The 144,179-nt window shown below is 34.7% G+C and overlaps 6 protein-coding genes and 1 non-coding gene across 9 annotated transcripts; 2 read left to right on the top strand and 5 right to left on the bottom strand.

The window, feature by feature from the left end:
- The first annotated feature begins 1,949 nt into the window (after positions 1 to 1,949).
- LOC130969633 (protein ULTRAPETALA 1-like) lies at positions 1,950 to 5,582 on the top strand. Its single transcript, XM_057895459.1, has 3 exons — positions 1,950 to 2,475; positions 3,225 to 3,540; positions 4,790 to 5,582. Exons 1-3 carry the CDS (start codon positions 2,268 to 2,270, stop codon positions 4,962 to 4,964), a joined length of 699 nt encoding a protein of 232 aa, XP_057751442.1. The 5' UTR covers positions 1,950 to 2,267; the 3' UTR covers positions 4,965 to 5,582.
- A 395-nt stretch (positions 5,583 to 5,977) lies between these two features.
- Positions 5,978 to 9,037, bottom strand: LOC130966703 (H/ACA ribonucleoprotein complex non-core subunit NAF1). Its single transcript, XM_057891520.1, has 3 exons — positions 8,308 to 9,037; positions 7,548 to 7,625; positions 5,978 to 7,345 (listed from the first exon to the last, which is right to left on the bottom strand). Exons 1-3 carry the CDS (start codon positions 8,827 to 8,829, stop codon positions 6,281 to 6,283), a joined length of 1,665 nt encoding a protein of 554 aa, XP_057747503.1. The 5' UTR covers positions 8,830 to 9,037; the 3' UTR covers positions 5,978 to 6,280.
- A 35,927-nt stretch (positions 9,038 to 44,964) lies between these two features.
- On the bottom strand, positions 44,965 to 45,367 carry LOC130966252 (uncharacterized). The gene has a single exon (XM_057891039.1). It carries the CDS (start codon positions 45,314 to 45,316, stop codon positions 45,110 to 45,112), a length of 207 nt encoding a protein of 68 aa, XP_057747022.1. The 5' UTR covers positions 45,317 to 45,367; the 3' UTR covers positions 44,965 to 45,109.
- Positions 45,368 to 51,597: 6,230 nt separating this feature from the next.
- LOC130969698 (secretory carrier-associated membrane protein 1-like) lies at positions 51,598 to 59,306 on the bottom strand. 2 transcript variants are annotated; one of them, XM_057895547.1, is made up of 14 exons: positions 58,870 to 59,306; positions 57,648 to 57,704; positions 56,264 to 56,371; positions 56,103 to 56,165; positions 55,654 to 55,687; positions 55,447 to 55,569; positions 53,615 to 53,677; positions 53,431 to 53,524; positions 53,162 to 53,207; positions 53,001 to 53,068; positions 52,493 to 52,541; positions 52,295 to 52,360; positions 52,126 to 52,213; positions 51,598 to 52,045 (listed from the first exon to the last, which is right to left on the bottom strand). In XM_057895547.1, the coding sequence occupies exons 1-13, from the start codon at positions 58,921 to 58,923 to the stop codon at positions 52,127 to 52,129; spliced, it is 912 nt and encodes a 303-aa protein (XP_057751530.1). In that variant the 5' UTR covers positions 58,924 to 59,306; the 3' UTR covers positions 51,598 to 52,045; position 52,126. The 2 variants fall into 2 exon arrangements, with proteins under 2 accessions (XP_057751530.1, XP_057751529.1); XM_057895546.1 differs by having other exon boundaries at positions 51,598 to 52,213.
- A 19,151-nt stretch (positions 59,307 to 78,457) lies between these two features.
- On the bottom strand, positions 78,458 to 86,489 carry LOC130970257 (protein STRUBBELIG-RECEPTOR FAMILY 3-like). 2 transcript variants are annotated; one of them, XM_057896274.1, is made up of 18 exons: positions 86,334 to 86,461; positions 86,019 to 86,089; positions 85,598 to 85,857; positions 84,800 to 84,929; positions 84,618 to 84,689; positions 84,373 to 84,438; positions 84,218 to 84,289; positions 84,045 to 84,116; positions 83,872 to 83,943; positions 83,716 to 83,781; positions 83,543 to 83,608; positions 82,342 to 82,766; positions 81,752 to 82,203; positions 80,780 to 81,051; positions 80,072 to 80,210; positions 79,741 to 79,877; positions 79,497 to 79,653; positions 78,458 to 79,147 (listed from the first exon to the last, which is right to left on the bottom strand). In XM_057896274.1, exons 3-18 carry the CDS (start codon positions 85,719 to 85,721, stop codon positions 79,049 to 79,051), a joined length of 2,421 nt encoding a protein of 806 aa, XP_057752257.1. In that variant the 5' UTR covers positions 85,722 to 85,857; positions 86,019 to 86,089; positions 86,334 to 86,461; the 3' UTR covers positions 78,458 to 79,048. The 2 variants fall into 2 exon arrangements, with proteins under 2 accessions (XP_057752257.1, XP_057752258.1); XM_057896275.1 differs by lacking the exon at positions 86,019 to 86,089 and having other exon boundaries at positions 86,334 to 86,489.
- Positions 86,490 to 97,490: 11,001 nt separating this feature from the next.
- LOC130968166 (uncharacterized) lies at positions 97,491 to 100,659 on the bottom strand. Its single transcript, XM_057893277.1, has 4 exons — positions 100,011 to 100,659; positions 98,888 to 99,908; positions 98,555 to 98,569; positions 97,491 to 97,611 (listed from the first exon to the last, which is right to left on the bottom strand). The coding sequence occupies exons 1-4, from the start codon at positions 100,657 to 100,659 to the stop codon at positions 97,491 to 97,493; spliced, it is 1,806 nt and encodes a 601-aa protein (XP_057749260.1).
- A 15,796-nt stretch (positions 100,660 to 116,455) lies between these two features.
- Positions 116,456 to 116,563, top strand: LOC130971971 (small nucleolar RNA R71). Its single transcript, XR_009083178.1, has one exon. It is a non-coding gene; the product is annotated as a small nucleolar RNA R71 (small nucleolar RNA).
- The last annotated feature ends 27,616 nt before the right edge of the window (positions 116,564 to 144,179 follow it).

Here is a 144,179-nt window from a genome sequence, read left to right on the forward strand (position 1 = left end):
CTATTACAAAAAAATGTTGTATCAGAAAACTAAATATTTTAAGTTTCTTAATTTTTTGTAAAAAAAATTCTAAACTCAAAATCCAATTTTAAGAAAAATAAGTTCGTGATTAAAATTGAAATATCATTTAATTGTGTTATATTTATCTGTATTACATTATATTTATTTAACTATTATATATACAGCCCGTTTTTTGTGTGTCTTTATATATATATAGAATTATAAACAATTTGCTCTTTTTATGAACACATAGATTAATTAACTGAAAGGGTAAAGACAAACAAAAGAGTAGAAAAATAATTCAAGTAGTAAGGATAATTTAAAAATTTTAACGCTTAATTTAAGATTTTTTAATGAGTTATTCAAATTTTTATTTTAACAAAAGGAAAAAAGATAAAAATAAATCATATATAATATAATAATGAAGATTGTATGTTGTGACATTTAATTTTAACAAGAGAAAAAATTAGAAAGGGGGTTTAGAAAAAGGAGAAATAAATTATATTGTCAATTTCTCGTGCTAGACAGTCTACATCAACTTTTTAATTCGACAAGTTATTCCAAAGTCATCCCATGTATAATAAATTAATCATGAGGTTTATTTTAGACCCTTGCATATTTTTGTTATGAAATAATATGTTCTAAATATATTAACATTTATCAAAATTTATACTAAATATAATACTTAAAATTTATTGAATTATGTTCTTGCTTGGATGTTCTGAGGTATAAGTCATCTCCAAGTGAAAGTCGCCAAGCTTTTCAGCTGGTACGTGACACACGTCGGTGATAGACAGAACGGTTAGGCGAGGACATGTAAAAGACACTCCGACACCCAAATCAATAAATATTTTAGTGAATTTAAACTTTTTCAAAAAATTGTACGTACCTCATAGATCTTTTTAGACTGTTCGTGTAACTGACATGTACTGATTATATCAAATTATATTAATGAAATTTTAAGAGAACAATAAAAAAATTTAATGTGAGAAACTATACATTTTATGTAAAATTAGTTATATATATACTATTAGTATTTTTTTTATGTTGTTAAAAAGTTGGTTTGATTCTTACCTAATAAATTTATAAAAATGGGGGTAGAAATGGGATTCATCAATTATTTCCTCTTGACCTTGTTAGGATTTTCAACCTAAATATATAATTATGTCATACATATATCACAATCACCCCAGTGGTTTTGCTTGGATCAATATATAGGCATAGTAACAGTAAGTACTCAAAACAAAACAAAAGGGAACAATCATAATTGCTATTCATTTTTCTTATTTACCAGTTTATATGCTTACAGTGTTTGGAATATATAAGTCATCACTTTATATATCATGATAACGGGCATGAAAAGTGAAAATAATAAATTCTATTTCCAAATAATAATAAGGTTGAAGTTTTAATATGAGCATGAGTTCTAACATTAATTTAGGCCAGAAAGCAGATAGTTGATGAACCGAATTGCAGGTTATGCAGATGAGAACAGAATCACACTCTCATTCTAAAAACCATAACCCCACCTCCTTTTTCTTTTTCAAAATAGTCCACCTTATGAAAACCACATTCAATTCATTATTACCATTTCTTTAATGCACAAGATCATGAGTAATAATATCAAGATAGAAGAAGCCTAAAAGGCTAGAAACTAGAATCCCCCACTCCTCCGAAAACCTCATACACTATAATGCACTATGCGCATCTCTCCAATTATCTAAAAAAATACGTACCGTTCAAATTTAAAAAAATATGGTCTTCATCTCTCTCTCTCTCTCTCTCTCTCTCTCTCAATGTCATATGATGCAAGTAGCATCATAAAGCCACTGTTTTTCACAAACAAAACAAGGAAGGACACATCACACATCACAATTCACAAACGCAAACTAACATTTTTTGGTTCACTATACGCCATCCAGCTCACACTATATTCATTCAAAAATCAAAACACCCCATCACCATTCGCCAACTAACCTCTCTCTCTCTCTCTCAAAACTATATATTCAACGTTTTCTCGGCCAGATCTCTCTCGGAACAACGTGGTGTTTGGCCCTCTCTCTCTCTCTCTCTCTCTCTCTCTCTCTTTGGGTATCTTAAAAGCCCGTTATATATATATCCCTTTTCTTTCGCACACGCCACATTTGTTTTTTCATTTAACTTTCTATATCGAAAACCCCATCATATCGTTCGATTGTTTTTTTTCCGATCGACCCACATCTGTTTGTGACGAAAAACAGAGTCTTTTGGGGGAGATAATAATAATAATGGCGAATGGAGAGAGTGGGGTAGTGGCAGCAATCTTCGGTGAGGATGAGCTGAGTGAGGTGAGTGGCGTGAAGCGAGTTGGTGACTATGTTGAAATCACGTGCGGTTGTACTAGCCACAGGTATGGTGATGCTGTTGGAAGGCTTAGGGTTTTCGTTAATGGCTACCTTGAAATCACTTGTGAATGCACCCCTGGTTGCCAAGAAGGTTCTATCTCTCTCTCTAAATATTTGTTATGTTTATGAATGTGCATGTGTGTTGTGTGAGGGTTAGTCTTTTTTTATATACACACTTAAAGTGTATGTTGAATTGTCCCAGTGAAACTTGTTTGGGTTTTGATATAACCTATTATATTGTATTGAGCTAGTGGAATGAGAAATGTGGAAAATTCTTCATTAACACGTTTGAAGATAGGTTATTTCTAACTAAGGTTTGTACATATTTAATAACATAGCATAATAATATAGAAGCATAACCAAGACGGTAGTTTGAGGTGTGATCTTTGTTACTCCAAGGTCATTAATTTAAGTGTGTTTGGCAGAGTAGAATAGTGTAAGCTTTTAGCTGCTAATATATACAATGTAGTTCTTGGTTTGGAATGTATGATATGCTACTATGTACAATCTAATTTCATTCACTGTGTAGTTAGAACATGATTGACTATGTGCTCCGGTACAGAAGGAATTGAATAGTACCTCTCTTGTTGCCGACAATGCACGATGGTATCATATAGCTTCAACCTAATACATGAAATAGTGACTTGATAATTGAATTTTAGTAGAGATTTTACATGTGATCATGATTGATCTTGAAAGCCATGAAATATTGAATTAGAAAATTTTCTTTATAACAGTGTTTTCCTTCATGTCCCTTTTGTATAGTCTCAGTACATGAAGTTAGAATGAATACAAATAGCACATTTCATCATTTTAACTGTGTTTTTTTGTTGATGTTAGACAAGTTGAGTCCTTCTGCATTTGAGAAACACTCTGGAAGAGAAACAGCTCGAAAGTGGAAGAACAACATATGGGTAATAGTGAAGGGTGAGAAGGTTCCATTGTTCAAAACAGTGCTACTCAAATACTACAACCAAGTTTCAAAAGCTGCTGCTCTTAAATCCCAAAGTGGAAGGTCACACCGTGATGAGTTTGTTAGGTGCACAGTGTGCAACAAAGAGCGCAGGTTCCGTCTGAGGAGTAAAGAGGAATGCCGAGTTCACCATGATGCTTTGGCAGATGCTAATTGGAAATGTTCTGATCTCCAATATGACAAGTATGCATGTCTTGTTTCTTATCTTTCTCTTGCATTTCAATAGTGCATGCTTTTATTGCTGATATCAATAATAAATGTATGTACATAGCTTGTGTTGATTTAGTGTTGATATATATTTAGTAATTAGAGTAAGTAATTAATGTCCTTGTTTTTATTTTGTTTAAGCCTAATTGTGTCTTCCATTTTATACATGATAAATTCATCATTGGATGGGGGTGTTAGTCCAAATTTATTGGTGTATCCATTAGCTTTGACCTCTTTATATTTGTTTTTTGTTTTAATCATGGTTAGTTGACTTGAGAGTGAATCTGATCAATTTCCTTTAACTAATAAGAAACATTTTCGTGCAAATAGAGAAATGGTTTTTTCACCCTCAATCTTCTTTTCATGAATTAAGATTTAGTTGATTAAAGTCATATAATAATAAAATAAATCAGCTTAGTATAGAAGAAAATATAAGTTCATGTTTTTGAACTTATCTGAATATGAACAAATTAATCCTTTCTAATTATCCAAGGGTTATACACTAATAACATACTGTTCCTTCATATTGGATTTGATGCAGATACTTTTTTAAATACTAGTAGTCAAATCACAATACTGTTTTCTGAGTAACTAATTTACATTGATATGGACATTTTGTATAGTGTCAGAATATATATTATGTATATGGTGTAACGTTACTTTAAGTAATGCAAAATATAATAAATAAGTGTTAAGTCCATTATTTGATCTCATTATAGTGAAAATTTGACATAGTATGTAGTAATATTTTATTGATCTCTATGTATGCTAGTACTTAACAGCTATTAGTGATAGCCATTAACATCATTTACTGTGTCTGGGAGATGCTATCATGCATTTATGAAATTATTCTGAAGAACATTTACTAACATCTTCTAATGAAAACAAAGATCAAACTGATGGGGATTTTCCAATTAAGTGTACATTGCATTGCATATATAAATGATTGATTTAAAATCTGAAAATAAGAGAATCTTTTCTATGGTATTAAGATATAGAAAACAGTATCAGTAGTTCAGTACCAATGAAAATTACAAGTACTGGCATGTTTTCACACTGTGTTTGGCTGTTAAGTTATATGGAATATCTTAAAGTTCTAATTTAGTGTCCTTATCAAAAGATTCAAGTTTTTTGGGCACATTCCTTACTACACTAGTCCCTACACTAATGGTGCTGTTATATATTTATACTTGATGGAGAATTGATTAATAGTAGCTTCTTTCAGAATTACATGTGATGATGAAGAAGAACGAGGGAGCCGCAGAGTATACAGGGGATGCACTCGCTCTCCGACATGCAAAGGTTGCACCTCCTGTGTCTGTTTCGGCTGCAGCATTTGCCGCTTTTCAGATTGCAGCTGCCAGACTTGTACTGACTTCACAAGCAATGTCAAAGTTTGATATTCATCCATCTTCTTCATATAGGCTTGTTTATGCCTATATCAATATTTTTAATTTTCTAATTGGACTCAACTTCCAGTCTGAGTTCATCAATCATTGTTCTCATTGACTGGTTCATAAAATTACAATGTTAGTGATTCTGATTCTGTTCTCTCTCATAATGTTTTACCTAATATAGTCATACATTGATTCTTAGTAGTGAATAAATTTGTTCTAGACCTCCATATTTATCAATAGAAAAAATCAGCAGATCAAGAAAGTAGTGGTGTTAATTGTGATATACAAGTGATGGTGACATAGTGCGACCAGCTTCGTTGTTTTGGGAATTATTGGGTAGTAGTGTGAAGATTTTGTACCCCAATAATGCCCAAGTTGTTGTGTGTGTATTAATGATTGGACCAGTTACCATAGACAATAACAATGAGTGGAGTGGAGTGGAGTGGAGGAGTTACCATAACCAAGTCATTGTTAAGGGGAGCGCTTCACCACATGCTTATATAGGCACCACCTTTAGATGCTCAGAGAGGACTCACTTTCTCCTTTCTTTACCTTACTAATATCAAATGAAGTGTAAGTAAGTGTGTAACAGTGTAAACATTTTTTATATCTAAAAATACAAGTCACTTCAATGTTGATATGTCTAAAATTGTCGTCTTGGTTTTGTGTTTTAGTTCCTCATCTTTTTATTAGTTTTTTTTTTAATCCTTATTGTCTGTAAACTGATCGTGAGTAATTATATTTATAAAATAAGATTAAATTATTTACAAGGACAAAAAATTAGAAGTTTGGATACTATTGTCTATTAAATCTATTTACATCTTTCAAAGTAGTTATAATAACCAAAATTTCGTACTGGTAATAAAAACAAAAATTGACAGAATTAATATTTAAATTTGTCAAAAATTACCTAATTTCTAAATTAATCTCTAAAAGATTTGATCAATCAAAGTAATTCATGAAAGATACAACTATAAGTTAAATTAGTCATTTCATCATTTAGATAGCATGTCACATTAAATACCATTTAACATGATGACAAAAATGAATTTTGAGTATTAACCCAAAAGTGATAGGTTTGACAAAACTGTTTCGCAAACAAAAATCCATTCCGAAGCAAACACTTCCAAAACTACTAATTATACATATAACTAAAGTTTTAGACCTCTTCTATTTCAAGAGCTCATTGAATTCATTCTTTTCTTTTAAAAAAAATAAAAGGATAGGTTTTCATCAAATTTACAAGGAAAGCGAAGCACAATCCTTCAAAATTGCCCCAACTTATTGGAATGTGCTACGAGCACACAACACAATAACCTTCACTTGGCTGGTCTCCATCCTTTCCTACCACCCCTACCAGCACCATGAAATGTTTTCCCTCCATTATTACTAGCAGATGCACCCGGATGAAATTGGGGAGGTCCACCTCGATTAGGACTAGATTGTGCCGACAATTCATTGTTTGGAAAACCCTGTTGCGCCATAGGTGGTTGCTGAATCTGCGGGAAGGGTGGGGAGTTCAACCCAAATGCCATTTGGTTTTGAGCCATAAGCCCCTGCGCATATATGGCGGCTTGTGCAAGTATATTTTGCTGGACCACCCCAGGCAACAATGCTCCCTGAGGTAACTGCTGTTGAAATGGAACTCCGGGCATTGGCATTGGCAACTGATGAGGAAATTGAGTGTTTTGCGGGCACCAAGGCATGCCATTCGTTGGAAATACGTTAGGAATAACAGTAGGCAATGGCTGCTGCGGAAGTGTTGCCCCATTTGTCCAAACTCCATTGGGTGGGATGTTAGGACCTGCGTTTGAGTTTGGAATCGGAAATGGTGGAAATGCAGAAGTTCCGGCAAAAGGGCCTTGTCCTTGTCCTGGAAAAGGAAAACAATTTCTGCGATCATGAGGTGGTGCGGCAGGTGGAGCAGAAGCTTTGGGGATGGAAGTTACTGCATGCTTTTGTGGTGAAACCTTCTTTTTATTATGTTTACTCTTACTGGGATTTTGATCATTTGGACCTCTCTTGGCCATTCTTTGCATTCTCCTGTATTCCGCTTCCTTCTCATCATCTGAAAACTCTAATTCATCGGACAACTCTTCGTCGTTTGCACCAGATGCATCATAACCTTTCTTGTAAAGATCCTTGTTATTAAGCACATAATTGGCGAACTCAGGGACGAATGAGATTGAGGTTCCCCCTTGGACCTCAGTTGGTACTTCATTTTCGGAATTGTACCTCACAACATAATATGGGTTTTTGACTGGTCCAAAGATTTCATCAATTAATCCTAGTGGTTTTCTACTTTCAGTTATCCAGAGGATAGAACCTTCGCTAAGAGGATCATGCTTCTCAACTCCTTCCACAATGACCTTAGCACCGAGTTTCTGTAAAATGAGAAACTTGAGAGATTATTCCGACAATAAACTATACCCTACTAATCTATTTCCACTGGTCATACGCTAAAACAAACACCTAATTCAAACAGAGGGTCACCGAGCAACTAAAGAAATTAACATAATCAACAAAGTGCGTAATAGATTGCTCGTTTCATTTCTTTTAGTAGTACCAAGGTTCCTGTGAGCTTACCGACATAACAACTCCCACTGGCCGCATCTGATGACTTGGTTCTAAGGTCACATTAATCGGGGGAACTGGAGGGAGATCCTGCAAAAGTTTACACCAATCAAATTTAATCCCTAAAGCAAAACAAACTTGCAGAATTGCACAAAGCTAGACCTCCAAGTTACTCAAACTAGATGCATGTATCATGCTCAATAAAAAGCATTCTTCCTCATTAACTCAACATTGCATCAACTGTCAAGGGATTTTCAAATTTTCTTTTGTATTACATTCTAATTTCCATTGCTTCCAACTTAATAGAAACTTTCAAAACAATATCCGGAACAAAATATTCCGGTATTCCCCCTGAACAAACCAAAAAAAAAAAAAACAAAGATCTTTGAACTGAAATCAAAACAATCCAATCCTCAGTTCCCACTACAACATTTATGCCATGTGAAAATCCCACACAAGAAAAGACATAATACATGCTACAGAGCCTATATCAGAAGAGCTCAAAGTCGAAAGAGTAACCAGTTCTAATATCAAACTGATTAAACATGACAAGAACATAACAAAAAATTTCTCAGCAAATTTAAACTCATCAGTGTATATGCGACCAGCATCACATTTACAAACATCTTTAGTTACTAAATAGCTAATAGTTTAATTTACCTTCTCTGTTAAAAGCAGCAATAAAAGATTATATTTTTTTTTCCAATGAAGCAGCATTAAAACAAATAAAATCCAAAATCTAAATAGCAAATATAATCAATAACAGTCATACCTCAAGTTCATTCTTTGATTTAATGGGTTCTCCTCCTCCAACATCAGCTTCATCATCATCACCGTCACCACCATCATCTTCCATGCTCCAACTAACCATCTTTTCTCCATCATCATCATCATCGGAACCATCAATCTCACCTTCTTCAACTTCTACGTCAGCATTAGCATCTTCCCCATTCTCTTCCTCCTCCTCATCATCATCATCACTGTCACTATCCCCGCTACCGCTTTCCTCAGAACTTGAAGAAGAAGACTCCGACGATGATGACGTGGAACTCTCAGACTCTTCACTTTCGCTCTCGGCTTCAATTTCAGCTTTAACTTCTGCTTCAGAGGCACCCAATAAGCTGATTTTCTCTACGCCTTCCTCAATGGCGCACCCCAAAGTCTCAACCTTTTCACAGTTTGACTTTATGGGTCCATTGGAATTCGGATCGAGACCCGACCCGTTTGTATCGGCGAGTGGAACACCATCGGTGTTGTTGGTCGTGGTGGTGGCGGCGCTGTGTTGGGAATCCATAACAGAGATAGTTATGTGCTACTGTTGGGTTAGAAGGCAACAAAACTATATTGAATGGAGGAATGAAGAACGAAGGGCGGGAAAGGCTTCAACGTTGAAAGTGAAGAGTATAGTCCCTGGTGCGGTTTGTATTTGCGTTCTGATTTCGATGCTTAAACCCTAGGAGCTCGAGGTTTTTGATAAAAGCAGTTAAAACGAAGGAACATCAATTATGTTTACCCTACGTCGTCGTTTTGTTTATGCTCCCTTTTATTTTTGCCCCTTGTAAAAGAGGTAATTGCTACGGGGATTTTTTATTTTTATAAATTAAATAAAAATAATAATTATCAAAATAAATATTTTTTTATTTCGTTTACATTGTAAATGAGATAATTTTGCATGTATTTCATTTACCGTGTAAATGAGATAAGACATGTGTAAATTATGATCCAATTGGATTGATTTAAATTTAAAAAATAAAAAATTAGTACGTGTTCAAGAAAAGTTCTATGATGATAATAAATATAATAATTGTGTCCACTTTTAAAAATTGAAAGATGGGGAGCGTGAAGTTGATGCACCATAAATAAAACAGAAAAAGATGAGATAATCATGCGGGTCTGCTACACATACAAGCAAAAAAGCCCTACAAGTCATACAAGCTCCCAGCCCACACTCCTTGCACCCGTGCACTCAATTTCTTTGAATGGAGCGTAACATTCACACGTTCCACTCACACACTCGCGCTTTGCGAAAATCGCTCCTTAATGGCGCACTCTTCCACTTCTCCAAGCCATTCGAAGAAAACACAACCGTTCCATTTTCGAGCAACATTGCAAACAGCAGAGATAGCAATCGTCGCGAAGATTCGAACTCTCCATCAACACAACATAGAACTCTCGATCAAGAATCTCCAGAAAAAACAAAGTTATAATACTCAAGGTACGTTATGTTACTATTTTACTCATATTCTATATTTTCCAGATTTCGAAAACGAAGAACTAGGTTTTACTGTTCTTCTGCATTCTTCTAGATTTTACAGTTTTTAATGTTCTACTTGTTCTAGGTTTTAGTGTTATTTTTGGTTCTAGATTATACTGTTCTTCTTAGTTGTTCTAGGTTTTAGTGTTATTCTTGGTTCTAGGTGTTACTGTTCTTGTTGTTCTAGTTCTTCTGGTAATTGATTTTTGGAAGTATATTGCTTGATTTGGTGGGTGTATATGGAGTATTTTGTTCGGTGTATATTTCTGAAATGATATACTGTAATATAGTGATCACTTGCCACTGTTCTAATATTTGCTTGTCCATGGGTCTATATTGCTTGACCTTGTATATTAATGCATGTTTGAGTAATATCTGACTGATATCTATGGTGTATCTGACTCATATCTATGGGTGTATCTTACTGATATATATAGGTATATTTTTCATTTCAGAAACAATGACAGGCAGAAACCAAACTGGAAAAAATGTAGGAACAAATATATGTCTTAGGCGAAATCAGTTTTATATAATAGAAATATAATAGACTATAATTTTGCTTTGCTTTGTTTACAGCAAACCAATTACCTTAAGTGTGCAACACATTTGTTAAGTGAGAAATTCAGAAACATGGGTGAGGAGAAGAAAATAATAGTTAGGGATTTGGGATTTGGCAGCCTGATGCACATCCCGCCGCTGAGGGTGCATCACCAAATATTAAGGGAGTTGGCTAACTGTTTCAAATTAGGGGAAAACAAACTGAAAACCGGCTACGGTTCATTTAAAATAAGACCAAAAACAATAGGGGCTGCGCTTGGCATCAACGCGTCAGGTAACTCGCTAAAAATTATAGGTGTATATGAGCCATATTCAGTTGTATTTCAATTGATGCTTGGGTGTATTTGAACTGATTTTCATACTATGTTGTTTTCCTTTTTGTAGGAGATCTATTTCCTCAGAAAGTCAATTATAAAGATCTTTCTGAAGATGACAAACAAATTTTTAGAAGATTTTAGGGTAAGACGCTCAAAAATCTGACAGAAGAGATGATGGCTATTGCTGTTGATAATGAATCGGGGCGCCTCATGTTCAAGAGGATTTTCATCCTCTATATACAGATGGCGTTCCTGTTACCAACGACAATAAACAAAATCTCACCTGTGCACCTGGCCCCAATTTTCAAGATGGACACAATAACAGAGTGGAACTGGGGAGGACATATTTTGAATTTTATCGTCAAGGGCATAACAGATTACAAGGTGAAAAAGAAAAAGGCAATTGATGGCTGCCTCTTTGCCCTGATGATAATTTACTTTCATCTTTCAAAAAATAAAGACAAGAAGAGGGAAGAAAGACCTCCAGAACCCTGGATTGCCAACTGGACTAAGGAACAGTTGGTCGAAAAAATAAGGAGAGAAATGGAGAACCATATGGTAAATGAACAAAATATCTTGGGTGTATTTTATTTACCTGAATGCTGCTAACTACAATTTCTAATGTTTCAGGGGTTTGTAAAGATGGGTGAAGCAAAGGAAAAATGAAAGAAATAAAGAAAAAAGAAAAAAAAAAGAAGAAAGCAAAAAAAAACAAAAAAAAAGAAAGGCAAGTTCAATATCATCATCTGAGACTGAAAAAAACTGAAAGTGACCATTCTACCTCTGAGTCTGAGACTGAAGAAGACTCAGAGGATTCAACAAGAAAACAACCGGCCCAAAAATCCAAAAAGTAAGTAACATGCTTGGGTGTATTTTGTTTCTACATTTGGGTGTATTTTGTTTATCCATTTGGGTGTATTTTAATTATCCATTTGCGTGTATTTTATTTATCAAGTTCGGTGTATTTTGTGCATTCCATTGGGTGTATCTTGTGCATTCATTTGGGTGTATTTTATTACTTTTAGAATATTTTTAAATGATGATTGTTTGCCTTTGGTGCAGAAATTGTGATCATCAATGGCGCCATCAACATGGTACGCTCAATTGCAATCTCAACTTTTTATCACAACTTCGCACAACTAACCAGCAAGTGCACTGGGTCGTCCAAGTAATAAACCTTACGCGAGTAAGGGTCGATCCCACGGAGATTGTTGGTATGAAGCAAGCTATGGTCATCTTGTAAATCTCAATCAGGCAGATTCAAATGGTTATGGATGATTTATGAATAAAGCATAAAATAAAGATAGAGATACTTATGTAATTCATTGGTGAGAATTTCAGATAAGCGAATGGAGATGCTTTGTCCCTTCCGTCTCTCTGCTTTTCTACTGTCTTCTTCCAATCCTTCTTACTCCTTTCCATGGCAAGCTGTATGTTGGGCATCACTGTTGTCAGTGGCTACAGTCCCGTCCTCTCAGTGAAAATGTTCAATGCACCCTGTCACGGCACGGCTAATCATCTGTCGGTTCTCAATCAGGTTGGAATAGAATCCAGTGATTCTTTTGCGTCTGTCACTAACGCCCAGCCTTTAGGAGTTTGAAGCTCGTCACAGTCATTCAATCCTTGAATCCTACTCAGAATACCACAGACAAGGTTTAGACCTTCCGGATTCTCTTGAATGCCGCCATCAATTCTAGCTTATACCACGAAGATTCCGATTGAGAAATCCAAGAGATAAACATTCAAGCCTTGTTTGCTTGTAGAACGGGAATGGTTGTCAGGCACGCGTTCATAAGTGAGAATGGTGATGAGCGTCACATAATCATCACATGCATCATGTTCTTGGGTGCGAATGAATATCTTAGAACAAGAATAAGCTGAATTGAATAGAAGAACAATAGTAATTGCATTAATACTCGAGGTACAGCAGAGCTCCACACCTTAATCTATGGTGTGTAGAAACTCCACCGTTGAAAATACATAAGAACAAGGTCTAGGCATGGCCGTGAGGCCAGCCCCCAAAACGTGATCAAAATACTCAAAGATCTAAAGATGATCAAGGATCCAAAGATTTAAAGATCTAAAGATGATCAAAGATCCAAAGATCCAAAGATGAAAATACAATAGCAAAACGTCCTATTTGTAGAGAATTAGTAGCTTAGGGTTTACAAAGATGAGTAAATGACATAAAAATCCACTTCCGGGCCCACTTGGTGTGTGCTTGGGCTGAGCATTGAAGCTTTCATGTGTAGAGACTTCTCTTGGAGTTAAACGCCAGCTTTTGTGCCAGTTTGGGCGTTTAACTCCCATTTTTGTGCCAGTTCTGGCGTTTTAACGCCGGGCAGTTTTGAGCTGATTTGGAACGCCGGTTTGGGCCATCAAATCTCGGGAAAAGTATGGACTATTATATATTGCTGGAAAGCCCAGGATGTCTACTTTCTAACGCAGTTGAGAGCGCGCCAATTGGGCTTTTGTAGCTCAAGAAAATCCACTTCGAGTGCAGGAAGATCAGAATCCAACAGCATCTGCAGTCCTTTTCAGCCTCTAAATCAGATTTTTGCTCAAGTCCCTCAATTTCAGCCAGAAAATACCTAAAATCACAGAAAAATACACAAACTCATAGTAAAGTCCAGAAAAGTGAATTTTAACTAAAAACTAATAAAAATATAATAAAAACTAACTAAAACATACTAAAAACATACTAAAAACAATGCCAAAAAGCGTATAAATTATCCGTTCATCACAACACCAAACTTAAATTGTTGCTTGTCCCCAAGTAACTGAAAATCAAATAAGATAAAAAGAAGAGAATATGCAATGAATTCCAAAAACATCTATGAAGATCAGTATTAATTAGATGAGCGGGGCTTTTAGCTTTTTGCCTCTAAACAGTTTTGGCATCTCACTCTATCCTTTGAAATTCAGAATGATTGGCTTCTATAGGAACTCAGAATCCAGATAGTGTTATTGATTCTCCTAGTTAAGTATGATGATTCTTGAACACAACTACTTTATGAGTCTTGGCCGTGGCCCAAAGCACTCTGTCTTCCAATATTACCACCGGATACATACATGCCACAGACACATAATTGGGTGAACCTTTTCAGATTGTGACTCAGCTTTGCTAGAGTCCCCAATTAGAGGTGTCCAGGGTTCTTAAGCACACTCTTTTTGCCTTGGATCACAACTTTATTAATTTTTTTTCTTTTTCTTTTTTTTCGTTTTTTTTTCGTTTTTCTCTCTCTTTTTTTTTTGTATTCACTGTTTTTTCTTGCTTCAAGAATCATTTTTATGATGTTTCAGATCCTCAGTAACATGTCTCCTTTTTCATCATTCTTTCAAGAGCCAACCATTCATGAACAACAAATTCAAAAGACATATCCACTGTTTAAGCATACATTCAGAAAACAAAAGTATTGCCACCACATCAAAATAATTAATCTGTTATAAAATTCAAAATTCATGCAATTCTTCTCTTTTTCAATTAAGAATATTTTTCATTCAAGAAAGGTGATGGATTCATAGGACATTCATAACTTTAAGGCATAGACACTAAGACACTAATGATCATAAGACACAAACATAGATAAACATAAGCATTAAAATTCGAAAAACATGAAAATAAAGAACAAGAAAATTAAAGAACGGGTCCACCTTAGTGATGGCGGCTTGTTCTTCCTCTTGAAGATCTTATGGAGTGCTTGAGCTCCTCGATGTCTCTTCCTTGCCTTTGTTGTTCCTCTCTCATGATTCTTTGATCTTCTCTAATTTCATAGAGGAGGATGGAATGTTCTTGGTGCTCCACCCTTAGTTGTCCCATGTTGAAACTCAATTCTCCTAGGGAGGTGTTGATTTGCTCCTAATAGTTTTGTGGAGGAAAGTGCATCCCTTGAGGTATCTCAGGGATTTCATGATGAGTGGGATCTCTTGTTTGCTCCATCCTTTTCTTAGTGATGGGCTTGTCCTCATCAATGAGGGTGTCTCCCTCAATGTCAATTCCAACTGAATAACAGAGGTGACAAATGAGATGAGGAAAGGCTAACCTTGCCAAGGTAGAGGACTTGTCCGCCACCTTATAAAGTTCTTGGGCTATAACCTCATGAACTTCTACTTCCTCTCCAATCATGATGCTATGAATCATGATGGCCCGGTCTATAGTAACTTCGGACCGGTTGCTAGTGGGAATGATTGAGCGTTGGATAAACTCCAACCATCCCCTAGCCACGGACTTGAGGTCATGCCTTCTCAGTTGAACCGGCTTTCCTCTTGAATCTCTCTTCCATTGAGCGCCCTCTTCACAAATGTCTATGAGGACTTGGTCCAACCTTTGATCAAATTTGACCCTTCTAGTGTAAGGGTTTTCATCTCCTTGCATCATGGGCAAGTTGAATGCCAACCTTACATTTTCCGGACTAAAATCTAAGCATTTTTCCCGAACCATTGTAAGCCAATTCTTTGGGTTCGGGTTCACACTTTGATCATGGCTCTTGGTGATCCATGCATTGGCATAGAACTCTTGAACCATTAAGATTCCGACTTGTTGAATGGGGTTGGTAAGAACTTCCTAACCTCTTCTTGGAATCTCATGTCGGATCTCCGGGTATTCACTCTTTTTGAGTTTGAAAGGGACCTCGGGGATCACCTTCTTCATGGCCATAACTTCATAGAAGTGGTCTTGATGCACCCTTGAGATGAATCTCTCCATCTCCCATGACTCAGAGGTGGAAGCTTTTGCCTTCCCTTTCCTCTTTCTAGAGGTTTCTCCGGCCTTGGATGCCATAAATGGTTATGGAAAAATAAAAAGCAATGCTTTTACCACACCAAACTTAGAAGGTTTGCTCGTCCTCAAGCAAAAGAAGGAAGAAGAGATTAGAAGAAGAAGAAATAGAGGAGATGGAGATGGTTTTGTGGTTCGGCCAAAGGGAGAGAAGTAGTGTTTAGGTTGTGTGAAAATGAAGGAGTGAAGATGAGTTTATATAGGGGTGGAGAGAGGGGTAGGGTTCGGTTATGAATGGGTGGGTTTGGGAGGGAAAGTGGTTTGAATTTGAATGGTGAGGTAGGTGGGGTTTTATGAAGGATGGATGTGAGTGGTGAAGAGAAAGATGGGATTTGATAGGTGAGGGGGTTTTGGGGAAGAGTGGTTGAGGTGATTGGTGAATGGGTGAAGAAGAAGAGAGAGGGTGGTGGGGTAGGTGGGGATCCTGTGGGGTCCACAGATCCTGAGGTGTCAAGGAAAATTCATCCATGCACCAAGTGGTGAGCAAAAATGCTCTTTATGCCAATTCTGGCGTTAAACGCCAGGCTGGTGCCCATTTCTGGCATTTAACGCCAGCTTCTTGCCCTTCCCTGGCGTTTAACGCCAGTCTGGTGCCCCTTTCTGGCATTAAACGCCCAGAATGGTGCCAGACTGGGCGTTAAACGCCCATTTGCTGCCCTTACTGGCGTTTAAACGCCAGCAAGGTGTTCCTCCAGGGTGTGCTATTTTTCTTTCTGTTTTTCATTCTGTTTTTGCTTTTTCAATTGATTTTGTGACTTTCCATGATCATCAACCTACAGAAAATATAAAATAACAAAGGAAAATAGATTAAATATAACATTGGGTTGCCTCCCAACAAGCGCTTCTTTAATGTCAGTAGCTTGACAGTGGGCTCTCATGGAGCCTCACAGATGCTCAGAGCAATGTTGGAACCTCCCAACACCAAACTTAGAGTTTGAATGTGGGGGTTCAACACCAAACTTAGAAGTTGGTTGTGGCCTCCCAACACCAAACTTAGAGTTTGACTGTGGGGGCTCTGTTTGACTCTGTTTTGAGAGAAGCTCTTCATGCTTCCTCTCCATGGTTACAGAGGGATGTCCTTGAGCCTTAAACACAAAGGATTCTTCATTCACTTGAATGATCAATTCTCCTCTGTCCACATCAATCACAGCCTTTGCTGTGGCTAGGAAAGGTCTGCCAAGGATGATGGATTCATCCATGCACTTCCTAGTCTCTAGGACTATAAAATCAGTAGGGATGTAATGGTCTTCAACCTTTACCAGAACATCCTCTACAAGTCCATAAGCTTGTTTTCTTGAATTGTCTGCCATCTCTAGTGAGATTCTTGCAGCTTGTACCTCAAAGATCCCTAGATTCTCCATTACAGAGAGAGGCATGAGGTTTACACTTGACCCTAGGTCACACAAGACCTTCTTGAAGGTCATGGTGCCTGTGGCACAAGGTATTGAGAACTTCCCAGGATCTTGTCTCTTTTGAGGTAATCTCTGCCTAGTCAAGTCATCTAGTTCTTTGGTGAGCAAAGGGGGTTCATCCTCCCAAGTCTCATTACCAAATAACTTGTCATTTAGCTTCATGATTGCTCCAAGGTATTTAGAAACTTGCTCTTCAGTGACATACTCATCCTCTTCAGAGGAAGAATACTCATCAGAGCTCATGAATGGCAGAAGTAAATCCAATGGAATCTCTATGGTCTCATTCTGAGCCTCAAATTCCCATGGTTCCTCATTAGGGAACTCATTGGAGGCCAGTAGACGTCCATTGAGGTCTTTCTCAGTGGCGATCACTGCCTCTTCCTCCTCTCCAAGTTCGGCCATGTGGGTCATGTTAATGGCCTTGCATTTTCCTTTTGGATTCTCTTCTGTATTGCTTGGAAGAGTACTAGGAGGGAGTTCAGTAATTTTCTTGCTCAGCTGTCCTACTTGTGCCTCCAAGTTTCTAATGGAGGACCTTGTTTCAGTCATGAAACTTTGAGTGGTTTTGATTAGATCAGAGACCATGGTTGCTAAGTCAGAGTGGTTCTGCTTAGAATTCTCTGTCTATTGCTGAGAAGATGATGGAAAAGGCTTGCCATTGCTAAACTTGTTTCTTCCACCATTATTGTTGTTGAAACCTTGTTGAGGTCTCTGTTGATCCTTCCATGAGAGATTTGGATAATTTCTCCATGAAGAATTATAGCTGTTTCCATAGGGTTCTCCCATGTAATTCACCTCTTCCATTGAAGGGTTCTCAAGATCATAAGCTTCTTCTTCAGATAAAGCGTCCTTAGTACTGCTTGATGCAGCTTGCATTTCAGACAGACTTTGAGAAATCATATTGACTTGTTGAGTCAATATTTTGTTCTGAGCCAGTATGGCATTCAGAGTATCAATCTCAAGAACTCCTTTCTTCTGATTCGTCCCATTGTTCACAGGATTCCTTTCAGAAGTGTACATGAATTGGTTATTTGCAACCATTTCAATTAGTTCTTGAGCTTCTGCAGGCGTCTTCTTCAGATGAAGAGATCCTCCAGCAGAGCTATCCAATGACATCTTGGACAGTTCAGACAGATCATCATAGAAGATACCTATGATGCTCCATTCAGAAAGCATGTCAGAGGGACACTTTCTGATCAATTGTTTGTATCTTTCCCAAGCTTCATAGAGGGATTCACCTTCCTTCTGTCTGAAGGTTTGGACTTCCACTCTAAGCTTACTCAATTTTTGAGGTGGAAAGAACTTTGCCAAGAAGGCATTGACTAGCTTTTCCCAAGAGTTCAGGCTTTCTTTAGGTTGTGAGTCCAACCATATCCTAGCTCTATCTCTTACAGCAAAAGGGAATAGCATAAGTCTATAGACCTCAGGGTCAACCCCATTGGTCTTGACAGTGTCACAGATTCGCAAGAATTCAGCTAAAAACTAATGAGGATCTTCCAATGGGAGTCCATGGAACTTGCAATTCTGTTGCATTAGAGAAACTAATTGAGGCTTAAGCTCAAAATTGTTTGCTCCAATGGCAGGGATAGAGATGCTTCTCCCATAGAAGTCGGGAGTAGGTGCAGTAAAGTCACCCAGCACCTTCCTTGCATTGTTGGCATTGTTGTTATTTTCGGCTGCCATGGGTTCTTCTTTTTTGAAGATTTCTATTAGGTCCTCTACAGAGAGTTGTGCCTTAGCTTCTCTTAGCTTTCACTTCAAGGTCCTTTCAGGTTCAGGGTCAGCCTCAACAAGAATGCTTTTGTCTTTGCTCCTGCTCATATGAAAGAGAAGAGAACAAGAAAATATGGAATCCTCTATGTCACAGTATAGAGATTCCTTGAAGTGTCAGAGAAAAAGAAAAATAGAAGGAAGAGGTAGAAGAATTCGAACTTATCAAGAAAGATGGAATTCGAATTATGCATTAAGGAGGAGTGTTAGTCCATAAATAGAAAGATGTGAGAAAAGGGGAAGAAATTTTCGAAAATTAAGTAAAAGATTTTAAAAACATTTTGAAAAACACTAATTGATTTTCGAAAACTAAGAGTGGAAAAGAAATCAAGTGATTTTTGAAAAAGATTTTGAAATTAGAAATCAAAAAGATATGATTGAAAACTATTTTGAAAAAGATGTGAGAAAAATATATGATTGAAAAGTTATAGTTTTAAAAAGATATGATTGAAAAACAATTTAAAAAGATCTGATTTTAAAAATTAATGACCTGCCTAACAAGAAAGATATGATTCAGACATTAAACCTTTCTCAACAGAAAAGGCAACATACTTGAAATGTTGAATCAAATCATTAATTGATAGCAAGTATTTTTGAAAAGGGAAAGAAATTGATTTTGAAAATATATGATTGAAAAGATATGGTTTGAAAAAGATTTGATTTTGAAAAAATTTGAAAACTTGAAAAAAATTGGCATTAAAAACAAAATCTTCCCTCTTGTGCCATCCTGGCGTTAAACGCCCAGAATGGTGCACATTCTGGCGTTTAACGCCCAAAACACTACCCTTTTGGGCGTTAAACGCCCAGCCAGGCACCCTGGCTGGCGTTTAAACGCCAGTTTTCCTTCCCCACTGGGCGTTTTGAACGCCCAGTTTTTTCTGTGTAATTCCTCTGCTGTATGTTCTGAATCCTCAATTCTTTGTATTATTGACTTGAAAAGACACAAATTAAAATTTTTTTTTGGATTTTTAATAATGAGACTAAGATCAAATAAACAATGCATGCAAGACACCAAACTTAGCAGTTTGTATACTATTGACACTAACAAATTGAGAATGCACATGAGAAACAACAAAACACTCAAGACAAGAGAATTTAAAGATCAGAGCAAGGAAATCATCAAGAACATCTTGAAGATCACTTAAGACACATGAATGAATGCAAGAAGAATAGAAACATGCAATTGACACCAAACTTAAAATTAGACACTAGACTTAAACAAGAGACATACAATATTTTTGGTTTTTATGATTTTGTAATTTTTTTGGATTTTTCGAAAATTAAGTGGAAAAGAAAATAAAGATATCAAAATTCTTAATGAGAATTCCAGGAATCATGCAATGTTAGTCTAAAGCTTCAGTCTAAAGAAATTAGACATGGCTAGCCAAGCTTCAGCAGGACATTGCATTCAAGAGCTAAATTGATGAGAATCAATCAGCTTTGGTGATGATAAGAACATCACCTTGAAACACTAGAATTCATTCTCAAGAACTCTGAAGAAAAATACCTAATCTAAGCAACAAGATGAACCGTCAGTTGTCCAAACTCAAACAATCCCCGGCAACGGCACCAAAAACTTGGTGCATGAAATTGTGATCATCAATGGCGCCATCAACATGGTACACTCAATTGCAATCTCAACTTTTTATCACAACTTCGCACAACTAACTAGCAAGTGCACTGGGTCGTCCAAGTAATAAACCTTACGCGAGTAAGGGTCGATCCCACGGAGATTGTTGGTATGAAGCAAGCTATGGTCATCTTGTAAATCTCAGTCAGGCAGATTCAAATGGTTATGGATGATTTATGAATAAAGCATAAAATAAAGATAAAGATACTTATGTAATTCATTGGTGAGAATTTCAGATAAGCGAATGGAGATGCTTTGTCCCTTCCGTCTCTCTGCTTTTCTACTGTCTTCTTCCAATCTTTCTTACTCCTTTCCATGGCAAGCTGTATGTTGGGCATCACCGTTGTCAGTGGCTACAGTCCCGTCCTCTCAGTGAAAATGTTCAACGCACCCTGTCACGGCACGGCTAATCATCTGTCGGTTCTCAATCAGGTTGGAATCGAATCCAGTGATTCTTTTGCGTCTGTCACTAACGCCCAGCCTTCAGGAGTTTGAAGCTCGTCACAGTCATTCAATCCTTGAATCCTACTCAGAATACCACAGACAAGGTTTAGACCTTCCGGATTCTCTTGAATGCCGCCATCAATTCTAGCTTATACCACGAAGATTCTGATTAAGGAATCCAAGAGATAAACATTCAAGCTTTGTGATGAGCGGATAATTTGTACCCTTTTTGGCATTATTTTTAGTATGTTTTTAGTATGATCTAGTTAGTTTTTAGTATATTTTTATTAGTTTTTAGTTAAAATTCACTTTTCTGGACTTTACTATGAGTTTGTGTATTTTTCTGTGATTTCAGGTATTTTCTGGCTGAAATTGAGGGTCCTGAGCAAAAATCTGATTCAGAGTCTGAAAAGGACTGCAGATGCTGTTGGATTCTGACCTCCCTGCACTCGAAGTAGATTTTCTGGAGCTACAGAAGCCCAATTGGCGCGCTCTCAATGGCATTGGAAAGTAGACATCCTGGGCTTTCCAGCAATGTATAATAGTTCATACTTTGCCCGAGATTTGATGGCCCAAACCGGCGTTGCAAATCAGCCTCAGAAATTCCAGCGTTTAACGCTGGAACTGGCATAAAACTTGGAGTTAAACGCCCAAACTGGCATGAAAGCTGGCGTTTAACTCCAGAAAAGGTCTCTACACATGAAAGCTTCAATGCTCAGCCCAAGCACACACCAAGTGGGCCCGGAAGTGGATTTTTACGTCATTTACTCATTTCTGTACACCCTAGGTTACTAGTTTACTATTAATAGGATCTTTTGACATTGTATCTGTACCTCATGACACTTTACACGTTTCTTTGTGTACTTTCCATGGTATGAGTCTCTAAACCCCATGGTTGGGGGTGAGGAGCTCTGCTGTGTCTTGATGGATTAATGCAATTACTACTGTTTCTTATTCAATCATGCTTGCTTCCATTCTAAGATATCACTTGTTCTTAACCCGGATGAATGTGATGATCCGTGACACTCATCATATTCTCAACTATGAACGTGTGCCTGACAACCACCTCCATTCTACCTTAGATTGAGTAGATATCTCTTGGATTCCTTAACCAGAATCTTCGTGGATAAGCTAGAACTGATGGCGGCATTCAAGAGAATCCGGAAGGTCTAAACCTTGTCTGTGGTATTCTGAGTAGGATTCAATGATTGAATGACTGTGACGTGCTTCAAACTCCTAGCAGGCGGGGCGTTAGTGACAGACGCAAAAGAATCAATGGATTCTATTCCGGCCTGACCGAGAACCGACAGCTGATTAGCCTATGCTGTGACAGAGCATAGGAACGTTTTCACTGAGAGGATGGGAGGTAGCCACTGACAACGGTGAAACCCTACATACAGCTTGCCATGGAAGGAGCCTTGCGTGTTTGATGAAGAAGACAGTAGGAAAGCAGAGACTCAGAAGATGGAGCATCTCCAAAACCCCAACCTATTCTCCATTACTGCAAAACAAGTAACCATTTCATGTTCTTTTGCTTTTTACAATCAATCCTGATAATTTCTGATATCCTGACTAAGATTTACAAGATAACCATAGCTTGCTTCAAGCCAACAATCTCCGTGGGATCGACCCTTGCTCACGCAAGGTATTACTTGGACGACCCAGTGCACTTGCTGGTTAGTTGTGCGGAGTTGCAAAAGTGTGATTGCAATTTCGTGCACCAAGTTTTTGGCGCCGTTGCCGGGGATTGTTCGAGTTTGGACAACTGACGGCTTATCTTGTTGCTTAGATTATGACTGTTTTGTTTTTATTTGGTTTAGAGTCTTTTAGTTGAGTCTAGTTTCATATTCTAAGTTTGGTGTCAATTGCATGCTTTTGCTTTTCTTTTAATTTTCGATTTTGCATGTCCTTAGTCCCTTTTTGATCCGTAAAAGTTCTAAGTTTGGTGTCCTCTTTGTGTTTTTCCCTTAAAATTTTCGAAAAATTAGTGTTTGATTTTCTAAAAATTTTAAGTTTGGTGTCTTTTTGTGTTTTTCTCTTTCCTCTTTTCAAAAATCAAATCTTTTTCAAAAAAAAAATTTTTCAATCATATCTTTTTAATTGCTATTTTCAAAATCTTTTTAATTACTTAATTGATTCAGTTCTCAATTTGCTTTGATCTTATTTTCTTTTTTATTTTCGAATTTTTATTTTAATTTTCTTTTGTTTTATTTTATTTTTTTCGTTTAAACTAAAAAAAAAAACAAAATTTATCTGTTTGCAATCATTATCATTTCCCTTTTGTCCATTATGGACATAAGTGGGATTGATCAATCCAAAAGGACTCTGGGGTCATATGCTAACCCCATTACAGCTGCATATGGGAGTAGCATCTGTACACCTCCCATCAAAGCAAGCAGCTTTGAGCTAAATCCTCAACTCATTATCATAGTGCAGCAAAATTGCCAGTATTCCGGTCTTCCACAGGAAGAACCTACTGAGTTTCTGGCACAGTTCTTACAAATTGCTGACACAGTACATGATAAAGAGGTGGATCAGGATGTCTACAGACTATTACTGTTTCCATTTGCTGTAAAAGATCAAGCTAAAAGATGGTTGAATAACCAACCTACAGCAAGCATAAAGACATGGAAACAGTTATCAGAAAAATTCCTGAATCATTTTTACCCTCCAAAGAGGATGACACAGCTAAGGCTGGACATCCAAGGCTTTAAACAAGAGGATAATGAATCCCTTTATAACGCCTGGGAGAGGTATAGAGGTATGCTAAGAAAATGCCCCTCGGAAATGTTTTCAGAGTGGGTACAGTTAGACATCTTCTATTATGGGCTTACAGAAAAAGCTCAGATGTATTTAGACCACTCAGCTGGTGGATCTATACACATGAGGAAGACAATTGAAGAAGCTCAAGAGCTTATAGACACTGTTGCTAGAAACCAATATTTGTATTCTAGCAATGAGTTCTCTCCAGAAGAGGAAGTCTTGACAGTAGTCACTGACCCTAATCCTCAAGAACAGATAATTGAGCTTAATCAACAATTGCTCCTGATGACAGAACAGTTAGCAGAATTTAAAGAGATGCTCTATGAAACTAAAGTTGCTAACAAGAACATAGAACTGCAGTTGAATCAAGCAAAACAGCAAATATCTAAACAGATAACAGAGGAGTGTCAAGCAGTTCAACTGAGGAGTGGGAAGACACTGAATACCACTGCTCAAAAGAGCAAAAAGCCAAACAGGAAACAATTGATAGAGGATAACCAAACCACTGTTCAAAATCCCTCTGAGGACAGTAAGAGCCCAGAGAGGAATGTTGTTGGCGTTCAAACGCCAGAAAGGGAAGGAAAGCTGGCGTTAAACGCCCATTCCTTGCCCAGTTCTGGCGTTCAAACGCCAGAAAAGGGAGAGAAGTTGGCGTTTAACGCCCAATCTTCACCCATTCCTGGCGTTCAAACGCCAAAGGAAGATCAGACACCTGAGAGTGCTGACAGTAATCCTTCTAAAAAGGCTTCTTCAACCACTTCTGTAAGGAATAAACCTGCAGCATCTAAGGTTGAAGAATATCAAGCCAAGATGCCTTATCCTCAGAAACTCCGCAAAGCGGAACAGGATAAGCAATTTGCCCGCTTTGCAGACTACCTAAGGACTCTTGAAATAAAGATTCCGTTTGCAGAGGCACTTGAGCAAATACCTTCTTATGCTAAGTTCATGAAGGAAATCTTAAGTCATAAGAAGGATTGGAGAGAAACTGAAAAAGTGTTTCTCACTGAAGAATGCAATGCAGTCATTTTGAAAAGCTTACCAGAAAAGCTTCAAGATCCTAGAAGCTTTCTGATACCATGCACATTAGAAGGCGCTTGCACCAAGACAGCCTTATGTGATCTTGGAGCAAGCATCAACCTAATACCTGCATCCACTATCAGAAAGCTTGGGTTGACTGGAGAAGTCAAACCAACCAGGATATGCCTCCAACTTGCTGATGGCTCCATTAAACATCCATCAGGCATAATAGAGGATATGATTGTCAAGGTTGGGCCATTCACCTTTCCAACTGACTTTGTGGTGCTGGAAATGGAGGAGCACAAGAGTGCAACTCTCATTCTAGGAAGACCTTTCCTAGCAACTGGACGAACCCTCATTGATGTACAAAAAGGGGAAGTGACCCTGAGAGTCAATGAGGATGAGTTCAAGTTAAATGCTGTAAAAGCTATGCAGCATCCAGACACACCACATGACTGCATGGGCGCTGACATTATTGACTCTCTGGTAGAAGAGATCAATATGGCTAAAAGCCTAGAATCAGAGCTTGAAGACATCTTCAAAGATGCTCAACCTGATCAAGAAGAACTAGAGGAAGCAAAGGAATTTTCGAAAATTCCTCAGGAGGAGGATAAACCTCCCAAACCTGAACTCAAACCACTACCACCATCCCTGAAATATGCATTTCTGGGAGGGGGTGAAACTTTTTCAGTGATTATAAGCTCTGCTCTAAATCCACAGGAGGAGGAAGCACTGATTCAAGTGCTGAGGACACACAAGACAGCTCTTGGGTGGTCCATAAGTGATCTTAAGGGCATTAGCCCAGCTAGATGCATGCACAAGATCCTGTTGGAGGATAATGCCAAACCAGTGGTCCAACCACAGAGGAGGCTAAATCCAGCCATGAAGGAGGTGGTGCAGAAAGAGGTCACTAAATTACTAGAGGCTGGGATTATTTATCCTATTTCTGATAGCCCCTGGGTGAGCCCTGTCCAAGTTGTCCCCAAAAAGGGAGGCATGACAGTGGTTCATAATGAAAAAAATGAACTGGTTCCTACAAGAACAGTCACAGGGTGGCGTATGTGTATTGACTACAGAAGACTCAATACAGCCACCAGAAAGGATCATTTTCCTTTACCATTCATAGACCAAATGCTAGAAAGACTAGCTGGTCATGATTATTACTGCTTTTTGGATGGCTATTCAGGCTACAACCAAATTACAGTAGATCCTCAGGACCAAGAGAAAACAGCATTCACTTGCCCTTCTGCCGTGTTTGCCTATAGGAGGATGCCTTTTGGTCTGTGCAATGCACCTGCAACCTTTCAGAGGTACATGCTCTCTATCTTCTCAGATATGGTAGAGAAATTTCTGGAAGTCTTCATGGATGACTTCTCAGTATATGGAGACTCATTCAGCTCCTGTCTTAATCACCTAGCACTTGTCCTGAAAAGGTGCCAAGAGACTAACCTGGTTTTAAACTGGGTGAAATGTCACTTTATGGTGACTGAAGGAATTGTCCTTGGGCACAAAATTTCAAGCAAGGGAATAGAGGTGGATAAGGCAAAGGTAGAGGTAATTGAAAAATTACCACCACCTGCCAATGTTAAGGCAATCAGAAGCTTTCTGGGGCATGCAGGATTCTACAGAAGGTTCATAAAGGATTTTTCGAAAATTGCAAAACCTCTGAGTAATCTGCTAGCTGCTGACACACCATTTGTGTTTGACACACAGTGTCTGCAGGCGTTTGAGACCCTGAAAGCTAAGCTGGTCACAGCACCAGTCATCTCTGCACCAGATTGGACATTGCCATTTGAATTAATGTGTGATGCCAGTGACCATGCCATTGGTGCAGTGTTGGGACAGAGGCATAACAAACTTCTGCATGTCATTTATTATGCTAGCCGTGTTCTAAATGATGCACAGAAGAATTACACAACCACAGAAAAAGAATTACTTGCAGTGGTTTATGCCATTGACAAGTTTAGATCTTACCTAGTAGGATCCAAGGTGATTGTGTACACTGACCATGCTGCTCTTAAATACTTACTCACAAAGCAGGATTCAAAACCCAGGCTAATAAGATGGGTGTTGCTTCTGCAAGAGTTTGATATAGAAATAAGAGACAGAAAATGGACAGAGAACCAAGTAGCTGATCATCTGTCCCGAATAGAACCAGTAGCTGGGGCGTCCCTCCCTTCTACTGAGATCTCTGAGACTTTCCCAGATGAGCAACTCTTTGCCATTCAGGAAGCTCCTTGGTTTGCAGATATTGCAAATTATAAAGCTGTGAGGTTCATACCCCAGGAGTACAGCAAAGTGCAAAGAAAGAAATTAATTTCGGATGACAAGTACTACCTCTGGGATGAACCATATCTCTTTAAGAGATGTGCAGACGGAGTAATCCGCAGATGTGTACCCAGAGAAGAAGCACAAAAGATCCTATGGCATTGCCATGGATCACAGTATGGAGGGCATTTTGGAAGTGAGCGAACAGCCGCTAAAGTCCTCCAATGTGGCTTCTACTGGCCTACTCTCTATAAAGATTCCCAAGAGTTTGTGCGTAACTGTGACAGTTGCTAAAGAGCTGGTAACCTGCCTCACGGATATGCCATGCCTCAACAAGGAATATTAGAGATAGAATTGTTTGATGTATGGGGAATTGACTTCATGGGTCCATTCCCACCATCATACTCAAACACTTACATTCTGGTGGCAGTGGACTACGTATCTAAGTGGGTAGAAGCAATTGCTACACCCACTAATGATACCAAGACCGTGCTAAAATTCCTCCAGAAACACATCTTCAGCAGGTTTGGTGTTCCCAGAGTACTAATCAGTGATGGGGGCACTCATTTCTGCAATAGACAGCTATACTCTGCTATGGTTAGATATGGAATCAGCCATAAAGTGGCAACTCCGTATCATCCACAGACAAATGGGCAAGCTGAAGTCTCTAACAGAGAGCTAAAAAGAATCCTAGAACGGACTGTGATAGCCCGGAGAAAGGATTGGGCAAAGAGCTTGGATGATGCTCTGTGGGCATACAGAACAGCATTCAAGACTCCTATAGGAACCTCTCCATACCAATTGGTGTATGGGAAGGCCTGTCATCTGCCCGTGGAACTGGAACATAAAGCCTATTGGGCAACCAGGTTCCTAAACATGGATGCACAGTTAGCTGGTGAAAAGAGATTACTCCAGCTAAATGAGCTAGAGGAGTTCAGACTCAATGCCTTTGAAAATGCAAAAATTTATAAGAAAAAGGCAAAGAAATGGCATGACAAGAAGTTGTCAACCAGAGTCTTTGAGCCAGGACAAAAAGTTCTGCTCTTCAACTCTAGGCTCAAATTGTTTCCAGGAAAACTCAAATCCCGGTGGAGGGGTCCGTATGTGATTACAGGAGTCTCACCATATGGATATGTTGAGCTTCAGGATATTGATTCTGACAAAAAGTTCATTATTAATGGACAGAGAATCAAGCATTATCTTGAAGGCAATTTTGAGCAGGAATGCTCAAAACTGAGACTTGAGTGATTCTCAGTGAAGGTCCAGCTAAAGACAGTAAAGAAGCGCTTGCTGGGAGGCAACCCAGTCATTAGGAGGTTATATGATTTGTTCTTACAGAAGCAAATATCAAAAATGAAGGAATTCACAGAGTTACAGAAGGATTCAGCTCAAAAAGCAGAGAAAATGAGCTTACTGGCGAAAAAACGCCAGTAAGGGGCATTTTGGGCGTTAAACGCCAGAATGGGTACCATTCTGGGCGTTTAACGCTAGGAATGGTGCCATTTTGGGCGTTAAACGCCAGAATGGGCACCATTCTGGGCGTTTAACGCCAGGTGTGCAGCATCCTGGGCGTTTTGGAAAAACACCCAGTGACAAAGGAATTCTGGCGTTTAACGCCAGCCAGGGCACCTGGCTGGGCGTTAAACGCCCAAAAGGGGCATCAAATGGGCGTTAAACGCCAGAATGGGTGCCATTCTGGGCGTTTAACGCCAGAAAGGTGGGGGGGGACCACAATTTTGTTTTCAAACCAAATTCTTTCAAACTTTCCTTTTCTTACCCATACTTTTCTACAAAATCACACTTCAACCATTCATCATTCACTTTCAAATCTTCAAAAATCAAAACCATTCTTCAAATCTATTTCAAATCAATTCCAAATATTGTTCAAAAACTCACCTTTCTCTCAAATTCTTTCCATATCTTCTCAAATCTCCTTTCAAATTTTTCTTTTCTTTTCGAAATCTCCCCTCCCCACCTTATAAATACACGTTTGTCCCCCCTCATTCCACCACACCATTCGAATTTCCTCTTCCTCTCTCTCTCTTCTCTTCTTTCTTTTGCTTGAGGACAAGCAAACCTCTAAGTTTGGTGTGCTTTTCCGTGATCACTAAGCCAAGATTCATCAAGATCATGGCTTCTAAGGGAAAACAAACCAATTTAAGAGGAAGGAAAGAGAATAATCCAAAGAATCTTTGGAATCAAGAGAAGTTCTTAACCAAAGAACATGAAGACCATTATCACAAGATAATGGGTCTGAGGTCAGTGATCCCGGAAGTTAAATTTGATCTGAAAGAAGATGAATACCCAGGGATCCAAGAGCAAATTCGAAACAGAGGATGGGAAGTTCTAACCAATCCTGAGATAAAGGTTGGAAGGAACATGGTTCAGGAATTCTACTCAAATCTGTGGTTAACAGATAAGCAGAGAATGACTGGAACTGCTTACCATACCTACAGAACCATGCTCAGAGGGAAAGTTATGTACTTCTATCTGGACAAAATAAGAGAAATCTTCAAATTGCCTCAACTGCAAGATGATCCTGACTCCTTTAATAGGAGGATGGTGAGAGCAGATAAAGGGTTGGATCAAGTTCTAGAGGACATATGCCTCCCTGGAACTAAATGGATAACCAATTCTAAGGGTGTCCCAAACCAACTCAAGAGGGGAGACCTCAAACCAATTGCAAGAGGTTGGCTAGACTTTATTGGGCGCTCCATACTACCCACTAGCAACCGTTCTGAGGTCACCATCAAGAGAGCAGTGATGATTCATTGCATCATGCTTGGAAAAGAAGTGGAGGTTCATCATGTGATTGCTTGTGAGATCTACACAATTGCAAATAAGAATTCCACTGAAGCCAAATTGGCTTACCCAAGCTTGATCTCCTTGCTCTGTAAAGAGGCTGGGGTGAAGATGGGAGTAGATGAATTCATACCCATTGAACATCCAATCACCAAGAAGTCAATGGAAGGACAAATGCAAGACAACTCTATCAAAAGGAGGGCGCAGGAGTTCCTCCCTGAATTCCCTGAAATTGGCTACTGGGCCAGCCTAGAAGCATCTATCACCAAGTTGCAAGAAACTATGGAGCAACTGAAGGAAGAACAGCAGAATCAGAACTGCATGCTCTGCAAATTGCTGAAGGAACAAGAGAAGCAGGGGCATGAACTCCAAGAGATGAAACGCCAAAAGCTCTCCTCTCAAGCTGAGGGAGCATCCACTTCTCAAAATCAAGGTTGTTGAGTCCTAACTCTGTGAAAACCTCTATCATTAGGAGCCTATTTTTGCGTTTTTTTTCCTTTTGTTTTCTGTTCCTATTTTATTTTTTTAGTCTCATCTTATATCTATATTTGAGTCTTGTTCTTAATTCATAATTAATAAAATTTATGCCTTAAAGTTATGAATGTCCTATGAATCCATCACCTCTCTTAAATGAAAAATGCTTTAATCACAAAAGAACAAGAAGTACAGGATTTCGAAATTTATCCTTGAAACTAGTTGAATTAGTTTGATGTGGTGACAATAATTTTTGTTTTTCCGAATGAATGCTTGAACAGTGCATATGTCTTTTGAATTTGTTGTTTTAAGAATGTTAAAATTGTTGGCTCTTGAAAGAATGATGGAAAAGGAGAACTGTTATTGAGGATCTGAAAAATCATCAAAGTGATTCTTGAAGCAAGAAAAAACAGTGTATTCAAAAAAAAAAATTTCGAAAAAAAAAAGAAAAGAGAGAAAAAGAAAGAAATAAAGTTGTGAACCAAGGCAAAAAGAGTGTGCTTAAGAACCCTGGACACCTCTAATTGGGGGCTCTAGCAAAGCTGAGTCACAATCTAAAAAGGTTCACCCAATTATGTGTTTGTGGCATGTATGTATCCGGTGGTAATACTGGAAGACAGAGTGCTTTGGGCCACAGCCAAGACTCATACACTAGCTATGTTCAAGAATCACTATACTTAACTAGGAGAATCAATAACACTATCTGAGTTCTGAGTTCTTATAGATGCCAATCATTCTGAACTTCAAAGGAAAGAGTGAGATGCCAAAACTGTTCGGAGGCAAAAAGCTACTAGTCCCGCTCATCTAATTGGAACTATGTTTCTTTGATATTTTGGAGTCTATAGTATATTCTCTTCTTTTTATCCTATTTTGATTTTCAGTTGCTTGGGGACAAGCAACAATTTAAGTTTGGTGTTGTGATGAGCGGATAATTTGTACCCTTTTTGGTATTATTTTTAGTATGTTTTTAGTATGATCTAGTTAGTTTTTAGTATATTTTTATTAGTTTTTAGTTAAAATTCACTTTTCTGGACTTTACTATGAGTTTGTGTGTTTTTCTGTGATTTCAGGTATTTTCTGGCTGAAATTGAGGGTCCTGAGCAAAAATCTGATTCAGAGTCTGAAAAGGACTGCAGATGCTGTTGGATTCTGACCTCCCTGCACTCGAAGTGAATTTTCTGGAGCTACAAAAGCCCAATTGGCGCGCTCTCAACGGCATTGGAAAGTAGACATTCTGGGCTTTCCAGCAATATATAATAGTCCATACTTTGCCCGATATTTGATGGCCCAAACCGGCATTGCAAATCAGCCTCAGAAATTCCAGCGTTTAACGCTGGAACTGGCATAAAACTTGGAGTTAAACGCCCAAACTGGCATGAAAGCTGGCGTTTAACTCCAGAAAAGGTTTCTACACATGAAAGCTTCAATGCTCAGCCCAAGCACACACCAAGTGGGCCCGAAAGTGGATTTTTACGTCATTTACTCATTTCTGTACACCCTAGGTTACTAGTTTACTATTAATAGGATCTTTTGACGTTGTATCTGTACCTCATGACACTTTACACGTTTCTTTGTGTACTTTCCACGGTATGAGTCTCTAAACCCCATGGTTGGGGGTGAGGAGCTCTGCTGTGTCTTGATGGATTAATGCAATTACTACTGTTTCTTATTCAATCATGCTTGCTTCCATTCTAAGATATCACTTGTTCTTAACCCGGATGAATGTGATGATCCGTGACACTCATCATATTCTCAACTATGAACGTGTGCCTGACAACCACCTCCGTTCTACCTTAGATTGAGTAGATATCTCTTGGATTCCTTAACCAGAATCTTCGTGGTATAAGCTAGAACTGATGGCGGCATTCAAGAGAATCCGGAAGGTCTAAACCTTGTCTGTGGTATTCTGAGTAGGATTCAATGATTGAATGACTGTGACGTGCTTCAAACTCCTAGCAGGCGGGGCGTTAGTGACAGACGCAAAAGAATCAATGGATTCTATTCCGGCCTGACCGAGAACCGACAGCTGATTAGCCTATGCTGTGACAGAGCATAGGAACGTTTTCACTGAGAGGATGGGAGGTAGCCACTGACAACGGTGAAACCCTACATACAGCTTGCCATGGAAGGAGCCTTGCGTGTTTGATGAAGAAGACAGTAGGAAAGCAGAGACTCAGAAGATGGAGCATCTCCAAAACCCCAACCTATTCTCCATTACTGCAAAACAAGTAACCATTTCATGTTCTTTTGCTTTTTACAATCAATCCTGATAATTTCTGATATCCTGACTAAGATTTACAAGATAACCATAGCTTGCTTCAAGCCAACAATCTCCGTGGGATCGACCCTTGCTCACGCAAGGTATTACTTGGACGACCCAGTGCACTTGCTGGTTAGTTGTGCGGAGTTGCAAAAGTGTGATTGCAATTTCGTGCACCACCTTGTTTGCTTATAAAACGGGAATGGTTGTCAGGCACGCGTTCATAAGTGAGAATTGTGATGAGCATCACATAATCATCACATTCATCATGTTCTTTGGTGCGAATGAATATCTTAGAACAAGAATAAGCTGAATTGAATAGAAGAACAATAGTAATTGCATTAATACTCGAGGTACAGCAAAGCTCCACACCTTAATCTATAGTGTGTAGAAACTCCACCGTTGAAAATACATAAGAACAAGGTCTAGGCATGGCCGTGAGGCCAGCCCCCAAAACGTGATCAAAAGACTCAAAGATCTAAAGATGATCAAGGATCCAAAGATTCAAAGATCTAAAGATGATCAAAGATCCAAATATCCAAAGATGAAAATACAATAGCAAAAGGTCCTATTTGTAGAGAACTAGTAGCTTAGGGTTTACAAAGATGAGTAAATGACATAAAAATCCACTTTCGGGCCCACTTGGTGTGTGCTTGGGTTGAGCATTGAAGCTTTCATGTGTAGAGACTTCTCTTGGAGTTAAACGCCAGCTTTTGTGCCAGTTTGGGCGTTTAACTCCCATTCTTGTGCCAGTTCCGGCGTTTAACGCTGGGCAGTTTTGAGCTGATTTAGAACGCCGATTTGGGCCATCAAATCTCAGACAAAGTATGGACTATTATATATTTCTGGAAAGCCCAGGATGTCTACTTTCCAACGCAGTTGAGAGCGCACCAATTGGGCTTCTGTAGCTCCAGAAAATCCACTTCAAGTGCAGGGAGGTCAGAATCCAACAGCATATGCAGTCCTTTTCAGCCTCTGAATCAGATTTTTGCTCAAGTCCCTCAATTTCAGCCAGAAAATACTTGAAATCATTGAAAAACACACAAACTCATAGTAAAGTCCAAAAAAGTGAATTTTAACTAAAAACTAATAAAAATATAATAAAACTAACTAAAACATACTAAAAACAATACCAAAAAGCGTATAAATTATCCGCTCATCAGCCTTCCAGAGTGGAGTCCAAAAAAAGAAAGAAGATTGAGGAGGATTCTGATTCAGAATCTGAATCAACTGATGAGTAATGTTCTGAAATTATTACTCCTTTCCTTTGGGTTTATTATCGAGATTTCATGTATTAACAGAGTGTCTCTTATTAACTTAAAGAAGCGAAGAATCATCACCAGTGGAGAAGCAAAAAACAAAGAAAAAGACTCAGAGAACACCAAAAAAGTAAGCACTTCTTTGGATAGCGTTCTGTGATCATATTATTTTTGTATTTCTGATTCATACTTGTTTTTTCCCCCATGACACAATCCAAAAAGAAAAAGGTCATTGTGCAGGATTCATCTTCTGAGACAGAAAATGAACCAACCCCTCTGCTACAAATTGAAGGAACTAGAAAAAGGTAAGATATAGTGTTAGGTTTATATTTAGTTACAATTTGGGTGTATATTGCTCGTGTTGGGGTGTATATTTTGACGATTAATCCAGGACTAGTTTTTTGATATCATGATTAAATTTATGTACCGTGCAGCACTCCTGAATCCCCCCAACAACTTGAAGAAACCACACTCACGGTTCCCCCAGCTCCATCTAAAATATAAGTTCATCAAAGTAAAATCAATGTTTGGTTATCATCCGTATATTCTTATTCTTATAATACGTTATACATTATCATGCAAAATCTAGCCCCAGAAGACGCTGCTGCGTTGATGATGATGGCACGGACAGCATCGTATGTTCCTAAAGCAGATCCGTTGCCATCATTCATCCTTGACTTGACTGATTCAAGCCAAGAAGAAGCAGCAACGCAGGAGGGGGCGTCAATGCAAAAAGGAAGGAGGGAAAAAACTCCAGAAACCCCAAAACTACTAGAACAATTTAGGGATTTTGTGGAAAAAATAGCAAACAGTGGGGTGAAAGCAGAAAGTAAAAGTCCACAAATTCAAAAGGAGAGTGGCGGAGAAAGTTCTGGGAAGTTTGAAACTCCTGTGAGAATAAATCAGAATACGGCTGAGATGAAAGAGAAGTGCTACATCTGGGGGATGCAATTGAAGAAATACGCAGATGGCAGAACTAATGAGTTTGACAACGTGTACACTCTGATTACCCAAGATAAATATATTTTGACAAGAATGCACCTTGCATCACTCAAATCAAAAAGTCATATAAAAGATGAGGTAATATTAGAATAACATTAATATTTTTACACCAAAGTTAACTGCAATGTTTATTAATGTAAATTGATTTTGGCATATTTTTCTAGATTGTATCTGCCATGTGCCTCATCCTCAACCAGAAAAATGATAAAAGATTTCAAGAAGAAGTATACTATCTCCCCCCTGATATTGTGGTAAGTTTTACTTCTACGAATTTTGGGTGTATTTTTTGTATTTCTTAGGGTGTATTTTCTTTGATCAACTGGGTCTATTTTGTACTCATTTGGGTGTATTTTTAATGTTCAATTGGGTGTAAGTTGTGTATGTATTCATCTGGGTGTAAGTTGTGTATTCATTTGGGTTTATTTAAAGTATTCAGTTGTGTGTATTTTCAGTATTTCATTTGTTGTTTCACAATTGTTGCAGAACATGGCCATTGCGAAGCATCCAAAGGGGGAATTCATATCACCTAAAACCAATAAAGAATTCAGGGTGGAAGACTACCCAATATTTATTCCCTTCATAGATGCAAAAAAATTAACATCACATCGATATGTAAGTTTTTATTTGTAAAATTTGTTAGTACCATTCTTTACTTATATGCCAAATAAAATAAAACACTATTGAAATGTCGCCATGCTTCATATTTTTGCACCTGTTTGCCACTCAAACCATTGGTGGTTATGGCTGATTGATACAAGAAAGCATAGATTTTATATACTCGACCCGGTACACACGAAATGTCCAACCGATGACAGAAAGGAGCTTAATAAATTCATTGTAAGTTGGCTCTGTATTCTTTATTTTAATAGTTAGGTGTATTTTAATTCAATATAAGGTGTATGTATGTTTTGCTTTGGGTGTAAGTATGTTCTCCTTTGGGTGTATTTCCATCGGGTGTATTACTAATTTGTTTTGTTTTTTAAGGGATATGTTATTTCAAGAATGAGAGTATATGCTGGCGGGGCACCTCTGAAGAGAAAAGAGAAGGAGAAGGAAATTAGAGCACCATACGTTAACATCTCAGGCCAAAAGACAAGGTATAAATTTGTGACTCTGAACATTAAACTTTCCTAAATGAGATTTGTAATTTATTTTTTTTCATTTTCAGCTATGACGGTGCTATTTACGTTATGAAGTGGCTTGAGTTAATTGAGCCCGAAAACATTAAAAGGGCGAAGTATGAGTGGGATAATTGGACATAGGTAACTGTCTTTAAAACTATATAACTCTGTATTACTTTACTGAATTAAAATTGTTATTTAAACAGAATATACTTTTTAATTGTAGGACGAGGTGGACCACTATAGAGTAGAATATGCTTCCCGGATACTATTCAGTGAAATGAATAAAGACAGAGCTGAAGTAATTAGAGGGAGTAATGCAATAAGACTGTCCAGGCCATCCTCAGTATTATTGAGTCCATTTTGTCAGATAGATTCTAATGATATAGAAACTGAGTAATGTAACTGCTAGCTAGTTTGTAAATTGAACACATTGTGTAAAAATTTGCCAATTATAAACAACTTCTTTTCAATGAAATTTTTTTTCATAGTTAAACTGTCTGTGCTATATTCAAAAGCTCTGTATTACATGTGGTGAAATATGAAGAAAAATATCAAACCAGGTATAAACACAAATTATAAAATTTTACACCCAAGGAAAGTTTAATATACACCCAAGATTTTAATATACACCCAAACTTCTATCCCCATAAAACCTGAACCCAAAACCCTAAAAACCATAAAAACCATAAAACCCTAAACCCTAAAATCATAAACCCTAAACCCTAAAACCCTAAAACCCTAAAACCCTAAACCCTAAAACCCTAAACAATAAACCACAAGCCCTAAAATCCTAAACCATAAATCCTAAAACCCTAAACCCTAAACTCTAAACCCTAAAACCCTAAACCATAAACCCTAAAACCCTAAACCATAAACTTTAAACCCTAAACCCTAAACCATAAACCCTAAAACCGTAAACCGTAAACTGTAAACCGTAAACCCTAAACTCTAAACCATAAAGCTTAAACACTAAACTAACGAAACTACTGTACACCCAAATCAGTAATTTTTTAACATAAACAGCAGATTGTGAAGTGCATATATATATATATATATATATATGTGTGTGTGTGTGTGTGTGTGTGTGTGTGTGTGTGTAAAATGTCAAACACAAGAAAATTCACAAATACACCCAAAAGAACAGTTTTTTTACACCCATATTCTATAACTATACACCCAAAGAGTTATCCGCTGCTGCTGGTACCCTGAACTGATAATTCATAACACGTCTTTGATATTGGCTAGAATCTGAATGCACCACTTATCCAGCATCAAAGAGGTTTAACTGAATATAACAAACTCACATATTAGCTAAACTATTAACGATAAAATTAATCTCAATTACCACATATTTACAAAACATCACTTTTACCTCGTTTAAAGCTTTCGTTTTCTTCTTCTTTGAGGCATTTTTAATCTGTTTGTCCAACTTTGAACCCAGCCTATTTTTTGGACGTCCTCTTGTTCGAATCCTTGGAGGGCTCTGAAGCTCGTTAACGGATTCCAAGTTGGCGTCTTCGCGAGATAAAGAAGATGTCCCCTTCCTTTTGGCTTTCAATTCTTCCATCTCAACCATAACGGTATCGTACGCACGGTACAGAATTGTAGTCAGCTCCTCCGATTCTAATGCAAATTTGCAAATATTTTGTGAACGAAAAACCAATTTGTCAAACCTCTTGCTTCTTGGCTCCAACAGTGGCTCGTCGTGGCTGCTCTTGATGTGTGTATGTGTCGCCTCTTTACCTTCTTGCTCCATCGTTCTAGTATATATCTAGGTGACACTTGGCTTAATTGTTCAAAGCTTAACACGCTTAGTGCGTGACGGCACAATATCCCTCTTGACTCGAATAATAAGCATTAGCATTTTACCTCGACTGCTATTGAGTCGTAAGTAACCACAAACTTGTTGAATATTGAGTTGAAAACTTGTTCTCCAACTTCGTATACTGAATAGCCTAGAGTGGAATTCGTTAATCTAGTTATGAAATTCGCCTTTCCTCTGAATTGTGCTTGGACTTTCCTAAACTTTTGATGAGTGTACACATCTTGAAACTGAGCTTCAATGGAGGATTTGGTTGCACAAGGTATGACTGTATGAAAATCTGCAGCATCTGATTCTCTCTCTGCTTGCTCCCTACTTCCGAGGCAATTATCGTATTATTTGACAAATTGAATAAGCGAGCTATTCCAGGTAATAAACTTGTTAAAAAATGAATACATGCTCTCGCTCTTTTGTGTGCTTCTCATCCCTGCCCAGAAATGGTGATCCAAATAGATTAGAACCCATATATGACGATCTTCATAGAGATCTGCAGAATACACCCAAAAACAGACTATAAATACACCCGACATAAATTTAAATTACACCTATGCTACAGATTTTAAACAAATATTACCTGAAAGCCACTTGTTGTCCACAAGACCAAAATTCAGCAGAAAATCATTCCAATTCCTATCAAATGAGTCTTTACTATGAGAGTTCCAAACAACTTGGCTCATTTCTTGTTCAATTTCTGCATGTCCCTTGTACCCGTTTAATTTGCTTGGAATCTTCTTCATGATGTTCCAAATACACCAACGGTGAATTGTTGTTGGCATACAGGCCTCTAAATCCCTTTTCATTGATGCGCATTGATCGGTGAGGAATCCTTTCGGAGCATTTCCTCCCATGCGACGAAGCCAACATTGAAATAACCATTTGAATGATTCAATTTCTTCGTTTTTCATCAAAGAACATCCAAGAAGTGTTGACTAACCGTGGTGATTCACCCCGATAAAAGAACCACAAACCAAATTATACCTGAAACAAATTACCATAGTGCAGAATGGAAATTCATTACTTACACCTCAACAAATGCTTTCTATACACCTAAAAACACCCAATATACACCTTTGAGGCAAATTCATAAAAAAATTTAATTTAGCATCATAAACAGTGATAGTTTATTACCTGTTTGTATTGTAGGTGGTGTTAAATGAAATAACATCTCCAAAATACTCAAAGGCAGCTCTACTTCTAGCATTGGCCCAAAAAGCCAGCTTAATCGATTGATCCTCCTCGAGTTCAAGTTCAAAAAAGAAATTATGTTTTTTCTCTTTCATTCTTAACAAATATTTCCCGAATTCTTTTGCATCTTCTTGTTCAGAAACATTACGCACTTCTCTCGTAATGTAATTCCTCACATCCTTTTCAATAAAATTTAACTTGCGATGACCACCTGCAGCCGCAACAAATGATTGGTAAGTTTTGCTTGGTCTAATACCAGCCTCCTCGTTATTCTCTATAGTATGACGAATGGACATGCTTAGTTCCCTGTGCTGTTTGAGCATCTCTGCTTTACTTGGACAGCAAGGGTGTGAATGATCCAACACAACCTTTGAAATGATCCAAGCACCAATATTCTTCAATGTGTGTATATAAATTCTTGCAGGACAGTTTAAACCGGCTGTCGGATTCGTCTTCTTGGTCGGAGATATTTTAGATTTCCATTTTCCCTCTCTGCTACATGTAATCAATTGATTCTTAATCTCGTTTCCCTTCCTATTTGTGCTCCGAACTCTTGTAGAAAATCCTACAGCCTTGGCGTAGTTCCTGTAAGATTTTTCAGCATCTTCAAGAGTGGTAAAGGTCATTCCAACCTTGGGAACAAACTGGTCATCAACAACAGAGAGAGGCTACAGAATACACCATGTCAGAAACAAAAAATACACCCAATCATGTCTGATATAATACACCCGAACGACAACAACTCAACTAAAATAGGAAGAAACTGTTCATCAAGAATAGAGAGATGCTACAGAATACACCATGTCGAAAACAAAAAATACACCCAATCATGTCTGATATAATACACCCGAACGACAACACCTCAACTAAAATAAGAAAAAGCCATAAACTGAAATACACCCAAACTTTCTAAAAAATACACCCAAAAAGTTCTGATCTACACCTGAGAGTCTGCTACAAATTGCAGATAATTAATCCACAGATTTATGTTCGCGCGATAGTTTTACAGTCAATGTTCACGAATTATTCAGCTACATAATGCTATACAAATAACTGCAACAAAATTCAGAGTAATCGTATGTAAATCAAACCTCAGGAACTTCGTTAGATTCAAATTCATAATCTACTTTGCCCTGATTCAGCTGACAATATGAGGTTGAATCATCCATTATCTTCAAACGAGTTCAAACTTTGATTTTAGAAAACAAAAAATCGAATAAAAAATGAAGCTAGAGTTACAGAGAGAGGAACTAACGTCAATGACAAAGAACAAACCAATGAGAAATGAGGGGAAAAGAACGATAAAAAAACCAGGGAAAGACGTGCGAGAAGAAGAACGAGCAAATTTGGAAAGAAGAAAAACAAAGAAGGAAACAAATCTTTTAAATTTGGTAGTTATACAAACGCGGGATCTTTATATAGCCCGTGTAAGTGACATAGGAGTTGCAGCGCGTTTTGGTGGATTAGGCGTTAATTAACTTGTAATACTTACAAGCCCTAATCGCTTGTATACTGAACTTTTTCGATAATCATAACCTCTCCAAATAATTGACGAACGGTTATCTATCGTGCATTAACTTCACGCTTTCATATTTTTATTTTAATCTCTCCTAAAATATTTGCATGTACTAATTGTATGCTAAAAGTTTGGATAATTGATATTATTAATATTTTTTATTATTTTAATTTTTTTAAAAAAATACATGTATATATCTCATTTATCGTACAAACAAGATATGTGTGGTAAACAAAATATACATGTATCGCGTCCACCTCTTATCTCATTTACACGGTAAACGAGATACATGCAAAATTATATCATTTACAGTGTAAACGAGATAAGAAAATGGTATTTATTTTAGTAAATATTTTTTAAATTATTTATTTCGATAATTATTATAATTATTTTATTTATTAAAATAAAAAACCATTGCTATTGGTACCTAAAAGAGTAAAAGGTAATACCTAAAACTGACAACATATATTTTACTCGCAGCAGGTATCCAATCCGCTCAAAATAAAATTGGGTGCAGTGCGAATTTGTTTATGGGTAGGTTGGGTGCGAATTCGGCCAATATCTACTCGCACCCATAGCATATTATATATTATATATATTTAAAAATTATATGTATAATAAAAAAAGTGGGTATTAAATTCACAAATTTCTTTTTTTTGTGAAAAGTCAAACTAATCTACTAAATCAATTATTTAAATTACTAGTTTAATATATTTGTTATTTAAAAATAATATTGTAAGAATTTAGAGTTAGAAGAAGAGTGACAAAATATTTATTTTTGTTTGTGTTATTTTAATATTATTAAGAACTTAATGATCATGTTATTTGTAATTTTATATTAATTTTTTTAATTTTATTATTTTTAATTTTAAATTAAAATTACTTTTTTTTATTTTATTAATATGTACAAAATATGAAATGACTGAATTTTATATTTTTTAGAAAAAAAATTTTTCTTGCAAGTAAAGTCGGATAGGATAGAGTTGAGAACTTTAAGGTGCAGGTAGAGTTAGGATTGAGAGATTCTCAACTCGAGAGTATGGCAGAGTTGAATTTTAAAAAAGTTTTCAACCCGCAGATAGAGTTAGGATACCATTCAAGTCATATCCTACCCTACTAATTGCTAGCTCTAGTGATGCTTAACTTATAAAAAAATTAAAAATTAATATTTAATTTAAAAAGTATAAAAGTAAATAATTTTTAAAAATTTAAAATTTACTACAAAAAATAAGTTAAGCAAAATTGAAGTACCAACTCATAGATACCATAGAATTAGTCTTCAAACAAACACCTAAATAAACTAATGGATAAGCTCTTTTTAAAAGGAGGTGATTGATAAAGTGATAAAGTGTTTGTTTGGATGTCATTAAATTATTAGGTTTTTGGTATATTGGGCAAAATTTTAATAATAAAAATAAAAATATTGAAAAATAAAAAAATAAAAACTATAATTTATATTTTTTAAATATTTTTTATTTAAAAAAAAGATATTTTTAATATAATAAATAAATAAAAAATACTCTTATACTGTTATATTATATCTAAATATAATTACTAAATAAAAATATATTTTTACATAAGATATCTAAATATAAAATTAATTTTACTTTTTTAAAAGATCTTTTAAAAAAAGATCACTTGAAAAAGATTTTTTCATAAAAACTCACCCAAATAAACTCAAAATTAGATTTTACAATATCTTTAATAGGGGTAGCAAAAGGGTTGAACCCACCAAAAAGGATGGATTAGCTAGGATTTGAAACCCGCTAAATAAAAATATATCCGCAAGTTTTTACGGGAGCAGCGGGCCACTCCACCGGGTTAAAGATTGTTTTATTTTATATTTGTATTAAATAAAAGAGATATCAATGCTACAAAACTTAACAATTATATAATCTTCATACATATTATTTATTTTTTTTATTTTTTTAGTTATTAACTTTGTTTATTTTATTTATATTCATATATACGTTCAAATTATGTAACTTATTTTTTAAAATAAAGATGATTTTATTGACAGATATTATTTTAAATAATTTTATTAAAATTAAAAATTAAAAAAAACATAAAAAATATATTGTAATTTGACTATTTTTTATTTATATTTAATTTTTTAATTATATTTTTTATTAATTTTAATTTATTTTTAAAGAAGGAGTTAAGCAAGTTAGCCCATCAACCTACCATAAAGTATGATGAGTTAGCATCTTAAACCCACTTTAATGGCCCACCCCATTTTTAGAATAGACCTTGGCGGGGTGAGCAGGGTAGGGTGGGCGGGCTTTCCGCTTTGTCACCTCTAATCTTTAATGTTAACTTTTATTTTAGTTTTGTTTTAGATCTCGCAAAGTATTATATTAGCATTTGTAGGATCATGTATAATAAGAGTCTTGCTACATATCCAAGCATTTTTAACAACTAAGTTGAATCAAATCTAACAAAAATCAGTTTCATTAGTGAAAGCATATTACATACGCTCTAACTCTCTACTAACGCAGGCAACAAAACATTTCGCTTACTGCGCTATTTAATATGAATACATTCTAAAAAACGGTTTTTAAAATCACCATAATTCCAACACATAAATTTTAAACCACTCTCAAAATCTTTGTAAAAACTCAGAAAAATTCTTTGCGCTAGATTTGAAATCTTCAACAAAGAAACACACAAAAAAAGACGATGTATTATGGAAGGTAATGAGAATCTAAGTCGTCAAATTCTGTTTACTTTTTGCTTACTCTCTCGCATTCTCTTTTGTGAAGCACTAGATACTCATATTTCTGTAGCTGATTGAAGCTTATTTGTATGCTTGTTTTGAATTGAGTTTGTGTGTCGTAATCACTAACTACTTTCGGTGGCAAAAAACATGCATTATGATACAGGCTCTCGAATATGCTCTGTGAGTACTTCTAAAACTAACGTAAAAAGGTATAGACTTAAGAATGATCTCTGATGTAATCTTATACCAATAGAAAATTTTTCTATTACACCACCTTCATCAATTTTTATACTAGTTGTAACCCCCTCATATATGTCTTTAATTACACGAATATATGTCATCCTTACTCTTTTCTTTTCCAAAACTTTCCATAAGACCTCTCTTGACACCATATTGTACGCTTTTTCTAAATCAATAAACACTATATGTAGATCTTTTTTATTACTATGATACCTCTTCATCATCCTTTTTAACAGATATGTAGTTTCAGTGGTAGATCTGCTTGGCATAAAACCAAATTAGTTCTCTGCTACTTGTGTCTTTTGTCTCAATTTTCGTTCTATCATACTTTTCCATAACTTGATGGTATAGTTCATGAGTTTGATCCTTCTATAATTTTCGCAACACTTTATATTTTCTTATTTTTGTACATAGATACCAAAGTACTATTTTTCTACTCATCTAGTATCTTCTTTAATATTAAAATCTATTAAAAAACTTGATTAATTAACTGATGCCTTTCATAAAATCAAAAATTTATTTAAACCTTATTTTTTATCTTAATAAAAATAATAAAATAACAAAAGAAGAATTTTTATTCCAATTTCAATTAAAGTATAAAAGTTAGCTACAAGGATAATGTATAATTATATATAGACACATAAAACTATTATGCTTTTTTAAATAAGTTCAGTGAAAAATTAGCTAAGTTAGATAATTTTGTTAAAATTATTGAAAATTTAACTAAGTTGGCTAATCTTATTAATATTATAGTATTACAAAAAAAATATAATTATAACTACAACTGTAAAATATTTACAGAAATACTTATATTTAAATAATATTATGAAAAGTTAAAAATAAATTAATATATTAAAAAGATATTAATAATTTTTAATTTATAAACAAATTAATGTGAAGATTAATTTTATTCATAATATTCAATTTTAGACACTAAAATAAATACATCCTTATAAATTTATAGGCCAATTGAATGTACTTAAATAAATAATATTATAATATGTGATACGATTATCCACGAGTGACTATATTTTATTGTTACATGTGGTGATGAAACTATGGTATGACATATGTTATCAACGGTCTATATCATAAAACCGTATCAGCAACTCGATAACGAAAAATGAAAAATTAAAATGATGCACTTTTTGTCAATCACATTTGTGCAATTGGGGTTTAACTCCACGATGCATAAATCTCTTCCAATGATACTCACTACAACTATAGTCACCATGCAACTCCCCAATTTATAATGCTGAAAGCTGTCATCTGACAGTATCACCAAATATTTACTGTCTAGTAATAACTTTTCGCTATGCATTATTGGACTGGACATCTATACTGGTGGAAAGCTGAACTGCTCATGCTTAATTTCTCCACATAATTAATATAGCTGGTTGTGCGCCATGTGAATCAATACTTCAATAGCATTGAAACTGTACTGCTCCTGAATTAAGATTGGTTCTCGCACCCAAAACTGATGAGAGAATTAAAAATGGTCATGGAGGGAGGAACATATTTGATCCATGTATGTGGTCTGCCTTATGCATATTGCTTACTTTCATTTTCAATTTCCAAATAAATAATTGATACACATTTTCAGCATTTTAAGCTACCTCAATTCTTGTTCAATCAGCCTCCTTATAGTTGCAAGTTGCAACTCTCAAACAAATAATATGTAATAGTAAAGAACCAAAAAATGCACAAAGGCACTGATAGAAGCGATCACGATTCTCAAATTAACATGGAAGTGATTGACTACAACATATAATGAAGAAAAAGAATAATTAGCAAACAAAAAAAAAAAGCAGAAGATAAATTAAATTAGACAACTAACTACTCATAGTTGGTGAAGTTCATGGTGAACTTCTATTCAAATTCATCTCAATGTATGTTGTAAAGAACAGAAAGAAGTGGAATTGCATTTCACGATTGGATGACGATGATGGTGGGTGGTGGGACTAATGGTAGGAGCGAAGAACAGCACCGCAAAAAGTGCAGATAATGGCTCTCCAAGACTTGCAGTAAAATGGAACACAGCAGAATCTGGTGGCGGTTTTCATGTCGGCCACGCTAGCTCCACCGCCGCACCGGCTGCATATTCCCGCCGCCGGTTTGCTCCTCCGTACTTTCCGCGTTTGGTCCACCAAGAAACAGAAGCATACCATGATGCTTTGCTTTGCTTACTAGCTTCCCTATTCAACTTTCTTTTTCTCTGAGCCAAGTGAAGTGAGACAAAGAACGACGATCGAAAAGCAAGGGCCTCGTTATGGGCTATTATATAGTAGTATGGATAAATACCAAATAACAAAAAAGAAAAAAGTTAATAAAAAGACAATCATGCTCCAACATGGGGCTTTTTTTTTTTTAACAAATAAAAATATTTACCATTTTACGTATTATTTTTTAATTTCACAGGCACACAATTTCTAAGTCAATGCCTATAAAATAAAAAAACTAATGTTTACAATTTCATAAACAGAGCTAATAAAATTGGACAAGCAAAAAACGGATCAATAAAAATGTCAAAAAATTAAGAGCGAATATCTCATCCGGCCCTAACAATTATTATAAAAGAACAATGAGGTTAAAAAAAATATCCAATTTGACTCTTGATATTTTTTTGGGACTAATTAGTCCATATACTAAAAAAAATAACCTGAATTTTTTTTGGCACAGAGACCTCGTTATCCTTTCGAAGTAATTGTCAGGGGCTATTTTAGGTTTTATTCATGAATGAATCTTTTTTTGTTTGTCTAATTTTGCTGACACCGACTCCAAAATTACAAACATTAATTTTCTTTCACTATTAATTAATGCCTGCAAAATTAAAACATACTATATAAAATAATAAATATTTCTATTTTGTTGTAAAATAATAAATATAAAATTTTTTATTTATTAAAAAAAACTTTCAACATGAATGCCACTAGTAAATAATATAGAAAACTTATAAGGATCAACAATTTTAATTTATATTCAGTAGTACTATTAGTTAGTAGCTCAAGATCTTTAATCTAATAATTTTATATATTTTTTTAGTCAAACACTTTTAAATATTATTAACTAATTATTAGTTCAATAAAATCAATTATATTGATCATATAGGATTTTTTTTATTAGTAATTATGAATATAATTTAATTATATTATTATAAAAAATAATTATTCAAATAACGGATTATTATTAATTAATTTAATGATTAATTTTATATAAATTTAATTATTTTATCAGTCTCTATAATTTTATTAAATTTTTAATTGGTCTTTATATTTTTCTATTTAATTAAATCTCTATATCATATTAAATTTTGTAATTAAATTTTTATCGGGACAAAAATGTTAAAATTAATAAAATATTCTATTAAACAAAATAAATATACCTAATTTAGTTAATTTTAATATTTTTGTGATGAGAAAAACTTAATTATAAAATTTAATATTATATAAAAATTTAATTAAAAATTCGATTACAATTATAAAAATCGATAGAATAATTAAATTTTTTTAGTCTTATAAAATCATTTTATAAAAACTAGTTGGTGAACACCAGTTAACATAAAATTTTGATATATTATTTAGATTCTAAATGCACAATTTTTAAATAAATGTAAGTTTTTTATTTAGTAGATTATTAATTAATTTTTATTGTGCTCCTAAACGCATTAATTGCAAAAATAATGATGCGGTATGGTCCATTCATTGCAATTTGCAAATACGTTTTACGTTTAAAGTTCGAGCAATGTTTTAGAAGTGAGACAGTGGGTTAGAATCTCAACCGTTGGATTTGTTGAAGTGAAGTGGGCTATGGGATAGTTGTTCGAAGTTTAGTGAAGGTGGGACTGCGGTGGTCCCTAGGGTCAACAACTGGTCAATAGCTGTGAGTGGCCTGTGATATTGTTCCACGTGTGTGGTCCAGCTGGAAGAATAACTATGGTAGTGGGGCGATGCACCTTGATATCTGGTGCGTCCACGTGGCAACTTTTGGGGATTACTTGTTAAAGCCTCAAAGGGGTGTTCAGTCTGGTCCCAAATCCAATCGGAATCTAAGGTTATGTCATTTTATTTTAATATGGTATAAATTTCGGATGGAGTTCATCCAGTAAATTTGGCCTAGCTTAAGTTTTAAGTTTTGCAGTCGTATTTTATAATTCAAATATATATTTTATGTTAAAATTATTAAAATAATTATAGTTTTATAATTTAATTAACATAATATTTTATTTTGATATAAATATTATAATATTTATTAAATTTAATATTTAAAAGTAAGAATTTATTAATTTTATAATTTATAAACTTGTACATTGATTATATATCAAATCGATTAAATTTAATCCAGATTTTTCAAACTAAAATCAATTTTAAATCTTTAAAATAGTAGATCTAATAAAATGTTTGTATCAAATCCAAGTCTAATTAATTCCGAGTCTGTGGATATGCACCCCTAGTTGCAATGAATAGGGGGCCATGATGGTGTAGTGAAATATAAATATGGACACAGGTGGTTGTTGATAGGTCCTTGTTGATTTTATTGTACAAATAATAAGTTAGGCATTTGCTTCTTTTTCACTATTATGCAAATGCAATTGAACAAATCAAGCAAGTGTAAGGGTATATAATATATATATTAATTTGTAATTATTTTCCGGATATAGCTAAACACAAAAACAATAATACTTATACTATGTTTTGTGCATATCAAGAATATATATTTCTTTTATATTAAAAATTATATTCTTTTTTTTTCTTTAATTTTATTTAAAATACCAAAAATATATACACAAAAATAAATAAAAAAATTTTGTGCATAAAAAATAAAAAATATAATATTTATTATTTATTTTAAATTTTATATAAAATATTTTTAACAATATTTTTAACAAATATGGTTAGCAAGACTCTTATTTTTATTTAAAAAAAAAAGAGATAGAACAACTAATGTGTAAATTATCAATTTAGTTTTTACCATTGACACCTCAATTCGAACTTTTTTTAATATTCGGTTTGTAGTAGTGTATCTTACTAAAATAATACAAAAGATGTATTTAATACGGTTATGAGAGGCGATCACTTACAAAATTATAATAGAAAAATGACGTCGACGTTTACTATAAAACGACGACAACGTTATGTACAAAATTAAAATATCAAAATGGTTTTGATGTTTGTGTTACAAAATTTTAAAAAACTTCTTAATCAAAACGTTGTCGCCGTTTTTCTTTTTAAGTATTAAAAAATATTACACACACGCAGGTAACATTTTGTACGTTTCATAGCAGTATATAACTTATTTGTACAAAAATAACCAAATATATTAAAAAAATGTCTAAAATGATCTCTAAATTTTAAATTGTTATCCAATTTAATCCTTCACTTTAATAAATAATCAGTTAAATTTTTGAAATTCTAAAACGTGCATTTTTCTTAGTCCCTTAAAGAAATATCGTCTAAACGTCAAAGACAAAATATAAAGTGCGAGATGGACATTCCAACTGTATGTTAATGTGTACGAAAGTTGAATGTGATTTAAATTGGTATCCAAAATTGTTTAATAATGTCCATATTAGTCCATTTTCCATTATAAAATCCTAATTCCCAAATTTTTGTCTTCTCTTCTTCGAATAAACTATTCGTACCGGTCCCTCATTCTCAATGTTTCTCCACCTTCCTCCGCCACAACGCTAAGGTGGAGGATTTGCCAATGGCGTTGTGCCGAGATCAATGCACCTTCCTCGACAAAGCTATCCACCAGAGGTATGCTCTTGTGGCGGCGCACATGGCATACATCAAGAAAGACAGGGAATCAACGGCAGGAGACAGTGCCGCCTCTCCTTTGCCTTCCCCTTTGATAAAAGCTCACCTAGCGAAGCATGCTTTTTCTCCGTCTTCTTTTCCTCACTCTGATGCCAGCTCCCACCACCTTCCCCTCCAAGAGCTTCTTTGAGTGATTTTCTCAACTTCTTCGACAACAACGACGATGAAAAGTACTATCCTTAGACACAATATACTTTCAATCGTGACTCTAGGGAAGTTCAAAAGGAGGAGAAAATTCTTGATTTGGAATATGAAAATTACTAGCACGAGATCGTCAAGAAAGTCTACGACAATCGTAAACTCGTTGACACTCCTGCTTCTACATTTGCATCTGTACCTTGAGCAAGAGCTTATCAATTGGACTTTCCAATTCTCTAGCTGGGTAAGTGCCCAAAAAAATTATGTGAGAACATGGAATAATTGGCTTATGAGTACGAACCAAAAGAAACACCTGATGGCTTAGTTTCCTTTTTTTTCAGTAGAATTGGTGCCCCCAATTTTTGTTATATGTAACCGGTGGTCGAAGAAGAGAAGAAGAATAGAAGACAAGAATTTGGGGGATTAAGATTTTGTAATGGAAGATGAATTAATTTGGACATTATTAAACAATTTTAAATATTAATTTAAACTACATTTAACCTTTGTACACATTAGCATACAGCTAAAATATTCATCTAGCACTTCATGTTTCACGTCATCGACGTTTAGGCGACACTTCTTTAAAGGACTAACGGAGATGCATGTTTTAAAATTTCAGAGATTTAATTGATCATTTATTAAAGTAAAAAACTAAATTAGATAACGATTTGAAATTCGATGACAATTTTAGATCTTTACTCCAAATATATCCACATTTTAGTACAATATCAAAAAATTAAACCCCTCAATTCCTCTTCCTATAATCCACTCCTCGCCAACAGCATACGAGGCGGGGTTCCACATGGTTTTACTTCGAAAAGTCTGTTTGACAACATTCTAACTTGGTTGGTTGACTATAGGCAATTATGCATTACGTACAATTGTATATATTGTTTATAAGGGTATTTATTCCGGACCTGGCACTCGGGTCCTAAAATCGGCTAAATAACAGTCCGACTCTCAAGCCCAAGTCTTCAGTACAGTCCAAATTAGGTCAGAAAATCAGACATCAATAACTAACATTTAAATTTAAATACTTTTTTTTTTATCTTAGTCAATAAAATAAGATAAGATAACTATACAAATTATAAAAAGGGAGCCAAGAATTTTCTCAGATATGTTACATACTTATAACCCTTACCTATATCTTTTAGATTCATTTTGATTTGAGCGTCATAATGTCTTTGTAAGTATCACTCCACCGTTCTAAAGGTCCAATCGCGTCATTACCAAGACTGGCGAGTTCCTAATTCTTCCTTTAACTCGTACCAGCAAAGTCTTGTACAATATTCAATACCCAACTCGATCTAGACTTGAAATATATTTTTCATATTTGTGTTTATTATTTTTATTTGGTATTATTTGTTGACTGAGTTTGACTCATGTTTCAAATAGACTCGTGTAACCCAAAGTTATATTTTATAATTAAAATATATATTTTACTTTTAAATAATAATAAAATATTATATTTTATAGTTTAATTAATATTTTACTATTATATAATATTACTTTTATTTTAAAATAATTTATTTTAATATAAATATTATATAATATTTATTAAGTTTAATATTTAAATATAAGATTTATAAAATTATATACATCTTACATTACAAAAAATTATATACAAATTAATCCAATTTAATCTATAACATTGTGCGTTAATTTAGAGTCAGATTTAGATCTAAATCTTTAAAACAAACTTAATAAAATATTCAAGTTGAATTGAAATATATCAAATTTGACCTCACTCAACCCGTATGCACCCTGTGTTCATAATTGTAATCTTCTGCAATTATTCCATACTCGAGTTCAATACTTTACTACCACAATTATTTTTATAAGAGTAAAGTATATTTTTTCTCTTTGAAGTTTGACAAAAGTTTTAAAATACTCCTAAGTTTTATTTTGTTTTAATTTTGTCCCAAAAGTTTTCGATTTGCATCAAATATACCCTCAACGGCTGCATTTTCAAAAAATTTTAAGACCAATCTAACAATAATGCATAAAAAGTATGTTTGATTTGCTTGTGTTCAGAGTTGTTCTTATGTTATTATTGTTGAATTAATCTTAAATTTTTTAAAAAATTAGCCGTCAGGGATATATTTGATGCAAATCGAAAACTTTTGGGACAAAATTGAAACCAAATAAAACTTAGATGTATTTTTGAAAATTTTATCAAAATTTAGAAACAAAAAATATATTTTACCCCTTTTTTTAATTTATCTTGTGTTGATAATGTACAAAAATTTTATACACACATTTAATTGCATATTATTATAACATAAAATTATTTTCAAACTCACTACTTAAAAAATTATCTAAACGAATTTGATTTAGTGATCATTATAAAACTCTTCACGTGTGCATTAAAGACACCAATATTGTCATAACTTGCCAACCACTTAAACCAAATTATTTGATAGTGCTATGAAGTATGAACCAAAACTTACATAATTCAAAATCATGCTAAAGCTATGGAAAAGGAAAGAGCGAACTAATTGAATAATATGATTCTTTTCTTGTTTGTTAGATCATTCCAAAAGGTACTTATATACTATTGTAAAAAAAGCTCTATCTAACCTTCCAACCCTATCATACATTAACACATCATCTAGAATGTAAACTACCATAGCGACCTACTATTTATGAACTTACCCATAACAAAGGCCTATCCACATATAGAATTTATTGATTAATTATGCGCTATATTATTAACCGGCTTTTCTGGTTCGTTCTTTTTGCCGAGTGCCTTGATCCGATTGTCAAGAGAGCAAAACATGAACTCAGTTGAATCAATGAACCATTTGTTGATACAATTATAAACAAATATTCTTTGAAACAAAGTCAGTTGTCAAGAGGGAGCCATCAAATGTTTGTATCATTGTATGTATGAACAACTAAAACTTCTATCTTAATGTGTTTGATTCAATCCAAGGCCAAAACCTACGGAAAAAACACATGAAAATATTAATACTGAGTAACCGAGGAAATCAAATTCTGGGTATAACATTTGCAAGTGCCACCTCATAGTGCTGCCATCATGGTCCCTCTAGCAGCATCACGCTTCATCTCTGCAGCCTTGCCGCTTCCACGGAAGTACATGTATACTTGCTGCAAAGTAAATAAACATAGTAAGAAAAAGCTTAAGAATCAAGATAGAATACCAAAGTACTGCTTTAAGATTATAAAAACCTGAATAACCCAGACGCTGAGCAGCGACTCCAGACAGAAAAATCCAAACCCAATAAAGTAGAATATCTGCAATTTAGAACAAATATTAACCTTATTTCAATATGAAATCACGACTTTGAACTGATAATATCCATTTAATGTAGCATCCAAGAAATTAATGACATTGTCGAACCCAATAAATACACAATTAGTACATACCCCAACCAGTGCATTGTCGCCCAAAACATCTATTGCAGGCAAAATCCCTCTGTCATGCACAACATAATAACATAAAATACAACCGTTAGTTTCAGTAGAAGTGGAATAGCGCACTATCAAAATTTGTTATTTTGGGGGGTACAGAAGAAAACCGAGATAATCTATTGACTTGTCATATAAATGATCTACAAGAAATCATGAAGACATACCATCAACAGTAATGTTATTAAAAAAAAAAGAAAAAGTAAAGGAAAAAAAAAAGAGGAACATAGGATTGTTATTATTATATCAAGTAGACACAATCATGCAGAGAACAAATTCTAGCAACTTAAGCCCCTTCAGTTAAATAGTTTAAGGACAACCCCATAAAAGAAATCAATAAGCTGAATAATGAAGCCATTCCAACCATTTTCCTTGCAACCAAAACTCAAATCAGTAAAAAGAACAGGCAGAGAAGAATATCATGTGCAAAACTATGTACAAATCAATGCAAGATTAGAATACCCACGTGAGAGATTTTCCTTTGAAGATAATTGGTGGAGCTACTGCTGCAAAAATGCAAAAGCCGATGTGAATCTGCATAGAGAAAATGGATAATTCAGATGAACTTAAAATTTTTGTAAAACGAGTGACTACACAGACTGCAGTGAGAAAGTGTTAAAAACTTGCCAGGTAACACAAGAAAAACCAGCCAAATTTCAGAGCACTGTCAGTCCTGTAACAAGAGATACACATAATTATAAAACGGAAATGATACCACAATGGGGAATAAAATTATAAAATAAATGGAGAATTTTATACAAGTCGATAATCCTGATACTAAAGCATTTACATGTCAATGCTTTTCTGATACAATTCGATACAAGGTGAAGCAACACAATAGTCCAACTGCCTCTTTACAAAACTACAAAATTGCATGAAATCAAAGGGAACACCACCTCATTGCACGATAAAGAGGGCGATACCACAGTACATAGGATCCTGGAACCCCAGATATGAAGTAGATGATAGCGAGAAACCAGATCGTTGGACCTACAAGAAAAGACAAATCCTTGTGTGTAAATTAAGCCTGAACTCACACGAGTGAGGGATCAATATCAAGTTGTAATAAGTAGAACATACCTTCTCCTTTGATCCAAGCAGTAGTTACTGCCACAATATTCCATGTAAGACACAAAACCAAACCTGCAATGTGGTACAAAGTTGAAAAATTCAGGAATTCACAGAATCACAGGCATATACACTCTACAGTGATTACATGAAGATAAATTAAATATATATTAAAAAGATAACCATGCAAAAAACATCTAGAAACATGGGCAAGGGACACATTTCAGATCTCACAAAACTACTATAACTAATTAGCAATGCCTATTTTACATGCAAGTAGATTGTTATAGTCCATAGAACATGATGTGATAGAAATGAAAACAATTTCACCGGAACAAAAACAGTTTGAGTTGCTTTCACTTAATTAAACAACAACCAAATCTTATCGTAGAAGTTTGGGTTAGCTACATAGATCAAACAAAGCCATAATAGCCACTTACAAACTATGTCTACAAATCTATGCAGTCTTAATGGTACATATAATTTTTCTTCAACTCCTTTGGTCCTTCCGTTTCTAACTACTGGGTAACTCTTCAATGGGAATTCTATAGGTCTTCCTTACTCATGACCAAACCACTTAAGGAGAGATCTTACTGAATTGTTATGGGAATGGCCATGATAAGCACCCAGGGAAAGTGGATATGAAGGGGGAGAACCATTGTCCTAAATATTTAATACAACGCCAAGCATCCAATGTGGGACTTTGGGCATCCCATGCTAACCAAGTTCTCTATCGACACACTGCCCCAAGAAAGCCAACAACCTGGCAGCTGCATTGTGCAGTACTTTGGTCAGCGGTATTTCACTCGAACTCTTCCCGGCCAAAACCCTCCTCAAGTAGCTCTCTTTGTGCTGTCGCCAGCAGATCTGATAACATTAATAAGCATCTGAGGAAATGAGGAACCACACCCTTAAAAGCTAACTATAAAGGATCCTCTGCTCCTGAATATACAGCAAGCATCTCATACTATCAATGTGGGATTTTGGGCATCCCATACTATTCAAGATCTCTCTTTTAGGGCATTACTGCTACTTTGTTCCTAATGCATTCGTTCTTGATCTTATTTGGTTTGGCTTGTTTGCTTATCTAACATAACATTGTCATCATTGCGAAACTGAGTGTATTCTCTTGTTAGCTTTTACACAATTGCTATAATTGTGTAATAAACTTCTCCATTCAGTTTGAGTGGTACATTTCCATTACAAACAACCCAAAGCACTCCTCCATTTCATCTACCCAGCTAGAATCCTATGGTTTACACCTCACTCTTTCTTTGTTGTTTTGTATGATGGCCATAACACGCTTAACCTGTGTGACTTGTGATATGGTATGGTCTCCAATTTACCCCTCTAAGATAGAACCTGCACCTCCTATAGAACCAACATTTTTTTCCCTTGTCTTACTTAAACTTAATATATGGAGCTTAATTTAGAGACTAAGTTCAGCATTTGCTTCAGTATCAAGGAAACAAAGTAATATTTCAACATAGCTTAAAAAAGAAGAAGAAAGTATTATATTCCAAAGCATAGGCATTTCATTCAACTGGCATAAAACAAATATAAATATGCAATAGTCGCTTTAGGGACATCCAATAAGAAGGAAATACAGATAAAAAAATGTGTGGAAAAACTAAATTAGAGACCCACATTGGACATATAAGGCAAAAAAACCACGAGTATTTTTCTATTTCAATTATGATATCAGTGTAAGTTATAGTTGTGTTGAGCATATATGAAGATGCCTTGCAAATTATACCAAAAGCTTTTATATCAGTCACCAAGCAAAAAAGAAGGTAGTTGTGACTTTAAAAAATTCTAGAAAACACCTTAAGAGTTCAACATACCTAACCACGTTGAAAATGCAAGATACTGGGTCCTTTGAAGATGTATTGGTATTTCATTTGCAATGTCATGATGAATGATGGGGAAAAATGGTGGCCAATTTTTTTCCTCTATAACTATCCCAGCTGCAAACAGAAAGATGTGAGAAATGCTAAACTACAAATATTGATTTTAATGGTTTTCAAACAGAGGAATCCAAAATGAAATACCGCGTGATATAGCGTCTTCCCTTCGTTTTATTTCCTATAAAATATAATGAGACTGTCAATTTCCAACAAAACATATGGTATCATAACATAGCAGCTAAATGAAAAGCAAGGACAAAGTGAACGTGTGACGTTAAAAATCAGAAAATACTGATATTTAGCATAACCTGAACTGAATTCTAAACAGAATGTTTACCGACTATACAATAAGTATCAATATCAATACATTGAAAAGGAGGAAAACAACTAGCCATGTTTATAGAATTAACAACAGCCAATCCTGTAAACAATTAGGTTCCTAAATAACTGAGAATCGTTAGATTCTTAAAATTTAGCAAAATCAATAGTCCTATATGACATTGAATGTGTCAAATATAAGGCTCTAACTCATAAAAGGTAAGCCATTCATATTTGTTCCTAAAGCTACCAAACATGATATGAAGATTAATCACCTGCTCCCTTCTTTTCAAATCAGCCTCTCGAGCTTTAAGTTCCTTCTCTTTCGCTTTAATGTCCTATAGTTGAAGAGGGCATAATCAAATATTTGGTGAACAACAGAATTGGGATATATAGTTCAGACATTAATTTCAGCATTTTTCATAATCTAGTCAACCTTTGAGTTTGAGCTATCAAGAGGAATTTCAACAGTTGCCCCACGATCATATGGCTCAGGAGGAAGTGGTGAGAGCACTGAGGTTGCTGCAGGAACACTTCCAGGGTTCTGAAGATAACGCGTGTTAATAACCTCTTACGCAGTACAGATGTTATAAATAAACTAGTTATTAGTATGCACATTCATGCCAATTAATCTACTTTTTTTTTTTATTAAATGTGTGTAATAACAGCAAATGTGAAATTAGTTAAGATAGTATCTTACATTCTAATTAAGAGGTGTGGGGTTCAAGTTTCAGAAATAGCAAAAGGCTTTTCTTTTTTTTTTAATGGATTTATGTACCAAACTTCTCTCAATTCTCATGATATATAGTAGATACAGTAGAAGTAGATAAATAAATAAATAATAGTCTTAGAAAATGACTCCCTATGACAAAGAAGAAGACATTGAAATCAAATATCTTCCAGCTAACTGCTCCTTCATATTTGGTCTAAGATCATATTTTCAATTCCAAAGTCATTCCTTGAGTAGAACCTCTTCTCCTCTTGATAAACTATGTTAGTTCAGAGCTCACTTGGTTAAATCCTTTGTTGGTCAACATTAATATTGATACCATTAATAACAATGTGGTGTTGTGGTTCCAAACACCACATAGGGCTATCTCTACCAAACTCCATGATAGCAAACTTCTAGGATTCTCAGATATAAGACATCATAACAAAAAATAGGAGACAGCACAATACTTGGCTCTTACTGACCCTTAGCATATTTCTTAGGCCTGCCATCATGTCATTAAGTTCTGTTTGCGAACTTATGCTATTCAACTAAGAAGTCTGGAAGCAAATAGTACAGCAATTCAAAAGAAGCAACCTCCACTCCTTATATTATTCATTGATCAAATGTACATTTTACAGCCTCCAAACTCCCAACCAAGAATATCTTAAGAAAGCTTTCCAAGGAAACATGGTAAACTTTGCTGCTAAGGCACCTAGACAAATAATACTCTATGAACATATTCTGCCCAATCTTCACCTTGGCAACCCCATGCTCAAATATACTAAAACAACATTTAGCTTGACCTGAGACAACTGTCTTCCAACATTCCCACCACTCATAACATCTTGGATGAGGCTAACATCTTGCTACATCAGCCTATGGCTACAAAAAATTGAGGAACCATCCAAAGGAAGTACACACGTACATTATGTGTCCATCAAAGAGTAAAACCTGTTCTCATTCACTATTTCACATGAATAGGTGAATAACCCATGACCATTCACCATGAACTTGCATTTGAGCAGTTGTGGATTATGACACATGAATCAACCTATGCTATATTGGTATGTTAATTCAATGACCTCAGTAGAGGAAAGGAAAAACTTACAGTAGTATAAAATGCACCTCCACCATAACTTGACTGCCCTGTACCTTTTTTTCCATCCTAATATAATTAATGAAAATGCATAAGTTTTTTTGTCATTAAAACAATAATCAAATCAGCAAACAAGAGTACAAGAACTTAGTATGTGTGAGGTGGCATATCTACAGTTTCAAATCATCATTATATAATTAAATTATCAATTGCTATTTAACAATCTCCAATACACAACTACAAAACGATTAATTACAAATAACAAATATCAATTTGGTTTTAAACAAAATGGCTGGTTGGGAAAAGATTGAAGGCATTAGGGATGGGGAGAGAAAGGCTCCCAATGCTTCTTCTGAAACAAGGCATTGACTCTTCCATTAGGTAGGTGCATTTGCAGATTTTCAAGTGCTTCGTTTTGAGGTATAGGCACAGCAGGTGAGCACAATTAGAAATAAGTTAACCTCATCCGAAATAGTGGCCTCAGTGATATTGTGGATACCATAAGAATTATCCAGTTCTTACTAACATATCCATTGACATTTGAAATTTATTAGACATGCTTTTTTTTTAATCCAGTATAACAGATAGTATCATGACATATGGAAGTTCAAAGGTAAAACGATTGACCCCAATTTTTTATGCAGGAAGCTTGCAATAAGAAGACAAATGATAGTTTCTTTCAAGTATGTACGACATTGCATATTAATGATGTGTTTTGAGAAACCTACGAAAGATTATCACAATATATCATAGTTCTGTATCTCAACTCCTTAAATCAATTCAATAGCATTACTAGTGTTAGAGAAAAAGTGAAGTAACAAATACAACAAAACAAGTTTCTCAACAGTTATTTGGATATTAAGCTTTATTTTTGGAGGACAATTTTTTATACACAAAATTGAAGAACCTCGAATCTGCATTATATACCGAAATTCATTCAAGAGCTACATTTAATGGCATCTACAGATTCATACATATATCACTACAGGTAACCACATCCAAACAAGATTTAACACAGATTTTTCAGTTCATGAATGATCTCAAACACCACAAACGGATCTAGTCAAATCAAATCCACGAACCAAAAGACAGCATCATTTACGCATTCGCAAACCAGAAACATCCAACTATCAATTGAAACAGACACGGAATCAAGTTAAACAATGAAACTTCAGTTCCTAAATAAAAAAAATTAAAAAATAAAATAAAGTAAAGCAGTTAGGGGAAAACTCACCGCAAACGGATTAACTTCGTCTTCCTCGAAGGGATTGGGATCGTAACGGCTCATGATTCAAGGAGTGAATTGAACTGAACTGAGCGGCAGTGAAGAGATCTGAATCGGAATGTGCGAGAGAGAGAGAGAGAGAGAAGAAAATAAAGAAAAGGAAAAAGTGAAAGTGAATTTGATAAGTGAGAGGGTAAGAACTAAGAAGACAAAGAATGAAGAGAGTGAAGGGAATGTGGAATGCGGTTACTGGTGTTGTTTTTTAGTGTGCCGTAAAGAGAGAGAAAGAGAAAGTGAAAGAAGGGGGGTGCGCGTTGGAATCTACGGGTTCTTCTCGTTTGCGGATTTGTTTTGTTATTTGGAGAGTAGGAAAAGTGAAGAGATACGGCGAGAAAATAGGTCGGGGGAGAGAATATGGGAACTCATGCAGCCTGTTTACGACTTACGAGTGCCTTTACAAAAGCATTTTAAGGTAAGAGATGAGGATGAGCATGTACACACGGTTTCTTTTTTCCAAAAATATTTAATTAACAAATACAAAAATAAAGAAAATCTATATTTAGGGAAGGTAAGGGATAAGAGTCGAGCTAACAATTCTATATTTAACCAGTAAAATATTGACTCAATAATAAGAGGTTAAATAAATGTTTTAATTTAGAAAAATAAATTTTATTCTATTTGTTATGATAAGATAGTCTGAAGTGGATGTCCATTTTTCATTAGAATATCAAGAGAAATTATAATTAATTAAGTTAAAAAAAAAGTGACTCCTTATATGTATATAAATAAGGGAGAGTAGTTGAGACAGAATACACACAACAGCAATAATAAAATCATTTTTTCTCCTTTTTTATACTGTTTTTCTCTTTCTCTCTTACAAATAAATTGCTACATATATTAATAGATATATATAAATCATCTCTATTATATTGAGATAATTATATTAGTGAATATTAATACTAAAATTATCTATTTACGCTTCTTTATTTTATATATATTTTATCTTCCTTATTTATTTTACAACACGTTATCAGCATGAGACTTTGATCAAATTTTAGGAAGATTCAGGTAACAAATTTTCATTATGTCGAAACTCTCTCATCTTAAATTTAATGTTCTTGATATATCTGGAAACAACTATTTATCATGGATACTAGATGCTGAAATCTATCTTGATTCAATGGATCTTGGAGATACCATTACGGCTGAAACTAATGCATCCCAAAAGGATAAAGCCAAGGTCATGATCTTCCTTCGTTGTCATGTTGATGAAAGATTGAAAAATGAATATATCACACTAAAAGATCCGACAAATCTGTGAAAAAACGTTGAAGAAAGGTATAATCATCAAAAGACAGTGATACTTTCTCAGCCCGATATGAATGGACGCACTTGCGTCTACAAGATTTTAAATCCATAAATGAATATAATTCAGTAATATTTTGAATCACCCCACGAATGAAATTATGTGGGAAAAAGATAACTGATAATGATATGTTAGAAAAAACTTTATCGACCTTCCATACTTCGAATGTGCTCCTGCAGCAGCAGTATCGAGAAAAATTATTTAAAAAACATTATGAGTTAATTTCTTGCCTTCTTGTTGCTGAACGCAACAATGAGTTACTCTTAAAAAATCATGAAGCATGCCCAGCTGGCGTCGCCCCATTTCCTAAAGCAAATGCGATAAATCATAACTCCAGAAGAGGTAAATGACAAGGTTTTGACAACAAGAAAATGATGGCAGGAAGAAAAATTATGTTCACAAAAAATGATCTCTCCAAAAGTGGGATAAAGAAAGAAATACTGGGCAGTAAATCAACAGAGGATAAATGTTTCCGTTGTAGTGGAAAGGGCCATTGGTCGCATACCTGTCGTACCCCAAGACACCTAGTCGATCTTTATCAAGCATCCTTGAAAAAGGACGATAAAGGAAAGGAGACGAATTTTGTTTCAAATGATGCTGAAAATTCCACCACTCATTATGATGTATCTGATTTTTTTGAGGATCTTGAAGGAAATATTGGTCATTTGATCAATGATGGAATAGTTTAATATATGAGATTGTTAAGTATTCATGTAAATAAATAATGTAAGAAACTTATTGTTAAGTTTTATTTTCTATACATCTGAACTTCAAGTGTGATGTATAATAAAATATTTATGAATTTCAAAATTACTAAATGTGTCAAATTCTAAAATAATAATCATAAAATTTTTAGTATATGATACTATGTATAATATTTTTTAGAAAAATAATCAAGAAAATAATTTTATGTGTATATACTTATACTCATTTTATTATTTGTCTTTGAAAAAAAATAGCAAGGACATATAGTGAAGATTTGCCTTGCAGATTGTGCAAGTTTGCATATTATTCTCAAAAGTAATATATATTTTACTCATCTTGTGCCAAAAGAAGAATATATTAATACTATTATTAACTCAGGCAATGTGAAAGAAGGCTCCAAAAGAGTTATAATTTTGTTTCCTGGAGGAATAAAATTCATAATAAATAATTCACTATTGTCTATTAAGTATCGAAGAAACTTATTGAGTTTCAAAAATATTCGCCGAAATAGATATCATATTGAAACAATGAATGAGAAAAATCATGAGTACTTATGTATCACAACTCATGATTTAAATAAAAAGGTTATATTAGAAAAGTTATCCTCATTTTCATCTGGGTTGTATTATATTAGAATTAGTGCAATTGAATCACATGTCATTGTAAACCAAAAGTTTACTAACCCAAATGAATTCATAACTTGGCATGATCGATTGGGTCATCCGGGAACAACTATGATGGGGAGAATTATTGAAAATCCCTATGGACATTCTCTAAAGAACTAGAAGATTCTTAAATCTAATGAATTTTGTTTGTGCTGTATGTTCTCAAGGAAAGCTAATAATTTTAAGGCCATCACCAGTAGATTGGATTTGAGTCCCCTGAATTTCTAGAAAGAATTCAAAGCGATATATGTGGAGCTATTCATCCATCATGTTGATCTTAGATATTTTATGGTCCTAATAGACGCATCTTCGAGATGGTCACATGTGTGCTTATTGTCTTCTTGCAACCTGGTGTTTGCGAGATTACTTACTCAAATTATTCGATTAAAAACATAGTTTCCAGAAAATCCAATCAAAGAAATTCGTCTTAATAATGCTGGTGAATTCATTTCCCATGCTTTTGATACTTATTCTATGGCTAATGGAATAAGTGTTGAATATCTAGTAGCTCATTTCACACACAAAATGAGTTAATAGAATCACTTATTAAACGCCTCCAATTAATTACTAGACCCTTACTTATGAGAACAAATCTCCCAACCTCGACTTGGGGTATGCTATTTTACATGTCGCAGCACTTATTCGTTTGAGGCCAACAAGTTACCATCAGTTCCCTCCTATGCAATTAGCTTTTGACCAGCGGTCAAATGTTTCCCATTTAAGAATATTCAGGTGTGCGATATATGTTTCCATTGCACCACCTTCTCACATCAAAATAGGACCCCAAAGAAAATTAGGGATATATGTTGGATATGATTCTCCCTCTATAATGAGGTATTTTGAGATACAAACTGGAGATGTATTTAAAACCCAATTTGTATATTGTCATTTTGATGAATCAAAATTCTAACATTAGAGGGAGAGAATAAGCTTTCTGAAAAGAAACTTAATTGGAATGCATCATCTTTGATGTATTTAGATCCTCGATCATGGCAATGTGAATTAGAAGTTCAAAAGATCATACATTTGCAAAGAATAGCAAATAAATTGCCTGATGCATTTTCTGATACAAAGAGGATAACTAAATCTTATATACCAGTAGAAAATACCCCAATTCGAATTGATGTCCCAGTTAGACAAGTAATCACTAAAACAAATTCACGCCAAAAGCGTAGTAGACTTGTCGGTTCCAAAGAAAAAAATTCTTGAAAAAAAAGAGGTAAATACTATTCCTGTTGAAAAAGGTATAGTAGAGACACCTGCAATTGTCTAAAATTCTAATATAGTTTTAACCCTAGAAGACGTTCATGTACCTGAAAATTCTAAAAATGATGAGATCTCGATAAATTATGTCTTTACAGGAGAAAAATGGGACCGAAATAAGACAATTGTTGATAAAATATTTTCATATAATATGGCATTAAATATCATGCATGAAAGTAAGGATCTTGAGCCAAGAACAGTTGAAGAATGTCGACAAAGAAATGATTGGCCAAAATGGAAAGAAGTTATGAAAGCTGAGTTAGACTCACTTGCAACACGTGAAATCTTTGGACCTGTAGTCTGTACACCAGAAGATGTAAAACCTGTTGGATACAGATGGGTATTTGTGAAAAAATGAAATGAGAAAAATAAAGTTGTATGCTACAAAGCTCAACTTGTGGCACAAGGATTTTCACAAAGGTCCAGTATAGATTATGAAAAAATATATTCTCCTGTAATAGATGTAATAATATTGCGTTATTTGGTCAGTTTATCCGCATATCATAAAATACATATTCATTTAATGGATGTGGTAACAGCCTACTTATATGGATCATTAGATCGTGATATCTATATGAAAGTCCCTGAAGAACTAAAGATATCTAAATCACCCAATGAATATTCGCAGGGGTTATACTCAGTCAAATTGCAAAGATCTTTATACAATTTAAAGCAATCTGGACGAATGTGATATAATCGTCTTACTGAGTATCTGGCAAAAAAACGGATTCAAGAATGATGATATCTGCTCATGTATTTTCATAAAGAAATCTGTATCTGGATTCATTATAATTGATGTGTACGTTAATGATTTAAATATCATTGGAACTCCTGAAAAGATTTCAACAATTATAACAGCTCTAAAAGAAGAGTTTGAAATAAAAGATCTTGGAAAGACTAAATTTTGTCTCGGCCTGTAGATCACGCATACAAAAAATGGGGTCTTTATTCATCAAACAACATACACAGAAAAGATCTTGAAGAGATTTTATATGGATAAATCACATTCATTAAGTACCCCAATGATCGTAAGGTCTTTGGATGTGGAAACAGATCAATTCCATCTTAAAGAAGAAAATGAAGATATTCTTGGTCCTGAAGTACCATATCTTAGTTCCATTGGAGTGATAATATATCTTGCTAATAACAAACGACCTGACGTATCATTTGCGGTGAATTTACTAGCAAGGTATAATTTCTCTCTAACCAGAAAACATTAGAATGGAATCAAACACATTTTTTGATATCTTAATGGAACGGTTGATATGAGATTGTTTTATCCCTATGGATCCAAGTCACAACTAGTTGGTTATGCAAATGTAGGATACATGAAGTAAGTCGTGAGTGTTTTTGGCTCAGGAGTTTGATCTAATATATTCTGTCATCATGTGGACTGATTGATCATAAGATAGCCCCAACTGTCCTGTTTGAAAATAATACAGCATGCATTACGCAACTTAAGGGTGGATACATCAAAAGGTGATAGAACAAAGCATATTTCTCCCAAATTATTTTTCACCCATGACTTTCAAAATCAAAGAATAATTGATGTCCAACAAATCTGCTCAAGCGATAATCTGACAAATTTATTTACAAAGTCACTTCCAAAATCCTCCTTTGAAAGATTGGTAATCAGATTGGGATGCGTTGATTTCGAGATATTAAATGATGTCAATAAGAGGGGGAAACTGTACTCTTTTTTCTTTGGTCATATTTTTTTCCATTGGATTTTTCTTGACAAGATTTTTAATGAGGCAGTCTCCATCACAAACGATGTTGTACTCTTTTTTTCACTAAAATTTTTTTCCATTGAATTTTTCTTTAGTAAGGTTTTAACGAGGCATAATCCTAAATGGTCATCCAAATTGTGATAAGATAGTCTGAGATGGATGCCCATTTCTCAATATTACTCAGGATATCAAAAGAGATTACAATTAACTAAGTTTGAAAAAAGTGACCCCATATATGTATATAAATAGGGGAGCGTAGTTGAGACATAATACACACAACAACAATAATAAAATCGCTTTCTCTCCTTCTTTATACTGTTCCTCTTTTTCTCTTTTTTTTGTAAATAAATTACTACATATATTAGTAAATATTAATACTAAAGTTATCTATTTAGGCATCTTTATTTTAGATCTATTTTATCTTTCTTATTTATTTTACAACATTATTCAATTTTTTAACATATTTTTACTGAATACTTTCTCTTTTAATTTTAACCATGTATAGTTTGATAAATACAAGACAATTTATATTTTTCGTTGTAAAAGAAAAAAAGATAAAAGAGTATATTTAGATACCGTTTATTTTCTAAAAGATAAGATACATGGTATAAAATTAAAATGAGAATCAAAAATACTATTTGTATATTAAAATAAATCATTATATTTATATATAAATATATTATAATTTAATTTATTTTAATATTATTTTGTATTTTAATGTATATTTTACTTTAATGATTGATTTTAATAATTAATTTTGATATATACATATTATAGTTGAACACGAATATAAATGATAATATTTTGGTGGGACAAAAAATAAAGATGTGTTTAGTTTGTATTTTTATTTTCTGTTTTTATTTTTAATATTTTTGTTTTTAAAATTTTGTAAAAAAATATAAAAAATAAAAAATAAAATTTTATTATTTTTATTATTTTTTTATAAAATTTAAAAAAAATAAAAAATACTAAAAATAAAAACAGAAAAAAAAAATTACAAAGCAAAGATACTCTAGTTTTATTGGAAGAGAATATGGATATCATTGTCATAAAAAATAGAACTATTTCCTCCTCCTAATTCGGTTCATGCATTCTTTGTCTCACATAGCAGCATTTGCTATTATGTCAATAATTCTGATAAAGGCTTAAGTAGAAGTATGGCACTTCGCATGAAAATTTAAAAATAAGGATTGCTCTTGTTCATATTTTGACTTAATATAAAAGTGAAATCTATAATAGATAAGCCCAATATATAAAAGATAAAAATTTTAGAGATTTTTTTTTTACACGATTGCTCTTGTTCATATTTTAACTTAATATAAAAGTAAAATCTATAATAGATAAGCCCAATACATAAAAAATAAAAATTTTGGAGATTTTTTTTCTACGCGATTTACGTAAAGAGTGGATTTTTTATCCACCTATTCGATCTAATTTTCGTAATAAGATCTCAATTGTATTAACAAATATTTCTATAAATTCATCCAGTATTTTTAAATACGGAAAAGCTCTGCATACAAGCGATTAGGACTTGTAAGCATTACAAGTCAATTAACCCCTAACCTCCCAAAACACGCTGCAAGTGCTACGTCTCTTACACGCGCTATATATAACTACCAAATTTAAAAGATTTGTTTCCTTTTTCGATCTCCTTCTTTCCAAATTTGCTCGTTCTTCTTCTCACGCGTCTTCCCCTGCTTTTTCGATCGTTCTTTTCCCCTCCTTTCTCACTGGTTTGTTCTTCGTCATTGACGTTAGTTCCTTTCTCTATAACTCCAGCTTCGTTTTCTTTTCGATTTTTTGGTTTCTGATATCAAAGTTTGAACTCGTTTTGAAGATAATGGATGATTCAACCTCAGATTGTCAGCTGAATCAGGGCGAAGTGGATTATGAATTTGAATCTAACATAGTTCCTGAGGTTTGATTTACATACGATTACTATGAATTTTGTTGCAGTTATTTGAATAGTATTGTGTAGCTGAATAATTCGTGAACATTGACTGTGAAACTAACGCGTGAACATAAATCTGTGGATTGAATCTAATGTATTAGTTTTGATTAATTATCTGCAATTTATAGCAGACGCTCAGGTGTAGATTATAATTTTTTGGGTGTATTTTTGGGAGAAGTGTGGGTGTATTTACAGTTTACGGCTTTTTTTGTTATTTTAGTTGAGTTGTTGTCGTTCGGGTGTATTAGATCAGACATGATTGGGTGTATTTTTTGTTTTTGATATGGTGTATTCTGCAGCATCTCTTCGTTGTTGATGACCAGTTTGTTCCCAAGGTTGGAATGACCTTTACCACCCTTGAAGATGCTGGAAAAGTTTACAGGAACTACGCCAAGGCTGCAGGGTTTTCTACAAGAGTTCGGAGCACAAATAGGAAGGGAAACGAGATTAAGAATCAATTGATTACATGTAGCAGAGAGGAAAAATGGAAATCTAAAATATGTCAAACAGTAAAGGGAACTAAGCATGTCCATTCGTCGTACAATAGAGAATAACGAGGAGGTTGGTATTAGACCAAGCAAAACTTACCAATCATTTGTTGCGGCTGCCGGGGGTCATCGCGAGTTAAATTTTATTGAAAAGGATGTGAGGAATTACATTACGAGAGAAGTGCGAGAAGCGTGGATGTGCTTAAAGACTCATTTGATAGGAATTGGAATGATTTTCTGCTGAATTTTGGTCTTGTGGACAACAAGTGGCTTTCAGGAAATGTTTGTTTAAAATCTGCAGCAGAGGTGTAAATTTAATTTTTTTTCGGGTGTATTTATAGTCTGTGTTTGGGTGTATTCTGCAGATCTCTATGAAGACCATCATATATGGGTTCCAATCTATCTGGATCACCACTTCTGAGCAGGGATAAGAAGCACACAAAGGAGCGAGAGCATGCATTCTTTTGGGTGTAAAAGCATTGTTCTTTTGGGTGTATTTCTGAATTTTTTTGTATTTCACATTTTACATATATATACATATATATACTTCAGAATCTTGTTTTTATGTTATAAAATACTGTTTGCTTTTTTACAACGGTTTAAGGGTTTTAGGTATTAGGGTTTAGTGTTTTAGGGTTTACAGTTTAGGTTTTAGGGGTTTACGGGTTAGGGGTTAGGGCTTAGGTTTTAAGTGTTTAGGGTTCTGGGTTTTAGGGATAAAGCATCAGGGGGATAGATTTTTGGGTGTATATTCAACTTTCTTTGGGTGTAAAAAATGGCAGGTTATGGGTGTATATTTGGTTTGATATTTTTCTTCATATTATAGTACCTGTAATTCATACATTTTGAATATAGCAGAGAGAGTTTAATTATTGAAAGAAATTTTACAATAAACTGGATTATAATTGGAAAATTTTTACAGCATGTGTTCAATTTGTTACAGGACTATATAACATTTACATTAATCAGTGTTAATATCCTTAGAATCTATCTGACAATTTGGTGATGCACCCTTAGCGGCGAGATGTGCATCAGGCCACCAAATCCCAAATCCCTAATAATTGTTTTCTTCTCCTCGCTCATGTTTCTGAATTTCTCACTTAACAAATGTGTTGCACACTTAAGGTCTTTGGTTTGCTGTAAATAAAGCAAAATTATAGTCAGATATATTTCTATTATATAAAACTGATTTCATCTAAGATATATATTTGTTCTTACATTTTTTCAGCTTGGTTTCTGCCTGCCATTTTTTCTGAAATGAAAAATACACCCATAGATATCAGTAAGATACACCCATAGATATGATTCAGATACACCCATAGATATGAGTCAGATACACCCATAGATATCAGTCAGATATCACTCAAACATGCATTAATATACAAGGTCAAGCAATATACACACATGGACAAGTAAATATTAGAACAGTTGCAACTGTTGACTATATTACAGTATATCAGTTCAGAAATATACACCCAACAAATTATGCTATATACACCCAACAAAATACTCAATATACACCCACCAAATTGCGCAATACACTTTCAAAAATCAATTACCAGAAGAACTAGAACAACAAGAACAGTAACACCTAGAACAACTAAGAAGAACAGAATAACCTAGAAGCAAGAATAACAGTAAAACCTAGAACAAGTAGAACATTAAAAACTGTAAAATGAGACCTAGAACAAGAAGAACAGTAAAACCTAGAAGAACGTAGAAGAACAGTAAAACCTAGTTCTTCATTTTCGAAATGTGGAAAATATACAATATGAGTAAAATAGTAACGTAACATACCTTGAGTATTATAACTTCGTTTTTTCTAGAGATTGTTGATCGAGAGTTCTATATTGTGTTGATGGAGAGTTCTAATCTTCGCGACGAGTCCTATCTCTGCAGTTTGGAATGTTGCTCGAAAATGGACAGTTTGTGTTTTCTTCGAAGGGCTTTGAGAAGTGGACGAGTGCGCCATTAAGAAGCGCTATTTTGCGAAGAGCAACCGTTGAGTGGGACGCGTGTAGTTTACATTCCATTCAAAGAGAGATGAGTGCGCGTGTGAATAAAGTGTGGGCTGGAAACTTATAAAACTTGTAGGGCCTTTTTGCTTGTATGTGTAGCAGGCCCGTTTTAAATATGGAATCACAACAACTTTTTAAATACGAAAAAAATAACCACTCATTGTTATAGGCAAGACATTGAAGTTTTAAAGTGATAGTCAGACCTTTATTTTAATTGTATAAATATCTCATCACATACATATATTTTTCAATTCTAATTCATAAAAATTTGTCTCAAATTTTTGTTAATTTAAACATTAGAGTTCCTTACAAATAAAACGGAACTAGAATAAAATTCAAAAAAAAGCCAAAATTTAACTTTTTAAGATAAAAAAATTAAAATTTAAATTTAAAAAAAGAATAAACCAAAATTTATACATAACTTATAAAAAAATTAAAATTTAGAGGGCCACTGCCCCTTTTTAAGCGAGTAGCTTCGCCCCTCTTACAAATATTACTTTTCATTCTCATTCAAAGATCTCATATTTAGAAAAACAATAAAACCTTCACTAAAAAAAAAAATTTAAACCTCACATTTAAACCAAAACCATATTAATTTTAGATAATCCTTAAAACAATTCTACTAAATCCTAATAAAACGCATTCAAAATCCTTAATCATCTTTTACCTTAGTCACAATTAAAATCTCAATCTTTTCCCTAAAAATATGATTATTTTATTGTTTATACTGAACTAATTAGATCACTTTGTTGGTTGCTAATAGACATAAATATAAAATTAATATAATTAATAAAAAATAAAACTACTAATATAAAAATATTGTCAACTATTACGTATTTTCAACTGAAATTTAATTTTGTTTATCATTACTAGTGTCTTGCTGTATACTCTGTAAGAATGTCTATTGGTGCACGAAATTGTGATCTCAATGGCGCCAACAACTTGGTACGCGCAATTGTAATCTCAACTCTTTTTCACAACTTCGCACAACTAACCAATAAGTGCACTGGGTCGTCCAAGTAATAAACCTTACGTGAGTAAGGGTTGATCCCACGGAAATTGTCGGCTTGAAGCAAGCTATGGTCATCTTGTAAATCTCAGTCAAGCGGATTCAAATTGTTATGGAGTTTTGATAATTAAAAGATAAATAAACATGAAATAAAGATAGAGATACTTATGTAATTCATTGGTGGGAATTTTAGATAAGCGTATGAGATGCGTTATTCCTTCTGGATCTCCGCTTTCCTACTGTCTTCATTCAATCATTCATACTCCTTTCCATGGCAAGCTGTATGTTGGAGATCACCGTTGTCAATGGCTACCTCCCGTCCTCTCAGTGAAAATGGTCCAGCTATGGGTTACGTAGGGTTAATCATCTGTCGGTTCTCACTTGTGTCGAAATAAGATCCAATGATCCTTTTGCGTCTATCACTACGTCCAACAGTCATGAGTTTGACGCTCGTCACAGTCATCTCATCCCAGATCCTACTCGGAATACCACAGACAAAGTTTAGACTTTCCGGATCTCAAGAATGCTGCCAATTGATTCTAGCTTATACCACGAAGACTCTGATCTCACAGAATGGAAGGCTCTGTTGTCAGGAGAGACAACCATGCGTCGTGAACCAGGAATCCAAGAGATATACATTCAAGCTTGTTTTTATGTAGAGCGGGGTGGTTGTCAGGCACGCGTTCATAGGTTGAGAATGGTGATGAGCGTCACATAATCATCACATTCATCATGTTCTTGGGTACGAATGAATATCTTAGAATAATAATAAGCATAAATTGAATAGAAAAACAACAGTACTTTGCATTAATACTCGAGGAACAGCAGAGCTCCACACCTTAATCTATGGTGTGTAGAAACTCCACCGTTGAAAATACATAAGTGAAAATAGGGTAGGCATGGCCGAATGGTCAGCCTCCCAAAACGTGAACAAAAGATCAAAGGATGATCAAAAGATGTCTAATACAATAGTAAAAGGTCCTATTTATACTAGACTAGTTACTAGGGTTTACAGAAATAAGTAAGTGATGCAGAAATCTATTTCCAGGCCCACTTGGTGTGTGCCTAGGCTGAGCATTGAAGCTTTCATGTGTAGAGACTTTTCTTGGAGTTAAACGACAGCTTTTATGCCAGTTTGGGCATTTAACTCCAGCTTTTATCCTGTTTCTAGCATTTAACGCCAGAATAGGGCAGGAAGTAGGCGTTTGAACGCCAGTTTGCGTCGTCAAAACTCAAGCAAAGTATGGACTATTATATATTACTGGAAAGCCCTGGATGTCTAATTTTCAACGCAATTGAGAGCGCGCCATTTGGGTTTCTGTAACTCTAAAAAATCCATTTCGAGTGCAGGGAGGTCAGAATCCAACAGCATCAGTAGTCCTTTTTCAGCCTCTGAATCAGATTTTTGCTCAGGTCTCTCAATTTCAGCTAGAAAATATCTGAAATCACAGAAAAACACACAAACTCATAGTAAATTTCAGAAATGTGAATTTTACTTAAAAACTAATAAAAATATACTAAAAAGTAGCTAGATCCTACTAAAAACTACCTAAAAACAATACCAAAAAGCATATAAATTATCCGCTCATCACCTATCAAGCCATATTTTTATCGATTACTTTTTATATAACACATAACACAATAAACAAAAAAAAAATTATTGTAATTCAGTAGTTAAAGAATGCGTAAGAACTTAAAGAGACCAAATTCGTTTTTACTCAGATAAAAAACTTTTTTGTAATTATTTTCATAAAATTATGAGAAAGATAACATAGTTATTTTAAATACCCTAATTCTCACCATAATAAGTTTCAGAAATGCTAGACGATCAAGCATTTGCGTTAATTAAGTCCAATCAAATTACGTGTTTATATATGTGTGTTTTTTTTTAAACATACGCTTTTTTTTATTTGATTTCTTCTCCTACTTTTTTTTCTTCTATTGTTCCTTTATTATTATTATTATTATTATTATTATTATTATCACTTTCTCCACCTCTTTTTTTCCTCCTATTTCTTTTTTTTTTATTTTTTCTCTTCCTTTTTATTCCTCCATCATCATCATCCTCCTCCTCCTCCTTTTTTTTTCCTCAACAAAATTATTGAGTATAAAAATTTTGGTATATAATACAAAAATTTTGTAATAATCAACATAAATTTTTTAAGAACTACAAATCCAAAACATTGACTTATCCAAATAACAAAACAACAATAGTAAAAGTAATTTCTAAGTTGTGTAGCAAAATTATTGACCACATAAATTTTTATATATCAATTTAAGAATTTCATTTTCTATGAACTTTTATATATGTGAATCACTACTAATTAAGCTTTATTAATTTTTGAATTGTTTAGAAGGAGGTTTGGATATTTTTTTTTCATCACTCTAATTACTTAGTATGAAGGATTGAGATTTAGTTTTTGTTACTTCTATTTTTGTGTTATGTACAAAAATTTGTATGTTATATTAATAGATTTATTTGCTTTTTAACAAAAATTTTGTGTGGTTTTTTTCATCATTTATTTTTTTTTTTTATTTTTTTCTTCTTGTTTCATCTTCTTATAATTTTTTTTATTTTATCTACTCAAAAAGAATAAAAACAAGAAAAATAAAATAAAATAATTAAACAAAAAAATAACAAAAAACTATAATAACAACAAGAGAAGAATGAGATAGAAATAAAAAAAAAAGACTCAACAATAGCAGCAGGAATACAAGAAGAAAGATGAGTTATATAACGAAGAAAATCTTATATATGTATGCAAGAAATTAGGTGATATAACGTACTTATCACATGCTTCTATATCCTATAACATACCTTGAAAAGAAGGTTATTTCTTTAGTGGAATTCTAAGGTGTCATCTCTTACATTCATTCTGAGTTTCTATCAAAATATCAATATTTTCATCCTCACTCATCTTTATTCTTATTACGTTACCATTTCTATATGAAACTATTCTCATTACACTTCATAAACATGACATATTTCAATTCATTCATACACCTTCTTTTTGTCTGTATTCATTTGTTTTTTCTCTTGCTTTTTTATTCCTACCAAATCTACAAATTTGTGTGTTTCAGAATTCAAATTTTGAATTGAAAAATACCATGAATTATTTCCTCTCAGTCTCAGTCTCTTCCCAATTGTTTCCTCTCTGGAAGCTCCGCTGGCCAACGACGATCCCTCTGCCCGTTCGATGAAGCGGTCGTACATCGTGTGGATGCCTCGGCTGCACGAGAACTTCATTGCCATGATGGACGCGATTGTGGCAGTGATAGGGTTTTGCTGGTTGACGAGGCAGCGACGATTATATTTTTCTTCTGCATCTCGGCATCTTAATGCGTCGGTGGATTCACACACCTCCCTCTCTTGTTTTTTTATCCCGATCAAATTCTTCAATTAAGCATCTCTCTTTCTTTGTTATGCGTCCAAGTATCTTCCACCTCCTTCTTCCGAACAAAGTTTGAATTTGAATTTTGAATTGAAAGATAATTTCATTTTTCTATATTAAGAGAATTTTATTTTGTCCTTTTCATTTGTTTTTTTGGTTGGCGATACTGAATCCAGGTTGTGAAGAATTTCACTCATGGAATCATGGGAATGGTGCTTTTGTGCATTTCGGACAAGGATTCGAAAGGAATAGGGTTACTTCTTCTGCTTTGAGTTGCACACCTAGAAAATGCTCCCGATGAAGCCGGAGACAAACATGCTTCTTATGAGTAGAGCGTCCAACTACAACACTTCTTAATTTGCCATGACCTTCGACGGGGATTCCATGGATCGCAGCAAGGTCTTCGTCAACGCCTTGCAGGTTCTCTCTCATTCTCCTTCTAATTGTTTCATTCTCAGCTCAGATTTGCATTTATTTTTCACTGTGTTGATCTTTTGACTTTCGGTTACTCTCTGGTTTGATAGCGAAGATGAATTATATTTTGCAGATAAAATACGGTGATAATGGCGTCAATGAACTAGAATGTGAAAGAAAACAATGTTACTAATTCCCATTTTTTGAACAATGGTGAACAACCGAGAAATTTCTGTCTCTGTATTAAGTTTCATGACTTTTTAAATGTTTCTTGAAATGAAGAATTTGTCCACTTGCCTAATTATCCATTTAGTTCTGCGGATTCAATGCTTCATCATTCATCGAGTTCTTACCAAGTAAATGTATTATGAAGACCTATATATACTCCTACATATGCTTTGTAACCAACCATGAGATTGAATACGGCTCACTGGTAATTACAATTGAATTTTTTCCTACAATTTCTGTTGCTTATTATTAATATTTATGTTGTTCTAATTAATTTTGTTATTTCTATAAATTATTATTAATATTAGTATAATTTATTTAATATTTCTCATTGTTAATTTCTTCACAAAGGTTTTGCATCCGGATTTTGTACTCCATGCATTCCTCTCAAGACATGATTACGTTCATGTGGTTCAAGAAGAGGGTTTTTCATACCACATGGGACTGCAATGGACTCTTTTAAATGGTTTCTATAAAGCAATTATCAACAAGGGTTGAAGAGCTTTTGCTGAGGTTTTGAAAATTTAAATTTTGTGGCTTAGTATAAGATATAATTTCTTTAGTAGCAACTTTGTTCACATTAAATCAATTTTTTGTTAAGTCACTTATTAAACCATGCCATGGAAGTTTGTTCGTATTCTGCACTAAAGGAGTTTCCTGTTTGAAACAAATGGTTCATCAAGTTACTTGCCTATGTTATATTTTCAGTTTATTTATGTTTTATCTTATTTAGTCATCAAGAAATGTACTTAGTTCTTATCAATCAATCAATTCTAATTTTTCCATCATTATTTTTCTTCAAATTTCTATAGATTTATAACAAATCAACGTTAATATGGACACAATTGTATTAATTTTGTATATATAAATCTATGTATTATATTTGCGTAAGTTCCATTTCTTATATTTTTAATTACTATGTTTTCAATATATTAACCAAAATGTTAAAAAGGAATTTAAAAACAAATTCTAATATTATATTATGCAACATTTTTGCTTCTACCGTCTAAAAAGATTACTATTCATCATCGGCAATACGTACAAAAACTTCAACGTATAACAACTCATTTGTAATTAGTTTTTGTTCACTAATTCAATTATCTAATAAATAATTTCTAATGAGTAAATGACGGCCAATAGAGATTTGTTGCTACTTTAGTAAATTTATAGCGATTTCCTTCTGCTCCTTTACAATAATGAACAGTATAATACTATAACATATTATGCAGCGTTAATTATTTTTAAAATTCTTTACAATACATGTATGCATAAAGCTGTGATTAAAAAAACCTGCATGCATAATCATTATAATAGTATTCATTTCATGCATTTGCTATAAAGTATTTTCGTAGATTCGTAGATAAGAGTGAATTTGGTGTAGTTCTTTCAGTCATGTATTTTAATTCATTTGTTATGTTTTTTATCTACATTTCCATGGTTACACTTTACATAACTAAACCATTTTTTCTTGACTCCATATGCAAATGAAAACATCAATAATCATTATATTTTGAATTCAGTTGTATATAAAATAAGATGTATATAGAATAAGTATTGCAACTCATGAAAAGAAAGATAAACTTATACAATTTTGCTCCATTTTTCATTGTTCACCTCATGTTATCTCAAAACTTTCATTTTTTAACCTTTTTGTGAAGTTCACCTTGCAATGGAATTCACAGACTATAAGATTAGCCCCAAGTTAGCCAGAATAAGGAGAAGATTAATCATGAAGAAAAAAAATAGATGCAGCACTCAACCAAGCATGGATGCTGACCCACTCCCTGGTTAGTTCAATATTTACATAATCTTTTAATTTAGTTATTTTAAATGTTGTATCTGTTAAATAAATTTTTGATTATGTGTTAACAAAATGTTTTATTTTGCGTTAAAAAAAAATTAAAACCAGCTACCACCCTGGACCCATTGCTCCCTGTTAAGAGACCAGCAACATCTTTAGATCATCAGCCATCTAACTCACTCCCAACAGGTACAATAGATTCATCCATTGATCAGATAAATCTTTCTCTTGATCAAGCATCTGAAGATCCTGGCTGACAAAGAAAATTAACACGCACTACCCACAACAGCTTACATGCTAATAGTAATTTACGTAGGCCACTTGCAAGTATTTTAAATGGTACGTGTTTTTTATATTTTTAATCACGTTAACTAGAGGTGTTTGGTTTGCAGTTTGGTTCGAATTTTATGAAGAATATTCATCCAAAACAATTATCTTCTTTTTATGTACAAACTAAATTTATGTTGCTCTTTCAAGAATAATATCAAAATCTGAGTTACCCGTATTAATTGAGAATAATTCTGCCAGATCAAAAGATATAACAATCAACGTGATTTATAGAAAAGTTTTCCAAAATATCTATTGATTATGTGTAATTTTAAATTCTATTTAACATGTATTTTTTAAATATTTATGTTTTACGAAAATTATTAATTTCTATATGTATTATGTATTGTTTTATGTAAAAGTATGAAATTTTTTTGTCTGAATTGTTGTACTAAAAAAGTCATATATATACTCTTTTAATGTTATCAAAAATTAAAGTGATTTAAATATTTTTAATTAGCGATCCAATTTATTATAAAACACTTATATATATGTTAATAACATAAAAACACTTTCATAATGAATATTTTTTATTAAACTTACCATACCCGTGCGCATGGGGCAATTCACTAGTTTTCTATAAAATGACACTGGTTCAGATTCAAATTCCTTCAAGTTCTTTCCTACTAAAATTTGTATAAATTATAAACTATCAACATTTTCGCCCTTGTGAACAATCTAAAAGTCACCATAAACAAGTACTCAATGATTTATATTTTTCTGGGCCAGTTTAATTAATTGGTGTTTATGGCTATGGACCTATCAATTCTGATTTAGAAGAAACGTCACGTAGACATTCTTTATCTGAAGATTTGATTTCTGTCAAAACATTGTATAAACCATCAGCCACGTTTGTTATGATGGTGAAATCTATAATGTGTGAGTACCCATCAAACCTAAAAAGTGCCCACCAGCATTGTATTTATTGGAATAATAACTTAATCATTTTAGAAAACATAATTTCCATTGTAATTGTAATTGTCATTGTACGTGATTTATAAGGTAGCTTTTGTTTTGAGGTATTGAGACAGAAACGGAGAGATTGAGATTCAGTATCGTGTTTGTTGGTTCAGAGATTGGTATTAAAATTTCTGTCTCTGTCTTCAAAATTTCAGTATTTCAGTACCTCCAAAAAGTAAGGACACACGTGACTAAAATTTTTAGAGATGAAGACTGAAACTTTAATAACATTTTATACCTAAAATACTCTTATTTAAATTAATTAATTCCAATTTTACCTTTTGTGCAAATTAAATTAGAGTTTCATTCTTGTTTCAATTCCTGTCACCCATTTTGCACTAAACAAAATACTAAAATTTATTTCAATCCCTGTCTCTTAGTCTCTGTCTCTCAGTGTCAAGTATTTCCGTCTCTGTCTCTCCACCAAACGCTACCAAGAGTTTCAAATACTCAACTAAAATATTCTTCATTAACCACAGAAGAAATTTTTAAGGCTCATTTAATAATTTTTAAAGATTGTTTCAGAAATTTTTTTTGTTCTGTTTCTCATCAGTTTTTTAAATAATAAGGATTCAATTTATGTGAATTGATAGTTGAATTGAACAACATATCAAGTCTGATCAGCAAAAATTACCTGTTTCTAACATCCACTTCTTAAATAATTGAATAATTGTGTGTGTGTGTGTATATAATTGAATTGAATAATTGTGTGCGTATATATAAACAACTGAAATTTTGCTTTTTACAAAAATAACCCTTGCTTTCTTCACAAATCTTGGAAACTAAAGGCAGTGAAAATAAGGTGATGATTTTTATACTTACTAATATTTATTATTAAGAGTAAAAAGTGTTAAATATAGATCAAGATTTTTTAAATAAGAAAGTCAATAAAATAATAAAAATAAAAAATTAATCACTTTTAAATTAAAATAAATATAACACATATTTCATAAGAATTATAAATTCAATTAGTGTTTAACTCCTTACTTTATTAACTCTCATTTTAGAGCATCGAAACTCATAAAATAACAAACATTTTCCAAAAATCAAACACTTGCTTTTCTTCAAATCAATTTTACTCCCCCCGGCCCCCCCCCCCCCCTTCTTCTCTTTTTTTTTTTTTTTGTCTCTTGTTTTCCCAATGGAAATTGAATAATTCACAATGCAAAATAAATTTGTAACTAAACACAACCAACAAAGTTGGATGCTGAAACTTAAATGCAGTTTAAACATGCTATAAGCCAAGACCCCAAAAAGAAAGAAAAAAAAAAACCATGACATAAGCAATTAAGCATTGTTCTCATATATGGTAATAGCTGACACTTAGTATCAAAGTTGTCTTATAATAAAACCAAAAGGTAGAACAAACAGCAACTTAAAACAAAAAACCGACTACTAGATGCTGCTTTTTTATATAGGTTACAAAGAACAATATCATTATTAGAAAATTATTACAATGATGCTTAATGATTTGGTACAATTGAATATCAAAATTCCATTATCAATGTACACATAAAAAAAGGATGCACAACTTTGACCTACATTACACTTTTAAGAATTTGGAAACAACTACCAAACAAATGGGTGGGGTTAGCACACTAAGCACAGCACTAAAACACTAAAAAGGTTTCAATGAACTATGAAATATCATGTATATATGAATATGACCACACATGTGAGGAGTGTTTGTGACTATGAATTGTTGAGGCTTTTGGAATGTGAATGTTGAATAGGTTAGCATGGAAGAAATGGAACATGGAGGCATCTAATTGAGCCATCCATAGATGACATGTATATTATTAATACCTTATATTTGGCAGGTAAATGTAAATCTTTGCACATGAATTCAAGATCAAACATCACTACCATTCTCATATTTCATCTGATTCACTTTGCTGGGACTCCTTCCTTATCATGTTCAATAAGTACAAGACAACCTCTGACATTGCAGGCCTAAATTCTGGCTCCGACTGCGTAAGATACAATTAGTGTCAGAAATTAACTCCAAAAGACCACGATGATGAATAAGTCCAAGGGTTCCTTTCATTTCAATGAACTTATACTAAGAAAATGGTAAGAAATTACAGGGGGTTAAATAAGTTTTTGGCTTTATAAAATTCATGATTTTTTTATTTGATCTTGGTCCTGCAACTTTGTTTATACTACATGACATGGCAAGTTAAATGAAGAATATCTTGTTAGACCAAAACCACAAATTAAGAATTTTTCCAGGATAAAAACTTATTTAACCCAAAATTAAAAGATCATTGAAACGAATAAGTTATTTTTTGTACAAGTTCAGATTGAACAATCGCTCACCTGAAGGCATCGAGAAATAATGTCTGCGAAATTTGATAATGATTTGGTGGGGTACTCTCCACTCAAAGAAGGATCAACCATGCTCGACAATGCATCAATATCATGGAGTTGGGGAATTGCCCATCTGACCAGAAACTGCTCCCCTCGAGGTCGCTTCCTGTTCAAGGTGATAGACTGTTGGTAACAATTTAACCACACAAAAAGCATAAACTGTTGCTCAAATACTTTTCTTATGAGTCCTCACCTGTCATGGGACTGACGGCCAGTCAAAAGTTCTAACATAACTACTCCAAAGCTGTAAACATCACTTTGGTATGTGTAAACTCCTGATTCAAATTCCGGAGCTCCATAGCCATAAGCTGTTAGCAGTTGTCCGGATAGCTGACAAGGAATGGAACAATATCATTCAAATTGTTATAAACTTACACAGTATATGTTGACATAGTTCTTTTATGATATACTATAATTTGAACATTAGGCACTGCTAAATACATATATGGGTAGATTAAACCAATTTGTATAGCTGTTCCTTCAAAATGTTGAAAGCATAGTTTCAATATCAAATAATCGCTTACCTGACTGACAGATCCTGAAGCTATTAATGGAGCCAACCCACAATCAGATACACGCACTGATAGGTCATCGTCAAGAAGAATGTTAGCAGACTTGAAATTTCTGTGAATCACAGCTGGCTGACATTGCTCATGCAAATACCTTGTCAGAAGACAAGAAGAAACATTAGATTTCTCATCCAGATCATCAAATATTGTGTCTTCAAGTATGTTAAATCAAGGAAAGACTTTCCCATGCCTCAACTTCCAATTATCTTTTTGCATATGCTTCATTTGATTTTCAGAAAGATCCTAGAACTCTCTAAATTGATTTGATAAGAAATTCATTGTTAGAAAAAGCCATCATTCTTGGCCCAGCAACCAACAGCTTAACCTTTAGGGTTGAATTGGTTTTGGAAAAATATTTAACTATCAAAATCTTTCACACAGAAAATAAAGCATAATGTGGTAAGTATTATGAGTAACCATGACATTTTAATTTAGCATTTAGCAATTGAACTTTGGAAGTACTAGAAAAGGTGAAATAAAGTACAACATTAATTACCATGACTATAGCAAAATAATATCAACATTGAATGAATTCTCCAAGGAAAACTAATATTTTAGGCAGGATAAACCAGATTTGTGAAAGTAAAAGATCTGAACATGTTATAAGCTAAAAACAAGCTTGAGCAATTTTTCTCCTAAAAACATAATGGTAATTTGACTTACTCTAGGGCCCTAGCCGCCCCAAGTGCTATCCGGATGCGAGCATTCCATGAGAGTCTTGTTTTGAATTCATCCTCTGAGTGAAGTGCCTCATAGAGTGATCCATTACTGCAATACTCATATATCAGAAGCCTTTGACCATGCTCCGAACAGTACCCAATAAGCTCGACGATATTTACATGTCGTATTCTATCAATGCCATTCACTAATTCAAGAAAATCCCCCTCCTTCTGGTGATCACAAACTCTCTTTTCAAGCTTCTTCACAGCAAGTACCTACAATTCATAATAAAATGTTCTCATTGTACCCAAAACAAAGGAAAGGAAAAGGATCAAGTGTCAAAATAAGAATCCCATCAAGGCATCAAACTCAGATTGTTTTATCAGGGTAAAGAGAAACCAATATGCAGCATTAAGCCATTTATCTTGTCATTCCGAGAACATCTTGGCAGAATATGAAAAGCAGAAGAGAAAAGGGCCTAGCTAAGCAAAATAATTAAATAAAACATGTTAAAATAACTACAGAGTTTTCAAAAATCACAGAACAAGTGGAGATACAAGCAACTATAGAGATGTGCAAACCCAGTGACAAAAGAACTTTGTGGTTATTCTCGGTATTTAAACTCCCATGTTATCACGCAACAACAATGAATCACAACAAACCACAAACTACAAGAATAAAAAAAAAATAATAATCACTCTTTTTAGACAATGTGTGACTTCACAGGCTAGAGATGTTTAAACATGGAAAATATGACAAAGTAAGTAATATTATCTGTCCAGCAAAAAGAACAATTGGGAGGGAAGAAAATGGAAGACATGAGTACCAATCATGTTAGTATGAAAGTTGTTGGCTATGTAAAGGTGATTAAGTCAAAGAGAGATCATAACAATGAAGAAGCAAAAGAAAAAACATGTATAACTTAGTTTCGTCAGTAATTCTGTATAAATGCAACTGATGAGAAAACAGTCTTACCTTTCCATTAGGAAGCTCTGCCCTGTACACAGTGCCCAGCATACCACCTCCTATAAGATTTTCTTGAGAGAAACTATTTGTATACTGTTGAAGGGATGCAATACTAAAAAATTTTGCAAAAGTGGGAGGAGGAACTGAACGTATTGGGGAACGAATTGGAGAACGTATCGGGGATTTATTGACATTAGTCCCTCTGTTGAATGTGGTCGGCTCAACAACCACCCTGTCAGTAGTTGGAGGAGGAGGTGGAGGTGGCGGTGGAGGGGGAGGAGGAGGTGGTGGAGGGGGAGGTGGCGGCGGAGGAGGAGGAGGCATGGAATAGACATCGATTGTACTCATGTCTATTGAAGTCATTCTTTGCATATTTTTATCTTGCTCATCTTGAGTCTTTGGAATGGCCGCCAGTGCCCTGGTTTCCACATGGTGATCCTCTTTGGGTCTTCGAATATCCCCTATTGATTGTTAAAAATAGATTAATATTATTTACAAAGTTAAATGATTAAAGTCTAGATCCATAAAATGAAAGGTGATGCTAGAATTCAGATAATATATTAGAATATTAGATGATAGACCAAAGGTATGTCATTTGCCTTTCTCTGTTTGACTAGGCGGTGGGACCAAAGCCCCATGATCCCTAGAATGTGGTCTGTCACCTCCATATGCACCAATTTGATGTCTCTTGGACCTTCTGTCTTCCCGCTCCCTTCTGGCACATCTTGGCAAAAAGAGAATGAGTGCTAGTAACAATATAATGAATCCCAATATGCTAGCAATAACTATCCAAACCACCCTTTTGGTGTGTTTTTTCGATTTCCCGGAACTTGATTCCTTAGCTGCAGTTGGTCCATCAGCTTGTTTAGGAGGTCCACGTCCGGAAGATGGCGTTCCAGAAGATGGTGTTCCGGAAGCTGGTGTTTTAGGAACCGGTGTTCCTGGTGGTGCGGCCACTGGGGAACGAGGTGGAGAAGTAGCTGGTGCAGTAGAGTTAACAACATTGAATGGGTTTCCAGCTTGTCTGCATAATAAGAATTGTCTTTAGTTACTGAAGCTACAAAATTATAGGTATACATTATTCAAATTTCAGATATGATAAAACTCTAATAACGCAAAACACACGGAACTTCAAACAAGGAATGACCAATTCTGAGTTTTCCCAATAGCCACAAAATACAACCTAAAATTATACCTTATGTCCTGTAATTGCCTATAGGACATATCTAGTGACCACCTCTTTAAATGTAGCTCACATTACCATTGTCCTTCTCTTGCTAAGTACTATTATCCTTCCATTCCAATCGTAAGTACAAAGTTCAAATCTTGTGTACATTTTTTAACAAAACAATAACCATAAGTTTCAATTACCATTATTCTTGTACAACAAGCAACCATATGTAATTCCTAGATCATAAATTGATTGAGGCGTCAATTTGAATGCAAAGGTGTACCTTATATAAATAAAAAGTTACTATCACAGACTGGAATTTAATTTCATAATTTGGCTCTGGAGGTATAATAATAATCTAAATCATACAAGTAATTTCTTTTCCCTTTTTTTGACCAGAGTCTAGAGATGTCAAAGTATGGTTTAGTCTCTCTCAAGCTTATCTATTTGTCAATTTTCCCCCCTTAATTGGAACATTTACATCTTGAATTAATGGGAACCATATAAAATTTCAAGACTAATATAGTCTTAAACACAAGTTCCACGTCCATGTTCACATTTTTCTAATTCTAGTAATCATCATATTTATCCATAAAGAAGAAAAACAGTTGAATCCTAGAGACTTTCACCTGAAGTTAGGGATGCTAAGCAACTTCGGAGGTATTGGACCAGCAAACTGATTGTTCGAAACATCCCTGCTCAAAACATGTCAGAATTGATATGGTTTAGAGTACAAATAATCAAACCATGCAAAAATTAAAAAGACCCAATAACTTAAATGAGATATGGTTTAGAGAAGTACAAATTTTTAAGAGGAAGGTCTTGTAAAACATCAAGAGTCCCGGAGAGTTGATTATTCTGCAAGTTTCTGCCAACAATTTCACAGTCAGTTTGCTTGATAAAGAGAATAAAAGTTCATATTTATGACCTTACAAAGAAAAAAGAAAAGAATACTAACAGTGTGGTCACTGATGACAAATTTCCCATTGACGGAGGCAATTCCCCACTCAAATTATTATTAGATAAATCTCTGCAAAACATATAGTGGCTCAATTAAACATGTTTCATGTACAATGAAGAAAGAATTATCATGGAAATTGTTTACATATGTTAGCTAAGATGTGACCATACAAGTTGATCAACAGCGGAAGTGACTGGAATGCATCTGGTATTTCTCCACTTAAATGATTATCGTTAAGGGACCTGAAAGGAGAAAATAAAATATGATTTTGACAAACTTGCTTGAATTTTATCATTGCCTACAACACAAATTGAATACAAAATGGGAGAAGCAACAAGCTTACATGTCTGTCAGTCCAGTCAATGAGGATAAAGAGGCCGGAATACTTCCGGTGAACTGGTTGGCCGAAAGAAAACTGCAACCACAAACCATATTATGTCCATTAGAACAATATATGATGGAAAGGGCCTAGTATTAGAGAGCTAGATTATCACATACAAGTTTCTCAGTGTAACTGGCAAATTGGATGGAATACTTCCCCCAATATTGTTGTTGCTTAGATCACTGTTCAAGGTAAAAAAAAATGACGAGTAAAGACAATGCAGGAAAATTTTATACGCACGGTAAGAAGGATGAAAGCTGCAATTCGTGAACTGAGGAAAAGGCAATATAGTCACAGCCTCATAGGCGCACTCGCACATGGACACACACACTCGATATAGGGAGATTAAGATTATAATTACATTACTGAGATGGAAACGAAATTCGCCAGATTATCGCCTAGTTCTCCTTGCAAGTTTGCGGCATTCAGAACTCTGTCATAAGTAAGATGACAAGAATTTTTACATTTTACAAGTGCCTACTTCAGTAGATATCAATTAAACAACTGGATAGGAAGAATCATGCAGAAGAGATAACAACATACATCTTTTGTATGAATGTACCATTACATTGAACTCCTTGCCACCCTTGTCCACATGGATCTCCCCCACTAGATGACCACAGAGGGATAGGAGGAGATCCCAATGCAACATGTAAGCTATTAATTGCAGCAACTGATACAATCAGAAAAGTTTAGAGCTCATAGAGACCACACATGAATGAATTATTAATAAACAATCAAGAATATGTCTAAAGTATCAATTCATAGTTTCACACTGCTCTCATTCACTGCCGCAGTCTGGCAAACCCTCCATATATTGGTCAAAATAAACAGCATAAAATTTCAATGCACAAACGTTCAATGGCAAACCAATTCAAGAAAATCAAGGTTGAGCACAACAAGAAAGTTAAGCAAATAATCAACCGAACACCGGAGCACAAAGCATAATAGTACTTCAAATTTTGCAAGTGACATAAGTTACCGACCTCTATGCATCACTGTAGACTAGCAAATAATCTTCAACCACCATTCACTCTAAGGTTACCAAACTCTCAAGTTAAATCTTACAAATTTACAAGTCTAGCATCCCCAGTTTGAGTTTACTAGTTGAGTTTAACAATTCAAGTTTACCTAAGCAAGTTTCCATGAACTCCCAAGTTCGGCAACCTTGATTGATACACACACAATATAATATCTTAAAAAATATGTCCTAGAAGACTTCAACAACAGCTACCTACCACACTCTTGTGACCAAAGAATCTGAATTCAATAACCCCTCATCCACCAGAGTATATGAAAAATGTGGACAGCAGCACAGGAAAAATGAAGAAAAGAACTTACCGTCAGTGGGATCAGTGTCTGCACTTGAAAACTGAAGTGTGCAGATCAACAAGAATCCCAATAAAACTTCTCCATAGATCTTCATCACTCTCTTGACCATAAAATCAGATCTCTTCCAACCCATTCTTGATCCAAAGCTCAACCTTATAATTCAGAGCACTCCCTCTCTTATACACAAACACAATTATAAAACATCCTCCCAGATTGAAGAACCAAGTCCACAACAAGCTCCAACACAATCACCTGATCCTACAAGAACTCTGCAAAAAAACAAAAAACATCCAATACACAAAAAAAATCACATCCATGATTCAAAACACACATAAACACAACACTACAAGACAAATTTGCACAAGTTGATTTTTCCAATAATAATAATAATAATATGAAGAAGAAGAAGAAGAATGAAATGAGGTTCTACTTGTGGAGATAGTGAATAGCAGAAGAAGGTTGGCAAAAATGCTGAGAACAATTTGAGTTGATTAGTGATAACTGAGCAAAGAAGTAACAATTAGAGAGAGCTCAAGTGAAGAAGATATATAATAAACGTTGCTTCAAAGATTCAAAAGGTGAAAGAAAGAAAGAAAGAAAGAAAGAAAGAGCAACAGTAATAACAGGGAACGGGAGCACACATTGCATTGCATTGTTAAAAAAGAAAAAGAAAATGAGAATCTCATCATAATAAAATAAATAAGAATAAAAAGAAAAAAAATAATTGGTTAATTAAAACCCTAACCTTTGTAAAAAGAAGGAACTGGAAACAAAGAAGAGAAAAAGGGAGAAAGGCAAATTTGTAAAGGCACAGCAACAATGACTAAGGTTTGTGTCTGAAACTCTCTCTCTCTAATAAGCATAAAGAAAAGAGGGTGGTGGTATTGTAAGTGTGTGTTTGTGTGCAAGTCATACATATCTTACTCTGTAAAGTCTTTTTAATTTTGGTGACAAATTTGACTCTCTCACGCTCCGTACTGGCGCGTGCACTCCACTTGCTTCTGCTTTGGATTTGTCTGTTCCCACTCACATGCTAATTTTAGTCGCGGAGTCCATCAGGCTCTGTATTTTGTCGTTTGCAAACTGCTACTTCTAAAATAAATAAATAAATAAATAAAAGAAATACTTATTTTGCTGTATATTATATTTCAACTTGAAGGGACCATAAATAGGTTGGTTGATTCTTAAATTTATAGTATTTATAAAGAGAAATGTCAAGGATTATTAAAATTTATTATTTTTATTATTATTTAATTATTAATTTAATTTTTTTAGTTTAGTTTTGTAGTCTAGTAATTTAAATATTTAATAATATATTTTATTTTATACTTTTAAATATTAATAATTAATTGATGGCTAAAAATAATAAATTCTAATAATTTTTTAATATTTTTTGATTTATAAAAAGTGAAGACTTGTATATATTTGTTTTCATATAAAATTTTATTTAAAAATTATTAAATAATTTAATAAATTTAATTAAATTATTATGTAATACTTTTTAATTATTAATTTTACATAAAAAGAATTATATTTAAATTTCTACTTTTATAAAAATATAGAGTGTGGGAGTTTTATAATTGAAAGAGGATTAATGGCTGGACATGAACAATAAAGAATCGGTAGTATCGTTGTCATTATTATCACTAAAAATTGAAAATTATTAAAGTGTTGACTTGAAAAAGCTGTTCAATGAGTTTCTTTCATTTAAAAAGTGGTGACTTTCCTAATATTCATCAGAATGCACTAAAAAAATATTGTTGCCAAATTAACTATATTAACTTCCGTTACATATAGTAACTTCCGTTATCAATGACACCAAGTATTATATAAATTAAATATTATAGAAATTGTGTATACATTATTTACAAATAGATAGATTATTGCCTATTTCAACCTGAGATGAATATAATTTATCCGAATAACAATACTCCTTTTTTGAGTAAAGACCCAATTCGGTCTTTATTCATTTTTATGAAAGATAAAGTAATTTTTGTTTAAAAAAAAGATACTTCGATTCTCAATCTTTTTATTTTGGGACAATATGATTTTTCTGTTAAAAAATTTATTAAATAATAATAAAAATTAGTTTTGTGAAAATTTTATTTGTATTTTGTGGGGATTTTAAACCTTCACAAAAATCTTTTCAACAATATAACCAATTATTACCACTACTACCATTATCTTTTTCATCCTCATTATTATCACTCCTATCTCTATTATTTTTATTGTGTAATCATACTTTATCATCATTATTATCTCTTCTATTGTCATCATCACCAATACCAATATTATCAACATCAAAGTTCTCTTCTTTCATTTCTTATTCGATGTTATTTTTTTCCTTTAAAAGATATTGTATTATAATTACTTTTTTTGTAGCATCATTTTTATCAATAATTTTTCTTCACTTAACCACCATTGATGAAGAAATTTTTTAAAAACAAAGTTATTAATAGTTTGTGGAGGTTTAAAACCCCCACAAATTACAAATAAAATTTCTACAAAATTAATTTTTATTATTATTTAATGAATTTTTTAACAGAAGGACCGTATTGTCCCAAAATAAAAAGGTTGAGGATCAAAGTGCTCCTTTTTTTTTTATAGAGATCACTTTATCCTTCGTAAAAATGGACAAGGACTGAGTTGGGTATTTACTCCTCCTTTTTTCTTAAAAACAAGAGAGCTTGCTAAATTGTTCACTCGTTCCCGTTCAGATGCACATAGCAATCGGATATTAATTCATTTATTCTTGAATTTGGATCCTCTAAATTTTGAATATTTATTTTAAAAAATAAAGTATAATTTTTTATTTTTAAATAATTTTTTCTCATATTTTTCTTTATTTCATCTATAAACTAAATAATGAGAAATTATATTTTACCTTTTAAAATAAAATTCAAAATTTAAAAAATCCAAATTTTTTATCTTTTATTTATATCCAAAAAACCAAATCAAGATACATATATAGTAATTTCAACCAATTATCGATTAACTTCAAACAATCTTTTCAAAATTTCAATTTTAGCCCACTTGCTAAGATTTAAAAAACTAAAAATTAAAATTAGGTCAAACATTTAAATAAAAAACTTTAAATTTAACACACATTCCAAATTTTAATATTATCCAAATAAATATTCGAAAACCAAACATCAAATAAACATTTAAAATACTACTAAAAAAATATTAAAGACTAAATTAGTAGATCTTTTCTCAATAACCAATAATAGTAAAATATAAAATATGAATCGATAAATTCTATCTTTTTTATTTTCGCATTTTTTTTACAAAAAAAATTAATTGAAATTAATTAATTAAAAAGTTCATTTTTTATACTTTCTCAAATTTTGTGCCCATTTTCGTATTTTTTGTCAACGAATATGCTCATTGTCTGCAAAAATAGAATAATTTTTCCCCATTTTTGCGTATTTTGCCTGTGAAAATGACACAGACTTTTTTATTTCCATTTACATTAGATATAAAAATAATAATAATAAAAAAGTTCAAGATATTTTCCGTTTCTATGCTTGTGAAAATGGCTAAATATTTTAGCATATTTTCGTTTCATTACTAGTAAAAATAGATACAATTTATTTTTATGTATTTTTGCTGCCACAGCCTACGAAAATGCCTAATAATGCATAAATGTGTAATTGCCTTTAATTTTAAATAAATCAGTAAATGAAGGATTTTTTTAATTATATATTAAAAAATAAAAAATGGATACCATTTTTCTTCTTTTCATTATTACTTGTTACTTGTACATAAACATCAATGTTTTGGATTAGCTTAGATTACAACCGCCGAACTTTTAGAACATTTGTAAAAAGAATTTAGTTAATTTATGTTCTAAAAATATATATTAAAATTATAAGTTAAAATTTTTTTATTAAAAATATAAAAATTTAAATTTTTAGTATATTTATTTTTTATTTATTAAATAAAAATATTAAAAAATTTTATTAATAGTAATTTTATTATATGTCTTTAAAATATATATCAATTAATTTTTTTATACAATTTTTTAAAGGTTAAATTACACAGTTAGTCCCTACACTTTCAGTGAAATTGCAAATTGGTCCCTACAGTTTAAAAGTTTGTAATTGGGTCCCTGAAGTAAATTAAAATTTGTAATTTGGTCCCTACCGTTCAAATTCCGTTTGATTTAACGGAATATTCTACAGCATATTCGCCCTTGAGCATGTGAGTTGCACATGTAGAAGCTTGACTGAGAAAATACTCATTATTTCTTATTTTCAAATTTTTGTAATGACCAAAAACCCCACTGAGACCCTTCATTATCGTTACGCTTCATCTCCAGTAGAATTTCTCTCTGCTCAGGCTTCCCTTCCATTGTTGGAGTTGATCGTCGAGTGTGTGGTTCGGACTGTGTGGAGTTGCTTTATGGTTGACATTGTTGGCAGCTGAAGAGTGAAGTGTGCAAGAGAGCAACACTAAATCAGGTAAGGGTTCATAACCCCCAGTCCCTTCACAGGTGTGAGTTGAATGTTATGGTTTGATTTGGTTATTTTTTTTTTTCAGTGGATGCTAGAGTATCTAATGTAGTTAGGGTTTCTCTGATGAATCTATTTTTTTATTTTTGTTGGTAGTGATGGGAGATTCTGTGTTTACTCTCGATCTCTACCATGGTGGTCAGATGGTTAGCAAGAAAGGAGGGAAAGAATACCTTGGTGGGATGGTAGTGGAAGGGTTGCAATTTGAGTTAGATGAGTGGTCGTTACAAGAAATTGTTGCAGCGCTGAAAGAAGTTGGATACACAGGCAATGCTAAAATCTGGTGGAACGAACCTGGAGTTGCATTAAAGGATGGTCTTAGGGAGTTGAAGTCTGATGGAGATGCAATGAGAATGGGTAAGTATGTAGTAGAACAAGAGATTAAACACTGCCATGTGTATGCAGTTAGTGGATGTAGACAAGGAAATGGGGTTGAGATAACCTCAACTGATGAAGACTATATACCCTCTGATGGTGAGTACAGTGCTAATGATTTAGTTGAAGTAGAAGTGGTAAGTCAATCAGAGTCTTCAAGCGAAGATAACAGATTTGATGACAGTGCGGACGATGGTGATCATGAGGATCATTTTGGTTTTAATGTTGAAAAAGAAAACCAACAAGGTCAGCATCCAAATGCCTTCGGAGGTAACAGTGGCTCATTAGGAACAGATGCTAATAATGTTGATGTGGGAGTTGGTGTTGAAAATAACACAGGAGGGGTGACTGAAGATGGAGCAGAAATTGATGTTGGTGATATTTCTTCGGGTTATAATACAGAGTCATTGGACAGCTATGATGGAGATTCTGATGAGCCCGTAAGAAGAAAGAGGTATCCTAGATATAATGAAGCTGACATGAGTGTTGATTATGAGTTTCGGCTGGGGACTGAGTTTAAATCTATTGCTGAGTTTAAGGAGGCTATCAAGGAACATGCATTGTTGAATGGACGGGACATTAGATATGTCAAGAACGATCAGGTTAGATGCAGAGTCAAATGCAAGGGTTCAGGCGGAGAGTGTCCATGGATGGCATTTGCAAGTAAAGTAGGAAAATCTGGATGTGTTAGGCTGAAGACATTGAACAGTAAGCACACTTGTGGGAGGAACTACAGTGGCCGTCTTGCGTCCAGCAATTGGATTGCTAAAAAAATTACTAATAACATAAGTAGAGGAGAAGATATGAAGCTGGGGACTGTAATTCAAACTATTCAAGAAAAATACATGGCAAATATATCTGTGTGGAAAGCTTACTGGGCAAGAAGAAAGGCAAGGGAAGTGGTGCATGGGAAGGCAGTGCAGCAATATGGGAGGATCAGAGACTATTGTGCAAAGGTCTTAAGAGCAAACCCAGGATCGACATTGAAGCTGAAGTTGGATAGACCCTCTCCAACAATCCTACCAAGGTTTGTACGAATGTACATGTGTCTTGATGCTGTGAAGAAAGGATTCCTGGCTGCTTGTAGGCCTATTATTGGACTTGATGGTTGCCATCTGAAGGGTGATCATGGACAACAATTGTTGGTTGCTGTGGGTAGAGATCCCAATGATAACTATTTTCCCCTAGCAGTTGCAGCAGTAGAGGCAGAGACTAAGGATTCATGGGCCTGGTTCTTGGACTTGCTACTTCATGACATTGGAGAGTTGACAAATAAGAAATGGGTCTTTATGTCAGACCAGCAAAAGGCAAGATATTAATTGTAGTTTTCTATGAACTCAGTTTTATTAATTTCTGTGAATTTTAATCTTACTTCAGCTGACCATTGACCACTTGGCAGGGGCTGCTTCAAGTATTTCATGAAATGCTTCCGGGAGTGGAGCAGCGGTTTTGCCTCCGACATCTCTATGCCAACTGTAAGAAGGCTTTTGGTGGGGGAACAGTTTTAAGGGACTTGATACTTTCTACTGCTAAGGCAACTTATGTGGAGGAGTGGAATAGAAAGATGGATCGTTTGAAAGAGGTAAATAAAGAGTGTTATGACAAGTTGGCAGCCCTGGATCCTAAGGTATGGACTAGATCTCACTTCACTCCATATGCCAAGAGTGATATGCTAATGAACAACATATCTGAGGCTTTTAATGGACGAATTCTGGAAGCTCGTGACAAGCCCATTTTGACAATGTTTGAATGGATTAGATGTTATTGGATGGGGAGGTTTGCTGAGAAGAAGAAAAAGGGAGCTAAGTTCATGGGAAAAATACTGCCTAAGCCTAGAAAGAGGTTAGACATCATATGTAGAAGGTCCATGGAATGGCAACCTAGGTGGGCTGGGGATTTAAAGTATGAGGTTTCACATAAAAATAGGATGATTCAAGAGAGGTTTGTGGTGGATTTACTGGCCGGTTCATGTAGTTGTAGGTTCTGGGGGTTGGCTGGCATGCCTTGTATGCATGCTTGTTCTGCAATATTCATGAAAGGAGACAACCCTGAGGACTACTGCAGTAACTATTACACACCAGCAGCATATATGGCATGCTATGGGACAACACTCAATCCAATTAATGGTGAAAATATGTGGCCAAAGGTCGAACTTGAGACAATTAGACCTCCAATCTTCAGAGTCAAGCCTGGAAGACCTAGGAGAGTAAGAATTAGAGAGCACGATGAGGATAGATCACAAACAAAACTAAGAAGGAGTGGAACATCAGTTACCTGCAGCAACTGTGGCCAATATGGACACAATAGGAGACATTGTCCCAATCCAGACATAACAGGTATCTGCCTTTATTTCTTGGCTTCCTCATAGTTTGGTAGTCTTGTACTCTATCACTAATCATGTGTGTTCTTCTCTTCAGGAAATAACCCTGGATCTGAAACTGCTGCTCCTCAGGGTAGTGCCCCTGCTCCTCATGGTAGTGCCCCTGCTCCTGCTACTGTTGCAACCTCCACCACTAGATCTGCTAGTGTTAGCCAAAGAGGAAGGGGAAGGGGACGTGGTAGAGGAGGATCCAGGCCTGGAAAATCTAGAGATGCTACTCCTTCTGCACCACCAGTGACTGCTCCGGCTCCACCACTGCCTCCACTAGTGAATGCACTAGATCCACCACTACCTCCACCAGTGACTGCACCAGCTCCACCATTGCCTCCACCAGTGATTGCACCAGCTCCACCATTACCTCCACCAGACCCAACAACTTTCACAGCTCCACCAGTGCCTCTTCCAGCAGATCCACCACAACCTGCACCAGCTCCAACAAGGTCCACAGCTCCACCACTGCCTAAGACAAAAATTTTTGGTGTGAGGCACAGTGGGAGACTTAAGATAGGTGTGAGGAAGGCAAAATCTGGACCAACTGAAACCGTAGACCTCACAGAAGATTAGTTTTTTTAAGTAATTAGGACTTGGTGGTATTAGTTTTTTGGCTGTGACTGTGAACTTTATTGTATCCTATGTCCATGTACTGTCAGTGGATTATGAACCACTTTTGTTTTGTTTTGTTGCTTTTGTTATATTGGGCATGTGGCTAGCTGTTTTGGAGGGACCACATTGACTATTAATTAATATGAATGTTAACTACTTTACTCTATATTATGTCTACTAGAGCTTTCTGCTATGGGACCAAATGAATGCAAATAATTTTTCAGATTCACTTGTCATTGATAAAAAATAGATGATTACATTCAACACTAAACACTATTCAAATGCACTACAAGCACAATTTTTGTCCTATCTCATCAAACTTAGTTAAACCAATACACTGCAAATATTACAACCAACACACTGCAGATACACTTTTTCTCCTATCTCATCAAACTTAGTTAAACCAATACACTGCAAATATTACAACCAACACACAACTCAATATCATCTTCTGCAATTGTTTCTGCTTCTTCATGTCACTCTCTACTCTGCCATTTTGTTGTTGTAGCAATGTAAAATCAGAACGCAATCTTCCTAGACTTGCTTCCATGCGTCCTATCTCTATATGTAATCTATCTATCTTTCTTTCTTGTGCCTTTAGTAGTGCAGCATTCATAGATTCATCCAACCTTATAAAATCTCCACCATGCTTTGAGCATCCCTCCGTTTGAGATCTGTGTTGGGTGCATTGAGATTGAGCCCCAGCCATGTCTTCTTCATCAATCCATTCAAAAAACTTGCATCTTCTAGTGGGACAGGATATAAATCTTCTATTTGGGTTCATCACAGTACTGGAGGTTCGGAGTTTCAGCAGATCTCCACAAAAGCAGTGAGTCCTTCTCCCCTTTCCCATCACCTCTTCCTCTCTATCAATCCACTCAAAAAAATTACACTTTGGTAATTTACAACAAGCAACAAATCTCCTACCTGGGCTGTTCATTGACGACGACGAGAGCACCACCATCTCTTCCCCACAGAAGCATCGATGTCTTCTCTTGTTCATACTCCTAGATGTTGAGCTTCCTTCGGACAACTGGGTTGACTCCATCACAGCTCGAAGAAACCCTTCTTCACCCCTAACAAAGGGATACAGATACTGGAGGAACGCTGTGAGAGATCGTCATCTTCTCTTTCACTCTGACTCTTAAGAACGTTATGAGATAAGGGCATTCTGGTAAAATAACAACATTTAACGTCTCTATTCACGCTAAACGTTAGTGGGGACCCAATTACAAATTTTAATTTACTTCAGGGGCCCAATTACAAACTTTTAAACTGTAGGGACCAATTTGCAATTTCACTGAAAGTGTAGGGACTAACTGTGTAATTTAACCTTTTTTAAATAATTATAAAAATATTTAACAAAAAATAAAAAAATTAAAATTTATTTTATTTAATATTTATTAATTATTTTTAAAATTAAATAAGATTTTTTTGTCTTTTTAATATTATGGAAGTAATTATTCACAAATAAAAATCTTACAATTATTATTAGTGAGTGACAACAAAATTAACGGCTGATCATGCTATGGTAATGATTAATGAATAGACATTTATTTTCACGTGCCACCTCTGCGCGTAACCCATAACTATTTCATTGGAATATACAATTTGTTATCTTCTGACATTACAAACTGTAATTATTTTTGTTTTGTTTTTTTTTTAATTATCATCCAAGCCGATATTGTGTACTACTAGTAGGAGGAAGGAGCCGCCACATTCTCTACGGTTGTTTCTTCTTTCACGTGTTCTGCCTAATGATTATTATGGACTTTGTGTCAACTAACTTAAAAAGCCCATTGAATTCCATTCTCTTTTATAATTGGCTGAAACTCAAATTATTTTGCTCTTGTATTGGTAAAATTTATTTATTTGATTAATTAAATAGCTAAAGCCACATAAATAAAAAACAAAAGAAGAGTTGTAACTTGTAAGGGCCGCCAAGCCAAGGCTCAATAATGTTAGGTTACTAGCTAGAAATACCGTCTCATTGTTAATTATCTTATAACTCTTGAACTGATATTCTTACTCTTAATTTGGAGATGTTAATTGCATAAAGCAAAACACATCTATGACAATATGTTATTAAAGCGTTATATTACGTGTACACTAAAATTAACTACTAAAATTAATTATCAATATAAAATATATATTGAAATATAAATATACATTAAAAATAAATTAAATCACACATATATTTATGTATAAATATATTAATAAATAACTTTAGTGATTGATTTTGGTGTATAAATAGTATTTTTGGTTATTAAATTAAAAGTCATATTATGATTATCAATTGTAGAGTAATAACATCAATTACCTCCCTTCTTTTTATTACTTTATAACTTTATATATCTATCATTTACAATTAATTCAAATATTTTTCTGAATTAATAGTTAGAAAAATAAATTTATCCTTCTAATTGATAGTTTTGGATTTTTGTTAATTATTTTAAATAGAAGATAAATGAATGCTTTTTAGAAAATTTTTAAATATTTATAATTGTGATTTTTTTATTTTATATAATATTTAAGGTAGGGATAGAATTAGATAAAATATTAAAAGGTGGCCAAAAATATTTTTACGATAAACTAATACTAAAATAAAATTTTAAAGAAAGACCAAACTAAAATTTACATATAATTTATATATAAAAAATTAAAATTAAGAACCATCGTCTTCCTTTTCTACCACCCGACTCTGCCTCTGATTTAAGGAGATATTTGAAACAATTTTAAAATACTTTATATCACCACCACTATATATTACTATAGACTTGAAAGTCACTAATCAAGTAAGAGTTAAACCAATCGTATAAGCAAAATGCATTTGAGCTTTCAACCAAAAGGATTTCGACATCAATTGATTCTAAGGAAACAATGATAGAATTTTAAGAAAATAATGTTAACGAAAAAGATGGAAAGATATAGACATGCATCCAATAATGATAGCCTTATTATTTTTTACAACAATGAAATATATCTAATCACAATTATTATTGAATGCAAACTTTTATATTAAAAACTTGTAGCTTTTATATGAATACGTACAGAAAGTTCTTACATTTATAGCTCTATATCACTTTATACTTGATCTAAATATCTTTATAACAATTAAAATAACAAATATCCTATATATATAATAATTAAGTGAAAACAATTGAAATTTTATTTAATTTAGCAAATATTTTTATAAATTTAATTTTATGTACGGTTAGTATAAATAAATTTTACTTAGATATCTAATTTTATATTATCATATTAAAAAAATAATTATCTTTAAATTTGTTACTAAAACATAATTAATAATCTAAATGTACATAAAGAAAACAAATAGTTAGATTCATAATATCACTCCATTATATCTTAATATTAAAAAAGAAAACAAATAGTTAGATTCATAATATTTCTGTTTCCAAGAAATTATCCCTTTATTTTGTCGTGTTATAATTTGTTTTTGTTAAAAAAGAACTTATTCCAACAAATTTTCTGGGGTAGGAGACGAAAAAGGATAACTATTACCAAGGTCTCCATGTCATTATTACGTGGAAGACTATTTTCCAAGCTGGAAACTAATAAGGAAGAGAAATAAAAAAAAAAGAAGAAAACTAAAAAATAAGTCAATTGCATAGCTTTCATTTTCAAAGGGGCAAAAGGGACTGTTTAATTAAGAAAAGGAAGAAGCAACCGAGAAAATTGGCAGCTAAAAAGGTTGACGGTCTTTATTATCCCTTTATCCATTCCAAAGGGTCATTTATGATTTATCGCGAAACTTGGAATCTAGATGATGGATATTTATGGGAGTGGATTCTCACCGATAAAAAAATTAGGGTAAAAAACCATAATAAGCCAACTGGCTCAAAAAATGACGTAAATACGCTAAAGCAAAAATCGTTTCAACAATAAGCTAGATCGTATTTTTATATAATTCGAACCAGGTTGGTTCGAACTCTATTTGTTAGTAAATCGAACCAGGTGAGTTCGAATTACTATTTTCTGTTGGTAATAAATCGAACCAGACTGGTTCGAATTATATTTGAAGGTAATTCGAACCAAGTTGGTTCGAATTATAGAGAGAGAAGGTTCGCATGTAATTCGAACCGGGCTGGTTCGAATTACACCAATCATAGTTCGAACCAGGCCGGTTCGAACTATGTGTGAGACTGACTGAGCTGTGTATCTATGGACGAGGCAGATCCGAATCGGCCAAAGAGATGCGGCCTATGTCGCCAACCCGCACACAGTTTAATAAAAAAAATAAACGCTAAACTGTTTCAAGATTCATTGATCATACAAGATAAATGTCCCAGAACACAAATAAAAAAAAACATAGGTAAACAGACTATAACACAACAAAAAAAGTACAAACCACTATCATACATGATTGAACTTTAAAGAAAAAAATACATAATTAAAGAAGCCATATTCATTACAACTCGCAACAATCAAACTAAAAGTCATGTGCACTAATGTAAATAATACTGACACTAACAACATGGGAAATAATCTAAATAACTCTAAGACTAGCAAGATGCGCACTAATGTAGATAATGCTAACACTAACAACATGCATACTAATGGTGTCCTGTCTGAGACGAGCCTCCAACCTGTGGGCAACTACGTCGTGTGTGTCCGGGTTGGCGACATAGGCCGCACCTCTTTGGCCGATTCGGATCCGCCTCGTCCATATTCGTCCGTATCCTAGTGGATCTAGGACGACCCTCTCTGGCACGCCTCTTGTCAGGGTCTGGAATCACCGTGGGCCCGTCGTAAGGTGGCCAGAAGCCCTCCGGGATCGGAGGTGTGAATCCCATCCGATACACATTGAAGACCGAGCTAATCTGATAGACGCTGTGAACGTAAGAGGTCCAGGTGACCCGTGAGTATGCACAGCACGCAAGTGCGTGCTGACACGGGAAATGAAGAGCCTGGAAGTACCCGCAGTCACATGTCCAAGAGGCAAGTGATACTCTGTAAGTACCCAAGGAGAAAGAACCAGTCGGAGTGGTCTCTGCTACAGTGAACTCGGAGTTATCCCGGTCATACAGCGTCACCGTGAAGCACCTGGCCGTCCTCATGTTGGCCTCAATACACTTCACCAAATGCTGACTGAATTGTTGTCCTGTTCCCATCTGGGCCTCAGCCTCTCTCCCCTTGCGAACAAACAGTTCCGCAAGCCTACAATATGTTGCCTTCACAAGGGATGCTATAGGGAGATTTCTGACTCCCTTCAGGATAGAGTTCACACACTCGGAGATGTTCGTCGTCATGTGACCGAATCTCCGCCCCTCATCACGATGCTGAGTCCACAACGAGTAATCAATCCGGTTCGCCCACTCACACATCGCCGGATCTTCAGATCGCAGGATATCAAACCAGTAATCAAATTCAACCTCCGTCTTCGCATACGCCGCGTTCACTAGTAGCCTCATAGCGTCTTTGCCCTTGAATGTTAGGGCAAAGTTAGCCGCTACGTGTCGTATGCAGAATGCACGGTACGCAGATGGCGGTAGCCAACCGCCGTCAGGGGCCTCAAGCGCAGCCTTGATGCCGTTGTGCCTGTCCGATATAACCAGCAGACCAGGCTGCGGGGTCACGTGCTGTCGAAGGTGCGAGAGAAAGAATGTCCAGGATTCCGCATTCTCACCCTCTACTAGTGCGAATGCGACAGGTAGAATGTTGGAGTTCCCGTCCTGTGCAATCGCGATGAGCAACGTCCCCCCATACTTCCCATACAGATGTGTGCCGTCAATGCTCACTAGCGGCTTGCAATGACGGAATGCCTCGATGCACGGCGGGAAAGTCCAGAAAAGCCTGTGAAAGTACGCTTGAGACTCGTCCACTTGTCCTCCAACTCGAACCGGGGTCGTCTTAAGGACGACAACACTACCAGGCATCGTCAGCTGCACACCCAACACCCACCTAGGCAGGTCGTTGTAGGACTCATCCCAGTCACCGTATATGAAGGCAATAGATTTCTGCTTCGCCATCCAAACCCTCCGGTAAGTCGGCCTAAAACCAAAGTGCGCTGTCGTGGCGTTCAGGAGCACCTTGATGCTCACGGATGCATCGGCCCTAACCATTGGCATAATGAACGCCGAAATCACATGATAATCCAAACTCCTGTGGTCACTCGATATGGATGTGGCCAGGCAAGTGTGAGGTCCATTGTACCGTTTGACCTCCCAAATGCCCTTGCGCTTCCGGAGACTCAGTCGAATCAACCATGTGCACCCATTCCCAAACTCGGAACACTTGCCCACATACCGGCGGTGATCGGACTCCACCACCTTGTACTGTACCCCTCGCCGGATGCTGTAAGTCTTCACACTTAAAAGGGCCTCATCTTTATCCTGGAATTGCTGACCAACCTGGAACTCGGTCAGACCAGTAGTCCCTTCCGCATCTCTAGCTCCGAATCCAACAGCGTGCCCTAAAACCCCCTCATGTCTCATGGCGTCCAAGTCCAACGAGGAAAAATGTGGTGGATACTGCTGTGTGCCAGAGCTAGAACCACCTACCTCCAATGCAGGCCCAGTCGCTCCAATATCATCAGCGCTATCATCGTCAATCATATCCGGCTCGATGTCATCCTCCTCTTCATCATCCAAAAAACCGTCTCCTACGCCAACAGGTGCAACTCCCACTAAAGCGTTCGGCAAATTTTCCCTTTCCACTACCTCGTCGCCTTCGGTGCCATTGAGGTCAACAGCGAAAGATGGGGAGGCGACATGTTGGACCGCTGGTTCGTACACAGGGATGGACGAGGAAGCAACGGCAGGCCGGGAACTAGAACCTGCTGCATTCGCTATAGTGTTCGTATTCCTGTTCGAACCGCCGGAGCTGGATACAACATCAACCAGCCGTGCCAACAACTCCGGTGTCCTCACCTCCGGAAACTGCCGCCGACACAGAAACATTACTTGCAAGTCCACATCATTATTAATCGTGAAGCAATCATACTTCACCGTATTCTGTAGCACCGTGACTGGAATGCGATAGAAAAACTTCTTTACCCGCTTCGCACCTTCCAGACCGAGCTTCATTAGCACAGCGCTAACAAGGTCATCATAACTCGTCGTAGATGTTATGACAATACATAGAGGATTCTTATCTGTGAACTTTACTCCGGAACGAGTTTTTCTATTAACAGATCCTCTGTGGTGCACCAAAACCACAAAACTCTCCTCACTAGCCATCCTACTCCCTCTAATGAGACTAACTCACGTTTGGAACCATATATATACAGTCAGTCTCACACATAGTTCGAACCGGCCTGGTTCGAACTATGATTGGTGTAATTCGAACCAGCCCGGTTCGAATTACATGCGAACCTTCTCTCTCTATAATTCGAACCAACTTGGTTCGAATTACCTTCAAATATAATTCGAACCAGGCTGGTTCGATTTATTACCAACAGAAAATAGTAATTCGAACTCACCTGGTTCGATTTACTAACAAATAGAGTTTGAACTAACCTGGTTCGAATTATATAAAAATACGATCTGGCTTATTGCTGAAACGATTTTTGCTTTGGCGTATTTACGTCATTTTTTGAGCCAGTTGGCTTATTATGGTTTTTTACCCTTTTCATTAGTTAGTGTTTAGTATAAAATTGTATCATTTATTTTTTTATTTAATTTTAATCTTATTTATAAAATTAAAATAAAAAATCACATTTTATTTTTTTAAATATATTTAAAAAATGGAAATAATCCATTTTCGGATAGCCACCCCTATGGTCAAAATTAAAGATTTCATGAAGAGGAGAGCTAAATTAATATATATGACAAATTAAAATAAAAACATTTGTTTATATATAAATTTATTATAATACAATAATCTGTAAAAAAAATAATTTTTATATACTATTAATATAAACGAATTTTATACAAATGAGTAATTATATATTATCATATCAACTAACAAAAATAATTAATTTTTATTTACTTATTTTAACATATAAATCTAATTAGATGATTATTTAAAATTATTTATACTATCAGAATATTGAAATTAAATTTTTATAAAATTATAAATTTATGAAAATATATATGAGTATAAGTAATATAATAAAATGTATGTACGATAATATATCTTAAATTTCATATTTTATATCAAAGATTTTTTATAAAGTAAAACTTATCAATTATCATATTGATTGAACGTTATAATTTCTTTTTCAATGTAAATAATCACATAATTTTTTAGAAAATCAGCTTCTATCTTATTTTAAAATCTTATTTTAACAAATTTTATTATTAAAAAAATTATTTAATTATTATCATTAAAAAAAGAATTAAAATAAGTCTAATTAATCTATCAATAACAAAAATTAAAATTTATATGTTTATTATACATCTTTCAATTTCAACCTAAAATGAAAATTTATATATTTATTATATATAAAAAAATTTTAAAATAATTAAAATCTAAAAAATTAGCATCATAAACTACAGAATACATATCCACAATTAACATTGGAAATTTATACCACAATTCATAAATTAATTTAATCAAATTGAAAATACATACCATCACAATTTATACATTATTTTAATCTAATTTTTAATATATATATATATATATATATATATATATATATATATATATATATTTTTTGCTGCATATTAAGAGAGACTCAAACGGTCAAACCTAATATTTCTGTACCAAAAAGGGTAGGACTGTACCTGTACATGAATAGGATCATACTCGCATATCCACAGTATTTATCCACATACATCCGATCCGCACTCTGGTAAGATCTTTCTCTCCTCTCTCACCTAAATCCAGTCCTATTCACTGTTCCAGACTCGCCATTTATATCATCCATCATTGTCGTTCATCTTCGTCACCGAGGCGTCGTTCATCATTGCGTCTCCTCCGTCGTCAGCTCAGACCACTGAGACTACGTCTACTTCTCCATCTCCATTGTCGCGTCGTCGTTTCCTCCTTCGACGCGGTGGTTGTCTCCTCCATCGGTGCAGTCGATCATCGTCGTCTTTGTTCGTCGTCATTGCTCATCACTGCTCCTTGCTTATCACTACTCCTCGCCTACTCTTTCGTCGCTTGCATCCTTTCTTCATTTTGTTTGTGCTTCTCTAATGCGGATCTGCTTTTGCTTAATTAGGGTTCCAATTCTATTTTTTTTATTTTGTTGATAATTGATTTTTGAAATACAGATCTGTTTTTGCTTGTTGTTTCTTGATCTAATTCTGTTTATTTTACTTTTGATTTTTTGCTTCTATTTCTATTGTTAAAAAAAATGCGTTTATTAATTTTTGAAATGTATATCTTTGTTACTGTTGTGGTGCCTGTAATTGATATATTGTAGTGTAAACATTGATGACAAATTAAGGATTTAGGGTTTCAATTTCTATTTTTTTGTTGATTCTTTTAAAATTAAAAATATTTTATTTTTACGGATATATTCAAAATCCGATTCAATCCTATCTGCAAATGTACAGATCAGATCCAAATACAAAAAGTGCGAATATTGGATCTGATCCGATCCGATCAGATTAGTGCGGATCAGATCAAGATTTCGGTCATATCCAATCCGATCCGTGTGTATCCCTAAGGAAGGGGTTAACTTCCATCTAAGCTACAATTTATTAGCTTGAATATAATTATACTACACCACATCTCAAAAACTACAATAACAAACTGGAAGGAGTAAAAATGGATCTATAGTCCAATTAGAAAAATTTTATTAAGAGTAGAATTTACTATAAATAGAGTAATAGTGATAGAATAAAAGAAAACCATGAATTGAGTAATTTGTATCTTTCCTTCTTTATAATTTCATCAATGGAATTATACACTCCCTCTTACTTTTTTTTTTAATTTCTCTCTAATTGATTTTTTTTTCTTATTCTAAATTCTCCTCCTTACCATGGTGCTTTCATTGACCACTATTTTCAATTTTTATGATGGCTTGTTGGACTCAATTGGGAAACAATCTGATACAATTTTAGAACATTACGATGAATGGTTGGCTTGTGCAAAGAGCATTAATATCACATATTCTGAGTTATTTTTTCATGTTTCATTATTGGATTAAAAACTCAAATTCAAAGAGAAGTTTTTAGTTAAAATTCTATATCTATGTTGAAAGCTTGGTTTACTACAAAGATGTGTGAAATAAAACTTGAAAATGCAGAGCAACTAGATATAGAATTCCAAGCACAATAGACTTCTCAGATTCAGAACATAACCGAACACAAAATCACAACAAATTTAAAAATTCAAGCAATAATAGAATCAGAAACTCTACTATTCAACAACAATTTAACAAATCCAAACATAGAAAAGCTAGATTTACATTTAGAGTCTTCAGATTTGGGAGTGATTGACCATGATGCTGGAATGCGATCTCTAGTTTGCGCAACCAAAAACTATTTTCTTACAACAATTCTTAAAAATTCTCTACTGAGAACCAATGAAGACGATATTTTCACTCCCTACAGACTTGTCTTTTCAAGATTGACGAGGAAGCTTGCGGAGTTTTTGTTAAGTTCCTAAATATGCTGCTTCTATTTGTATACATATGTTGTAGATTTTCCTCGCCTTTATTATTATAATCTTGTAAGAGGGATAGGAGTTGTATGTTTTGTATATATGTATATGCATGTTTGTATTAGTGAAAAAAAGCTTTCAAATTTTCAAAAAAAAAAATAGCGATACGCTTTCGAGTCAAAGGCTCTTATTTTATTATTAAATATATGAAGTCGTCATAATACTTCTCACTATCAGAGTGACGTAGCCGAAAGCGTGACATTCTGATAGTAAGGGTGTTACATCATGGTATCAGCAGTGGCACTTAACGGTATCGAGAGACTCATGGCCAACAATGACATCATCGCAAATGAGAAAATGGAAAACCCAGATCTTGACCGGGCAAGGGCGGCGATGGTGACGTGACCACCACCAAAGCCACCGCCATTTGAACTCGCACGCGGTGGTCTTAGTCGGCGTCAAGGACAAAGAAAAGGCAGATCTGACCATAGGTAGTGGCACCAAGGACAGCGCCTCTGCGAAGGGAGAGCATATACTCACAAAGTCCTGGGTTGACAGCGTAGACATGGTGGAAGACACAACAGCGATGGTGAGAAGAGGTGTTCTGTTCTGTCATGTTCCCTCAATCGTGGCCAAGCCACCACCACTCACAGTGGCGCTTTTTCCATGGGACTGCAAGCGCAGATGCCGCATAGAGAAGAAGCGAGACGAGGTGTTGTCTCCGTGGGTTGTGACAGACCGAGCAACAGCACATGAGCCTACCAAGGCAAAGCAAGCAGCAGAGATGCAGAGTGGTCAAGAGATGAATGGTAGCTATTTGAGATGGTGTCCTCTCTCTTCAAGTGTAGCAACAAGACTAGGAAACACTACAAGAAAAATACTGAGAATCGTCGGATTTACCATCAGATTTAGCGGCGACGATTACAATCAAATTTAGCGTCGGATTTAACGACGGATTTGATGAAAAATTTGTCATGTCAAATGAATACCAGTGGAGAGTCACTTCCGATGGTCAGCCAAGTAAATCTACATTTATCTTCTACAATTATCAAAAAATATTTGTGGCCAGTAATAGAAAAGGTGCCAATTGGTCTCCAAATGTTAATATGTATTAAATCAAAATTTGCATTTGGCATATTTGTACTGTAACTATAAAAAAAAATTTTGCATGAAAAAATGCCATGTCAGCAGAACATACAATGAAAGGGAACTTCTTTTTCATATTATTCATCCTATCCAATGCTAAGTGTTCTAATCTACAGTGCCAAATATTCCTAATGCAACTGAAATTATTGTTTGAATTGATGCAGTGATGCAATTCTTGGTTCCGACTTCTGATGTCATTAACTTCTTTGTCATTCCTCAATATGTACAAACTATCCCTCTCTAGCTAGTAGCTCCAATCATCTGCAAGGTAAGGTGTTCCTGAATCTTATACCATTTTGCATTAAAAGAAAAAGTACAAAGCATTGAGTTAGTAGCCTTTGAAATAATGAGGTTGAATGTAAATGAAGGAACATATAGTACATCAGTTAGATAAAATCTACTGAGAAAAATATTGTTCAACTAATTGTTGCAACAACCTTTGAACAATTTGGCATTTTAACAATAACAAGGCTAGTGTAAGTTTGAAAAATTTTGAGAGGAGGAAACGTGTGCAGTGGCACTCGTGTCCGAGGTCCAATGATGTGTTTGCAAATTATGACTAGTGATAGAAAGTAAGTGATGTATACTTACGAATGGTGGCATTGCTAAATTCATCAGTCTCTTCAACAATTTTGTTGTCAACTACAATGTTGTGTATGTTAGCATTGTTCACTTTATGCCTTCTTTGCATGTATGGAGGGTAACCATACTTTTGATAGCATGTGTTCACATGTGGCCTTTTTTGCTATAGTATGTGCAAATTTTGGGAGGACCTCTCCCTCATCTCCATGATCTATCACCACGTATATGTCCTTTTCCTCTATTGTGTCCTCTATCTCTTTGGTTTTGCATTCCAGCATTCATTGCATTCACCAAAATTCCTAGATCACTCTCAAAAACATGGATGAACACTCAATCCTCTTAGAAATCTAATGACATAGTTTTCTTGACTGTATCTCTTAACCATTTCTAAACCACGCGTACACTGATTCACATTTATACATTCACAAGTTGGAATTAGCCTGAACTTGTCTAATTCTTTCCAACTCCTTAAGCTTGGTGAAATAGACTATAATCGACAATTCTCCTTGCCTCATATTAAACAAATCTTCTTGCAATTTTGCTACTCTAAAAATTTCCCTTGGTAGAATTAGTGTTTGAGATCTTCCTAAAACTCAAAAGCATTATTACAACATATGACACTTTGCATTATCTTAGAGCTCAATAAAGCATAGAGCCATGAAAGCACCATGGTTTTGCATCTATCCCGCACCTCAACGGTTGGATCACTTTGTTATAGCTTTCTCAGGGTTCCAACAATAAACCTAATCTTGTTCTTCGACTTTATAGAAATCCATACCAATCTTACCTAGACATGATAGTTTCTAGTGTTCAGAGGAGTTGTGGTTAGAGGAATACTTGGATGTTCACTTGCATGTACAAAGTAAGGTTTGGATGGATCTGGCATCGGATTCGCATTAGATTTGGAAGCTTGAGCTTGAAACGCAGATAATTGGCTCATGATTTGCAAAAACATCTGACAATTGTTTTCAGAGAAGCTTTGATTTTTGTATGGATTCATCTCTTCACCATCTAGTGTCATGGCTAACATTAATGAGCCTTCACACTAGGAGAGCCAGATCTCACGAGCCTTGATACAATGGAGTCTCTCAAAGCTCGATCTTCATACCTCCATGCTTACTATACCATGCGAAAACTTTGGTTTTTAATGTGGAGTTTGTGAGATCGACGTGAGTGAGAATAGAGAATTTAGAGAGAAGCACGATTTAGAAATAAAATGTGAAAAGGATGAATTACACCTTGCTCAAGTGATCTAACTTTCTAACTGTGATTAAGTTACAATTCTAACTAACTTGTGCTAGCTATACAATAATCTAACTGTTTTGTTAATTTTTAGCAAAATCGAGAGTGGTTCATATCTAGTGGTCTGGGAGCGAAACCTACTCTTCTTTGTGAGTATCAATTTTATTTGCATCAAAATCCATGTCTTTGACAATGGCAAAGAAGAAGGAACTAAGCTTTGAAGAAATTTGAAATGAACAATAAAATTTAAATGACTTGAATAAAAGGGAAATAAATTTGTAGAAAGGAAAAGTGTTTGGAAAAGTAAAGGGCAAATTAAAAGGTAAAGACTGAAAAGGGTAAAAGTTGCTGAATTTAAAGGAATCGAAATGACATTGCAAAGAAGATAAATTGCATGGAAATAAAGTGACAGGGAATGGAAAGTAAAGACATGGAAGAAACCCTTCAAAGAAAAAGACTCTTGACTGACTCAGAAAGTCGCTGGGGATGTGAGTGAATGTGAGTGTTTTCTCTGAAAAGATTCCAACCTTTATTCCTTCGAGTCTTCTCCTATTTATAAGACTCTTCAACTAATCCAATTGAAATGTAACTTTCACGTACATTAATCCATGGGTAACTTACCCATTCCCGCTCTTTGAGTGCTGTGTGTAACTGCCACCAACTATCTTCACCTATTAACTTCCTTCGATTGCTTCTCTCTCTCTCGATGAGTCCTAGTCGATCAACATTCTCTCCTTGACCATCTTCGATGACTCCACCTCAAAGTTCACAACTTTGTTATTTTTTTGACTAACAAATTGTATTGCTGACCTCTTTTTCGATACTGTTGACCACAGTCTGCCACTTCGATTTCCGTATTTGTATCAATCGATTAATAGAGAATACATAATAGAGTACGTAATTAGCTCCAATCCAAAGTTAATTGTAACGTGTATTTAGATGTTGATCGAAATATTATTTTGGCACTTGACAATGATCGAAGTCTAAACTTGTCGAACATTGGCTTGTCAAAGAATTCAATAACATCTTTATCGAAAATATTCTTTTTTGATGTAACACTAACTAACTAGATTTTAGATTGGGTTAAGTTGCCGAGTCACTACTTTTAATATCTGCTGCACTATTATTCCACTACTTTAAGCTATGATCTGTTACAACGTGTACTTTGTAGAAGTAATTTTTATTGAGTTTTGGTCAACTTGATTAGACTTAATTCATAAAAATATTTATATGTATAGTGGGACTCTAAAATTAAAACAAAGAAAATTAATGTAAACTTTTGCCGATTTCTTGTTGCCTTAATAATAGCTCAAAGAAACTCAAGCTGATAATTAGGTTAAGTTTACTTAAAGTGACGACTTCATTTGAATTTTAGGCATTTCAAACTAAGGAAATGTATACTAAGTTAATGTATTCGGCTAGTTTTATTATGTGTTTTCTTTTTTCGTCTAAATTTTCGTAGCTACATATTGACTATCCAAAAATGTTGACATCTCATTATCTCAAATTAAAGCTAATTAAGTTGCTCTCAACATAAAGGTCAACTAAACAAGGATTGAAGTCTATTTTAATGAATACAAATCATAGAATAAAGTAATTGGAAGCCCAAAACCAAATGTCAAAATTTAAAATATAAATATAGTCTTTAAATTTCATATTAAGAAATTAACATTGCATAATAATAATAATAATAATAATAATAATAATAATAATAATAATAATAATAATAATAATAATAATAATAATAATAATAATAATAATAATAATAATCGATTAACAAAGTTTTGATAGATAAGCACTTTTTTCAAGAATTTGATTCCTCAAATGCATCACAAGATTTTAATGAAAAATTTATTGATTTTTTTCACTCTTCCAAATATGTAAATATTGGTTTTTGGATTAAACTTCTTTCGAGAAAATAAATGTCAAATTACTATTAAATTAAAATAAGGTAATACATACATAATTTAAATTACAAAATTAATAATATTAAATTCTCAATTTTTCATTAATAATTAGAGGATATCTATATGGTTTTTTTATTTGTCCGCAATGTTAGAAATTGGTCACCAACTAACCAAACATCAACCAGCAGATATAAATAAAAGAGCATCAAATTAAAGAAAGCAACCACCTAAGGCTTGCATTTGATTAAAGTGACCATTAAAATTAAAAGAGTTAAGTAACTCTCAAAACCCTCGAGTAGTATAATCTAAACACACAATGTGAATGGGAATAATGGAATATCATCATCACTTTTGATGAGTATATTATATATATACTTTTTAAAGGTGATGATAACTATGTTATGATACTATTTACGACGATATATTATGTATTATTAATTGGTATTTATACATGATCGAATTATATTTTGATACGTGCACTACAAGAAAAAAAAGTCTATGACCACGTTTTTTTGTCACGCTTTTGGTCAATGGGATTGAAGAGAGATTTGGCCACATTTTTTTTGGTTACGCTTTTATGAGGGTGGCAATTAATTAAAGATTTGGTCACGCTTTTTTTTGCTACGCTTTAGAGAGAAACAGGCACGCTTTTAAAGCGTGGCAACAGGATTTCAATATTGTGTCGTTTTAAAAGCGTAGCTGTTTCCTACAAGTGTTTTTGGCATGCTTCAAAAGCGTGGCCAAAGGTTTCAAAGAAAAAAAAAACGTTTCAATGAAGTCTCTTCGAAATGACTTTGATGAGTTACACAATTGGCACACCCTCTCTCTTCGAAACTTCATCTTTCTCCATATCTTTCCTAGTGCACTGGCCCTATACCGTTTCTCCCTCTTTCAAAGAACTTAAAATCTGACTCGTTCAGATATGGTAGCGGTTAACCCTCTCTTCATTGTCCCTCACCCTAAACACTGACGATTAACCCTCTTGGTGCGCGAAATTGTGAACAATACTTTTCACAACTCTCATAATCCCTGGTCATGAACTCCAAAAACTTGGTGGTTCAATTCCATGGCATTACACAACTTCGCACAACTAACCAGCAAGTGCACTGGGTCGTCCAAGTAATACCTTACGTGAGTAAGGGTCGATCCCACGGAGATTGTTAGCATTGAAGCAAGCTATGGTCATCTTGTAAATCTTAGTCAGGCAAACTCAAATGTATATGATGATGAACGAAAATAACATAGAAGATAAAGATAGTGATACTTATGTATATCATTGGTGTAAGAGCTTCAGACAAGTGTATGAAGATGCCTTCCCTTCCGTCTCTCTGCTTTCCTACTGTCTTCATCCAATCCTTCTTACTCCTTTCCATGGCAAGCTCGTGTAAGGTTTCGCTGTTGTCAGCAGCTACCTCCCATCCGCGCAGTGAAAGCTAATGCACACACTCTGTCACAGTGCTGCCAATCACCGGTTTGGTTCCCTCCCCTACCGGAATAGAATCACTCTTTTGCGTCTGTCACTAACGCCCAGTAGGTTACAGGTTTGAAGCACGTCACAGTCATTCAGTCATTGAATCCTACTCAGAATACCACAGACAAGGTTAGACCTTCCGGATTCTCTTGAATGCTGCCATCAGTTCTTGCCTATACCACGAAGACTCTGATCTCACGGAATGGCTGGCTCGTTTGTCAGGCGAGCACTCGGTTGTCAGGCGATCAACCATGCATCATGCAATCAGAAATCCAAGAGATATTCACTAAGCCTCAGATGCTTGTAGAACAAGAATGGTTGTCAGTCACCTTGTTCATGAGTGAGAATGGTGATGGGCGTCAATCATCACCTTCATCATGTTGAAGAACAAGTGATATCTTGGATAAAGAACAAGCGGAATTGAATGGAAGAACAATAGTAATTGCATTAATACTCGAGGTACAGCAGAGCTCCACACCTTAATCTATGGTGTGTAGAAACTCCACCGTTGAAAATACATAAGAACAAGGTCTAGGCATGGCCGAATGGCCAGCCTCCCAAAGGTCTAAGATAGCATAAAACAAAGATTGCTACCAAAAGTCCTCCAAAAGTCCCCTATTACAATAGTAAAAGGTCCTACTTATAGAAAACTAGTACATAGATGAGTAAATGACATAAAAATCCACTTCCGGGCCCACTTGGTGTGTGCTTGGGCTGAGCAATGAAGCTTTTTCGTGTAGAGACTCTCCTTGGAGTTAAACGCCAGCTTTAGTGCCAGTTTGGGCGTTTAACTCCCAATTAGGTGCCAGTTCCGGCGTTTAACGCTGGAATTTCTTGAGGTGACTTTGAACGCCGGTTTGGGCCATCAAATCTTGGGCAAAGTATGGACTATTATATATTGCTGGAAAGCCCAGGATGTCTACTTTCCAACGCCGTTGAGAGCGCGCCAATTGGGCTTCTGTAGCTCCAGAAAATCCACTTCGAGTGCAGGGAGGTCAGAATCCAACAGCATCTGCAGTCCTTTTGAGTCTCTGGATCAGATTTTTGCTCAGGTCCCTCAATTTCAGCCAGAAAATACCTGAAATCACAGAAAAACACACAAACTCATAGTATAGTCCAGAAAAGTGAAATTTAATTAAAAACTAATAAAAATATAATAAAAACTAACTAAATCATAACAAAAACATACTAAAAACAATGCCAAAAAGTATACAAATTATCCGCTCATCACAACACCAAACTTAAATTGTTGCTTGTCCCCAAGCAACTGAAGATCAAATAAGATAAAAAGAAGAGAATATGCAATGAACTCCAAAAACATCTATGAAGATCAGTATTAATTAGATGAGCGGGGCTTTTATCTTTTTGCTTCTGAATAGTTTTGGCATCTCACTCTATCCCTTGTAATTCAGAATGATTGGCTTCTTTAGGAACTCAGAATCCAGATAGTGTTATTGATTCTCCTAGTTAAGTATGATGATTCTTGAACATAGCTATTTATTGAGTCTTGGCTGTGGCCCAAAGCACTCTGTCTTCCAGTATTACCACCGGATACATACATGCCACAGACACATAATTGGGTGAACCTTTTCAGATTGTGACTCAGCTTTGCTAAAGTCCCCAATTAGAGGTGTCCAGGGTTCTTAAGCACACTCTTATTGCCTTGGATCACAACTTTATTTCTTTCTTTTTCTTTCTCTTTTTTTTTTTCGTTTGCTTTTTGCCAAGGTTGCGAGAACCGGACCGGTCAATGAACCGGTGAGGTTACTGGTTTAATGGTTCAATGGTTCGACCGGGGTTCAACCGGGGTTCAACCGGTTTAATTAAATATTAAATAAAATTATTAAAAAATCTAAAAATAATTTTAAATATATTAATTTAATAAAAAACCGTTAAAAAACCGGCCGGTTTGACCGGTTTACCGGTTAACCGGCCAGTTCGACCGGTTTTTTACTGGTTTTTTGCTGGCCGGTTTTTGAACTTACCCGGACCGGTTAACTGACCGGTTCTCGGTTTTTCCGGTTGAACCGGCCGGTCCGGTCCGGTTTTCAGAACCATGCTTTTTGCTTCTTTTTTTTTTTCTTCTGCTTTTTCTTGCTTCAAGAATCATTTTTATGATTTTTCAGATCCTCAGTAACATGTCTCCTTTTTCATCATTCTTTCAAGAGCCAACATTCATGAACCACAAATTCAAAAGACATATGCACTGTTCAAGCATACATTCAGAGAACAAAAGTGTTGCCACCACATCAAAATAATTAAACTGTTATAAAATTCAAAATTCATGCAATTCTTTTTCTTTTCAATTAAGCACGTTTTTATTCAAGAGAGGTGATGGATTCATAGGACATTCATAACTTTAAGGCATAGACACTAAGACACTAATGATCATAAGACACAAACATGGATAAACATAAGCATAAAAATCGAAAAACAGAAGAATAAAGAACAAGGAAATCAAGGAACGGGTCCACCTTAGTGATGGCGGCTCTTTCTTGCTCTTGAAGATCCTATGGAGTGCTTGAGCTCCTCAATGTCTCTTCCTTGTCTTTGTTGCTCCTCCCTCATGATTCTTTGGTCTTCTCTAATTTCATGGAGGAGAATGGAGTGTTCTTGATGCTCCACCCTTAGTTGTCCCATGTTGGAACTCAATTCTCCTAGGGAGGTGTTTACTTGCTCCCAATAGTTTTGTGGAGGAAAGTGCATCCCTTGAGGTATCTCAGGGATCTCATGGTGAGAGGGATCTCTTGTGTGCTCCATCCTTGTCTTGGTAATGGGCTTATCCTCATCAATGGTGATGTCTCCCTCTATGTCAACTCCAACTGAATAACAGAGGTGACAGATGAGATGAGGAAAGGCTAACCTTGCCAAAGTGGAGGTCTTGTCCGCCACCTTGTAGAGTTCTTGGGCTATAACCTCATGAACTTCTATTTCTTCTCCAATCATGATGCTATGGATCATGATGGCCCGGTCTATGGTAACTTCGGACCGGTTGCTAGTGGGAATGATTGAGCGTTGTATGAACTCTAACCATCCTCTAGCCACGGGCTTGAGGTCATGCCTTCTTAATTGAACCGGCTTGCCTCTTGAATCTTGCTTCCATTGTGCGCCCTCTTCACATATGGTTGTGAGGACTTGGTCCAACCTTTGATCAAAGTTGACCCTTCTAGTGTAAGGATGCTCATCTCCTTGCATCATAGGCAAGTTGAACGCCACCCTCACACTCTCCGGACTAAAATCCAAGTATTTCCCCCGAACCATAGTGAGATAATTCTTTGGATTCGGGTTCACACTTTGGTCATGGTTCTTGGTGATCCATGCATTGGCATAGAACTCTTGAACCATCAAGATTCCGACTTGTTGAATGGGGTTGGTAAGTACTTCCCAACCTCTTCTTCGGATCTCATGGCGGATCTCCGGATATTCACCCTTTTTGAGTGAAAAGGGGACCTCGGGGATCACCTTCTTCAAGGCCACAACTTCATAGAAGTGGTCTTGATGCACCCTTGAGAGGAATCTATCCATCTCCCATGACTCGGAGGTGGAAGCTTTTGCCTTCCCTTTCCTCTTTCTAGAGGTTTCTCCGGCCTTGGATGCCATAAATGGTTATGGAAAAACGAAAAAGCAACGCTTTTACCACACCAAACTTAAAATGTTTGCTCGTCCTCGAGCAAAAGAAGAAAGAAGAGAGTAGAAGAAGAAGAAATGAGGAAGAGGGGGAAGGTGGTGTGTTCGGCCAAGAAGGGAAAGTAAGGGTGTTTAGGTGGTGTGAAAATGAAGGGTTGAAGAAGGGTATATATAGGAGAGAGGGGGGGTAATGGTTCGGCCATGATGGGTGGGTTTGGGAGGGAAAGTGGTTTGAATTTGAAGGGTGAGGTTGGTGGGGATTTATGAAGGATGGATGTGAGTGGTGAAGAGAAAGATGGGATTTGATAGGTGAAGGGTTTTTGGGGAAGAGGTATTGAGGTGATTGGTGAATGGGGGAAGAAGAGAGAGAGTGATGGTGGGGTCCTGTGGGGTCCACAGATCCTGTGGTGTCAAGGAAAAGTCATCCCTGCACCAAATGTTGCTCAAAATCACGTTTTGAGCTATTTCTGGCGTTAAACGCCGGGCTGGTGCCCATTCCTGGCGTTTAACGCCAGTCTGGTGCCCCTTTCTGGCGTTAAACGCCCAGAATGGTGCCAGACTGGGCGTTAAACGCCCAACAGCTAGCATTACTGGCGTCTGAACGCCAGCTTCTTCTTCTCCAGGGTGTGCTATTTTTCTTCCTGTTTTTCATTTTGTTTTTGCTTTTTTCATTGTTTTTGTGACTTCTTATGATCATCAACCTACAAAAAAGATAAAATAACAAAAGAAAATAGTTAACTATAAAACATTGGGTTGCCTCCCAACAAGCGCTTCTTTAATGTCATTAGCTTGACAGAGGACTCTCATGGAGCCTCAGAAATGCTCAGAGCCGTGTTGGAACCTCCCAACACCAAACTTAGAGTTTGAATGTGGGGGTTCAACACCAAACTTAGAGTTTGGTTGTGGCCTCCCAACACCAAACTTAGAGTTTGACTGTGGGGGCTCTGCTTGGCTCTGTTTTGAGAGAAGCTCTTCATGCTTCCTCTCCATGATGATAGAGGGATGTCCTTGGGCCTTAAACATCAAGGATTCTTCATTCACTTGAATGATCAACTCTCCCCTATCAACATCAATCACAGCCTTTGCTGTGGCTAGGAAGGGTCTGCCAAGGATGATGGATTCATCCATGCACTTCCCAGTCTCTAGGACTATGAAGTCAGTAGGGATGTAATGGTCCTCAATCTTCACCAAAACATTCTCTACAAGTCCATGAGCTTGTTTTCTTGAATTGTCTGCCATCTCTAATGAGATTCTTGCAGCTTGCACCTCAAGGATCCCTAATTTCTCCATTACAGAGAGGGGCATGAGGTTTACACTTGACCCTAAGTCACACAAGGCCTTCTTGAAGGTCATGGTGCCTATGGTACAAGGTATAGAAAACTTCCCAGGATCTTGCCTCTTTAGAGGCAGTTTCTGCCTAGACAAGTCATCCAGTTCTTTGGTGAGCAAAGGTGGTTCTTCCTCCCAAGTCTCATTTCCAAATAACTTGTCATTCAGTTTCATGATTGCTCCAAGGTATTTAGCAACTTGCTCTTCAGTGACATACTCATCCTCTTCAGAGGAAGAATATTCATCAGAGCTCATGAATGGCAGAAGTAAGTCCAATGGAATCTCTATGGTCTCATTTTGAGCCTCAGATTCCCATTGTTCCTCATTGAGGAACTCAGAGGAGATTGGTACACGCCCACTGAGGTCTTCCTCAGTGGCGTCCTCCTCCTCTCTTTCCTCTCCATATTCGGCCATGTCTATGGCTTTGCACTCTCCTTTTGGATTTTCTTCTGTATTACTTGGGAGAGTGCTAGGAGGGAGTTCAGTAACTTTCTTGCTCAGCTGACCCACTTGTCCTTCCAAATTTTTGATGGAGGACATTGTTTCATTCATGAAACTTTGAGTGGTCTTTATTAGATCAGAGACCATTGTTGCTAAGTCAGAAGTATTCTGCTTAGAACTCTCTGTCTGTTGCTGAGAAGATGATGGAAAAGGCTTGCCATTGCTAAACCTGTTTCTTCCACCATTATTGTTATTGAAACCTTGTTGAGGTCTCTCTTGATTCTTCCATGAGAAATTGGGGTGATTTCTCCATGAAGAATTGTAGGTGTTTCCATAGGGTTCTCCTAGGTAATTCACCTCTTCCATTGAAGGGTTCTCAGGATCATAGGCTTCTTCCTCAGATGAAGCTTCCTTAGTACTGCTTGGTGCATTTTGCATTCCAGACAGACTTTGAGAAATCAAATTGACTTGTTGAGTCAATATCTTATTCTGAGCCAATATGGCATTCAGAGTGTCAATCTCAAGAACTCCTTTCTTCTGACTAGTCCCATTGTTCACAGGATTCCTTTCAGAAGTGTACATGAATTGGTTATTTGCAACCATTTCAATCAATTCTTGAGCTTCTGCAGGCGTCTTCTTCTTATGAAGAGATCCTCCAGCAGAGCTATCCAAAGACATCTTGGATAGTTCAGAGAGACCATCATAGAAAATACCTATGATGCTCCATTCAGAAAGCATGTCTGAGGGACATCTTCTGATTAATTGTTTGTATCTTTCCCAAGCTTCATAGAGGGATTCTCCATCCTTCTGTCTGAAGGTTTGGACTTCCACTCTAAGCTTACTCCATCTTTGTGGTGGAAAGAACTTTGCCAAGAAGGCATTGACTAGCTTTTCCCAAGAGTCCAGGCTTTCTTTAGGTTGAGAATCCAACCATATTCTAGCTCTGTCTCTTACAGCAAAAGGGAATAGCATCAGTCTATAGACCTCAGGGTTAACCCCATTAGTCTTGACTGTGTCACAGATTTGCAAGAATTCAGCTAAGAACTGATGAGGATCTTCCATTGGAAGTCCATGGAACTTGCAATTCTGTTGCATTAGAGAAACTAATTGAGGCTTAAGCTCAAAGTTGTTTGCTCCAATGGCAGGGATAGAGATGCTTCTCCCATAAAAATCAGGAGTAGGTGCAGTAAAGTCACCCAGCACCTTCCTTGCATTGTTTGCATTATTGTTGTTTTCGGCTGCCATGTCTTCTTCTTCCTTGAAGAATTCGGTCAGGTCCTCTAAAGAGAGTTGTGCTTTGGCTTCTCTTAGCTTCCGCTTCAAGGTTCTCTCGGGTTCAGGGTCAGCTTCAACAAGAATGCCTTTGTCTCTGCTCCTGCTCATATGAAAGAGAAGAGAAAAAGAAAGTGTGGAATCCTCTATGTCACAGTATAGAGATTCCTTGAAGTGTCAGAGGAAAAGAGAAATAGAAAGAAGAAGGAGAGGAAGAATTCGAACTTTAATTAGATAAGGTTCGAATTGTGCATTTAGAAGGAGTGGTACTCCATAAATAAAAGGATGTGGGAAGGAGGGAAGAGAATTTTCGAAAATTCATTTAAAAGATTTTGAAAACATTTTGAAAATTTGATTGATAATTTTCGAAAATTAAAAGTGAAAAAGAAATCAAGTGATTTTTGAAAAAAGATTTTGAAATTAGAAATTAAAAAGATTTGATTGAAAACTATTTTGAAAAAGATGTGGTTAAAAAGATTTGATTGAAAAGTTATGGTTTTAAAAAGATGTGATTGAGAAGATATGATTTGAAAGCAATTTTAAAAGATATGATTTGAAAACAATTTGAAAAGATATGATTTTTTTTAAAAAAAATTTATGACTTGCCTAACAAGAAAAGATATGATTCAAACATAAAACCTTTCTTAATAGAAAAGGCAAAAAATGTTCAATCAAATCATTAATTGTTGGTAAGTATCTTTGAAAAAGGAAAGAAATTGATTTTGAAAACATTTGATTGAAAAGATATGATTTGAAAAAGATTTGGTTTTGAAAAACTTTGAAAACTTGAAAAAAAATGATTTTGAAAACAGAATCTTCCCCCTAGCACCATCCTGGCGTTAAACGCCCAGAATGGTATACATTCTGGCGTTTAACGCCCAAAATGCTACCTCTTTGGGCGTTAAACGCCCAACCAGGTGCCCTGGCTGGCGTTTAAACGCCAGTCTGTCTTCTTCACTGGGCATTTTTGAATGCTCAGCTTTTTCTGTGTGATTCCTCTGCAGTATGTTCCGAATCTTCAATTCTCTGTATTATTGACTTGAAAAGACACAAATTAAAAATATTTTTGGATTTTTAATAATCAAAATGCAACAAGAATCAAATAACAATGCATGCAAGACACCAAACTTAGCAGTTTGTATACTACTGACACTATATGAGACACATAAACACTCAAGTCAAAAAGAATTCAAAGATCAGAGTAAGAAATCATCAAAGATTACTTGAGGATCCTTAAAACACATGAATGAATGCATGCAATTGACACCAAACTTAAAATGAGACACTAGACTTAAACAAGAAATATTTTTTTGTTTTTATGATTTTGTAATTTTTTTTTTGGATTTTTCGAAAATTAAGTGAAAAGGAAAATAAAGGTATCAAAATTCTTAATGAGAATTCCAGGAATCATGCAATGTTAGTCTAAAGCTTTAGTTTAAAGGAATTAGACATGGCCGGCTAAGCTTCAGCAGGACATTGCATTCAAGAGCTAAATTGATGATGATCAATCAGCTTTGGTGATGATAAGAACATCACCTTGAAACACTAGAATTCATTCTTAAGAATTCTAAAGAAAAATAATACCTAATCTAAGCAACAAGATGAACCGTCAGTTGTCCATACACAAGAACAATCCCCGGCAACAGCGCCAAAAACTTGGTGCGCGAAATTGTGAACAATACTTTTCACAACTCTCATAATCCCTGGTCATGAACTCCAAAAACTTGGTGGTTCAATTCCATGGCATTACACAACTTCGCACAACTAACCAGCAAGTGCACTGGGTCGTCCAAGTAATACCTTACGTGAGTAAGGGTCGATCCCACGGAGATTGTTAGCATTGAAGCAAGCTATGGTCATCTTGTAAATCTTAGTCAGGCAAACTCAAATGTATATGATGATGAACGAAAATAACATAGAAGATAAAGATAGTGATACTTATGTATATCATTGGTGTAAGAGCTTCAGACAAGTGTATGAAGATGCCTTCCCTTCCGTCTCTCTGCTTTCCTACTGTCTTCATCCAATCCTTCTTACTCCTTTCCATGGCAAGCTCGTGTAAGGTTTCGCTGTTGTCAGCAGCTACCTCCCATCCGCGCAGTGAAAGCTAATGCACACACTCTGTCACAGTGCTGCCAATCACCGGTTTGGTTCCCTCCCCTACCGGAATAGAATCACTCTTTTGCGTCTGTCACTAACGCCCAGTAGGTTACAGGTTTGAAGCACGTCACAGTCATTCAGTCATTGAATCCTACTCAGAATACCACAGACAAGGTTAGACCTTCCGGATTCTCTTGAATGCTGCCATCAGTTCTTGCCTATACCATGAAGACTCTGATCTCACGGAATGGCTGGCTCGTTTGTCAGGCGAGCACTCGGTTGTCAGGCGATCAACCATGCATCATGCAATCAGAAATCCAAGAGATATTCACTAAGCCTCAGATGCTTGTAGAACAAGAATGGTTGTCAGTCACCTTGTTCATGAGTGAGAATGGTGATGGGCGTCAATCATCACCTTCATCATGTTGAAGAACAAGTGATATCTTGGATAAAGAACAAGCGGAATTGAATGGAAGAACAATAGTAATTGCATTAATACTCGAGGTACAGCAGAGCTCCACACCTTAATCTATGGTGTGTAGAAACTCCACCGTTGAAAATACATAAGAACAAGGTCTAGGCATGGCCGAATGGCCAGCCTCCCAAAGGTCTAAGATAGCATAAAACAAAGATTGCTACCAAAAGTCCTCCAAAAGTCCCCTATTACAATAGTAAAAGGTCCTACTTATAGAAAACTAGTACATAGATGAGTAAATGACATAAAAATCCACTTCCGGGCCCACTTGGTGTGTGCTTGGACTGAGCAATGAAGCTTTTTCGTGTAGAGACTCTCCTTGGAGTTAAACGCCAGCTTTAGTGCCAGTTTGGGCGTTTAACTCCCAATTAGGTGCCAGTTCCGGCGTTTAACGCTGGAATTTCTTGAGGTGACTTTGAACGCCGGTTTGGGCCATCAAATCTTGGGAAAAGTATGGACTATTATATATTGCTGGAAAGCCCAGGATGTCTACTTTCCAACGCCGTTGAGAGCGCGCCAATTGGGCTTCTGTAGCTCCAGAAAATCCACTTCGAGTGCAGGGAGGTCAGAATCCAACAGCATCTGCAGTCCTTTTGAGTCTCTGGATCAGATTTTTGCTCAGGTCCCTCAATTTCAGCCAGAAAATACCTGAAATCACAGAAAAACATACAAACTCATAGTAAAGTCCAGAAAAGTTAAATTTAATTAAAAACTAATAAAAATATAATAAAAACTAACTAAATCATAACAAAAACATACTAAAAACAATGCCAAAAAGTATACAAATTATCCGCTCATCACCTCTCTTCAGCACTCCAAAGAACATCGAAGAACCCTAGCACTCTGCAAAGAACCACAACACTCCGCAAAGAACATCGCCGACGCTTGCAATGCCTCCGTCGATGCTCCCTCTGCCGCCGCTCCCTTCCATTGCTGCAAATCCCTAACCCCTTTCCATTTTTTGCTGCGCTATCGAGCCAGCAGGTAGCAGCGTCTTCATCCCCCTGCGCCATCGCGTCGAGCCCCTTTGCCCTCCATTGTCGAGCCCAGTCCAACCATCGTCGTCCAGCGCCTCTCCCTTTCTGGTAGCCACCGCGTCTTCCTTCACTCCTCCCTGCACTCTGCCACTCTCTGTCTACGTCATCAAGAATGGAGCCTCTGAATCAGGTTGGTTCTTGATTTGTTTTGTCTAATTTTCACTGCTTCTATTTGTTTTTCTGTTCTATTCTTGAGTTAATTCTGGTATGTTCCTAAGTATTTTAGTTCTTGATTTTAGTTATGATTTTTAATTTGTTCTTGATTCTTGGATGGCATATTTTCTGCAGTTCTCTAATATTCTCTTGGTTGCTATTCTTGATTTTTGATTTTTGTTATGATTTTTTATTACTTCTATTTTTTCCCGTTCTGTACTTGAGTTGATTCTATTCTTGATTTTTCACTGCATCTATTTTTCATTGCTCGATTTTATTCTTAATTTTGGTTCTTGTATTTTGTCTGCATTTATTTTTCACTACCAGTTTCTGTTCTATTCTTGATTTTTTATCTTTGTTGATTTTGAAGTTGTTATCTAACTTTTGTTGCTGTGATTTTTTAATTATTTGATTTTAATTTGTTGTTTGGGGTTCTCATTTCAATTTTGGTTTAGTGTTATCTGTTCTTATTCTTTTTTATTTTGATCACTCGGGTTTCAAGAGTGAGTGACGGCGCCGGATGGGAGGTTTTTGGTAGGAAAAGTGAATGAAACAGAGACAGATGTGGTAGTGACGCGGGATGGAAGCAGGGACTACACCCCACCATGGTGGAGGTGAAGGCCTTGGTGTTTTGAATTTTTCTTTCTTTCACGCATCATGTTTATCATATCATTGTTATGATTCTTTGTAGGTTCAGACGGATTATTCATCTCCAATGTTCAAATGCATCAATTACAGATGCTATAACAATCTCAGGTTTCATCGATGCAGACTTATTATCAAAACCAGCACCAAGAATATTGGTGATCATATATGTCACTACTTTCCTCAAGCCGCCATTCTCTTGGTATGTGCTGGGATTTTCTTTTGTTTCTGTTATGATTCGTGTGGTTGTGGTTGTCATTTTCGTATTGTTCCTTACCTTTTATTCGCAGTTAGATAACAAGAAGCTTGAAGCTTTGAAAAAGAGCAAGGATCGTAGTGCTGTAACGCAGGTTAGCAACGTTTATATAGGAAACCACAATCATCAAATCCTTTAAACATCATTTGTTCTATTATGATTGTATATTTGTTTTTAAATTTGATAAGGCTATTGCCACGCTTTTAAAGCGTGGCCGTATCTCTCCATCGCCATGCTTTAAAAGCGTGACCATATCTCACTCTATTGGCATGCTTCAAAAGCGTGGCCATATCTCACATATGGCCATGCTTTTAAAATGTGGCCATATTTCTCATATACGGCTATGCTTTTAAAGCGTAGCCATATTTAAAAGCGTGGCAAAAAATAAAGCATGGCGATAGAGCAACTGACATCCTTGCAATGTGACCCTTTCAAAAGCGTGTCGGTAGTTTAAAAAGCATGGCAAAAAATATCGCTACGCTTTTTTATTTTTCGCCACGTTTTAAGCGTAGCAAGAAATATGTTTTCTTGTAGTGGTGATACTAATCGTTTATATTAGCATGTGTTAAAGAAAAATATTCAAAGGATTAACCTGAATCATAAAATAAGAATTCAGGATTTGAATTGAGACAATAGTAAAAAAATTTATAAACCAATTTAATACTTGAGTAAAAATTAAAAAACTACTTTAAAATTTAACTAAAAGTTATTAGTAAGATAATATATTATAAACCTTCTAAACAATGCAACCACGAAAGCTAAAACGAGTTGACCATAGTCAATGACAATGATAATAATGTCGGATTTTATTTGCAAAGGTAAAAGTAAGAATACGTTTATTGTGTAGGTAGCATGTTGAATCAAAAGTCCTCGTCACCTTAAAATAATTAAGAAAAGGAAGTCAAGGTCATCTCACAATTAATTTCATATTTTTATATGGTGCTCATAGAAATTCACTTAGAAACTACACTGAAAGGAACATGTTCGAAATTGACATCAGTCATGTAATATGAGGATATTTTGTTTTCGGCTGTGGTACCGTTGGCCTGTTATTCTGTTCCATAGCACAATCTTGCTGACATAATTACAGAGTCAGTATGACTAATGGTAGCAAGTATGTATACAGATCTGTATACTATCTAAAAGGCTTGAAAGATAATTGATTAAATTATATTTTTATATAGTAATTTTTTTGTGAAAGTTTGGCTCTAAGACTTTTAGACAGTGTTTGTTTTGAGGTATTAAGATAGAGATTAAGATACTAAGACTCAATATCATGTTTGTTGGTTCAGAGATTAGTACTAAAATTTCTGTCTTTGTTCCTAAAATTTCAGTATTTCAGTACCTTCAAAAGGTAAGGACACAGGGACTAAAATTTTTAGAGATGGAAACTGAAATTTTAATAACATTTTATACCTAAAATATCCTCATTTTAATTAATTAATTTTAATTTTACTCTTTGTACAAATTAAATTAGAGTTTCATTCTTATTTCAATTTCTGTCTCCCACTTTGCACCAAACAGAATATTGAGATTTATTTCGATCTTTGTCTCAGTCTCAATCTTTCCGTCTCTGTCTCTCGACCAAACACTACCTTAATGTACACAATTTTTGCCAGCTTGACCACTTGAACTTTAGATAATAGTCCTTAACAGATTTATTTTTGAAAATAAATTTTTATAAAGAACCTATATTACAAAAGACTTCAGGATCGTTTCAATATATTTAACTGCTCTGTAAAACTTCAAATTTACATATTTGCTCTGAAATTCCAAGTCCCTAACTTTTACCAAGTGTTTTTTTTTTTTTGGGAATAGTTTCGGCTTCAACCATTTTTCAAGAGCCTAAGAGGCTAAGAGCAAGTCCAAGGTAATAAAATTGAAAGTCCACTCACTGTTTGTTAGACGAAAAACTTGGACTTAGTATTGGATTAAAAAAAAAATTTCCTTCATGCTATCCGAAGCATTCGCAGTTCTCAAAAAAGAGACTTAGACTCCTTTAAAAATAGCCAATAAAACTTAAACATGTGTTAATAAAAAAATATAATATTTTCAAAGTTAATAAATTAAAAACGTATATATAATATGAGATAACGGTCATATAACAGTTATCATTAATAAATTAGTATTATATTACTTTGTATATACTATTTACATATATTTTTATTTTCACAATTTCTTCTAATTTTTTTTGTCTCTTCTCAATTTTTTAAAATTAAAATTCTACAGACATTTTATTTTATTCAAAAATGGATCCAAACTAATTCGATTCTTTTTTTAATTATTTACAAAAAAATATTCTCAAAATCTAAAGATCCAACAACTTCAATATTCAAACTCTCAAATTTCAAATAAAAACTTTACACTATTAAATACATTTCAAAGTTTAAATTCACATCATTTTTTTAATTTTAATTTTCAAGTTCTTTGTAATAATCAATTTCTTATGTTCCAACCACATAATTAAAATTCACACACACCACATTATCCATTTTCATTCATATTTAACTCCTCTATCAAAAATGTTAATCTAATATTTTTGTCATTTTCAACTCAATTCAATACACCGAGATATGACTCATTTGGTGTTGGTGGCTCTTCTAATCCATTCCTCAAACTCCGATACATTGCATTGTAGTACAAATTCGCAATATTTAGATTTTGACAACCCTCGTGGATTAGATGCTATCGACCTCAATAATGATAAAATTGAAACTTGTAGGTAAGATAGTATTCAATGCAATGAAAAGAGGATGAGATGTTGATGAGTGCATGGTTGAATGTTTCAATTGATCCTATAGTGGGTACTGACTAAAAGGGCAAAATATTTTGGAATCAAATCCACGACTATTGTGTCGAATTTAATACTGACATGAAAAGGGGGCAGTCGCATGTAAGAAAATAAGAAACAATGGTATAAGATCAACAAAGATAGTTACACAATTTGCTGGTTGCTACGATCAAGTTAGTCGAAACATAAGGAGTGGTTTGAACGCTGATGATATAAAGGAGTTGGCCTATAAACTCTATTGTACAAATTATAGTAAAAGATTCACTTTCAAGAGGCATTGGAATATGTTTCAATTGGAATAAAAATAGAGAAGCCAACTACCAACAAAAAATGGAGGCTAAAAGAGAACCAAGGTCAATATAATTGGAGCATACTCATCATCATCAAATTCAAAAGCACCGTTGACTCAGAAAACTAGTATGGACTCTCCCATTCGACCACAAAGATCAAAGAAGAGCAAGAGAAAGGATAAGCAAAAAGCACAAATATCTGAATACTTTAGCAAAAAGAAATTATCATTTGTTAAAAAATTATCTCTCATGGAAGATATCAAGAATGTTAGGAAAAAAAAAAACTAATGGATAGAAAAAAAGAAAAAAGAAGAGGAGAGTGAATAAAGAAAAAAGATTATGGCAATCAAAGAAAATGAGCTATAAATTCAAGGGACAATGAAAGAACAAGAATTACAAACTTAGAGTATAATAAAGAAATTGAGATAAATGCACAGTAAAAGAAAATAGAAAGGATGCTAAGGAAAGAAAAAGAAAATTGGATGTGCAAATACTTAATATTGACACATCTACAATGAGTGAAAAACGACGAGCTCTTCATCAGATTGCATATGAGAAAATAATTAACAAGCAGTTTACTTAATTGTTCCTTGTATTCATAGAGTTAGATAATCTATGGGGCCTGCTACACATACAAGCAAAAAAGGTCTACAAGCGTTACAAGTTGGCCCAGCCCGATAACACTACACGCGCACTCATTCCCTTTGAATAGAGCGTCAATGTCACGCGTGTCACTCAACCGTTACGCATCGCAAAAAAGCGCTCGTTATGGTGCACTCTTCCACTTCTCCTTCAAAGAAAGCACAAACCGTCAATCTTCGTGCAACATTCCAAACTGAAGAGATAGAAATCGTCACAAAGATTAGCAGAAACCATCAACAAAAGATAGAACTCTCCATCAACAATTTTTAGAAAAAACGAAGAAATACTACTCAAGGTACATTACTATTTTAGTCATCTTGTAGATTTTTCACATTTCGAAATCGAAGAACTAGGTTTTACTGTTCTTCTACGTTCTTCTAGGTTTTACTGTTGTTCTTGTTCTATCTCTTATTTTACTATTTTTAATATTCTTCTTGTTCTACGTTTTACTGTTCTTCTTGGTTCTAGGTTTTACTGTTCTTCATAGTTATTCTAGGTTTTACTGTTCTTCTTGTTCTAGTTCTTCTCGTAACTGAGTTTTAGGAGTATATTGCGTAATTTGTTAGGTGTATATGGCATAATTTGTTGGATGTAAATTTCTGAACTGATATAGTGTAATATAATCAACTGTTGCAACTATTCTAATATTGCTTGTCCTTGTAATATTGCTTGTCCTTGGGTGTATATGGCATAATTTAGTGGGTGTATATAGAGTAATTTGTTAGGTGTATATGGCATAAATTTTTGGGTGTATCTGAATCATATCTATGGGTGTATATTACTAATATGTATGGGTGTATCTGAATGATATCTGTGGGTGTATCTTACTGATATCTATGGTTGTATCTGACTCGTAGCTTTGGGTGTATCTTACTGATATCTATGGGTGTATTTTTCATTTCAGAAAAAATGGCAGCGAGAAACCAAGCTGGAAAAAATGTAAGAACAAATATATGTCTTAAATGAAATCAGTTTTATATAATAGAAATATATCTGACTATAATTTTGTTTTTGTTTACAGCAAACCAAAGACCTTAAGTGTGCAACACATTTATTAAGTGAGAAATTCAGAAAATGAGTGAGGAGAAGAAAATGATTGTGAGGGATTTGGGATTTGGTGGCTTGATGCACATCCCGCCACTAAGGGTGCATCACCAAGTATTAAGGGAGTTGGCTAACAACTTCAAATTAGGGGAGAACAGACTGAAAATCGGATACGGTTCTTTTAAAATAAATCCAAAAACAATAAAAATTATAAGTGTATATTAACTGATGCTTGGGTGTATTTAAGTTTATGCTTGGGTGTATTTGAACTAATTTTCATACTATATTGTTTTTCTTTTTGTAGGAGATCTATTTCCTCAGAAAGTCAATTATAAGAAACTTTCTGAGGATGATAAAGAAATTTTTAGAAGATTCCAGGGTAAGACCCTCAAAAATCTTACAAATGAGATGATGGATATTGGCGTTGGTAACGAACAGTATCGCCTAATGTTCAAGAGGATTTTCATCCTCTATATACAGATGGCATTCTTTTTACCAACGACAATAAACAAAATCTCACCTGTGCACCTGGCCCCAATTTTTGAGATGGACACCATAACAGAGCGAAACTGGGGAGGGCATGTTTTGAGTTTTATCATCAAGGGCATAACCGATTACAAGGAGAAAAAGAAAAAGGCAATTGATGGCTGCCTCTTTACCCTGACGATAATTTACTTTCATCTTTCTAAAAATAAAGACAAGAAGAGGGCAGAAAGACCTCCAAAACCCTGGATTGTGAACTGGAGTAAAGAGCAGTTGGTCGAAAGAATGAGGGCAGAAATAGAGGAAAATATGGTAAGTGAACATAATATGTTGGGTGTATTTTATTTACCTGAATGCTGCTAACTAAAATTTCTAATATTTCAGGGGGTTGTAAAGATGGCGGAAACAAGAGAGAAAATGAAAAAAATAGAAAAAACAAAAAAACAAGAAATAAAAAAAAAAAACAAAAAAGGAAGGCAAGTTTAACATCGTCTTCGGAGATAGAAACAACTGATAATGACAGTTCTACCTCTGAGTCTGAGACTCAAGAAGACTCAGAGGATTCACCAAGAAAACAACCCAGCAAAAAAGGAAAAAAGTAAGTACCATACTTGGGTGTATTTTCTTTATCAAGTTGGGTGTATTTTGTTGAACCATTTGTGTGTATTTTGTTTATCAAGTTGGGTGTATGTTGTTTATTAAGTTGGGTGTATTTTGTTTATTGTGTTGGGTGTATATTGTGCATTCATTTGGGTGTATTTTATATCTTTACTATGTTTTAAATAATGATTGTTTGCCTTCCAGAATCGACTCCAAAAAAAGAAAGAAGAGTCAAGAAGATTCTGATTCAGAATCTGAATCAACTGATGAGTAATGTTCTGAAGTTATTACTCCTCTCTTTTGGCTTTATTATCAAGATTTCATGTATTAACAGAAGTGTCTCTTATTAACTTATAGAAGCGAAGAATCATCACTGGTGAAGAAGCAAAAAAAAAAAAAAAAAGAAGAAGAAAAAGACACAAAGAACACCAAAAAAGAAAGCACTTCTTTGGATAATATTTTGTGATAAAATTAATTTTTTATTTCTGATTCATACTTGTTTTTTCCACCCAGAACACAATCCAAAAAGAAAAAGGTTGTTGTTGAGCACTCATCTCCTGAAGAAGATCAATCCTATCATGGGTACAGTACTTTGTAAGCTATATTACTGTCTATCCTCATGATTATATTTGTTAACATGTTCTTTTATGAATGTACTGACAGATCTGAAATAGGAAGTGAAGATCTAGATGAATTGTTAAGGGAAAACAATAAAAATTCTGCTGCACATGGGTATGTCTTGTTGGGGTGTATATTTCAGATTTTAGCGTTTTTTCTTTGCTAATAATTGTTTCTTGTTTCGCAGGGAGAAGGAAGCTGACCTGCGATCGACGGAAGGTCACTATGTCTCCTCTGAAACGTAAGAAGATTTATTTGATAAAATCTTATTATCATGATTTAACTGTATGATATTTTGTCTGAATAACATGAACTCTGTTTAGAATACCGGACGTAAACTTGGGAAGTGATGATCCTTCCTCTCAAGGACACACAGAACAAAGTAGCGTAAACAGACTGGTAGAGAGCATGTAATTTCTCTTTCAAATAACCGTTACTTTTGTTTTTTTTATTACCATCTACTTCTAATTCTGTATATATTTTTTAGAAAAAAAAAAGCCCTTTATTATTTTATTCGAGAAAAAAAGGCAGGAAAAAAAAGCAAAAACTGCAAGTATGTAAGTTCTCAAAAAACAAAGCCTGTCTTTCTTTTGAATTGTTCGGGTGTATTTTTGACTTTCTTTGGGTGTATTTTAGGTTGAGTCTGGTTGAAGAGTCAGCCAGTGAGCCGGCTGATTCGAATATGATGGTTGTGAGGAAAGAGACGCCGTCCAAAGGGCTTGCAATGTGAGTTTTTCAAGAATATTTCAACCTTATAACCTTTTTATTTTGAAAGGCATTGTTAACCTTTCATTTTTCTTCTTGTTTAGAGTTCCGATTCAAGTTTATCTACCAGTGTCCCAAACAACCACTGTGCCGAAATTTGAAGAAACACCTGAGACAGAATATGAACCAACCCGTCTGCTATAAATTGAAGGAACTACAAAAATGTAAGAAATAGTATTTGGTGTATATTTGTTTACAGTTTGGGTGTATATTGGGTTACAGTTTGGGTCTATATTGTGTTACAGTTTAGGTGTATATTGCCCCTGAATAGTTTTTTTTACATCATGATTAATTTTATGTGCCGTGCAGCACTCCAAACCCCCCCCCCAACAACTTGAAGAAAGCACACCCACACTTCCCCCAGCTCCATCTAAAATATAAGTTCATTAGAGTAAAATCAATCTTTTGGTTATCATCCGTATATTCTTATTGTTATAATATGTTATACATGCTCACGCAGTAATCCAGCCCCAGAAGACACTGCTGCATTGATGATGATGGCACGGACAGCATCGTACATTCCTAAAAAAGATCCGTTGCCATCATTCAGCCTTGGCTTCACTGATTCCAGCCAAGAAGAAACAACAACGCAGGAGGGGGCGTCAACGCAAGATGAACATGTGGCAAAAACTTCCGAAATCCCAAAACCGTTAGAACAATTGGAGGATCTAGTACATAAAATTGCAAGTGGTGGGGTGACAAAAGAAGAAAAAAGTCTGCAGGTTCCAAAGGAGAGTGGGGCAGAGAGTTTCGAAAAGTTTGAAACTCCTGTCAGGTCGAATTTAAATACTACTGACATGAAACAGAAATGCTACCACTGGGCTATACGAGTGAAATCCTACTCAAATGGGCGAACTGATGAGTTTGACGACATCTGTAGACTCCAAACCCAATATATATACACTCTGTCAAAATTCTACCTTGCATCACTTGCGCCTAAAATGCATATAGAAGCTGAGGTAATATCACAACAACATTAATTTTTTTATCTCCAAAATTAACTTCAATCCTGATTGATGTAAAACTGATTTCGGCATCTTTTTCTAGATTGTCTCTGCCATGTGCTTCATCGTAAACCAACAAAATATTCAAAGGTTTCGAGAAGAAGTATACTGTCTTTCCCCTGATATTGTGGTAAAAGTTGCTTCAACGAATCTTGGGTGTATTTTCTGCATTCCTTAGTATGTATTATTTTTCTTACATTGGGTGTATTTTGTTTATTCATTTGGGTGTATTTTCTGTGTTCAATTGGGTGAGAGTTGTTTATTCGTTTGGGTGTATTTTCTGGATTCATTTGACTGTTCTCAATTTTTGAAGAACATGGCCCTTGCAAATCATCCAGAGGGGGGTATTCTTATAGCCTAAAAACAATAAGCCATTCAGGGTGGAAGACTACCCAATGTTCATACCCTTCTTGGACCTTCAAAAATTAAAATCGCATCGTTATGTGAGTTTTCATTTCTAAAACTACTTTTTACCATTTTTTACTTATGTGCTAAATAAATTAAAACAGTGTTCAATATGAACATATTTCAGATATTTACACCTGTTTGCCATTCACATCATTGGTGGTTATGGATCGCTGATATAAGAAAGAAGAAATTTTATATAGTCAACCCATTACACAACAAATCTCCTTCCGATGCGAGAATTGTGCTGAATACATTTGTTGTAAGTTGGTTCTGTGTTCTGTATATATATATAGTTGGGTGTATTTCTATTTAATATAAAGGGCAACTATTAACTCCTTTGGGTGTATCCTTTTATTGAAATTATTCATTTATTACTAATTTGTTTTGTATTTTAAGGGATACGTAATATCACGAATTAAAGTATATGCTGGGGGGCACCTCTGAAATCAAAGGACAAGGACAGGGAACTTGTAGCACCATACCTTCAAATCTCGGGCCAAAAGACAAAGTATAAATCTTTCACTCTGAAAATTAAACTTTCCTATATGTAATTTATAATTTATTTTTCTGTTTTCAGCTATGACTGTGCTATCTATGTAATGAAGTGGCTTGAGATATTTGAGCCCGCAAACATTAAGAGGCGAAAGTATGAGTGGGACAATTGGACTCAGGTAAATATGTTTAAAACTAAATAACTCTGTATTACATTACTCAATTAACATGGTTGATTAAACAGAATATTCTTTTTTACTGTAGGACGAGGTGGACCACTTTAGAGTAGCATATCTTCCCGGATTCTATTTCATGACATGAATCTAGAAAAACATAAAGCCATTAGGGGAAGTAATACAATCAGACTGTCCAAGCCATTCTCGTTGTTATTGAGTCCATATTGTCAGATAAATTCTCAGGATGTTGACACTACTTAATGTAAATGTTATATAGTCTTGTAATAAATGAAAGACATGTTGTAAATATTTGACAATTATAATGCAGTTTATTGTGAAATTTCTTTCAATTATTAAACTCTGTGTGCTATATTCAAAATGTATGAATTACAGGTACTATAATATGAAGGAAAACATCAAATCAAATATACACCCATAACCTGCCATTTTTTACACCCAAAGAAAGTTGAATATACACCCTGAAATCTATCCCCCCTGATGCTTTGTGCCTAAAACCCTGAACCCTAAACACTTAAAACCTAAACCCTTACCCCCTAACCTGTAAACCCTAAAACACTAAACCCTAATACCTAAAACCCTTAAACCATTGTAAAAAAAACAAACAGTATTTTATAACAAAAAAACAAGATTCTGAAGTATATATATGTATCTATATGTAAAATGTGAATCACAATAAAATTCACAAAAATACACCCAAAAGAATCTTTTACACCCATATTTTGTAACTATACACCCAAAGAGTTGTCTCCTGCTGCTGGTACCCTAAACTGATAATTCATAATATGTCCTTGATATTGGCTGGAATTTGAATGCACCACTGATGCAGCATCAAACAGGTTTATCTGAATATAACAAACTCACATATTAGCTAAACTATTAACGAAAAAAATAAATTCAATCACCACAAATTTAAAGAACATCACTTTTACCTCACTTAAAACTTTCGTTTTCTTCTTCTTTGTGGCATTTGCAATCTGTTTGTCCAACTTTGAACCTAGCATATTTTTTGGACGTCCTCTTGTTCGAATCCTTGGTGGGCTTTGAAGCTCGTTAACGGATTCCAAGTTGGCGTCTTCGTGAGATAAAGAAGATGTGCCCTTTCTTTTGGCTTTCAATGATTCCATCTCAGCCATGCGTTATCGTACGCACGATGCAGAATTGCAGTCAGCTCCTCCGATTCGGATGCAAATTCGTAAATATTTTGCGAACGAAAAACCAATTGGTAAAACCTCTTGCTTCTTGGCTCCAACAGTGGCTCGTCGTGGCTGCTCTTGATGTGTGTGTGTCACTTCTTTACCTTCTTACTCCATCGTTCCAGTATATATCTAGGTGACACTTGGCTTACTTGTTCAAAGCTTAACACGCTTAGTGCGTGATGACACAGTATCCCTCTTGACTCGAATAATAAGCATTGGCATTTTACCTCGGCTGCAACTGAGTCGTAAGTAACCACAAACTTGTTGAATATAGAGCTGGAAACTTGTTCTCCAACCTCATATACTGAATAGCCTAGAGCAGAATTCGTTAATCTAGTGATGCAATTCACATTTCCTCTAAATTGCGCTTGGACTTCCCTAAAATTTTGATGAGTGTACACATCTTGAAACTGAGCTTCAATGGAGGATTTGGTTGCACACGGTATAATCTTTAAAAAATCTGCAGCATCTGATTCTCTCTCTGCTTGCTCCCTGCTTCTGAGGCAATTGTCGTATTGTTTGACGAATTGAATAAGCGAGCAGTTCTGGGTAATAAACTTGTTAAAAAATGAATGCATGCTCTCACTCCTTTGTGTGCTTCTCATCCCTGCCCAGAAGTGGTGATCCAGATAGATTGGAACCCATATATGACGGTCTGCATAGAGATCTGCATAATACACCCAAACACAGACTATAAATACACCTGATAAAGATTAAATTTACACCTCTGCTGCAGATTTTAACCCAACACTACCTGAAAGCCACTTGTTGTCCACAAGACCAAAATTTAGCAGAAAATCATTCCAATTCCTATCAAATGAGTCTTTGCTATGAGAGTTCTAAACAACTTCTCTCATTTGTTGTTCAATATCTGCATGTCCCTCGTACCCGTTTAATTTGCTTGGAATCTTCTTCATGATGTGCCAAATACACCAACGGTGAATTGTTGTTGGCATACAGGCCTCTAAAGTCCTTTTCATTCATGCACATTGATCGGTGAGAAACCCTTTTGAAGCATTTTCTACCATGCAACGAAGCCAACATTAAAATAACCATTTAAATGATTCAATTTCTTCATTTTTCATCAGAGAGCATCCGAGAAGTGTTGACTGACCGTGGTGATTCACCCCGATAAAAGAATCACAAACCAAATTATATCTGAAATAAATTACCAGAGTACAGAATGGAAAATCATTACGTACACCCAACAAATGCTTTGTATACACCCGGAAAACACCCAAATATACACCTTTACGGCAGATTCATAAAACACATTAATTTAGAATCATTAAAAGGGACAGTTTATTACCTATTTGTATTGTAGGTAGTGTCAAATAAAATAACATCTCCGAAATACTCAAAGGCAGCTCAACTTCTTGCATCGGCCCAAAAAGCAAACTTAATCGATTGATCCTCCTCGAGTTCAAGCTCAAAAAAAAAATTCTGATTCTTCTATTTCATTCTTAACAAATATTTCCCGAATTCTTTTGCATCTTCTTGTTCGGAAATATTTCGCACTTCCCGTAATGTAATTCCTCACATCCTTTTCAATAAAATTTAACTCGCGGTGACCCCCGGCAGCCGCAACAAATGATTGGTAAGTTTTGCTTGGTCTGATACCAGCCTCTTCGTTATTCTCTATTGTACGACGAATGGACATGCTTAGTTCCCTGTGTTGTTTGAGCATCTCTGCTTTACTTGGACAGCAAGGGTGTGAATGATCCAGCACAACCTTTGAAATGATCCAAGCACCAACATCCTTCAATGTGTGTATATAAATTCTTGCAGGACAGTTTAAACCAGCTGTCGGATTTGTCTTCTCGGTCAGAGATATTTTAGATTTCCATTTTTCCTCTCTGCTACATGTAATCAATTTATTCTTAATCTAGTTTCCCTTCCTATTTGTACTCCGAACTCTTGTAGAAAAACCTGCAGCCTTGGCATAGTTTCTATAAAATTTTCCAGCATCTTCAAGGGTGGTAAAGGTCATTCCAACCTTCGGAACAAATTGGTCATCAACAACAGAGAGATGCTGCAGAATACACAATGTCAAAAACTATAAATACACCCAATCATTGCTAATATAATACACCCGAACGACACCAAATCAACTAAAATGACAATAAAAGTCATAACCTGTAAACACACAGGCTGCAGAATACACCATGACAAAAACTAAAAACACACACAATCATGTCTGATATAATACACCCGAACGACAACAATTCAGCTAAAATAACAGAAAAAAGCCATAAACTATAAATACACCCACACTCTCGAAAAAAATACACCCAAAAAAGTTTTGATCTACACCCGAGCATCTGCTATAAATTCCAGATAATCAATCAAAACTAATACATTACATTCAATCCAAAGATTTATGTTGACGCGTTAGTCTCACAGTCAATGTTCACAAATTATTCAGCTACACAATGCTATACAAATTACTGCAACAAAATTCAGAGTAATCGTATGTAAATCAAACCTCAGGAACTTTGTTAGATTCAAATTCATAATCCACTTCGCCTCGATTCAGCTGAGAATCTGAGGTTGAATCATCCATTATCTTCAAAACAAGTTCAAACTTTGATTTCAGAAAACAAAAAATCGATAGAAAACGAAGCTGGAGTTACAAAGAGAGAAGAACGAGAAAAAGAAGAACAAGAAGAAGAACGGAGAAGGAAACAAATCTAAAAATAAGGAAAACAAAGAAAGAAACAAATATTTTAAATTCGGTAGTTATATATACGTGGGATCTTTATATAGCACGTGTATTGGACGTAGACCTTGCAGCACGTTTTACGGGTTTATTCATTAATGAACTTGTAAAGCATACAAGCCCTAATAGCTTGTATGCAGAGCTTTTCCCATAATCTATTTTATTTTCATCGTGTATTTTTGTATGTGATGTACTTTGTTTTATTCCATTTCGAGATGTAGCATGTTTTATTCATTTGTGATATAACTTTTAAAATTAGTCAATATTATTATATGTTGTTATTTATGAAAGTAACCATTGCAAAACTAACTATTTTCTAGTTGTTACAAATTAGTCGTTTCAAACTAAGCAAGAAAAAATTAGCTGTTATAAAGTAGACATTGCAAACTAATCGTTAAAAAGTAGCTACATGTTGCGATGACACTTATAAATATTAATTGTCAAACATTTATAATCACAGACTCTACTTTAAAGCTAGTTTCTCACCACGAAAGAATATTAAATATCATATTTCTACAAATGGCTAAAAATTTTGATGATATATTTAACGAGGCGTTGTATAATAAAAGAAGAAGGCGAGATAACACTCATGGATAATTGGATCGATGAGTATTTGTTCAATGATTCAGAAGAAGAAGATATTGAGAGAATCTCTTTTCCAACTCCTCGTAGATGAATCAACAGAGATCGAGAAGCAGGACATGATCACCTTTTCAAAGATTACTTTGCAGATGAGCCAGCATATAATGCTGACATTTTTCAATGGAAATTTCGACTGAGAAGACATGTGTTCTTTCAGATAGTAGACGCCCTCTCAAATGTATATATATATTTCCAACAGAGGGTCGATGTAATTGGAAAAAGAGGCTTATCACCACAACAAAAATGTATTGCTACGATATGAATGTTAATATATGGCATAATAGCTGATGCTGTTGATGATTATGTGCGCACAGGCGAGAGAACTACAATTGAATGCTTGAAAAAATTTGTTGAAGGTGTCATTTCGGTGTTTGAAGATGAATACTTGCGAAAACCAAATTCTAATGATATAAGACGCTTGCTAGGCAAAGGGCCGTGCCTTTCCTAGTATGTTGTGTAGCATCAACTGCATGTATTGGCAATAAAAAAAAATTGTCTAAAGGTGTGAAAAAGTATGTACATTAGTGGTTATCGTGGGGTTGCCATTATAGTACTTAGGGTTGTAACATCTTCAAATCTTTAGATATGTCATGTATTTTTTGGAGTTTCTGTTCAAATAACGATATCAAATTGTTAGATTGTTCAGCAGTGTTCGATGATATTCTAAATGATCGTGCTCCGGAAGTAAATTACACTATCAATAATAATCATTATACTATGGGATACTATTTAGCATATGGTATTTATGCTGAATGGGTCATATTTGTCAAATCAATATCAAAGCCACAATGGGAGAAACACAAGTTATTTGCACAATACTAAGAATGGCAAAAAAAAGTCATGGAGCAAGCATTTGGAATGTTGCAAGCACGCTTTGCAATATACGTGGTCCATCATACTTTTGGGAAAAAAAGAACCTTGCAAACATAATGAGAGTTTGTATTATATTGAATAATATGATTGTTGAGGATAAAAGAGACACTTATGCACAAAAATTTGCTCTAGACCTAGAGTATGATGATGTCAAAAATGGCTTATCACAACTTCAGTTGAGAGAGAAAGATTTTGCACTATACCATTAATTTCTCCAAAGAAATGCCCAATTTTAGAATAGGCAACAACATCGACAACTCAACGAGGACTTGATTGAACACATATGATAATTTCACAATGCTTGTCGTTAGGGCCGTCAAAATGGGCTAAACCCATCGGACCAGCCCGTTTACCCATTTAAATGGGTGGGTTTTGCCTCTAAAATTAAGCCCGTTTAAATTTCGGGCTAAACAAGCTGAGCTCGATTAACCCGAAAAAATGACGGGTTAAACGGGCTAGTCTACGGGCTAAACGGGTGGCCCATTTATTTTTTATATTTTTTTTCAAAAAAGTAGTACTTTTAGTCGATATTTCTCCCAATCCGACCTGAAAATCTAACCCATCAACTAAAAAAATATTATTTTTAAAGGTTTTTGACCTAAAAGTGGTATTTTTTGTTTAAATATTTTTCAAAAAATAAAATTAAATGATAAACGGATTGGCCCGTTTAACCAATCGGGTTGACTATAAACGGTCCAGGCTAAAAAATTTTGGCCCGCGAATAAAACGGGTCAACCTATTTAACCCACGGGCTTAACGGGCCAGACCTAAATGGGCCGGGTTAGCCCGTTTGACCGCCCTATTGTCGTCAACTAAAGAGTTTAACTATGTTTTTCTTTATATTAAGTAATTTTGCAAATTAGTTTAAGGTCAAATTATATATTGTGTATTATTGTTATTTATAAAGTTGTTAATTTTTTTCAAATATTAATGTTTTTTAATAGTAAATTATTTCTTAATTTTTAAATTTTAAATATATTATTGTAAAAAATAATAACTATATTAATTTTAATTATTTTAATTAATTAATTAATTAGGACCATAATAGAGACTAAACTTAGTTCCTCCTAATGGAGAAGAGAGAGATGCTTTAGGTTCGTATTTATTATTTGTGACACAAAAGCTAATGTGAAGTTATTTTTTATGATAAATGGACTATAAATAAGAATTAGGATAAGTTTCTATTAGAAATGGTCTAATCTCCAAATTGATTAGTTAATTATACTTTTCATTTAGCTATTTTTCTGGTAGAAGTCTTAAGAGAAGAGGAAGGAAGTTTGCACCAATAGAAAATAGGACCGAAAGAAGCTAGTCGGCTTGGCAGGAATCCATAGTCTAGTCTACGTTTGATCTGATTTGATAGAAAGTAGGTCCAATTTTAAGCTATTTAAATGCGTAAATACTTTAATAGGCTATATCCAAACTTACGAAATAATATATTTGACATGTCTTCTCGGTTTGAACCTTTGAATAATAATAATAATATAAGCTTACCAGTGATAGGGATAGTAACGCAACCTATACCAGATAATTACCTACCCTGATAAAGAGCGTTCATGGTGGGTTTCAAAGTTAGGGTGTGATTGGGGTTTGGATAACTCGCCCCTAGTTTAAAAAAAGGTTGTCAAGACTAAAAATGTAGTTAGGTATATATTTTTATTATTCGTGAGTAGAAGCGAGACAAGGCTTATATAGGATAAGATAGAGCCCAACACGGTTGAATAGTACAAAAATTCTGCCTCTAATCGTCGTATTGTCATATCTATTAATGAGTGTTTGAACTCGTATTTCTTTTCTAGAACTTGTATTTTTATAAGAGTAAACTATTATTTCTACCCACAAAAGTTTTAGACACGGACAAATCTACCCACAAAATAATAAAATTGAAGTTGTACCCATGAAAGATTGGCTACTTACGACAAAACTATCCAAACCCTGAAAAACCGCCCAAAAATTCTAAATTACCCTTATCTCACTGCTACTACCATATCATCCCTTCTCTCTCTTTTGCCACCAAAGCTTTCTTTGTTGTTGCCACAACCACCCCGAATTTTTATTATTTAGTATTAGTAGCCTACTCATAATATATTTTAGTACAAAGATATCAAATAGAATTATTAATTTAGTTTAAAGAGATAAAAAATTAAATTTATTATTATTAAAAAATTTTTTATTATATATCAAATAATATATTCATTAGCTTTTATTTTATTGTGAAAATTAGTTAGATGATAATACTAATAGTATATTATAGAGTTATTATTATTAATATATTAATCGAATTTTAATATTTATTATTTATACATATTTAAAAATTATATTTGAGAATTATTTATAATAAATTATATTTTTAAATTAGAATAATTTATTAATTAGTTTGTACTTATTATACTATATATTCAATAATTTATTGAAAAAATATTAATATAATAAATAAAAAAATTAAAAAAATATTGTTTAAAGAATAGGGACAAATAAACCCCTCACCAATTTGAATTTAGAGACAATTAAGCCTCTGTCCATTTCTGAACCTGACACGTCAGCATTTTTCGTTTAGAATTGACAGAGAAACACCCACAGGGACCGCATTGTACACGGAAGTAGAGGACAAGGACCAAAGTGGATCGTTTTTATTGTGAGGGGTCGCGTTGTCATTCTCGGAAATAAACAGAGGCCGAGTTGGTAGTTCACTCTAAAGATAATGGATTTGGATCCTCTAAATTTTGAATTTAACTTTAGAGGAGAAAGTATGATCTATCACCATCTATTTTATAGGTGGAACCAATAGAATACATAAGAGAAAAAATATTTAATGGTGAGAGATCTCACTCTATCCTCTAAAGTGAAAATCTAAAATTTAGAAGATCCAAATTCAAAGATAGTAATCTCCCCGTCCCCCTTCAAAATCCCGGGTCGACTTGTCTTACTAAATAAAGTGGACTTAAAATACTTGTCTATTTTGTTTTATAGTGAGTTGGCATAATAATAGATTATATCGTATAATTTTTTAAATAAAATTAATTAAAATTAATCTAAAATAATAATAATTAAAAATAAAATAAAAAATAATTAAATTACAACACAATTTTTTATTATTATTTTATTAATTTTTAACTTTAATAAAATTATTCACAATAATATTCGTTATTAAAATTATTTTTATTTAAAAAAATAAGTCAAATAACTTAAACACATATATAAGAGTATAAAATAAAATAAAAAAATTAATAACAAAAAGAAAAATACTAAATAAAAAACTTTATTTAAAATTATATAATTATTAATTTTTGTATATATTTTTTGTTGGAATAATCATTCTTTTATATATATAAAAAAAGAACAATAGTACAACAAGTTTCTACATCTTAACAACTTTTTTTTTTCCAATTTAAGCCTATACGTTTTTTTCTTATTGTTCCCTAGACAATGTAGAAGTATCCTTTTGTAGAACGGGATAGATATTTAATTCTTTCCGATTTTTGGTCATCTGATACAACAATATGCAATGCTAGTGGGCCTCTAGCCGTCTCTAGTCTCTACACAGTATTATTTATACAAAAAAAATATCCCGTTTACAAAAGTTGATATGGGCAAACCAATGTCTTCTGATTGCAAACAATACTTGCACTCTTGTACCTATGATGTCACAAAATTCCTAATTTGAGTAATTTCTTACCTTTTTTTAAAAAAAAAAACAACGAAGATGATCTCTTGTTTTATATACTTTTTAAAAATGATAGATAAATGTAAGTTATAGGAGACAATACAGAATTATTTGCGATTAACACAACATAGTTTTTGAAAAGTAAAAAAAAAAAAATTATTTACATCATAAATATATTATTTTTTTATCCAAATTGACAATAACTTTAAGTAAAAAAAAAAAATAATATATTACATGACATGTTATTTTTGTCATTTTTTGGACAAAAAAACTACCGTGTCTTTTGAGATAATAAACATGAACAAAAATGTATATTTATTTTATGATACAAATTTTTTAAATATGGCCATGATATAAGCATTTTTATTTAAAAAAAATTATTATTTATCAATTTGTGTAAGGATGATACAAAGATCTTAGTTTCTCTGGTGTGAGGAGTGCAAAAAATATGTATTTTTTGAATATTTTTTTGTTTTGCTAGAATTTTAAAAATAGCGTCTACAATAAGATTTTTAGTTATTAAATTCTCTTAATCTTTTTCAATTTCCTTCGTCATAATTTTATCTCACAATTTTTTCTATTTTTCTTCTTCCTTTTTTTGACTTATTTCATTATATCTACAATTTCTTTTTTTTGCACTGATTCATACTATTCTCATTATGAATTTGGGTGCAGGAAAAAATTTACATCAGAAATCGGATTGTGAGGAGGATGAGGCGGATGTGGTAATTTTAGTGAAGGAGAATTATTGCCAGAGATGGGAGGCTTGTTAAAAAAATCTTTGGTAGAACTTTTGTTGAGAGAATTTTTTCAATTGGTACCATTGACAACGCTTTAAGGACAATTTAAAAAAAATCAGATGGTTTTAGAAACGATAGAGAAGAGATCTAATCAATACCAATTCTTTTTTGAAAACGATCTAGATGCTCTCAAAATAGAAAAAGGATCCCATGGCTCTTCAAAGATTATATTCTTCATGTCAGGAGATGGACAGAAGCAGACGATAAAGGTGCTAGAAAAATAACAACCTCTTCAATTTAGGTCTAATTTTGGGGAGTTCCTGAATAGTTTAAAACCCTGGGCCAAAAACTTGGAAAAAAATTTGTCAGATTCTAGAGATAGCTTTCTTCAATGTCCGCGAGATAGAATCGAGAATTCTTGAGGCCAATGTACTGATTAATGGAAAAAAAAAAGTGAAAGACTCAATTCGAATGGCCGAAACAAGTCAACATATTATGGAAATTGAATTCAGGTATGAAAGGATTGGAATTTTCTGCACATATGATGCTTACATTGGTTATTATTTGAAACACTGCAAGATGCTTATCTATGATTCTGCTTCTGGTTCTATCAAGCAAGACTAAATTGGAGAATGAGTCAAGGTTGATCAAGTCGGTAAGAGAGTGGATATTAGTGATAGAGAGGACTCTTCTGGCGCCTACGCAACTGAGGGAAAAACCCATGCCAAATTGGCTAGTTGAAGAGTTCTCTAATCTATCTATGTCAGGTTCGTCAGCTGAAATTCAGAAAAATAACGATAATGTGGAGAGTGATAAAATTCCAGAGATAACTTGACACTCAATGAAAACAAGCACTCCATCTTATAGTTTTGGAGGACATTATCGGCAATATTAATACTATGGAAAGTGATTTTCTTGATGACCTTAACATAGACAGCGCTGGAAAGAAGATCAATATAAAGCAATTGACAAGGAAGGGAACAGGTACAAATAACCCGATTGGAGGTCTAAAAAGAAGATGTCAAGGAAAAGAGAATGCAGGCAAGTCTAGAAAGGTTTATGTGGAGCAAAAATAGAGTACTGCTGAGAGGGTGGAGTGTGCCAGCCATTTAATGGCACCCCAAGGAATATGAAGATCATTATGTAAAATTGTCAGAGTTTGGAAAGACTGCTGACAATCTACAATCTTAAAGGCATTAATCAATCCCAAATTCCCAATACCCTGAGATGATTTTTTTGTGTGAAACCAAAAATCAATCTCGACAGGTGGAAAGGAAATTGAGGTCATAAGGATATAATAGTTGAAAAATAGTTGACCTGATGGGTAATGCTAGTGGATTAGCTCTTGCTTGAAAAAATAATGTGGTAGTAATTCGAAATAGTTTATAGTATCCCAGGTGATAGATACCTCCTTCAATATAGAATGGAACCTGCTTGGAGTTTACTTTCATTGCAATGAGCATATTCGGTTCACTCAGTTCCTTGAGGTTTCAACCACTCTGCAATAACTACAAGGTAATGTGGTTATTATGAGAGATTTCAATGCAATTGTTGATCAAAATGAAAAGATTGGAGGTAGCCTCAAAACGCCAACATCTATGTCTACTTTTAATTATTTTATTAGTAATAACCTCTTATGTGACTTTGGCATGATTGGGAGACCTTATATTTGGAGTAATAGGAGGATAGGAGATGAGTTGATCCAGGAGAGATTAGACAGAGTTTTTGTGGGTGAATTAGGGCTCCAACAATACTCTAATCCTACTATACTACTGTACTCAGACTAACAGAAACAGGCTTAGATCATGTCCCTTTGTTGCTTGTCACAAACTCCTGTACTGAACGATCTAAAAGAAGGTTAAAATTTCAATCTCGTTGGTACGTGATAAATCTATATTTTACGATGATTTTTGGGTTGAAAAGAGTGGAATTTATCAATTTATCTTGCATTTATTCATGAAAAATACATACTTTTGTGAATTTTTTCTAATTGTGCTTAATTATTAGAAACATGCTTTTTATGCCTCAAATTGTCAAATTTAATTCAATTTTATTTCGTTTGATGCCTTGATATGTTTGCTTGACTGTTTTAAGGTTTAGGAGGCAAGAATGACTTGGAAAGATAGAAGAAAAGCATGCAAAAGTGGAGAATTCATGAAGAAATGAAGTTGTGAAAATCTGCTAGTTATGCGTACGCATCATCCTCAATTCGTGCGTACGCTTCATAAGCGTGTATGTATCACTCCAATCTTCTTTGCAATTAGTGTTTTATTGATTTATAGGCACTTGTAAGTTTGCTAAACTAACCAAAACACTTATTCATTCTAATTTAATTATTTTGAAACAAAAACACTATGTAATTTTCTTTTTTTTTAATTTACTAAACTAAAACACTTTTAGAATTATTTGTTATTTCTTGAGTTTCGTCTTATGTTATTATTTATTGTTCTTTGTTATGTTATTAATATATTCGCTGTACAGACATGACGACAGGTAGCAGATGTAGGTCGAGAGGGTCATGTGGTCATGGTAGAAGGCGGGCTTCCACCGAATCCCTTAGGGCTGTCCAATCATCGCCCTCTATCCCGGCTACTCGTCGACCCCTTGACGCCACAGGCGGGTCCATCGGACTAGAAATTCATCATGGTCATAAACTTGAACTAAGTGCCTCCTTTTGCTACGCCCCTTGCAGATGCAGCGACAATGTCGACAGAGCCTGCGGTGGATGATTCCTCTAATGCCCCCGAGCAAGATGCCACTCCACCACCGCCTGTCATCCGATTGAGGATTTGGCCCGATGGCATGCTGTCATGGGTTCAATTTTTTAATATTAACTTTGTTTATCTTAAGTTTGTTTATCTTATGTGTTTGTTAATGTGAGATTTTTTCTCTGATAGATTTGCATCAAACCCCAATGCTTGCACACATGAGATATCCAAGGTTATTAAGTTCATGTACGACCATCTGTGGCCGACCTACACGTAGATCCTGGATGAGACTAGAGAGCGTTGGTTTTAGAAGTGGGTGATAAGAACCCAATTTGGTTTGAATTAATTAACATCATTTGAACTGTATTTTATTCCGACTAACTAATCTTGGTGAATCACTTTGTGCAGTTGAAATTCATATGGGATGCAAAACACAATGGTATGATTAAAAAGATTTATGACCACCGGGCAGCCAAATGACTTCAGCAGATGATGAGCGACTTTCGTCAGGAGAAAGACCACCTGACATCGTGGATTCACCCAAACATTAAGCATGAAATAGAGGATTATTTTAGAGATAACAACGAGTTTAAGCATCGTCGTCTGACGAACGTCGCTAACAAGGCATTGCCCAAGTCGTCG

This window comes from Arachis stenosperma, chromosome 3 (assembly GCF_014773155.1).
Source record: "Arachis stenosperma cultivar V10309 chromosome 3, arast.V10309.gnm1.PFL2, whole genome shotgun sequence".
Classification (NCBI taxonomy): domain Eukaryota; kingdom Viridiplantae; phylum Streptophyta; class Magnoliopsida; order Fabales; family Fabaceae; genus Arachis; species Arachis stenosperma.

Bases quoted from the DNA above. Each gene is read 5' to 3' on its own strand.
- LOC130966252 (XM_057891039.1), bottom strand. From the start codon at position 45,316: ATGGTATGCTTCTGTTTCTTGGTGGACCAAACGCGGAAAGTACGGAGG.
- LOC130969633 (XM_057895459.1), top strand. From the start codon at position 2,268: ATGGCGAATGGAGAGAGTGGGGTAGTGGCAGCAATCTTCGGTGAGGAT. The intron at 2,476-3,224 runs GTTCTATCTCTC...TGTTGATGTTAG, and splicing joins CACCCCTGGTTGCCAAGAAG to ACAAGTTGAGTCCTTCTGCA. The intron at 3,541-4,789 runs GTATGCATGTCT...AGCTTCTTTCAG, and splicing joins TCTGATCTCCAATATGACAA to AATTACATGTGATGATGAAG.
- LOC130969698 (XM_057895547.1), bottom strand. From the start codon at position 58,923: ATGAGCCGTTACGATCCCAATCCCTTCGAGGAAGACGAAGTTAATCCG. The intron at 53,678-55,446 runs GTATGTTGAACT...ACCACATTGCAG, and splicing joins TGCATTTTCAACGTGGTTAG to GTTTGGTTTTGTGTCTTACA. The intron at 52,214-52,294 runs GTTTTTATAATC...TTTACTTTGCAG, and splicing joins TCAGCGTCTGGGTTATTCAG to CAAGTATACATGTACTTCCG.
- LOC130970257 (XM_057896275.1), bottom strand. From the start codon at position 85,721: ATGGGTTGGAAGAGATCTGATTTTATGGTCAAGAGAGTGATGAAGATC. The intron at 80,211-80,779 runs GTAAGTCAAATT...TCTTCTGACAAG, and splicing joins GGGGCGGCTAGGGCCCTAGA to GTATTTGCATGAGCAATGTC. The intron at 79,148-79,496 runs GTGAGCGATTGT...TATCTTACGCAG, and splicing joins TTATTTCTCGATGCCTTCAG to TCGGAGCCAGAATTTAGGCC.
- LOC130966703 (XM_057891520.1), bottom strand. From the start codon at position 8,829: ATGGATTCCCAACACAGCGCCGCCACCACCACGACCAACAACACCGAT. The intron at 7,626-8,307 runs GTATGACTGTTA...AAACTTTTGCAG, and splicing joins AATCAAAGAATGAACTTGAG to GATCTCCCTCCAGTTCCCCC. The intron at 7,346-7,547 runs GTAAGCTCACAG...CTCATTTTACAG, and splicing joins CAGTGGGAGTTGTTATGTCG to AAACTCGGTGCTAAGGTCAT.
- LOC130968166 (XM_057893277.1), bottom strand. From the start codon at position 100,659: ATGGCTAGTGAGGAGAGTTTTGTGGTTTTGGTGCACCACAGAGGATCT. The intron at 99,909-100,010 runs ATATTGGAGCGA...ACGCCATGAGAC, and splicing joins TGACGATGATAGCGCTGATG to ATGAGGGGGTTTTAGGGCAC.